General features: G+C 43.8%; 4 protein-coding genes across 18 annotated transcripts in view; 3 read left to right on the top strand and 1 right to left on the bottom strand.

The window, feature by feature from the left end:
• tmem201 (transmembrane protein 201) overlaps positions 1-28,090 on the top strand; it is a 41,975-nt gene extending 13,885 nt beyond the window's left edge. The window contains exons 7-11 of one of the 2 annotated variants that reach the window (XM_088617388.1): positions 6,153-6,379; positions 14,697-14,759; positions 15,503-15,733; positions 19,861-19,998; positions 22,669-28,090. In XM_088617388.1, the coding sequence (XP_088473514.1) occupies positions 6,153-6,379; positions 14,697-14,759; positions 15,503-15,733; positions 19,861-19,998; positions 22,669-22,766 (757 nt within the window). In that variant the 3' untranslated portion in view covers positions 22,767-28,090. The remainder of the gene's footprint in view (positions 1-6,152; positions 6,380-14,696; positions 14,760-15,502; positions 15,734-19,860; positions 19,999-22,668) is intronic. The other variant, XM_088617389.1, reaches the window with a different exon arrangement.
• Positions 28,091-37,553: 9,463 nt separating this feature from the next.
• foxl2l (forkhead box L2-like) lies at positions 37,554-42,225 on the top strand. Its single transcript, XM_088617392.1, has one exon. The coding sequence runs from the start codon at positions 39,461-39,463 to the stop codon at positions 40,301-40,303; it is 843 nt and encodes a 280-aa protein (XP_088473518.1). The 5' UTR covers positions 37,554-39,460; the 3' UTR covers positions 40,304-42,225.
• A 2,721-nt stretch (positions 42,226-44,946) lies between these two features.
• On the top strand, positions 44,947-98,587 carry pik3cd (phosphatidylinositol-4,5-bisphosphate 3-kinase, catalytic subunit delta). Of its 10 annotated transcripts, none has more exons than XM_088617376.1 (23): positions 44,947-45,363; positions 67,345-67,533; positions 69,261-69,489; positions 70,237-70,469; positions 70,923-71,102; positions 72,416-72,571; positions 74,003-74,092; positions 77,248-77,469; positions 80,892-80,988; positions 81,857-81,987; positions 82,706-82,756; positions 83,511-83,678; positions 85,295-85,416; positions 86,319-86,462; positions 86,953-87,052; positions 87,719-87,897; positions 89,790-89,899; positions 90,529-90,607; positions 91,183-91,350; positions 93,196-93,319; positions 94,288-94,433; positions 95,127-95,259; positions 95,346-98,587. In XM_088617376.1, the coding sequence occupies exons 2-23, from the start codon at positions 67,393-67,395 to the stop codon at positions 95,478-95,480; spliced, it is 3,138 nt and encodes a 1,045-aa protein (XP_088473502.1). In that variant the 5' UTR covers positions 44,947-45,363; positions 67,345-67,392; the 3' UTR covers positions 95,481-98,587. The 10 variants fall into 10 exon arrangements, with proteins under 10 accessions (XP_088473502.1, XP_088473507.1, XP_088473506.1 ...); XM_088617381.1 differs by lacking the exon at positions 44,947-45,363 and adding an exon at positions 45,628-46,109 and having other exon boundaries at positions 67,365-67,533; XM_088617380.1 differs by lacking the exon at positions 44,947-45,363 and adding an exon at positions 45,628-46,109 and having other exon boundaries at positions 67,362-67,533.
• Positions 98,588-99,783: 1,196 nt separating this feature from the next.
• clstn1 (calsyntenin 1) lies at positions 99,784-140,394 on the bottom strand. Of its 5 annotated transcripts, none has more exons than XM_088617383.1 (19): positions 140,029-140,394; positions 124,161-124,283; positions 120,087-120,116; positions 118,548-118,743; positions 116,507-116,715; positions 115,066-115,215; positions 114,663-114,848; positions 114,294-114,542; positions 113,668-113,792; positions 112,316-112,472; positions 111,579-111,629; positions 109,906-110,063; positions 109,077-109,225; positions 107,920-108,146; positions 107,337-107,507; positions 106,022-106,167; positions 105,312-105,447; positions 103,977-104,161; positions 99,784-103,871 (listed from the first exon to the last, which is right to left on the bottom strand). In XM_088617383.1, exons 1-19 carry the CDS (start codon positions 140,108-140,110, stop codon positions 103,677-103,679), a joined length of 2,925 nt encoding a protein of 974 aa, XP_088473509.1. In that variant the 5' UTR covers positions 140,111-140,394; the 3' UTR covers positions 99,784-103,676. The 5 variants fall into 5 exon arrangements, with proteins under 5 accessions (XP_088473509.1, XP_088473510.1, XP_088473512.1 ...); XM_088617384.1 differs by having other exon boundaries at positions 113,668-113,789; positions 140,029-140,392; XM_088617386.1 differs by lacking the exon at positions 111,579-111,629 and having other exon boundaries at positions 140,029-140,393.
• Positions 140,395-143,803: the final 3,409 nt, after the last annotated feature.

Genomic DNA, 143,803 nt, shown 5'->3' with positions numbered 1-143,803 from the left:
GTGTGTGTTGAGGGAGTCCTGTGTTCTCTCTAGCCTCACTCAGAAGCGTGTTTTTCTGCGTTGCATGGTCAGGAGTGTGATTTTTAGAGGACTTTCACTCTTCTCGACAAAGGGCTACACATGCTGTAGCTCTGATTATTTCAAGCGTTCTGCTTAGCACTGCATGGGCCCGATATTCACAGAAATGTTCTCAGGACCTTTTCTCTTCAGAGTAAATCAGACAAAGTGAAGTATAGTAAACATTGCTAAACCTAGTGTGTATCAGTATTTTACAATCTATTCTTTCTCTTTTGTTTGAGATTGCCAGTGAATTTCAATTATGTGTAACTGAAAGGTTGCATCAGGTATTTTAACGAAATCCTGTTGCAACAGTTAGTTGAAGAGTTTTTTGAGTTATATGTACACAAATAAGCATGTCGCTGAACACTGTCAGAATTTGCATAAACAAAACTCAAAGCTCCAAAATCTGCACTATTTTAGCCAGTCATTCCAGCTCCTTGTTCTTCCGCGTGACGCTCAGTACTGGTCTGTTGTTCACTGCTCAAGAACGTTCAAGCGAAGATGGGTCAATGCAGTGCTGCCAACCTCATGGTAGCTGAGTCTAGAGAGAACACTAGAGAGGCTTTTCTTCACTTCACTGAATTGTCTTTGAATTTATAATAGAATAGCTCACATAAGGAGATGCTGAGCTTTTTTTAATCCAAAACGGAAATGTAGCCAAAAGATTTTGTACAATAACATACAATAACACTATGGGCATAGTTTATGTAGGGTGGAGGACTACCTCTGATGTGGTGCTAGGGGGCGATGTTCATTAGGTAACTACATGCTTTAACAGGACAAAAAGAGCCACCAGTCTTGAAGGTGCCGTGACCCTTACTAATAAACAGTGCCACCTAGTGGCAGTCCAGAGTTAGTCCTCCACCCTGCCTGTACTGGAGGACTGGATTCCTGCTGGTTGTCGAGAGAAACAAAGGGGGAGATCTGACTACGTTTACAAGTAATTATCCCAGTTAAGGAATTAACATCAGGGTTGGAATAAAAGCCAGAAAACCTCCAGAGAATATAGGAGCGGAATCAGTCTTCCCCAATTTAAACATTTTTTTTGTATCCGTTATTAGGTTTGTGTAATCATTTTTTGTTAACATTATCATAACTGTACTATTTATTATGTATAATTGTTCAATTTTAACTACAAATATAGTGTTCTGGGTTTTTGGTGTTTATTTCAGAGCGACATATCTCCCTCTGAAAGACACTTGGCAGCTATTGCATCTTCACTACGTTGTAAAACGTACTCATTGCCCTCTATCGTGTTTAGCATCATTAAGCAGATTGGTCAAATATTCTGATTTTGGTCGTGGTACAGCACATCCCCATCGTTCCTAAAACACGGGAGGCATGTCTTTTTCAGCAGCCGATATAGACTGCGTCCGTTCCAGGGTGCCAGAGAGGCCCTGGGGTTAGTAAGCAGCTCCTGCCCGAGGCTCTGCTGGAGGGATTGATGAGGCCGAGCACTCAGCACCTCAGGACTTCTAACGTTATTAGCACGTTTTTTGTTTTTTACCTGGAAAATCACGTCTTCCAATAGTAAATTTAAACAGATGCTGCACAACAATGAGCACCTATTACTTGGAACACTATCAGAACAGTCCAGTATTCACTGATGAGGAATATTCACTGTATTATGAATACAGTACAATAAGACTGTACTGTGCTGAGGTCTGCCTGTATTTTACACCACTTCTCTGTACAGTGAACACTTTTTATGGGCACAGATTACATCACAAAACACTGCTAATTAACCATAGTTTAATCTGTACTATTCAGTGAAACCTTGGAATGAACTTATTAGAAAATATATGGTGTTCAGATAGAATTAGTTTTTGTTACATTGTGTCATGGGGATCCAGTCGTGTTGCGACTCATTGTTTGAACGTGAGATGGATGGTGTTGACTTCAGAATACAGTAGTGTTATAGGTGTTAACATCTCGCTAAGAAGAACAAAACAAAAATGAGAACATACAGTGTCTTAGAACTGAAGTAGATTAAAATAAATATTAATATAACTTAAATATAAATTTGTCGTGCCTATACTTGCAGAATTACTGGGAGAACATTTCAGGTCCCTAGTGATGCACTGTTCATAACTATGTGTATTTTGAAAGGATCCATCTCTTACCCCAGAATCAAAAAAGCTAATAAATGTTCTTTCTTAAAGTTGATTTACCTCGGAATGTGGGAGAAATTGAATGAATGGCACTTAGCTACAGGCTACTCAACATTTAATCGTGACAATAGTTAATGATAATTGGAATCATTGGAATAAAAAATGTACCAATTAAATTGCATTTAATAGATGGAAAAATAACTTTATATTGAAATGTAGAGTTAAGTGAATATAACATACCTACAAACACAATGAAATATTTTCATTGTAAAGCTCCATTGCATTAAATTTACCTGAGCTTGTCTGTATTTTTTAAAATTTGATATTCTACAGAAAGTGCACACATGTTTTTAAGTACTGCATCTTAAGATTGGTGTTTATTTTCTGATTTATTTTCTGAATAAATGCTCTGTATTTTGACATCTGCTATCTGGATCCCTTAAATAAACTACTGTGGAAAAGTGTATCTGTTTTGTGTTTTAATAATTGTGCCTTGTAGGCTTGTTAGCCATGAAATCAGCCAATGGCATGCCCGGTTTTCTCCTTAAAGAAACTCTGGTTGGAACAGTTTTAGTTCCCAAGGTAAAAACAGTTGGTCAGAAACTCTTTATCTGCCCCCACGAGCCATGATGAAATGAAGTCCAGGGACTCCCAGTTTTATATCGAGGACTGAACTTTCCTTATTGTCGCATAGTGCCCTAGAGTGACACAGGCGTCATTTTGAAAAACAATTGGATGTCGCTTGTATTGAAAAGGACTGGGGAAAGAAAGCGTTGTCATTAAACTTAGCTCCTGATTTTAACCACTCAGTTCAATTCATTGTATTCATCGATTCCCAACATTTTGCTTTAATTCAACTAAATAATCGCCAACATCTTTTTAAACGTTATTGTGCGTGCTAATACAGTAAGTAATGCTTCCAGAGCCAATAGCCAAGTTCATCTGTGGCCTGCCAGTCCTTGTGTCTAATCCTAAGGCAAACTGCCTTGATGGCAAATGACAGTCTTTTTAAACCTTTCCTAAACTCATTTTGTAATGGGTTTTTTGGTGTTTTTGTCTTCAGAGTTAAGGTGCTTATTTTCTCAAGCACAAGTACGAAAGCTCAGTTTGTGCCATTTGCTTGCATGTGGTGGATCTTCCACTCATGCACCTTGTGCACTTGGGTCCCACGAGTGGTGAACGTGTGCGCAGTCCCACTGCGGATTTGCTCAGCCCATGTGAAGACGTGTGTGTGTGAGGGGTGGAGGCGCTGCAGAAGCGAGGTTTTCATTGTGAGTTAAAGGATTCATTTAAACTTGCAAACAGGAAATGGCAGCTGGCATGGCTGTGCTTGGGAGTTCTGGAAGGGAGCTCCAAAGGGCTCGCCTCAGCGAAAGATGCCAATCAGCCGTTACATTGAGATCACCGTAACGCTGCATTGTGGCTCCCTGAGTTCACTCCCAGTGCACTGCCAGTCTACTGTGTGCTAACTGACAGCTGCATATATTCACCCAGTATTCCCTGTGATTTCAGAGCTTCTACAAAAAAGGCTGTTGCCTTAAGCCTGGTACGCGATTCATAGTGTTTTTGCCGAAACGCAGGGTTCACTTAGGCTAGAATAGCCTGTGAGAAAAGGCGTTTTAATGTAGTATTGACGTTCATACAAGCGTGTCTGCTTATTTAAAGGTAACAGCGTTCATCAAAGCCACCCGCGTAGCCTGGGTTCCTCTCTTTTTTGTGGGAGTGCTTTATAACAAGGCAGTGCCGTTTTGTGACCGTATCTAGCGTTGGTCCAGGAGGGATGCCGTTTCCTCGCATCGCCAGGCTGCGCCCAGTAGTGCATTAGCCCAGATCCGTTTGCAATGCCACACGCTGGGACTGGCCTCCCGCCCAGGGCGTAGCCTGCCTTGTGCCCGTTGCTTGCTGGTATAGGCTGCGGCTCCCCTGCAGCCCTGAAGTGGAAGAAACCATGAGAAACCGGGTGGGTAAATGGAAGAACTGCCGTACCTTTCAGAAATAACTGCATTGCGTCAGGCATTGCCTTTTGGTTTTAAATGTGCTTGCTAACTTCTCCCTGAAGGGGGTGGAGGTGCTGGATTGATTTGAAGTAGTCCTCATGCCTGCACAGTTTCGGTGCTGCTCAAATGTGTTTTTGTATTCTGCCAGCAGAGGGCAAGCTGGAGTTTTCTTCAGTTCCTCCTGTTTGCTTCCTCGAGCCATTTTCTCCCTTTTAAATCCTTAAACTGAAATCTCATTGCATGTTGGCCAAAAGCTAGGTTATAACTGCACACGCAGCAGATTGCACACAACAGATAATTACCAAATTCTTTTTTTTACTTTTATGCAGATGTTGAAATTAATTTATAAAAAATCATTTATCAATATTTCTTTAAAAACTTCATTTCAAATTCCTAAGAAAGATTAAGTGAATAATGGAAAGATTTTATCTGGTAGTAGGTTTCAAGTGTATGTGCAGTCTCATTTCTAAGATTATTTTCGTGCATGCAGTACAGCCTTGAATACTGAACTTCCTGCTTTATAGAAAAAGAAACTTGGAGTTTCGTGTTATTCCAAACCCCAGTCCCCAGTTAATCTCCAGTTGTTAGTCAGCTTTGCCCACTGAGGCACTGATTCCACTGAGGTGCAGCCCCACTGCACCGCAGCTCAGGAGGAGTAAGAAACTGCTTCTCCAGTGGCCTTAACGAGACAGTGGGTCAATACCCCTGCTCTGTTGAAAAGGGCTGTGGCATGTTTGTGGTTTCATTTATCAGAAGGATGGCGCCTCGTACATCTCATTGTCCCCAGTCACTATCCTGCGGTATTGGATTGGAGGTTCTGATTGAGAGCGAAGAGCGCCTCCTTCTGGTCCACCGACACCCCGGTGGTAACGTCTCTGCCATGCATGCAGCAGTCCCCCAGCCTCCCCGCTTTGCGCCCGTGGGCAACGCGAGGGGCCGTTGCACCCTTCACTGGTTGAACACGGAGCTGCCGGGACCCCAGGGCGATATACACCAGCGCTTGTGGAGCCCCAGCCCGCCGCTGTGCTGTGGGCACGGGGATGTGCAAGAGGAGACTGCTGTGCAGCTGGACCTGCGCGCTGAGCAAACCTCCCCAGAGCCCCTGCGAGTTCTGCTGGTCAGCAGGTTCACTGATGCTTGAGAACAGCCCTGCGGAAAATTCACACGACTAAGAGGAGACGGCCCGCATGTTTATAAGGACTTCGTTTTCTCAGTGTGTACGAGTGTAATTTGCGCACACTTAGTGTACACTTGAAGTGTCACTGCATTGCCACAAGTAACACTTGACTAGTTTAAGATCTGTTTTATTGATGATGTAACACTGGCAATGAGCCTATAAATGTGAAACGTCTCGTTCCTGACTGTAAGCACTAACCCGTTTGTGGATACATTTCTTGGAAGTGTCAGTGCTGTTGTTCTTAGTTTCACTTTAACGCTGAGGCAAGCTCCAGCTGCATGCTTGCTGCTCTCCTGAGAAATGAAAGGGAATGCTCTTTAAAGTTGCCTTTGTTCAGGTTGTTTTTGTTTTTGAGGAGGGCTGTTGGTGCCATAAGTGAGTTGGGGGGGGAGAAAGCAGTTCAAAACAAGATAAATAATGGTGAAGTAGGTCTTTCCGTTGTGGTTTTTCCCTGGGGTGGGATGGCGTGGTACAACGTTCAAGGTTTTGTAGGAGGAGTCTGCAGCTGGATGATGGTTGTCCTGCTGCTGATAGCTGTCAAAGACAGAGGCATCCAACGCCAGGACAGGAGGGCCGCTGTCCAGCATGTTTTAGTAGGTCTCGCGTCACCCAGAGGGCCAAGAAAAGCTGTTAAACTGCTGCACTTCAGCTAGTTGGTAATTCATTTGGCTCGGGAAGCGCAGAGCTCAAATGTAAACCTGCGGACACAGCAGCCCCCCCAGTCCAGCACTGCAGTGGGGCTCCCCTGTTCTCACGTGTGCCACACCTTTAAAGACACAGCAGGCTCCAATCTGCTCTCCCCCACAGGTACCTGTCTGGTGGATCAGTTCACCCCCTCTACGGCGGTGATGACAGCCTGCTTTCTCCAGCGCTCTCGGGCTCCTCGGCGTTCGTCCCCACACCCCCCCCAAACCTGTCCCGGCTCATCAGCCACCAGCTCGCCCACCGAGCCCGCAGGCCGTCCCCTTCCTCTCTGCCAGGCCGCCTGAATCGAGCCCTGTCCCTGGGCACCATCCCCTCCCTCACTAGGACAGGTGAGTACACTGCTCTTGCGCCCATCTCCTTTCCCTGTTCTTAACCACGCTGCTGAGTTGACACTCAATGGTGTACGAGGTTTGCTCGCAGCCGGCTGGTGTCCTTTTGCTTAACCGGGTCGCTCGCTGCGCGGTGCACAAGCCCAGCCTGCCAGGCGCGGCAGATCCTTCGTTCTTTTTCTCGGATGTTTTATCAAAGTTTGCGGGACTCGGGATGTGTGGCTATGCCACTAGCATGTCTTCGGCGTACCCCCAATTGTTAGGAAGCAGAAAGGCTTCCTGAGAAATACACAGCTCTTCCGGTTCAGTGCAGCTGTTTCGGTTTGTGTAGTGGTTTCATTGCTTGTTACACAAGCACAGTTCTTTTAAAAGCTGGTTGCTTAGTTGGGCGTTATCGTGGTTGCTTGGATGATGATGTAAGGTTAGTTTGTTAGTATGTCTAGTGTTCTTGTCCACAGTCTTGCCACATTTAGATGCATGTAGGTTCTTCACCTTTTTGGGAGTATCCAGCAGTATCACAAAATGAAAAACATGATCCTTCTTAGAATTTCTTATTTGTTTATTGAGACTTTGTACCAGTGTGGGCTCTAGGAGGTGGGTGAGGCCATTTGATTGACACCTGCTGAACAGCTGTATTGTGAAAAGTGGCTTTCGAAGTCTGAAAATTATAGATTGCACTGACAGTGCGTTAAGTTAACGTGACGGAGAAAAATTGCTGGAAATTTTGCAGTTCTGTAGAAGACGGCGATTGATTGTTGTTAAGTGTTTGGAAAGGTTGTGCGGTGTGATTCCAGTTCAAGCACGTCAAGACCAACAGAAATACTGTATTGGCTTCTTGTTTTAGTGATTGCAGGGTTTATGAAACTGATTATAGGTTAATATGTATACTACATGATATTAGGTGCAGTTGCAAAACAAAGGTTTTACTGTGCAATGGAAAATTAATCAGTGTTAAAACTTGTAAATACTACAGTAAATAGAGATGTAATGCTGGGCATAGTGCTATTAGTTTCTCCTTTTTGTATTATTTAACTCATAAACTGGTTTTTGCAATTTTTGCATACAACCTACTGTTTTTTTCCAATTTGTGTTCTGGATTTTTTTCTGCTGTGAACTCCATGAAGAAAATGAGATGGGATGAGGGTCTCTCTGGCTTACGTGCTCAAATTCAGTAGCTTTGTTTGGAAGAACGCTTGCATTTTCATCTAAGCATTTTGTCTTTGAAGCCCTGAATATAAATTGTCAAAGTGCGGCAAAGTGCAGGCTGCTTTCGTTTAGAAACTTTAAGACAATCTACATTTGTGTGTGACCAAGAGCAAAAGCAAAGGCGTTTCTGGTTCAACTTCTCGAACTGCAATGAGTTTCATCGTGTTTTTTTATCAGCCTTTTGGGCACTTGGCCAAAATCGTTTTAAAATGGAGATGGAAAGGTCCGTGTGCTGTCATGTGGAACCTGCAAAGTGGTGCATTCTGGGAAGAAGCTCTGCCTGCACGGGTCAGGAGTTTTGTGTGCTGAACTGGGAACTGATTGCACATGTCATTCTCGGCAGGAAAGCAAGGAGAAGCCTGGCAGAAGCCTGAATTTCAAGAATAGTTTGGCATTGAGGCAAAGTTAGATAGTGAAGGTGGGTAAGTGGTTCTGTGGAAGCCAACGAAAGCAGGACTCGGAAAAAACTATTCTTGTAGGTGACAAGACTTTCAATAACCTGTTTGTACTGAAATATCAACTTTTTCACTGCTACAGAGGGACTGGCAGGAAAATTAGAAATGACAATAAAATATTAATACAGCTCCAAGCATGAAGACTGTCTACAGTTTCTACATCTCAGAGTTGGGAATTCCCAGGGAAACTGAAACCAGTCCCTTTGCCCAGTCCTGTCCTCTTTTGTGTTTGCTGGAAGGGGAGGAAAAATCTGCAGATTCAGTATGGGGCCAATATGGGTGATAAAAACAATCTTGTGGAGAATCGACTGGAGCTGTTAGTTCATGAGTGCCTTCTTATTGGTGCGGTTTTCGGGAAAGTTGTGCAAGTAAGCAATAAACTGAAACTTCAGTGACCCCGCAGATCATGCAAAACATTAAACATCGCCTTCCCAGCAGATGCTTTTGAAGAACCTTGCTTTAGTCAGCCCTGTGAATGCAGGAGTAGAGCTGGAACCATGGTTCTGGGTTCGAGGTGTCGAGGAAAGTCCGCCGAGCCTGAACGGTCATCCCAGTTGTCCAGAAAGAGAAGCTTTTGTGTGTCTACAAAGCAGAATTAGAAGACCTAGATAAGGGCTTCTTATCAGTTCGATCTAATACTTGAACTGTGTAGCATCTGCCTGCCAGTTCTCGCTCTTTTTGCAGCTTGACGATGAACCACGTCTTCTGGTCAGAGGTGACAAATTCCAGCTTGATCATCATGCATGAGAAAGTAGACGGGGTTTCAGCCACCTAATAAAAATGTAATTTCTCCTCTGGTTTATGACTGATTGCAGAAGGACCTTGTTTTGTTGGTCTGTTTTAAAACTGTGTGCTTAAACTACAGTGCTTCTTGGTTTTTGAATTTTTAAGTATGGCTGTGTATTGCTAAATACTGGTTTAATTATTTTTCTTGTCGTGTGGGATTTCTGTGCATCTCAACTTAAGAAACATACTTAATTAACATAATGTTCCTTGTGACAGCGGCTTTGCGGTATATTTGAAGGACTGCACAAGAATCCTGTTTTAGACTGAAGATGCGCTGACTGTAGCTTTTCAGCTTGTCGAAAAATTCACCTGCATTTAAACGAAATAAAATACCGAAAGTCGAATGCCACCCTCCATGTTTGAAGCAGGGCTGACCAAATCGATTTCGTGAGCGCCAGCATATCATCTTGTCCCAGCTTGGTCAATGACTCAGTTATTTACGTAATTGGATAAAATATTCAAACCCTTTTTGTCCCACTCTGGTGTCATTCTGTGACAAGTCAGCCAAGGGGGCATGTTCTACTTATAAACTGCACTATAGGTCACTGTCAATTCTGAAGCACAAGTACAATGCAGTACATTATAGCCTAGTGCCAGTACTGAATGACTGCTTTACAGTACATTTTACACATTATATAATGGATACAGATGCTGTTCAGGGTATTTTATTGTTTGGATAGAAAAAGTTTTTTTTTTGCATTTGTTTTCACATCTATTCTTTTTTTTGTGACTGAGTCCTTCACTAACTTTATATCCTGACTGCAGTATTTTGGCTGTTAAGTATCAGTTTAGATCTCCAGATGAAAAGTATCTGGGGGTTGGGGTGTCATTGTGAAAATCACTACTGTGTACCCATGGGTGGAGCACAGTCAATTCTGAGCACGTTGTTTGAGACAAGACAACAAAATGCTACCTTTTATTTAATATGTATTTCCAGCTTCTTACGAATGGTTTTTTGTTAAGGATTATTGTAGATTTTTTCATTCGCGTGCACTCGCTCAGTTTTGCACGCAGATTTGGAATGAATCCATTTTTTAACGCTTGTGGAGATGTACAGAAACAGACACAGAAAACATATTCCAGAGGTCGAAAAGAGGTCAACACCTTGGAAAACAAGAGAGAAAACTCGAGAGGTTTTTTTTTTGTTCAATTGTTTGAAATTGTGATGGCCGATTGAGAAAGACACTAAAATTTGTATTTTTTGTGTGTTGCAAGACGTGCAGAAGTTGATGGGGGAGGCAGCCGAAAGGAAGAGAAACTTTATGTTGTGCGTCCGCACAAAAAATCATTTCCGCGTTATTTTTCCAGGAGCTGGGATTCTGTGTCATAAACCGAGTCATAAGGAAGATCCGTGTCTTCTGCTAGAATAGAAAAGCAACTGTTTGAGATGGGGTTTCCTTCATGAAGGCAGAACTGCTTTTAAAAATGGTTTAGAAAAAGGATTAAAGAGAGTGATAAATATATGGTCTGTGCAATAAAGAATATTTGTCTTGCCTGCCATTTAATTAAAGGTTATGTTACATGATAAAAACTAAAGCTTGTGTACTGTCTAGAATAAAGTAGTGCCAATGATAATTATTAAACCATTGCACATGCAATAAAACACCATTGTAATTGCACAGTATTGCCAACATAATTACCCATTTTACCCCCATGCCCCTTATTACTGGTGCTGCTGTTTACATACTTGACTTTTTCACTAATTTTTACATAAAAGTGAACCAGCGAGAGTATTTTTTGCATATGACAACATCAACACATGAAGCTGAGGAGAGAGATAAACGCCCTGCTGGGGCCACAGTCAGCTGTTTCTGTAATAAATACTGAGAAAACCTAAATGCAGCAATGGTCTTCATTCTGCGAACTTGCTCTTTGTTTTTGACAATACTTTCTGTCTTTTCTTCCACGATTCAAACCTGTGTCTTGCACTAGCTTGAAATTTCTAGGATTTCGTAGATGGACTTTAATTCTGTTGTAGTACTAATATGCCGTTTTAAATTCCCATGCATTTTCTGGGTGTTCTTTTTTTATACCAAGATCACGTACTTTAAAATTCAGTCCGAGCAGCTTTCTGAACACTTCCTGCAGTGATTAGCAGTAGTAGAAGGGATTTTTAGGAGGATAAAATGAGCAAATGCTCGCTCACTGAGCAAGTTGTCACTCAGCAGATGTGGCAGTGGGAGTCTGGCTGTATTAGCTGAGTGCAGTTGAAAGAATATGTCACTGGGTCTTCACTGGTTTAGTGTTAAAGGCCTTTCAGAGAATAAAGACTAGTTTGTTGAAGGGCTCCTGAGCAGTGTATGAAAGCAATTGAATTGAAACACTAATCACTCTATTCCTTTCTAGTATAGGATGCTATTTTTTTTAACAGTTTTTCAGTTCTGGTGATCTTTTTAAATTTGAAACATATCCTAAGCAGCTGTCTCTTCGAAGGTGCTAATTGCCATACAGTCGCATACAGTTTTCCTTAAAGAGTTTGTGTTCCACTTTAGAAGTTTTAAATTATAGTTATCCTTATTTCTTAGTAATTTTTACAAGTGGTTTTCAGACCTGTCTTTAGAGCATAGACCTGTACAAAAACTTTCTTCTTTTTTTCTTAAATCGCATTCCACCATGTTTTTTTTTAACTTTTAAGAGACATTGTCTCGTTTTAATGAAAAGCACAGAGGAGTATGTCTGTAATTGCAGCCTAAACCCAAACAGTAGTTAAAGCCATTGTCAGAGTGATGTAAAGCCAGCATGCTGCACATTGTCCACTGTTTGCTGTGTTATCCTTTTCGATGGATTTTATCACGATCCTGGTTCTATCAGCTTTTTTTCAGCCCTGTGCCCTTCCTGCACATGCAAAAGTGAAAGCACCCCTTTCGTGTCCCACATCTTTCCTGATCAGTTTCCGTGAAGTTTTTTTAATGGGCCAAAATTGTCCTTACTTTTCTGTATTTTAGACTTTGCTTTCAGCTCAGACCTTTGGAGATTTTGAGCTGTCTGAAAAAACAAAATTTTGGAAATTTCTGATGAGTCAGTTAACATTTCATTTAAGGGCTGCTGAAAAGTAATCGCGAGCTCAGCTTTTACAAGAAGACAAGACGATGCAGGAGTCCTGAGCTTAGTTTTGGCTTAACTCTTGATTCTGAAGCCGGCTCTTTATCAGAAGGAACCATTCAACCCAAATTTCTTTCTCAATTGTGTTTCTGTTTAGTTACTTACACTCGATAACACACCGAAGGAAAGTGCTTTTAAGAAATATCAAGAAAATACCAGGTACTGTGTATTCCTCACTCCTGGAGAATCACCCCTGTGAGTCCAGCTTGAGTTTACTTATTTGTCGTAATCATCTTTAGTTGCTACTGTTTTAAAGCCTTTTAGTTCCCGATAAAACCCCGCGGGCTTGTGTCTCTGCAGGACGGGGAGTGGGGAGCCCTGAAGATGTTTGACATCACTGACGAGGGCTAGTGCTCCGTATAGCAGCCGATTCACCCCTCCGGTTTGTTCAGCTTGTGCTCTCGGGGAAAACACAGCTGGTTCCCCCCCGTCCTTGAGAAGCTGCTGAGCAAGCCAAGCCACGCGGCTGGGAGCCCTCAGCGAAAGACCGAGGAGGAGAGCCCCCTTCTGAGCCCGGTTTCCGGCTTGGAGAGACCCCGGCTTGTCCGCCGCTCCCAGGCCTTTCTCCGCTCGCGTGCGGGAGCGAAGGAGGCAGCTGTGGGGCGCGGAAGCTGTAGACGTAACAGGAGGCGCCGCGTCTGCCGAGAGGCCAGATGTGCCTCACAATGGGCAGAAAGGCAGTTATTGTTTCCCCTCTAAATACTTCGTGATGTCTACCAGCACCCTGCAAGAAAGGGGTGTTAAAAGATAGCGAGGATGTTTCCTTCTTCTAATATCCCAGTCGACATGCATCAGCCCATGCGTTGCCATCACCTCCAGGGGCAGTGCGTCTGCACTTCTGACCCGGTGCACGTTCTCCGTCGGGAAAACAAGGGGGCTCTTTTTTTTTGGTTGTTCGGAATAGAGGAGGAGCTGACAGGCTGGAGGCTGGAGGCTGAGCCCGCGACGTGCGGAGCGGCAGGTGGAGGCCCGTGCGGGCCCTGGGCCGCCCCGCTGTGCGAACGAGGGGCCCGCATGGCGGAGACAGCCGGTGATAAATGAAGGCCGAGTCAAAGGACAGGAAGCGCTGCACTGTGGCAGGGAGGAGGCCGGACAATAGCTGCTCCTGGCCTCGAGCCCCAGCGCGCGGGATCATGTTGCCAGACGTGAGGGAGCGATCTTCCTTTCACTCTTGTGTTCTCCCCCGAGGGCTTGAAAGAGAGGAAGACTGCAGCCCCCGGGCGGCAGAGGCGCAGGGCTGACGTTGCAGCTGTGTGTGTGTTACGGTGAGGTATTCCCGGAATGACACTTCAGGAAGCCTGAGCTGCGTTCTTCTTCATCCTTGTCACCCAGGAGCCCTGTTTTTTTTTTCCCTCTTTTTTGAGTGTGTTGGGGGGGCGCTGGTTGGAGCCATGATGGGCTTTGATGACAGCCTGGTTTTGTTACGCATCCCGCTCAGTAAAGCATGGCTTTCTGTACATTTCACCTGCACACAGGTCTACAGTGACACTGTAAAGAAATATACCTAATAGGGTTGATTCTTTTCTTCATGGAGAACTACCAAATATTCACTTAGTTTGTAGAATCATCAGTGTTGCCGAAATGCTTTTTATCGCTTTTATTGTCACTTGTTCTTTCGATTCAAATACGTCTGAAGCGTTCGAGCTGTTGAAAACTGGCGGTTTGTTAGCCGGCACCAGTTGTGCTGAGGCATGTGTGCGCTGTTGCCTTTTAATTGAGATAATTTGTGCCTGAGAGGCAGTGTTCTGCAAGACTAGGGTTGAGCCATGTGCTTGCGGTTCAACACGGTGACATCCTGTGTGTGAAACGAGGTTGTTGGCCGGTTTATGAAGTGTATGAATCATGCATGCTACTGACAACCTGACAAATCCCGTTTCAACCTTGATACCTCTCCTGATCACTCTTGTACCCCGTCAAGTCGTAGCTCAGATGTCCAGTAATTCTGATTTGAGCTGTAGAGTGCCAATACCTGTGTGCGCAGCTTTGTTTCCCCTCCCTTTTTAAGCTTGCAAAAGCAGCTATTCAAGTGCAAGACCCGGGCTTATAAGTCCGCAACCGAACACTTAGAACTAAAACCACAAGCATGGCAGCTCTGAGCTGAAGACTGGCAGGTGGTCCAGCGCCCCGCGGACGCCCGCTCGCTCCTGCTGACCCAAGACAGCCGGTTCCTTCTCGGTCACGGCTGAGGGCTCCCCCTGCCTGTCTTCCTCCTTCCAGCTCCGCTTCCCGTGACTCGGGAATGCGAGACACTCGCTCGGCCTGTTTGAGTTGTGTTCAGAGTCGCGCCTCGGGAGCATGGCGGCGTGTTTCTGTTCGAGGCAGAGCTTTCTCGCCCCCCGGGTGCAGGGTTCGGATGCTGTCGTAGGCGGGTTGGGTTTTGCGGCTGGCACCTTTGGCGAGTTATCTTGCTCAGAGGGGACACTGGAGTCTTGACCCTGCAGCCTGCCATTTTTTTTCCTTCTGCTTTCAATACTTGGTTTCAATGCAAGAGAAACCAAAAATAAAAAATGTACAGGGGGCTTTGTGTGTCACGAGCATGAGCATCTGGATGTCTGCAGCTGCAAGGATTTTAGCAGATAGTGTTGCCTTGTAGACAGGCACATCTCTGCCCAGGGGTACAGACTAAGACAGCACGCTCTGGGGCTCCAGGACATGCTGGTGGGCCGGATGTCTGACAGTCAGGAGGGATGCGGGTCCAGTCCCTTCGCTATCAGTCCGGTGCGTTACTCCTCCATCGTTCTGATCTCTTGCTCCGCTTGCTGTTGCAGACTCCGGCTACTTGTTCAGCGGGAGTCGGCCCTCTTCCCAGTGTAAAGATTCTTCGCCATCAGGTGAGTCTCCTCCGTTACAGACTGCAGGGCATCGTCCTGTAAAAGTCCCTTTGCGGTTGATGTCATTGGGTCAGGTGACTCGGGTTGTCTCAAATAAACACGTTGAATTCACCGTACATGTGTGTATGTGAGTGTGTGTGGCGGGTGTTGTTTGTGCAAGGAAAAGAATGATACAAATTTAATACGACAAGTGTTTAAAGTACGTGTTCCTCAACCAAGAGTTATCTTGGTCCCCAGGAGTCAAACTGGGTAGAAAAAGAGAATCCAAAAAAGAGCACAAGTTGAGAACGCTGGCCTTTGCGTGACCTTTAACCTTGCGCTGTGCGCACAACCCCAGTCTTGAGCCGGGATGCGCTGGGTTTTCTAGGTTTCTCCACTTCGCCAACAGCTGAAGGCTTCCCAAGTGTGGTCGATCGGTCCTTTTGAGCTCATGATTTCCAGGTGGTTAAGAGCAGGGGAGGAAGGGAAAGCTGCAGATATTGGACTGGCGCTGCAGATATTGGACTGGCCCTGCAGGACCGGAGTGGTCCCTCACCGGTCTGGAATATGCACCGTTCATGACGTGCACGTGCGGGCTGCCTGCGCCTCTTTTTAGAGTTATCCCGCGAGGCGCCGCTCGTTAAAGAAGGTTTTCTAGCTTGGGGACTGGCCTGCCCGGCAGGAGCACTTCCCAGATCTCTGGCTGTTGCCGTTTGCTGCTGCAGCTGCTGTCTGACTCACTGGGCGTCTGTCTCCCGGCGCAGATTACTACTCCCTGAAGCCGGGGAGCCGGCCCGCGTCCCCCGGCCCCTCTCCCACGCCCTCGGTGGCCGGCTCGGTGACGTCCAGCTCCGGCTCCGCGCGCCAGCGACGCCCGCTCATCAGCCCCGCGCGGCTGCAGCTGGCCGGCCGCCGCCTGCAGCTCTTCTCCTCTCCAGCCGCCCCCTGCGCCGCCTTCGCCCCCGAGGTGCCCGCCTTTCCGCCGCACCAGCAGGGTACGTACCCTCGTCGGCCGCCTTGACCCGACCCCCTCCGCTGCACGGCTCCTGGGGGGCCCGGGGGTTCTGGCTTCCCTAATTAGCGCACCTCAGTAATTGCTTGATTGGACAAGGCGGAGCCTCTCCTTGTTCTTGAGGCGGAGGAGCTTGAGAGAGACCTGTAGACCCTGGCTCTAGAGGAAACTGCTGGAGGGGAGAGGAGACGAGTTGCAATAGAAAAACATTCAGATTTGCAGGTTTTCTAATGTTCTAGTAATCATTTTTACAACATGGTAGAAAAATGGTAGTATGTATTTTGGGAGGGGTGATCATGATTTACATTAAGTGCTACTTAAAATGAATAAGAGTCACACCTGTACTAATCACCTTAGGCGTGCAGACTGACGATGCTCTCTGTCTCTGCTGTGCAGCACGTGCTTGATTGATCTGATCAGAACCGATCAAGCCAGCTGTGGATCAGGGCCGGGGGCAGTCTGTACACAGCTGTCCGAGATCGCTGTTCTTTATCTGCCGTGAGCTTAAGTAAGAAGAGGGGTCAGGTAGTGGCTGTTGTGATGAGGTGCCAGTGAGACCAGACAAAACAGCCACTGCACACATCAGATACCATTCGACTACTGAAATATACAGTTTTTAGATTGTTCAGACTGCAAGCTGAATCTTCCTTTCATCATTATGTGAGCATCTGTCAATGTCCTAGGCACCTAGTCTGTCATAGGGGATTATTTCTCTTGAATGTTTTATATCACCAGTTTTTTTACATAAAGCAAACCACCTGATAAGGATGTTGAAAAAAGTGTCAGAGCTGATACAGCAGTTTGTTACAGTTACCTGAACCATGGAGTAGTAGGATGGTTAAAACTCAAAGCCTGTAGCTTAACTAATAAATTATACCCTATCCGCAGCGTGTAATTATAACAGTGTGATTAAACACCACTCTCCAGCTTTGATGTGAAGAGAATGATTCAAAGCCAAGCATTCAAAGTACCAGCTTTTCAGTAATAAAAATTGAATTAAAACTACTTAATCTTTTTCATATTTTCATCCATCAGTCACTGTTGAATTGCAATGCTTTTTCAATGCAGATAAATGTGTTTTGTAGACAAGTTCTTAGATTCAGCTCGTCATAATTGCCATTTGGGATTTTGGTCCCCACATAGTAAGACCTGAACCGATGTGTTTTGTCATCTTTCCAAGGCTGCATTAAAATAATATCTGTTGTCTTTATTATTCAGTGAAGCTAATTATTTCTTCTTCAAGGAGGAAGTTTGCTGGCCTAAAATTCTTGCCGTTTTTTTAAATCTTTGAGATGCGTTTTTCCCTTTCTGAAAGGGAATAGCAGGTTAAGGATGCTTGGCTAGGGGATGCTAGTTTAGCTGATTGTCCTGGTTCCTGCTTTCCTGTAGGGCCCTGTGTGTGTGTTTGGCCTGCAGCTCTTCTGCACTGGTTACACGAGAGTGCTGTAGAGCAGAGAGCGATGTGCCTCTGTTTCCAGACTCCTGGAGGACATGTGTACCAGCATGAGGGGGAAACCACTTGACCTGTCATAGCTGAGGACCTGACCTCTCTACATATGAGCGCTGGCCCAGTTGTGCATCATCGCGCGGTAACTTGGTGGCAACTGTTGTTGTTTGTTGGAGCAGACCTTGATCTTCCTCTTCGTGGAAAAACCTCTGCCGAGAATGGGGTGGCGTTTTTCTGATTTGGAGTTGACAGGTGGTTCGAAGCTTCGAATTCCTCGTCTTTAACCACCCAGGTGCGTTTCACAATCCGGGGGAGAAACGCCAGGAGGTTCGGGGATAAATTAGCAGTCAGCGCTGATATAGGTACGTCAGCAGTTCATGTCAGCTGTAATGATGAGTTGTAATTCATCCAGCTTGCTGGTCACCAGCTTGAACGGAAATGAAAATTGACTAGATTAACCGTAATCTTTGAGGCCTTTAAACATCAGTCACTATGTACAGCTGCATGTCAGAAATACTACTCCAAACAGAAAGCTAATGAACAGCAAGACATCTTTGTGAAGTCTTCTGATCCTCCTCCTTCCTCTGCTCTTCATATCCAGTAGCTCTATATCCTATATCCTGGTCTGATGTTTGTGAGATGGGCCAGGGTTTGCATCAGCTCAGGGGTTGATATTGCACCCTCTCTTGTTTGCCTTCTCTCTGTTGTCCTTCGATATCCAGTGATATCCAACGCCATGTTTCTCTCTTCTTTTCAGACGGTGCTCAGTACTCTAATTGTAACTCGGACTGTCAGAGTTGTTTCCTGTATTACGCTAGCAGGATGTACTGTAAAAACATGAAAATACTGAGGAAGCAGGGAAACGTTTAATTGGTTGCAGTCCTCTCTGCAGTCAAGGCAAGTAATACTTGCTTTTTAAATTGAGTTTGACATGAAAGCAGCACCTGGAGTAGTAGTTGGGGGCTCTGATCCAGAGGGTTGAGGGTTCGAATCCAAAATGGTTGGTGCTGTTGAACCTAGCGTTTGCTCCAGGAAATTGTCATTCTGTATGTTGTTCCCTGCTTGTCATTGTAAATTACTTCTAAATTGATCTACCTGGCAAAATACAGGGGGAAAAAAAGGTATATACTGTATGTGTATATTCGATATTCACATATTTTATGTGTGTGATCCGCTTTTCTAAAAATAGGTTCAGATTTTTTATTCTGGCAAAATCCTTCTTTGCAAGCATTTTCTCTTCATAACTTGAATATGAAAATATAACTTTTGAGCTACTGTTAGAGATGGCTAGTAAGAGTTGAAACTACTTGGAATGTGAGCCTGGTTTTAGAAGAGAAAGTAGCACACAAGTATCTTAGTTGCTGCATTCCTAGAAAATGCAATGAGGTGTCATGTCTGTGGTATATGAGCAGTGGGTTATACACCTACGGGGTTAAACGTGGTCTCTAATTAAAGCGCAGCAGCGTTTAAGAAGATTAAGGAGGAAAGAGTCCTTTTAATTGCACAGTGTTGGCTTTCATGCTGGTATGACTCATTGCGCTGTGAGCTGTGAGGGGGGTCCTGGGAGAGGAGCCCTAAACCCCCCCCTCACAGAGGAAGTGTCCGGGACAGGAAGTGACTTCAGGATTCGCGGCTGTCTTTAAGGATTAGGGCAAGAAAGCCCTTCGCAAACAGCGTTCGAAAAGGCTAATTTCTTTTGAACAGGTTGCCCACAGAGTGCTTTGTGTGGCAAGACGTGCTCTGTCAGCAGATTTGTAAATGAAATTGTCTGCTGTTAATCCTGTGAAGTGCCTGTTACGTTGAAGAGTCATTGCTCATTTTTACATGCCTGATGATAACATACTACTAGACAGAATTCTCACTTTTTTGTTTATAATTGTTTTTTTAATATGTGTCCTGGACAATTGCAAATGTAAATGACTACTGACAAAGTTTTGATAAGACATTCCTTCGACAGCACAAGGGGCATTTAGGAAATTATCCCATAACTGTTTTTTTTCTTCCAGTGAGGAAAAGAGAAACCTCATCTAAAATCTTGATATTGCAGAAGGATTTTCCACCATATAACTACTTCACACACTCAAACATGCAATTTCACATTCTGGCTTTATTTCTCATTTTGCAACATATCTTTAAATCCTTCAGTTTTGTTTTTCATTGCATTTTAATTGCACAGCACATTGAAATTGTCTAATTGTGCCTGAAAGCACACATTGCACGCTAACGTTCTTTCTCAGCTTCCATACACATTTAATTACTGAATTACTGTGCTTGAACACTGCTTAATGGTTTTGTCTGTATTGTATAATAGAATTCATTATGACTAAGACCAGAAAAAACTCCAAGCTGTCTGAATTCCTTCACTATTACTGTTTCGTAAGGTGGGGTTTCAAAGAGATGTCAAGTAGTCTTATTTGGCATTATGAAAAGATTTCCTAAATGTGTTTTTAAATACAGTAGACATTTTTTTTTTCATCAGGAACCAGCTGATAGTATTAACTGTGCCAAAAATGTCTTACGTTGTAAAAGGGATTATGCAATGTCTAAAATGAAAAGGGATTCCAGCATACAGACTGTTCGCCATGGCAGCTGGGAAGAAGCAGAAAGCTTGAACTGCTCGGTCCGCCCTGATTGGCAGCGATGCCCTTTCACTGTGCTTGCAGACGCCAGGTCCGTCCTGGAGGGCGGCAGCGTGTTTGGCGACGCGGAGCAGGGGAAGAGGGACAGCTCGTCGGGGTCCTCCACCTGCCTGGTGGACACCACCACTGGAGGGGGCGCGGACAGCGGCGCGGGCTGGAAGGGTAGGCGTTTTTCATTTCCCCCAGAAGGCCTGAGAGCGGCGTCCTCGCTCACGTCGCACGGCTGCCGAGAACAAAGGGGAGCAGCGTTCCCCGACTGCGGGGCGTGGGTCGGTCCTTTCTCACGTCACGCGCCGCTGCTCTGGACAGGCTGGCTCGGGACAGAGGACCTGAGTGAGAGCCGCAGGGGGGGCTGGTGAGATACTCCAGTAACACAGAGAGGCCTGGCGGTAAGGGCAGCCGCGGACCAGCACCGATCTGCCCTTCGGGTCTTCTGTTTCGGGTCGACCTCTAAGTTTATTGCTCAGAGGGACAGGTCAAGCGTAGCGCACGGCCGCTGGCACCTGGCTCTTATCACAGGGTGGGTGACACCACACACCTGCTTAAAAGAAGTTTCCGGGCTTGTTTTGTTAACGCCATCAAAGGTGAGCTTTGAGCGTGGTGGAGGAATTATTGAATATTGGTTACTTGGTTGGTTGAATGTGTTCCTACGCCTAGGAAAGTATTCCAAATAGTTTATTAGAATTTACATTTATATATGTAGATTTAATTGCTGTACAGCTGTGCCGTGCAACTTCCTGTATCATACCCTATCTTAAAGAACATTTGCATGGACTCCAGTAATACATATCTTTTCAAAAAGGACAGCTCCTGTCCAATGGGAAACTCCTGTAAGCATACACAGGTGATGAAGATGTTATCTTGCATAAGGAAACTTAAAACAGGATACTTCATTTCAGTGTCCTGCTGATCATTGTCACAGTATTGTCATTTGAATTAAGCCAGTTTCCACCCTGTTACACTCAGGTCCAATAGCAATGAGATATGAGTACCGAAGCAATGTTGTTTTGTTTGAATTGATTGGAATTTGAGGAATACCACCATAAAGAATATTTAACTTTGTGCAGGACTGCCTTGATGACTAAGAGAACTGTTTTTACTTATATTAAAATGTATTAAAATGTAGTTTTTAATGCACTGTTTGTCTTGTTGAGTAATATAAAAAACTTTGTTTTTTCAGTAGGGCTTTAGGGAATTGGAAAGCAGTTTGTTAGCAGTGAGGGCTTGGTATTCCAGTCAGGAAAAAAGATGGGTCACGTGTAATAAAAGTGGCATCAGGAATAAAGCACTTTGTTGATCCATCCATGAAACTGCACCTCATCAGCAAACACAGAACTCTCTCGTAAATAAATGCAAAGCAAATAGACATGACTGTAATTCCCAGCAGGAATACAGACTTGAATGTTTTTTCTTCTAGTCTTGACTATCTGGTCTGTGTCTGTAATGCTCTGTTTACAAAACACTCAAACAAACCTCAGCATCCTCTGAGATTAGCAAGCTGCTGTCCATTGTTAAAGTTCAGAAAAGGTGTTCATGCATTCACAGTGTGCTGCCTGAACTATCCTAGGTCAGCAGTTCTTACAGCAGAGTGATTAAGATCTAACCTTAGATGAATCCGTTTTTCTTGTTGATGCCCACTGGACACACTGTAGCAGTAATGAACGGTGTAATGTCTTTGCACTTTGTCCTCACTGCTTCTCCTCCCTGGATACAGATCAGCTCTAATCTGAAATAGAGAGGTGACAAGAATTTTCGTCTCCTGCAGCAGCCTCAAGTATTTTGTTTCACTTTAAGAAAACGTGTGTAAACACAAACACACTTAGGGGAAGGATCTGGTGTCAGGCCAGCTTGGGTAAAGATGTTTCTTTCCCCATCTGCAGCGGGACAGTTTGAGCCACTGTTTTGGTGGTGGTTGCAGTTTTAATTCATCCCTTTTTTTGTTAACCCAAACAAATCTAACCTGGATTTAAACTGTTCCATGACATCAGCCACAACAAAAGGCCGGGCTTGGATTATTTTAGTGCCAGATGATAGCTCTAGAACAGCTCTAGTCCTTCAGTGCATGGGTTGGGCTTTCAGACTCACTTGAGTCTTAATTGGAGGATTGATCTGTAAATGGTTGCAGCTTTATCTTATGGAGTGCACTGCACCATTAACCATTTTTCCTAAGAGTCTTTGCAGCCTCTTGTGAGACTTTGTTTACCCCTGTAAAGAAGCACACAGTTAATTTTATTTCGTTTTTAAGGTACCCATGTCAACTGCTAAAATTACTCTGATTTTGTTATTTCAATCAGTCTGTTGTTTGACCAAAAGCAGCACAAGCTATAAATTGTGTTTTTTACCAATCAACTTGTCAACTGAAGTCACATTGCAGTAAGTAGAGTTAGACTCTTGCAGCCTGTTGGAATAAGAATTTTACTACAGGGCTAATGACTTATCAAGTGGGGAGCTGCGTAGGCTGCAAAGGAAAAAGTAAAGGTTTATTCCTGCTGAAAAGAGAAGACATGAAACACAACGTTTTGGCTGAGGAGCCGTCGTCAGGCGTGTGGAGGTGTGTGACACACCTGAAGAAGGCACAGAGGCCAAAACCTTTATCTGTTCCTAATCATTTAGCAGATGCACTGCAAGGTGTAATAATTGCACAGAAAGAAATCCAGTAGTCCTCATCACCTCTGAAACATTTGCAGTAAAAAGATGAAGGTGCGCAGTGCTCCCAAGAGTCACATAGAGGTGTTTGTATATATGGTGTGTATTCTGTGCAGTCTAACGTTTCTTGGCGTCCTGTTTTCTCTTCCTGTTTTCTTTAATTGCACCCCTTTGCCTCTGTCACAGGACTCCTGGGCCGCTCGCTGTGGCAAGGCATGCTGGGTGTCAGCCTGACCCTGAATATCGTCCTGACGGGTGCGTATGTGTACCACAGCTGGAGATGAAGGAGGCAGAGGGGCGTGGCGCCTCTCGCAGCGTGGGCGTGCCCCCGGTGCCCCTGCCAGTGTGCTCCCCGCACACTCTGCCCAAGCCACCACCCTGCAACACTCATCTCGCGGCGCTGCAAGGACGCTGCAAGGGTACTTCAGTCACCGCTGTTGTCAATGTTCCCCGAGGGGTTCTGGGATTGCCACTACAGGGCCAGAGCCTTCAATATTCCTCCGTCTTGCTGCATAAAGAGCTAGTCTGAAACTAACTGTAGGTACAAACGCCAATCTGGTGCTGCTGGGGCCCTTGTGTCTTAATTCCAGTGAACATCTCTGATGCTGCTGTTACAGTCTCTGCCTTTTTTGTGGGGTCTCTTAAGTTTGATTGTACACAGAAAGAGGCAACCATGCAAAGGCATTTAAAAAGAAATCCAACACAGAGTCTTTCCTTGTATTTTGTACAATACTTTAAATTATAAAGAGTGTCTTTTTTTATAAGCAGTTTGGAGTAGGTGAATATTTTTTTATAAGCGTTCTAGTAAATTGGCAGAGAGTGTTAACATATGAGGTGATTTTCCCTGACAGGATCTCAATAACCGTTTTTAATGCAAAAGACCGTAAGAAAACTGCAACACAGAACACAACACAACGCCTGAGTTAACTCTAGTTGTTAGAAGTCGGGTTTTAGGTGCTAATTTGGTGCTCTGTCTTATGTATACTGTATACACTGTGTAAAAGAACAGATTCAGCCAAAAGAAGTACATAACAGCCTTTGGATTCATCATTTGAAGATGCTTTATTTTCTTTTTAAGATTGCTCAGATTTGGCTGCGGGAGAGTTTTATTGTTGATCTCAAAGCCAGTAGTCAGAGCTGAAAAGAAAACATTTTCAAGCATCACTGCCAGGTGTGCAGATAAGAGCTGCAGTGAAACTGAATCGTTGGAATCTCAGCCTCCTTCATTTCAGCGAAGAATTCCACCGTGCTCCATTCTGCTTTCAATGGCATTAATTTATGACCAGGTGAAAGGGGAGGAACTAATGCATTTTGAAATGAAATGGAGAGCAGTTCTTTCTGATGACTGAAACAAAGGCTTTTGGGGGCAGGAGAAAAATCTCTCTCTCAAGCTGTTCATCAATTACCTGTATCCTTCAGAAATGTTCTAATATTGCACAAAGTCCTTTTGTATGGGGGGTGAACGGATATTTTTTTCTTGCAGCTTAAACTGCTGTTGGAGAATACGCTATTAATCTTAAGTGTAAATTGCATAATTTGCTTAATGCAAATTAAAGAATAGTATACTTACATACTACCCCCATATTCCAGTTTTTAGTGGGAAATCAACTATTTAATTAATTGAACTGAGGATCAATGGGTTAAAAAAAGCTTTCAATGATGTGAGGTAGACTGGATTGATACAAGAGAAACATTGAATTTGTAAGAATTAAGGTATGCTTTGGTGCTTTAAATAGGCTGAGAAAGGAAATCCCAGATGCATGTATTTATTTATTTTGTATCTTAGATCAAGTGCACAACAAAAACAAAGTTTGAAAACACTACTGTAATTATAAAATGAGTAATTATTTCTGAACAAGACAGTCCTGGCATCCAGAACAGAATGGAGGTTCCTTTGTTGTCTGCTGTAGGTACAGAGCTGTCTGGAGATGGTGTATTTTGATGTTGACTTGGATTTATATATGTGTATGTTTTTCAATCAGGAGTCGTTGCCACTTTAACTGAAGATATGTGTATTACTGTAATGCATAATATTTTTTGAAAAACCGCATAAGCTGTAATGCACATCATTGCTTTAAAAATACCTTGTAAAAACACTTGTAGGATTTTTTTGGTTTAAGATGTGTGTGTGCAGTGTGTTTAAACTTCTTAGCAATTGTTGTATTCTATTTCAAAAAAATTTGCTACACTTAACTGCAATATATATTTTTAATGCACATACAGTACACCTACCTTACAAAATGTAAGTCACTGTAACAATGGAGTCCCCATTTGTCATTATGCTGTTTTCATGTTATCACAAGGTATTGCATAATCAAGTAGTCTTAATTGTTCACTTTGTATTGCCACAGCTGCACGTCATCCTAATGGCTGTTTAGTAGTTCTTATTTTAATCCTAAACCTTCAAATGAAGTCCTTATTTCAGAAACATTTATTCGCTAATGTCTAAAGTGGTGGATAATGTCATTTATATATTAAAACAAGTTTAATACATTTAAATTATTCCAGTTCACTGCAGGTTGAGTTTAACTGTGGGGGAAAAAAACAAATGATTTCCAGTTTGATTGAAGTACTTTTAAATGTATTGAAAATATGTATTGCTGCTAAAAGTTAAGAAATGTTAACTACTGAAGTCGGTCAAATTGATTGTGTGAAAGAAAGTATATATGCAACTTGCACATGAAAAGGAAGTGGGTTAACTGAAAAAGTTCAAGTTCGGTGTCATTACTAAAAAGTAAATTGCATCTAAATGTTTCTTAAATTGTATTTATTCTGATGGATTCTATTCATCTGGTGTGACCGACCCTTATTCATATAAACCTCCGACTTCTGTTTCTGTATTTGGTCTTCTAAGATGCAGTGAACACATTAAAGTTGAAAAGCAGAGTGATTTTTTTTCCCGAATGCTCCTTTAAAAGACCCTCAAGCAGGTTCACACAGCAGTCTCAGGAGTCCGTTTGTCCTGTTTGTGACAGGAGAGTTAAAGTACTGTAACATGCAGCACTGTGGGGCAAAGTGGACCCCTGTCAGAATGTCCAGCAGGAGTCAGCTCCAGTGCTCTTCTCGGAATATAGTGAATTTTGGGATCTGCCTGATTCTTGTCTTTTTGTCATGTCGGATCTATCTGGACTACCTGGAATTCTGCTAGCATTCAGATCTGCCATGTGTTTTTAATTCAGTCATAACAGTTTCACAGCAGTGATAACTACAGGGATATTAATATATTGTAAGGTACTTATTTAGTGTCTAGTGAGGCCAGTTGTAATTTGCAGAGAGGCTGCCCTTTGTCTTATTTTATGCTTTTGTTAGTGTGAGGATTAAAGCTCCTTAAATGTGTGGGTCTGCCCTTTTCCACTGCGACAACACTACCCCGAGCTGTAAATATTTTGAATAACCTCTTGCTGAGGTAGAAGCAGTTAGTGTTAAGTGATTTTAGCTGGTTACGTTTGGCAACATCAAAATCTGTATTCGCAAGTTTATCTGCACAGTAGCTGCAAACTTCACTGCGGCCGGGAAGATTTTACAGGAAAACGGACAACAGACGTCCAGTCCCATGTTAGCAATGCTGCCTTTGCTGTGGAGTGGCAGTATTTACAGTTTGGGCTTGTGCACTGTTTGCTGGACACAGTGTGAATGACAGTCCTGTCATGGCAATATCTGGTGCTACAGTATACAGGTGCCAGAACTATAGGGGGATAATAATCTAGACAGAAGCACTTCTGAGTGCTCCTCCTAAATCAGCTGTCCTGTGTCATCTTCCCAGAGCTTTCCTGTTTGCTCTGGTCTAGAAGCCACTCACCACACAGAATAAAGGGGAATGTTATCCTGTACCGGTTCACTGCAACTATCCAGTCAAGATATCAGCCTCACAGAATCGCTTGTGACTGCACTGACTTTTTTATTGATTTACAAAATGTGAAATTGGCGATTTTGTTTTGCACCACGCATGCACTCCGTTTTCAGATCACCAGTTGTTTTTTTAAAAAGGGCCCCGGTCTGGGCCTTAATCTCCTGACACTTTTGTAGCCTGACAGGGCAGTTTGCACCTGTTGGGGAGCCGACACGTCTCTCTCAAAACGTCGCTGGACGCCTGCCGGGGCTTGGCAAGTGGGAGAAGCTGTCCCTTCCCAGGATGCCCAGCTTCTCCCAACTGCTTCCTCACAGGCGCTCGTTTGCAAACCCAGCATGAATGTTGCGTTGTCGCTCAGAGATTCCCAGCCCCATCGGTTAGTTCCATGACTCGGTCTCGAACCTGTGACATCTGAGTCATGAGGCTCAGCCTATGAGCCTGTGCTCCCAGTGTCTGTGCATATTTACTGCAGAATCACTCAGGAGCTGAGCTGCACTGATTTCCTGTTTCTTGAATCTCAACACTTTCCTCTACTGTGATGCTAATTACTGAGCTTGGCTTGTGTCGGCAAGGGGGCCCTGAATTGACTTTATTGAAACAATGTCAGAAGACTTGCATTTTGTTGGTGGTGACTGTACTGTTTTAAAAAAGCAGGCGATGAAAATTGTGTGCAGCGCTAGTTCGCCTTTTGTAACATGGTAACATTTTTACAAAATCACGTTTTTTTCCCTTAAACATGTTGTATGTTTATGCAGAAGATAAATTGAGCAGTGTCACCCTCACTGCAAAATTGAATTCGAGTCAATGATTTTTAAACTAGGCTAGATAGGCTAGAGAAAAAAAACTGGCAGAGCTGATCAAATGAGCAGGTCAGTGCCACAAGCTCAACTCAACTGAGAAAATGGGACACAACTGTGCTGCAGAAATTTCAAGAGGCGAATCCGTGTGCCATCTTGTTCAGTCCCTTCTTGAACGCTGTGCAGCTCTCATTCCCATTTTTCTGTTTATAACTGCCTACTTGCTTTCGCGATTTGAAATCTGACTTGGGACAATAAGACTGCCAGAAGGCCTGACTGACAAAATATTTCACATGTAACAGGTGCGGATGAAATGCTGTTTTGACTTTCAAAAAAAAAATGTGAAAAAAGATAATTTGAGTAAAACATTTATCATCTGCCTTCTGAAAATACTTTTTTTCTTTTCTTGAAACTTTGTATTTGGATTGCTGTGTGGAATCACAGCTGCTGAACTCCAAAAACAAATTCCAGTAGTTTGAGGTAATGCAAGTTTATGTAACGTACTGCATTGTTTACAGACATGTTGCTGCATCATATTTTGTATCAATAAATGTGTGCATAGCAAACTGGGTTGAGTGTGAACAAAATATACTTGCAAAGCCCAAATATAGAGATCTGTGAAAGCAATCATAACGGAACTGCTGCTGCATGCTTTAATTGAAAAATGAAATGGTTTTTTTTTCTGTACTATTGCTAAACGGAGAATATGTTTGTAATGTTCATCATAGCTGCATATTTTTATGTTTGTCTTTGTAAGTTTTTTTCTCCAAGTCCAAGAATGCCACATGCTATTGAAATTGTTTTGTGGAGTTCATTTTACAGAAGAGATGTGATTCTTGCAATCGGCCAGTTGTGCTGAGCCCTTAGCTTGACGATTGTTTTCGGCATGTTCTTGTTATTCGTTACTTTGTTTGACCCGAGATAAAGAAAAACAAGAATAAACGCTATTAAACCTCTTTTACATATGTGCACTTTGTTGTTGGGGTTTCTTTCTGCAGAGGTCTAGAACAAGGGGGTGCCAGCCTGCTCTGAGACAGATCAGGATGGGTTAAGATAAAAAGTACAGTTGAAAGCTTTTGTGCAGAGGGTGGAATGCATTAACATTTCGTGTATAGACATCACCTTTCATCATTACCCTGCAAGATAAAAGAAAAGTGTTAATCTCTGCCAGACCCAGGCTCCCCAAGGTTAATTTCCAATTTCACGTGTTTGATTCAAGCACAACTTGCCCTCTCTGACTATATGTGCAAAATTAATGAAGATGGAAAAACTTGATAGTGATTCCTTGACAAATTCCCTTTTTCAAGGGTATATAAAAATGGGGAAAAATACCAGCTCTTAAAGTGACTTGGAAAGAGCAGGATGCATATGTAAAATTCAATTTAAAAGCTATGTGGCATCCAGCATATTGCTTTTAGTTGTAAGACTATTAAATGCACTTTTGAATGGCAGCTTCAGTATTCTGTAGTACAGTGTTCAGTGCAGAGTTAAGCTTACAGGGTTTTGTTTCCACTTTTGATTCTAGGACAGAACATCATGCACACCTAAATTAGAATTACTGTTGCACAAATAGTTTAATGACGTCTGATACCAGTGCCTCTTTCTTGAAAACATTGCATTGCAGAGAAGGCTGACATTGTCTATTAGTTCAACAAAGAAAATGCTTCCCTTTCTGATGCTATATTGCCCAGTCAACGAATTTGTGTTGTAGCAGCGATGAGCCTTTGAATCAGAATCATTCTGAAACCTTCCACGTTATGATCAGTGTTTGTAATGCAATCAAGGAGTAGGTGAATGTGGATGTACCCTTCGCAAGCGTAGGGTTCGTTTACCAGCTTGTGGTGACCATCTGTGTGGAGTCTGCATGTACTCCATGGTCATGTGAGTTTGTTTTTTTTTAGATGCTCCTGTTCTGCTCCCACCTGGCAAAAACTTTCATGCTCGGTATGAAAAGCCCCTCAACGTTGTGCTTTTCTGGGAGAAGTTGTTCTGGTACAATCGTACTGATTGGGTGACTAAAATGGAACCAAAGGACCGTGATGGGCCTGATGTCCTTCTCTCGGCTGAATCAGTTCTGCTGGTGTGAAAGGAGGAGGAGTCGGATAGAGGATGGTGTGGGTAATGCCTTTTGGTTTCCATCCATCCATTTTCTAACAGCTTCATCCAATACAGGGTCACAGGGGAGCTGGAGCCTATCCCAGCAATACACCCTGGACGGGACGCCAGTCCAGCGCGCGGCACACACACGTCATCTTCTAGCTTCTCCAGGTTGTGCGTACAAATACCGGACAAGGAAAACCAGCTTCGGCCCCGATAGAAGAACAGGCGGGGAGTCCACATCAGAAGACCTCCGCAGGCAGGAGGGCCGGAACGGGTCCGCATGTACACACCCGTCACCGTGACCGCCTTCGACGAGATCCACACCAACCTAGTCGGCAGCGTTTTCAAGAAGACACTTGGCAAGTTAAGAGCACAGACAGGACTGTGTGGTGGCGTTGTGAGAGCAAAAGGTAGAATACTGATCGGCTGGACACAGCAAGCCGAATGATTTTTCTTATTCTTATTATTGTCCTTTCTTTCACAGTTGCTTATGGGCAGCAGCATGAAGCAGTGATCATGGTTCAAGACGTACAACTGGACGGTTGTGGGTCCAGATTTCAGCTGAGGTGCTGCTGTTGTACCCTGAGCAGTTCGACCAAATCGTTGAACTAAAACACCCAGATGTATGACTGGGTACAGATGGAAGTTGCTATAGAAAAAGTGTGACTTAGTAATAATATTATTCATATTAAGTAGTAACAATGCTAGTTCTATAATCGGCATGTTTTTGGTTGACACATTTTTTTGGAGATTGCACAGGTAGCTTATGCCTATCACCTTGCGGGTGTGTATTTGTGTATTAGTACACATGTATAACATGAAACTTCCTTTTCTACAGATTCCAACACCTCAGCGTGCTGGAGTTCCATCTGTTCTGCTCCATTGTGCATTCTTGGATTTTTGTAACCTGGAAGTTACATCAGGGTTAATCGGGACCAACTCTTGTTTTTCAGGCTTAAGAGAGGTTTTAATTCTTTTTAATCAGACGTGTTAATGATACAGTGCAGGTCTTCTGTAATTTTTTTTACTGCATCGCGGTGGTCCAATTATCTTTGTAGCCTTGTAATTTGTGTACTCATTTGGCAGTAATGCCCTGTTTTGTTAAATGAGGTGTGGTTTGTGCTATCTTTGCCAAGATCTTGCTCCTTCTTGTCAGGTATTCCCTTTTATTGTTTTTCAATATTCATAATTCTTATTTTCGCTAAGCAGTGTAAATACTCCAGAGCTTCAGTAACGATTAATACTGAGCGCCTTGTAAGCTTATAGCTTCAGAGCACTCTCTAGACACAGGGTGTATACCACAGTTTAATTCCTTATCGCATTGTTTTAGTTTTCTTAAATGCCTATAATTTGTACTTGAACTAACAATATCCCCTTGTATTTTTTTTAGAAGGAGTTGATTATTATTCAATGCGGGGTAGCGGGGAATATAAACATTATTGTGAAAATATTCTGAATCTGATATTGAAGTCATCTGGTCAGATCGCTTTTATAATATTCTTGAGGAACATTCAGAGGAGTCACACTGATTCATTTCTTTTAATTGAAAAAAAAATTGCTAGAGTTAAATTTGTCAGAGGTCATTTAAATTCAGTTTTTGCACTATTTATGTTACTAATACTGTTTACACCACAAGCCAGTGTTGCTGTGAACAGCAGGTTGGAATTCGCTAGTATAATATGTGACGTCCTACTCGCACAAAGAAGCAGGATCTTACAGGCTGTCAGGAAGTTACTGATACTGCTGTCAGGTGTTAAAGGAGGGGATCTCTGCACACGGCAGTCAGACCGAGTGCTGGTTCGGGGTGTGGGACTGGTCAGGGACTCCTGCGCAGTGTGCCGAGAGTCACTGAGGGATGGGGTTCCCAATTAGGTGTGTATATAATCCAAAATAGATTCAGTGATTCCCAATGTACATACATGAACAGAAAGTTCCATAAGAGAGGTATGGGTTGAGTATGCTGACTTCCTAATATTGCTTTTATTATTAATCAGAGCTGAAGTCAGGAAGAAATCCAAAAAATTGACAAACTATTCTGAAACTATTCTATCTCTTTCATCTTGGTACAAAGACTACAAGTAGAGACCTTGAGTCAAGTAGAAAGTAGGAAACCATCAAAAGCATTGACAAAGATCAACTGTTCAGCTTTGTTAGGATGAATAGTGCAAAACTGGGCAAGAGGACACAATTGGAAATTAAGCAGAAATTCATTCAAGGGAGAACAGGACAGGAACAAAGGGTCTTTACACAAAGGCAGCTGGGGGTTGTGCTAATTGTGTAGCCATATTATTGTTACAGATTTCTTGGGACCTGATCACAAACAGGGATCTGGTTCTTGGGATCCGATTGAAATTCTCGGATCAAATACACACGAGCAACCACAAGTGCTGGATAAATGAAAGGGCCTTGTCCTGTTTGTATCCTTTCTTAAGTCAAAGATTTAATCCAAGGCTCCTGTTGAAATTGGACATGACTTGAAGTGCGACCTTCAGAAGCACACATGCTCAGACCAAGCTGACCAGCCCCTTATTTCTGCAGGTATGTATACAGGTGTGCTGGCATGAGAGAGACAAGTGGAGTAGGCATTCAGCCTGTGCGCAGTTCAGTTACTGCTTGGCCCAGACAGTGCACTGTGAAACCTGGGCTGTTGCTATTAATATAACCTTATTCTGCTGAGACTACCTGTAGCTGACCACACCCACTCAACCACCATGTCTTCTTTCTGCTGCTTTAGGGAAAACAAACTAAACGTTTTCAGGTTTCAAATGCCTTTTGGTTCATTCTTTTGATTATGCTAAACCTCATTGTGCACAAACCCCTCCGAAGGGCCATCTGGAGCTGTCAGTGCTGGAGCTAGCGAAGAGAGAGACTGATCTGAGAGCTGTGCTGGCCAATGAGCACAGAGGCTAATTCATTTTACACTTTGTGAAGCACAGTCTGGATTTAATACATTCTGTCTATTTCTGGCTCCAAGGCCAACACAAGATATAAATTAATTAGCAGTACCTGTGTTTCATGTGTGGGCGGCGCGGTGGTGCCTTGGGTTCAGTTCCTGGAGTACTGTCTGTATGGAGCTTGCACGTTCTTCCCGTGTTTGTGTTTCCTCTGGGTGCTCCTGTTTCCTCCCACAGCTCAAAGACATACTGGTAGGTTAACTGGCTTCTGGGGAAATTATCCCTGTGTTGGACTAGTGTCCTGTCCAAGGTGTATCCTGACTAAAAGCCTACAGCTTCCCAAGACACTGTACAGGATAAAGTGGTTAGAAAATGGATGGACATGTTTCCTGTAAATTAAGGCGGAACGTTTTTTAATTTTAATAATATGCTTTTTTTACTGTTGTTATCACCTTACTTTGTGATGACTGAGAAGTTCTGCTCGACTTCAGCTTGTCATGAATGTTTTCGGGGGGATTTCAGAGCAGGATTTAACAATTTTCCAGGTTTCCCAGTTATTAGAGTCTTATTCAGAGTTCACAGGAAACCTGCAATTACAGTTGGAGCTGTGTCGCTGCAGGATGCCAAAAACAACACGTTCTGCTTAACCAACGACACGACTGGCAACGCGGGTAAATATAGGACAGTCAACAGCACGATCTCTGATGTCTGCAGACAACCGCTCGCTCGGATCTTGCAGGGCCTCTTCCAGGCTAGTCAGAGCCGCGCAGACAGATCATGCCTGGGTAATCAGAAATTCATCCCTGGAAACAACACACGCAAGTTTTGCCCACCCGTAGCACAGGAACAATTCTTCTCTCTTGATCCCGTTTTAGAAATGAATAAGAAGGTGGGGGGTGGAAGTAGAATTGATTTCAAAGGCGATTCCCTTTCACATCTTTGTTTTCTCAGGTGCCTGTGGAAAACCACGCAATGGCATTTTAAATATTAATCGAGAAAAATAGAAGTGTCTCCCTTAATTGGTGCCCACACAGTCTTGGGCTGGTACTGTGCCGGTGCAATGAACCAGTTGTTTGTAAGCTCCTGTTCATTTCCCTATCGCTCCTTCTGGGGAGACAGTCTGTCTCCGAAAACCAGGTGATGATTATCGCTCGTCTCCTAGAGCCAAGGTTTTCATGCCTGACTGTATGTGGGTGGCGATCCCAAGCCTGTGAGTGCCGTGCGATTGGTTTAGCTTTTATCCTCTCAATCTCTCTTCATATTCAGCTCCCTTGGGGACAGGAAGTAAGTAGTATGCTGCCGTTGAAAAAAAATCGGGGAATATCTCATCTAATATTCCAAAGTAGTGCATCCCTGTGTTGTAAAATAGCAATTACTAGCAGTGTTATTGTGCAAGTTTGTCGTCTTACATTAACACACAGTTAAAGCTTTCTCCTATTTTTTTACTCGGCTAAGTGTTCTGCGCTCAGCTTCTCAAAACCGCTGGCTGACAGGACTTCACTGCAGCCAGCTCTTTCACTGTTAAATTGACTGTTCAATCTATTAATTAAAAAAAGTATGAAATCTTCACCAAGGACGAGGTTTTGAAGGAACACTCTAGGAGAGCAAATAAGACTTCTCAGGTGTTACATGCTTCAGGCTCTCCTGTACAAACCAGCACGGACGGAGGTTGGGGCAGATTCCCATGGTGATGAAACAAGGGACACTTGGGCTTTATCTTGCCTGGCTGAGGACCAGCGCTGCCACAACCGCCCTCTCCCACGAAAAATGAGCCAGGGAGGCTGCTGCAACAGTGACTCTGGGTGGAAGGAGAGGCGGGAGAAAAAGAGCTGTGTGCCGCCAGGGAGTATTTATACATAGAGCAGCTACACTGCGAGGATCTGACCTCCTCCTGACGAACACCATGTACTTCAGACCTTCTTGTGAGTAAACGTTCTGTACACAGGCAGGCCTGTACGATTCAAGTAATATAATGCCTCTCGTGTCTTTCATTGTTATCGATAGTGTCCCGTCCAGGGTGTATCCTGCCTTGCTCCAGTCAGGTGGTCAGGAAAAGCTCCGGCTCCACCGCAGATTGAAAGGAACAGGATATCTGTTTAAATATCCGGTTATCTTTGGGATGGAAGACCGAGGCAGCGGCGTGCCCCTAACGATGGCAAGAGCCGGGGGGATGCCGTGGAGCTGCTGGGGAGCGAGGGGACGCAGCAGAGCCGGAGGAGCCAGGAGTGCAGGGAGCCTCAGACGCTGTTCATTCTCCTGATGCTGCGTGCTGGTAAGAGCCCAAACGCGCCTTTGCCTGCGAAATCACTTCATTACAGCAGCGCCTTTGGGCCTTCTGGGCCCTGATGACAGGATGATCGCTAATTGGCAGTAATTACCACTGGGGTGATTTGGCTGCCGGGGAGCAGTGATGTTTCGCTTCTACAATGTGGGGTAGGAGAAGCTGTTGTTACAGAGAAAGCAAGAGTTTCAAAAGGTGGTTTGGGTTTTTTTTTTTAAACATGAAAATGATAACACCTTCTTAAAAGCAGCACACTCAATGGAAAAAGGTATGTATGAATGTTGAATGGGAAGATCTATTTTTAGACTGAGTCCCCCATGGAGTACACTGCGTTCTGAGTGTGTTGACTCCCTGGAAGGCAACTTACCATGTCGGAAGAAAGGGACTTTCCTGATTGCACAATCAGCAGGTCATTACTTGCAAAAAAAGAAACCCACAAAATGCAGGTAGACCTGAAACTCCTGAACGTCAGATTTCACGCCTGAGCATTTCAAGTGTCTTCTCAAGTGCTCCACATTTCTTTACTGTCTTTGTTTTGCAACAAACATTCACTTTAAAACAGTAATCTAACCATTTGGATTTGGTTCTAATTATATTATGCAAATACATAGAGTAAATACAGTATCTAAATTGAAGAGCTGCATAATTCAGTTGTTCCAAACATTATATGAAGTACAGTACCATTGTGTACTTAGGAAATATGATGAATCTTTTAGGATTTATACAGTTTTCTTTTTAATTTTATGTAATAACTGAAAAATGGCCCAAAGCCAATTAATGCAGAAACAAAGACTGTAATTGACTACCCAAGTGGAGTCAAACACAGGGTGCTAGGGTCTCCGTGGATTTAGAATAAGGAGGAGAATTGTAGTTTATTTCTGTTCAGCGGACAACACAGTGAGCTATTATTTTAGGTTTTCATGGATAAGGGAACAAGTTAAAGATCCCATGCTGTACAGTACTTGCCTCTTGAAGATTCAACTGTGATCAACACTGTGCCCACAAACTAAATGTTTAGCGTGGAAATTAAAACAAATGATTTAATTTTACACCTGCTTGAAGTGGAATTGCGGTCGCCTGACAATGGTTAGAGCGTGGATTTGTCTTAGACACTGGTGTTAAATTATATGTATTGATAACCGTATTTGACACGATAATGACACGTGGTATTTACAAAGAACTGCCTTCTTGCTTTCTGGAGAGTAGCAACAAGAAAAAAGCTGAATATCATTTTAATGTCGTGATCTAAGAAACGATTCAACTAAATTGTACGTTTTTTTTTTTCATCCTTACTGTGTGATGACTGTAGACCCCTGTTTCTTTATTCAATACCGTTTAGATTCATGAGAAATCCGGGTGTTTGGATAACTTTGCCGAGGAATTCAGCATCATCTTCAATAAAATATCCTATTAATACAATACTTTGCACGTTATCTAAAATATTCGATATTATAGGGATACATGGACATGCAAACTCGGGCATCTAAGACACTCGTGCATCTTGGCTGGCTGGCGAGTTTTACAGATTATTTTAAATTCTTATTCCTTTCACTTCAGACAAATCCCTCCCCAACGCCACCAAAGAAACTGGTTAACAAGTATTACGGTATGCTTTGAAACCCTTTGAAAGCGGAGGTATTAACGCATCGATTAATTTCAAGATCTGTCGAATCCGAGCGACAGGCGCTCCCCTTTCAGAAAAATAGAAACCCGGGTCTGGCGGTGTAACAGACCGAGATCTTTCCGCAGTCCTTGCAGTCCCAGGATCGCTGCACATGTGCAATGTAATTACGCAGAATTAAGGCACATAAAGACTCGGAACGCCTTAATCTTCAAAACAAACAGCAGGTGATTAACTTAAGTGCCGGGCTGAAATCTTCCAGTTCTCAAGCATTCTGCCTAGCTGCGGGACGGTCTTTCAAAAACCGCTTTTTGTGTTGTCGGCTGTTATCTTTGTTGATGCTAAACGCGCTCTTCTTAACGGCGGGGTGTCAGGTCAGCCCTGTATCCTTTCTGCGTTATCTGGCCATCTCCCGGGTGGTTTGGTAGCTCCTTCTCAACCCAAAAAGGCGAGACTTCAGACATAAGTGACGGGTTGGCGGACTTATTGCGAATTAATTGCCATATGGCCATCTGGAGTAATACAGCGAGCAGTAATTTATATTTCAGGGTTTGGAAGGTTCAAACTTGTGCAATGGCATTGAATGGTATTACCAGCTATTTAACATGAACTACCGGGCGCACAGACAGGGTGCACGACCCTAGACGGACAGAGGAATAAGTCTACAGCTGCAGACTGTACTGTATATCAGCGGTGCTCATACCCCGTCCTCAGGGGCCGCTGCTCCGCCTTGCGGATCTCTTTAAACCTCCAGCTTCTCGGGAACAACTGGAGCCTTCGGATTATCCAATTAAACAATTAGTGAGATCAATTAGGTCATTAAAGGCTCCGGTGGGAGGATAGCGCTCGTATCCCTCCTGGACTGGAGTGTGACGTGTGTGCAGACAGCGCCTATCGGCCAACTTTTATTTCTGTGGCAATTCGCTGCCAGACTGTCGGTGCTCTTTTCCCTTGACGTTCGTCCATACTTTTCACCTGAAGGCTCTTATCTGTTATCTGCGATTCCTTATCTGTCTGTAGGTCATTAACATAAATTGTTCAGAAACAATCTGATATGGATAGGTCTATAGGTGTGAGACTGCTGCTGAGCAATGAGTCGGCACGATAAAATTCCACAACCATAAACATTTCCATTTTGTTTTATTCTCCTCGAGAAAATTGTGATATCAGTGACCTCTGCAATTATGTTAATACTTTAGCGATTCATATTTTTTAAATTACAGTAAAAAAAAGTCTAAAATAAAAAAAAACGGTTACTTCACCGTCCAACAGTGAACATATTTCCCCGATTCAGTCGTAAATATTTTACTGTAATTGACTTTGGTTCTAGGCAGCTACACATCTATCATAACTGACGGGCTGTTTTGAAGTGTTTACATTATTCTCTAAAATAAAAATAATTATCTCTAAGACAAGCAAATCCACTCTCTCGCGTCTTCACTAGTTTGAGCTTTACGTGGTTAACCGACGCTTTCTCGCTACATCTGCTGAAGAATGTTGGTATGACCTTGGCATTTATTTATAAATGACAGACGCTTGGTTTTACAGACACGTCTCCTACTGGATGGGACCCGCTTTTCTTACGCTTCTTAAACCAGGCTCATCGGGGCTAATGCCCCACTAGGTCAGTGTCGAGGAGTATTGAACCGGGTTAGAAATGAGACACGAGGCGCACAGGAGAGCCGCCTGTCCCACCGCAGATAATTTCCGACACTACGGGTGGTAAAATATTCCTTCGACCTGTGCTATGTGCTTTGTTTTTCTATCTCAATACAGACAATAGAAAACGAACAATTAAATATATGAATGTCCAGACAGTGATGCACATCAAGGCAAGTTGGCCTTATTTCTTTTTTTTTACTACCATCTTTGTAAAAGTTCGTTCAGGTCACGCAGCGGTGAAAAATAAAACGCGTTTTTTAAATTCACCCCCACGCGTTCAATTGAAGTGAAATAATCATCGATGAGGAAGGGCTTCTTCTGTCCGTTGGCAACTCGCGTTTTGGGGTGCAAAAGGCCTGTTGAAAGACTGGAAAATGAAGTTTGACGAAGTCACCACGTACGGTGTGTTTTATTTTTTCGTTTTAAAAGATCAGGATAAAACATCAACCCTCGTTACCCATACAGTTGCCTGTTTCGCGAACGCTTTTATGCGGCGCATTTGGTCTTTGTGGGAATATACCTGTATTTACACATAAAGTTTGGAAGGTGAGAAAATGAAAAGTTCTAATTACGGCGAGCGGGAGCTGCAATTACAGAGCAGGTGCTGTCGCGTCTTCTGTCCACCCGAGAAACGCGCTGGGTGGGGGTGCGCTTCTGGAAAAGGGCTGCAGAACTGTTCCTTTAATGCAGCCTCCCTCACGCATGAGGGGGTTGAGGTTTTTATCATCCGGCTCATTTTGGTAGAAAAAGAATGTTCCTTAAGTTTTCTTAACGTTCTCGGCTCGGCTCACCCCTGGGTGCATCTCCTATCCTGGTCCCGTCTAAATGAAGTTTTAAATACCGCCGTTTGCGATGTAACTAATTCGCCGAGATGCATGACAACACAAAGGAAAGTCTGTTATTTAGTATTTCAGCTGAGAAACCAATTTCGCGGTTTAACAGCACCAGAGAGCCGGCGGGAAGAGCTCGGGATGGTTCCCCAAATCCTGCCGCCGCACGCGTGCGAGCTGGAATCACGGCGCGCACTTACCTGCCCCGCGTGCCCGTGGTGCCCACTCGCGCCGGGGCGTGAGAACAGGTGTGCTTCACTGTCGGAGCTCCCGGGGCTTCGCCGCACCTGTAACCGCGTCTGACCTCTACTGCGGCCCCCCACCCCCGTCCCGCGTTTCTGTCCCTGTCACGGGTGGGTCTCCACTCCCTCCTCCTGCAGACCGCTTAGGCACGTTTCGTGCACGTTTCGTGCGCCTTGTGCATTGCTTCGAGAGAGAGCGAACGAGTCCGGTGCAGCTGACCGAGAGGCCGGCTCTGCACGGCTGCGCTGCACCGACGGGACGCTGGTCTTTTCCAGATGGCTCGGAAAGCAAATTCTAAGACACGTCGGCCTCCTTTGCAAAGCGTCTTGAGAAGAAGTCGTGTTTTGCCTTCGCTTCTCTTTGCTTCTCGGATCAAAGCTCTGAAAGTTCAAAACTGTCTGTGCCCCCTGCTTGAACCTAAACAATGTTTCAATGATCCGAAAACAAGAAAGGATCAAGTCTAAGGGGGAAAAAAAGGGGGAACGCGGGCGAGAAAGGGGGAAAATTTCGCGTGCAGCCTATAAGGATTTGCTGTGGGAGGGGTTTTACCTGCGTCGATTTAAGTTCCTGAACAAAATTACAGAGGGAAGTCGGCAGGTAGAGCGCTTGCAGGGCTGGCGGGTTAAGCTGGTTCGGGGCGTGTTGCTTTCAGTTTGTTCGCGACAAAATAAAAACAGCCTAACTGGGAGCTCGGGGAGCCATGGACACGTTTCAGGACGGCGACGAGCTCGGCGTCCGCGCGGGGGGACGGCCGGCGTGCAGCCCGGCGCGCGAGGCGGAGCGGGAGGAGGGCGAGGAGCCCGAGGCGTCGGACCCGTCCCAGAAGCCCCCCTACTCCTACGTGGCCCTCATCGCCATGGCCATCCGGGAGAGCCCGGAGAAGAAGCTGACGCTCAGCGGGATCTACCAGTTCATCATCACCAGGTTCCCCTACTACGAGAAAAACAAGAAGGGCTGGCAGAACAGCATCCGCCACAACCTCAGCCTGAACGAGTGCTTCGTCAAGGTGCCCAGGGAGGGCGGCGGGGAGAGGAAGGGCAACTTCTGGACCCTGGACCCGGCTTTCGAAGACATGTTCGATAAAGGGAACTACAGGCGCCGCAGACGGGTCAAGCGGCCGTACCGGCCTCCCTCGGTCCCTTACTTGCCGGCGAAGCCGTGTCTGAACTACCCTGACGCGTACTACCTGCACCAGAGCCCCAAGTACCTGCAGAACTCTTTCGTCAGTAGCCCCTGGCCCCTGGGGCAGCCGGGAGCGCCCGTGAACTACCAGCAGTCGCAGCCCAGCAGCGGCGGCTGCAGCCCCGTGTCCGTGAACGGGTATACCAGCCCACCCGTGACCGGCTTCCCCAGCCATCACCTCCATCAGCCCTACGGCGCTTACCACCGACACCAGAGCCTCTTGGTGTCCCACGCAGGTAGCCCGTACACGGGGATCGCCCAGCCGGTGAGCCCCGGGGGAGCTCCCGCGGGCGGCAGCGGTTATCACACGCTGTCCTGTGCCCGGCAGCCGGACGTGTCCCTCGTGCATTACTACGATTAACAAGAAAGCCCGGACGTTCTGGACGAGTGAGAGTTAATTGCGCGGTTTCTATTTTGTTTCTTCTTCAGGATGTGTTCAAATCTATTTTTGTAAATTACTTTTTTTTTTCTTCGTCCATGAAATCACCCGCGAGCGACTGAACGAGAGGGGGATAAATGCGGACAGAGCTGGGGAGTCTCCGTTGTTACAAGCTCACTTGCAGAAGTATGGATCTGACTTCACATTTCGCGTTCAGCTGGCTTGGCCAGGACAGTGCCAAGCACAGCCCGAGGACTGTGCTGGATTTTGGTTCAACGGGGGTCGCGGCTGTTCTCTGAACTCCATGCTTTAGGCCTATTGGTACATGCCCACTGAAAAAAAAACTGAAAGAATTAAAAATATAAGTGGACTAAAACCAGACTGACAGTTTTCCAAAGGAAAACGAACGGGTCGGGTATAAAAATATTAATTTGATGCGGTAATCGCATTAAAAAGTTTCGAAGACGCCCATGGGCTATTGAGAAACATAGAGATGATCTAAAGCTTAGAGCGTTTTGCATTTTAGTTTCTTAGAACATTTCTAATATGAATCTTTAAAGTTGGTACATCCGTGTTTATTTGTTATAGACTTAAAGTGCCCTTGACGTTTGAAAACGGTTTTTGTAATTTAATGTTTACATTTTTCTGTAATTCACAGTTTAATTGTTCTGCTTGGTGTCTGTTCTTTCTGCTTTTGTTTTACTTGGAGTTGCTGTTAAGTTACATTTATTATTTCCAGTAGTTTACAAATTGAAATCCAGCACCAAGATTTAAGCAGTTTTGTGTAGGATGACTATTCAAAATGACTCCAAGACCAAGGACACAATAATAAAATTTATTTCTTATTGTACCTTTCATGCTAATTCACCTCAAGGCGCTGCGGGTGTTGTGTTGGAATAGATGAATGATCTAAAAACAGGTCTTCCCACTGTGAGGTTGAAAATAAAAGTACAGAAATAAAAATACAGAGTATTGTTTAAAAGTACCGTTTAAAATCGCACAAATGAACACCTTATTGTCGTGTGTTTTTGTTTGATTGTATATTTGCAGGAATCATAATTAAATGATTGCTTTCAACTTGGGGGAATCGTAATTAAAGAAATGATTGCTTTCAGCGCGAGGAGTAAACATTCTGTTGAGAGGTTTTGTAACCTTCGTCTTCAAAAAGCTCAGTCCGACCAACTCCGGACACCCCTCTGTAAAATAGAGATTTCAGTTAATCGAATTCTCTTTATTTTGTTTGGAACATCAATAGTAACCAGTCTACCAAACAGTTTCGTGTTTAGTTTGTGACATACATGCACGACATGACAAGCAACATTTTAAAACTTCTGAATGTTTCAGACGGGTAACCCAGCGTCACTGTATAATAAACAGGTCGTGAAGGCTTCACCTGCCTGGATTCGAAGGTGTCTTGTAGTAATTGTACTTTGCAGTACAAATGTAACAGATGTAGCTACAAATACAAGCAAAAACAATAAAATATCTGTGGCCTATTCTCACCAAATGCCCCATCATAAGTTTTACCACTATGTTATTTTTAGCTACTTTGATGTAATACAGTACAGATGTTCAATCAGTTTGGTTATAACCATTTTTTTAATTGCTTCAAGACCAAGGAAATCAAAACTATCTAAACCTCTATAAATACCCCATTGGTGAGGGTTCAATAAAATGAAAGCCAACAGTTTAAACGTTAAATCTTTCTGTGACACGCTCCTTGCCTGACGGTGGAAAGGTTCACACGCAGGTTAGCCTCTTTCTCGTCTCCGATTCCTTAGTTTAAAGTCGTTTTCTTCAATGTTGCCAAGTTTTTCATTTTTTTAAAAAAAATGTTGAACATGAAGGCCAGTATTTCTGTTTTCTACTGATATTTCTTTTTTAAATAAAAGTTTGTTAAAGCATTTTCTTTGGCTTGTGTAATTCGTAAAACATTCAAACGCGTTTACTTCAATTTATTATAACACCTATTATATACACAATTGTTGTGTATCATGGTTATTGCTGTAAATATCGACAGACTAATTGTATATGTAAAACTTTGTGAAATAATATGTAAGCAGTAACAGTTTTCCACACTTTGGTCCAGTGCTGTGCTAAATTAAAAACGTTTATTATTTAACACGTAAAATAACTTCCCAGATCTGATGTTATCTCAAAACGTTTTAACTGGAAAAATTCGCAGAAATTAGCTGCTTTCTGTTACTGATGCAGAAACCATCGTTGCTAATGTACATTTTGAATACAAATTCAATGTCCTTTTTCGATGGCAAACATTTTTCAGTGTAGTCTTTATTAGTATGAGTCTTTTAATTGTTAAAAAGTGAGTCACAGGAAGAGCGGGAATTTAAGTTTTAACTAGAAATATGGTTTAACAGGAGCTCTGAAAGTCTAAAATGGTGTAAAAACGGGTTTTCAGAGGTAATTTTTTTAAAAATCAACACAATACGCAGCTCAAACGATGTAATAGAATTCAGACGTTTTATTAAGGTTATATACAATATATCCATAAATCTTAAAATTTTCCCGAGTTTGGAAAATACAGTCATCTTCGATAAAACAAAAACATAAAATTGCTAACTATAACGTATTTTTTAAAGGCGTTCTGTGTTAATTGTATTAACTAATGTATTTTTATTGTACCTAGAAATCCTTTATTATTATTATCTTAACGATTTATTACGATAACGACAGGAGAATAGGTAATATGTAGAATTACTGTACCTGACGTGACTTTTAGCTCCTAGTTTTCTTTAAGAATTCATTCTACAACTTTCTTAAAATATATCATATGCATGCTAGCTAAAAAGTACATTATAATATTTACATAAAACACGTGGAACTGACTGACACCAAAGTTCTCATTTTCCCAGTATCTTAATTTCTTAAATTAATATCTTAAAACACTGTGCGACTTCCATTTATACTGTTACCTTAATCAAATCGGCAAGCTTGAGAAACGAATCTAATTAATGCTTTCAGGATATTTCGTTCTTCTGCATGAAAGAAAGTGAGGGTATTTTTTTCGGAACTATATTCCTATGATTGTGTTACTTAAGTGTCAATTTGTACAATTAATTTAGTTTCCGACCACGATTTTTATATTAACAAAGCTTTTTTTTTTCAAACAGAACATTGAATATTTCGCACATCTTATTTTAGGGGAAATAAATGGAAAAAGTCGCGTAACGATCAAGGTCAACAAACATTGAACAATACGTTTTTTTAATGGAAATCAGAGAGCGAGTAGTTGCCGTGACATTGATGCACTGCTGAAAATTGCCCAAACTGGATGGATCTTTCTAAATGTATGCTACTTGCTGTCTGCTTTAGATTTCTAGCGATTGAAACATGAACATATTATTGCAGCCGTTACAGGTTACGACGCAATTTCGAAGTCCCTATTTATCCTCTATCGACAGTTCTCCAGTCCGGTGCTGTGTAGAAGTTTACCAATATGCTACAAGTCGTCTGCAGCATTTGAACTTTACTTAACCACAGAAAACATCGACCTCCAGTGGAGAAATTCTCAACTGAAGGCAGTGACTCGGGTCAGACGCACTCTGTCGAGTATAAGGGGAGGACAGCCTCTGCTTTTATGGTCTATTTTCAACGACCGTATGATGTATACGACGGCATACGTGTTTATTTTCTATTAAAAAAAAACTGAAGTTTCAACAATGGAAAACACTTAATGCAAGAAGACCCTCAGCAACAGATTTTCTGTTATCCTAAAATAAACGACTTTAATCACTGAAGACAGATTCCTAGCATGTGGTCTGCTATATCGTGGGTATACTGTACACCGACGCACAGAAGTCTTACATGCAACCAGTAGCTAGAATGTGTCATTTAGCAATCTTAACTTAAAAAACCCGAGCACAAATCAAGACGATGTATTGAAGCAGCTCATCCATCGGATTTTCTCTCTTCCGTCTGTTTCTTGAAAGAAGCCAGGGCGGGGTAGCTTGTTGCAGACTCCCACAACCCTTTGTGTAAAGGGGCGCCTTTAAAAAATGAGCCGTGAAATGGGTTGACTTTGTTAAGGACATTGGGGATTTGGAATTCTTGTATGGGATCCCCCTCGTTGTTTTCTCTGTTCAAGAATAAATAGATTTACGTTCTTTTAACCTACCAGCATCAAGCATTCCTTTAAGACTCAAAATATATCTGGTCTGGAGTGATTCCAGAGCAGCAGGGTGGGTGACCATAATAGTGCACACTTTTCCTAAACGTGGTCTTATTGTTATATTACATAATTTTCACATCTCGCAGTTCACACTTTTGCATTTGAACTATATAGCCTGACGTTTTTTTGTTTGTTTGTTTGTTTTTGCTTCACCACAGTGTCTAGAAGATACTTTCTTTTTACCGTTTGTATGCATTGTATTTTATACAGGTCGTTAATAATGCACGAAAGAACCTGAATACACACAGTTTATTTGTTGATAAAGTACAAAAACAAACGACTTTGTTTTTCTCGGGCTCCTGTTTCGCCACGGCGAAAGTTATCCGTACAACAGCGCCACCCAGTGAGCGTTCCCCGGCACGACAAGAAACCTGAGACTACAGCATCTCAGGACATTGTGAGCTGTTACAGCAGAGAGAACTTAAAAAACGCGAGTATCGGGTGCATACTTTATATTCCAGATAGGTTATTTTCCACAGTTTGTAAGCTATTTAAGTATATTTTTTGTAAAAAATATTGCTTTGCACTGATCTTGTAGGACCCAGGAAAAAAAGGCACAGTCGTCTCAGGCTGTTGCGGTGCTTTTGATAAAACGTCAGTCGTTTAGATTTCAGACGGACTTAACTGCACTTGAACACACACATTACACTAGTCCTGTCTGGACTGGCTCTTTTTAGCCTTCCGCACGCAGCGCTGCCGATAGCCCGGAGCTCGCCGGTGTGAAGGACAGTGCCCGTTTGGACAAAGCGCCGGACCGCTCTGGAGATCTGATTCTCCTTGAAGTTCAATCGACTCGGGACCCGCAATGCGCAGCATCCTCGCTGTTCTCGAGCAGCCAGATTTCCCAGAGAAGGTATTTAAGAAATATTTTGTGCCTGGTTTCAGAAGCACAGTCCAGGCAGATGTTTTCCTTCGGATGACGGTGTCGATGGATTCCACTGGATTCTGGATCAGCTCCCTCGGCTTTTAAACCGGGAATCTACACTGAGCGACGCGTCTGTGTTTTGTATTGTTAAGATCTCGCTAGCACTCATTTATAAAGCTTGCGTAGCGCATAGCCCGGGCGGGACAGGTTGTGGATAAAAGCAGTCGGTAGTGTAATAGAAATAGAATAGTAAATATTGAACTTTTGTGCGAGAGTTTGCGGTTCTTGTCGCGGACTGCGCGCTCTTGGTTACGTCGTTCACTACAGGGCAATTAAATGAAGGGCGTTTGTTCTGAACCAGATCATCTCACTGGAGACCTGTCTTCCTTTGGACAACCGGTTGCATGCTGACACGGTGTGCTCGGTCGTGTTAGCGGAGTTGGTCGCACGCGTTCTGCGCCTCACCGGCGCCCGGCACTTCCGCCTCTACCGGCGCCGAGTCTTTCCACCAAACTCCTTAGTTTTTGCATTTGCGACAGCACCCCGGGGGGTGGGGAAGGGGGAGACACGATTTGGGCGTTAAACCCCTCCACCTCAGCATCCGCACCGCCCAGGACGCAATCCGCGGCAATTCTGTGTAAACAAGAGGAGTTTTGAAACTGGATCTTGGTGTCGGTCCCCTGCAGCTCCGAGCTGGACAGTAACTGGAATGCGAGCAGAAGCAAATCGCCAAGGTAGGATGGACGCTTCTGACAGCTCATTAATGGCCATCATCAGGTGACTGCTAGCAATTTCCCGTGCATGGGTTTAGTTGCGCAGGCATTTTAAAAACGGTCATTATCGAGCAAATACGGTTTAAGAATCCCATTGTAAAGCACTTTGACGCATTTCAGATTTTAGGAGCTACAAGCTCTGTACTGGTGACACAGGACAGAAGGTACCTGTATATGTGACATTGGTGTAATTAATCGATTGCCTTTGACACGTTACCCAAGATGAAAAAAGCGATATCTTGCACCAGGGGGGCTTGCTTTCAGATCTTGACTGTCTGTTAGACTTTTTACGTAACGGTTTGCAATTGTGTTGCTTTCCTCATTTTATCTGGCTTCACCGTGCTAACGTGTATTTGTTTTATTGTCCTGTGGCAAACTCTTCCCTTTGTAACGAAATCTCTTAGTCCTCTGGACGGAGCTGTTGGTTTACTTGTTTCAAAGATAACTGTGCTTCAGGTGTTCCGTGCGGTCAGGCAGAAGTATGAGCATAGTTCTGGAGTGGTCTTCTTCCCCATAGCAATAAGATGTCTTAAATGCAAAAATACTGCATGCTTTTAGTCTGCATAGTTTTGGAGAAGAGTGAACTCCCGCGTACAATGTAGAAACCTAAAAAGAAAGGAATACAAAAGGTTTATAGTGATGGGGACACTAAACTGTAAACAGGCGCCGTCCTTCGGATGAGACGTAAAACCGAGGTCCTGACTCTCTGTGGTCATTAAAAATCCCAGGGCGTTTCTCGAAAAGAGTAGGGGTGTAACCCCGGTGTCCTGGCCAAATTTCCCATTGGCCCTTACCAATCATGGCCTCCTAATAATCCCCCTCTGTGAATTGGCTACATTACTCTGCTCTCCTCCCCACTGATAGCTGGTGTGTGGTGAGCGTTCTGGCGCAATATGGCTGCCGTCGCATCATCCAGGTGGGGGCTACATATTGGTGGTGGTGGAGGGGAGTCCCCATTACCTGTAAAGCGCTTTGAGTGGAGTGTCCAGAAAAGCGCTATATAAGTATAAGCAATTATTATTATAATTATTATTATATGATAAAAGTCCTTCTTTAGTGGTGTAGAAAGAAACCCCAATACAATGTAGAGAACATCTCATTTATTGTGCAACACAAAACGTGTGTGTGTTTGTACCTCTTCTCTCGGGGTTCTGGGCCACGCTCACTGGTGTATCCTTGCAGTTATTTTTGTAGTGACCCGCCTGGCGGTACCTGTCCGGCCGATAAGTGGTGAAGCACGTCTCCGCCGAGCACTTTGGTCATGAACCAACACAGGAAGCTTTCTTTAAAACGGAAAAAATAGTGTTTGAGGTGTAAACAAACTGTGTTAAGACCGCAAAAAGCTTGGGACTGCACGAGCCTAGGGCTGTAAATAATGGATGAGATAACAGGGACTCTGGGCCTCAGAGAGAAAGGAAATGCATTTGTATGGTGCAGCAGGACAGTGTAAAACTAAATGCACCCTCAAACTTTGCAGCTATGAAAGTTTCAGCTTTTCATTCTGCAGTGAGGTTTGAACATTCACTTACAAGGCGGCATTCATTGGTGCTGCTGTGCTGCTACTCCCCAAAACTACCTAATTTCCCATAGAAGGCGTTGATGAACAAGGAACGCAACAAAATCTGACCTCTTCCTTCTTTTTCTTTCATGTTCGAGAAAGAGGTTCTGCGCCGTCTGCACGGCCCAGCTCAACCGTTCATTCCAACGACGAGCATTTCAAAAGCTGCTGATGGAAAAGCCACCGTTTTATAAATATATTTTAAAAAAATGACCAGTGCAGTTTCATAAAACCGAACGTGTAATTTCTGACAGGATTGGTCAGATGTTTAAATGTAAAATAGGGTGAAGCCGGTTTGTGTTTTACAATTTAAAACTTTATCCACACGTGGGCGTATTTAATCCACGGGCACACCAGAGCCCCGGGCTGTTCACTACTACGGCTGTAATCATGGCAATGCGTTTCAGTTATGATCTGCTGCAAGTGGAAAGAAAAATGCTAATAGCTCATTCTATTTATGATAGCAATGACAAAACAACAACAACAACAACAACAACAACTTTGGAGTTTCTGATGAACCCAACTGGCCTTGAAACACTGGAACCGGTACTGTTTGGTAAATGCCCTTTTCTTGTTTTCTTGTAAAAAAACAAAAACAAAGTGGTCGCCAGTTCTTTTTCTCTCGATTTCCGCCAACCCCTGAAACAGACCACCCTCCCAGCATGGCTGTTCCTGTGCAGGAACCTCTTTCACGGTCGGTGGGTTAGTGGGGAGAACCCCCAATTTGTCTGCCATGTAGATTTTACTGAGAGGAGGGGGTTTCACACAGCGAACACCTTCACAGGAAACGGAATGATCTGGGCTCTGGGAGTGTCGCAGTGCCTTTGTGTTGCTGGGGAAGTCGGCCACCTTGTGTTTTCACCCCACCGTCCCCCCCGCCTCTGCTTCCTCTTACTGACCACTTACTTCTCAGGAAAACAGAAACTCCGCTTTCACTCCTCGTACCGTGAAAAGCGACTCAAGTCCGACGTCATCTTTGTTTCTTCATGGTCGAGAGACGCACGCACGGAAGAGTCGAGCACTCCCACATTTTAAATCATTCTAAATGTGAAATGGTTTGTTTTTTAACAGGTGGTGGGATCTGGTTTCACACCTGCATTAAAAAGCATGCGAGATCTTATTGTGAAAAACAGGACACAATGGCAATCACGACAAAATTATTTGGGTTTCTAGAATAAGTGACATTATTTTTATTATTAGTGTCTTGATATAACATTACCCGAAGCTTTTTAAAAGTGCATAATTTGCAATAGTTTTATATTTTAAAAATCGTACAGATGGTTACAGATTTCATATAAAATGTGAACGATTTTTCGACTTTCGCTTATACTAATTTTAAACGTTGATTAGTTTTCTCCTTACAGGGAGCAGTTGTTAAGCTCATACAATAATTGCTCTTGATTCCAGTTGTGTCCTTAATGAAACTCAAAGAGAAAGAGTGTGGGATGACTTCTGTCTGAAATTTGGAGAAAAAAAACTTAACTCACAAAAACAAATTCTGAAAATATATTTTTAAATATATTCCTAGGTTGGGAATGTAATACAAAAGGAAATATTTTGAAATCAACATATAAATATGCTGGACAAACGCTTCATACAGTAGGTGTGTGTTTATGAAAAATGTTTCAAAGCTCAGTATGGATTAAGTAATTATTGAATAAGGTTGACAAGCAGGAAATTCAGAAAGACAGCCTTGATATAGCTTGAACTTCATTTAAAATAGTCTGTACTGCTTAGAGCAGTGATTCCAACATATATTGCAAAGTAACATTAAAAAACATTTTTTCATGTGAGAATGTGCATTAAAACTTTCCAACCATGATTGAAAAAAACTGGAGAAACACAGTGGCAGCTTACGGGTCTTGACAGTCCAAGGATAGGATATTACTTTGATGTGAAAAGGCAGAATTGTTTCCTGTCTGAAGGACAGATAAACCTAGCCTCTGTTTCTATTGAAAAATGTTACCATGGCAATAAGAGATTGGACTTGGATCATGCAAGTGATAGCAACAGGAGCAGTCCATGCATTACAAATGAAAAGCTTGTGTGATTTAATTGAAAGTTTTCAGTTCATCAGTACATAATAACAGCTGAGAAGTCTTTAAAGAAGTAGCACGCTATATTTTATCAAGAACTGAAGAAATCCCTTCATAACAAGTATGGCTAAAGTGCTCTGGTAAAGTAACAATTAAATAAGGTTATTTCTGAAAAGTTAGTTTTGTTGACACATTTTGAGTTTCTCCATGCAAATACACAGAATTTATTTTTAACTGAACAAAAAAGCTAAGGGGAAGATCTGTTCAGATTTCCGTTTAGCTAATATCATTTTTAGTAACTTTGTATTTTTTTATCGTCAGGTTCCTTTTTTTGTGGGGATGTTTACTGTACTTCACATTAAGTAATTGTGCTCACCAAATCTTTAACTCTTTGTTGGGAAATGTATATTTATCTGTGTGTTTTGTGTATATAAATATCAAAGCATTTGTATAAAAACATTTTATAGTTTGAATATCCCTTTTTATTTAATTTAAAAACAATATAGTACACTAATTGTTACAAAAATCAAAAAGCTCAGAGAAAACTGATTTTCTATATGAAATTGTGGATACATTTTGTATAATATTCATTATCATGTAATTTTTAATAACAGCTTACTTGGTGCTTTAACCGTTTATGTTGTGCTACGAGTGGTGTTGGTTTGTAAAGACCCCAGCAGTGGTTGTGTTCTCTCTGAGCAAGAACATCATTTTTGTTGTTCTTTCCTTAAGACTGTAGCTCTGCCCAGAGTCTTGTCTTCTGTTTCTGCCATGTCTAGACTGAGGGGACGTGATTTTCTGTACCTCGTAAGGTTCAGCAAAACTTTGCTTGCTTTGAAATCTGCATAGATCTAGATCTACACTGATATATCATTCTGTATCAGCCTTTATTTCAACTTCTGACACTCTGCAATATTTTGTCTTCCTGTATTTGTTTTGTTTGTATATATAAATATCCGGTGGTGACGTTGTGATAAATTCCAAATTGCCTGTTTAAGAAATGATACCAAAATGCCTGAGAATTTAGATAATGTATGCAGCAATGAAGAATCTACTACAGTTGTGGAAAATGTTTACAGTCCCATTTTAGGGAGGTCGGTCTATTTATTTTAAGGTCTGAGGATGAGTACATTTTTGTTGCTTTTTAGTGTGATGCTGCTATAGGAAAAATATTTTAAAATAACTATCACACATTACACAGTGCTGAGCCTATTTGTAAAATTGCTGTAGTATTAGTGAGAGTAATAAAATGTCAAATAACTGCACACACAGAAGAGAGACTGTTTTTTTTAGGAACCACGTGTCAGTGAAAGTAAAATCAGGCAAACAATTCACTTCTGCATTTATTTTTTCCTTGCTTCCTAAAATTACCTGTCTTTTAAGTTGTGCCCTGCTCTGAAAAAGTGACAGTGTTATGACTGTGTATCCTGCAGATTTTCCAGGGGCAGTGTTTTGTGCCAAAAGCTTGTACAGTATGTCATCTGTCTTCATGTATATAAATTATTTTCTTCTCTTTCTGGATTTGAACTTTGCAATGCCATGAACTTACAGTACTCTTAAGTAAGGGGTGGGTGGAATAGCAGTACGGAGGTGAGGTCTATTTCCCAGCACAGTTCCCTTGATTTCCCCTAGAGCTCCTTGTTAGTTTTGAAACTTTTTTTTTGACAGATTTGTTTTTTACGGTAACAGAATTGTAGGTCTGTCCCTCTGCTGCGCTGAGCGCTGTGGTATAAGGTGGGAGGGGGGCTGCCTGCAGCTTTATTTGGCCCGTAGATTGAAGTTTCTGTTCTGCAAAGACTTCCTGTTTTCTTTTTCACTGACATCGCACTGTTGCTCTTTCAGAACACTCAAAGCAAATACGCACCTGACCGCAAGCACGGTGAACAAGGCTTTGGGGATGTTTGTGCCTTTGGTACCTGATTTGGGTAGGCTGCTGCTGTTGTTCACCATTTACTGTTACAAAAAAAGTTAACTCTTTGTTTACCCCCTTCTGCTAAGTTTACCTTTATGCTAATTGAAGCACAAAAAAACTAAACAAAAGAAGCGAAATTTCTGACCACTTGTCGTCCCTGAATTTGCTTTGCAAGAGACACGTGTTCCTCCTTGTCAACCACTTTGCTTCCACCTGAGTTTTCACCAGCAAGGGCCAAGAATTATTTGCATTACTGGCCAGCGTGAGCCAGGGGTTTGGGGAGATTTCAAGGAACAGAGGACGGTATCTCTCTCTTTTTTTGCTCCATGCTCCTCTGGCATCTTAGAAAATTACAAAGAACAAGCATGTGTATTTTCAGAGCTCTTAAAAAGGCAATGTAAAGCCAGGAATTCTCCTTGACCTTAGTGCTGAGAGCACAGAAAAAATAATAGCAGGGATGTTTCTGTATTATGTCCTGTGTAAGGCAGAAATGACGTATAGATTCATTCTCCTTTTTCTAAAGACTCGGGACATTTCAAGAAAGAAGTAAGAGGCAGTTAGCGCCTACTTCACAGCCGTTGGATCCTTAATACTTTAGTGACTAACTTATAGGTATAGGTATATCTAGATAAATGCTCAGCCTTATTCAATTCTACGAGAGAATGAAGGTCTCTTGAATCGAGGGACTGACCATGACTCATTACACTAGCCAGGCAGGCTGGGATGAGCTACAGATACAGTTGATTACCTTGGTGCTACTAGGGCTGTGCTCTGCTAAGTGTATTCAAGTTACTGACTGATCATATAAGAGGATAAAGGTCTGTAACTGTAAGGTCTATAGCTGCATGTACATACTGTACACACACATCCATATGTAGGCTTCTGTATATGAAATATAGATCCTTAAAGAGATTTAGAGAGGCAAAAGAAACAGCTTTCCAAATACAATGTAATTTTAACTATTGAAGGAGATTGTTTTAAAAAATTAAATAATTTCTTACTGGAAGCAATGGGCTTTAACTGCCTAAGTGAAGCTACTGTATTGATCGTGGTCAGCGTGTGGCAGAGCCTCAGTTCCTCAGCTGGACAGTGAAAGCAGGTCAGTGCCGTCATCAGCAAATGCTGGGGTGAGTCATGAATCTCCTAGAATTTGTTTAATTCAGTGAGCTTCATTAAACTCTTTCAGCCCTGTTTAGGTAATATTGCGAGGAGAAGGGGGGTTTACAAATGCAAACATTTCAGTATCTCCTGGACAAATAACTTCAATAAGCAAGCAGACAGTTAAACCACATGTGCCTGAAGATGAAAGGAAGATGCCCTATCAGTAGAGTAGCAGAGCACAGCTGGTGTTGGTTTTACCCCCTTTATGAAGTCATTGTGCGGTATCTAATCCATCAGCCAAGATGCAGAAAAGACATTCTAACCATCCCTAAACATGAAATGTGCAATTTGTTTTGTTAAAATAGTGTTCTTTCTTTTGTAGAAATGTTTGGTTACTTGATTAATTGGCCTAAAAAAAAAAGGTCCCCAGCACGTTTATCTGAAAGGAATGGGGAAAGAGCCTAAAGTAGCCTCTGATTTGGAAGTACCATGGCCTTGATATTCACATTATCATGTTTACCTTTTTTAACCTCAGATTGCTGCGGTCTTGTGTAGGAGGGGAACTGGGTATGCAGGCTTGTGTGTGGGTGCTGAGAGGCGTGCGTGTGTGTATTCTGTAAACTCCCTATCTGACAAGCAGCAGTAAAAATTATTTATAGAAATTTCATATACAGTCACATTTTTGCCCTAAAGTGCTAATTTCGCCTACTCTTTGTATCTTACTACTCTGTTAATAATTTCCTGTATATATCCCAGGTGCTTGAATACATACATTATAGGGCTATGTGAAGGCTTTTAAAACGTGTACATGTGCTTTGTCCTGCTGTCAAAGCTTGTTAGGAGAATATTTTCTGTTTTTTTCCAGTTTGTAGTGTTTTTAATTGTTACCGTAAGCCTTCTGCAGTCAAGCATTTGTGTTCCTCTCCTAGCAAGCTTTGAAGAATTAAAAAAAGAGAAAAGCATATGAATGAAAGCATAAAGAAACTTCTCTTCAATGTAAATGTACGTATACACAATCAGTATGGCCTTAAATTACTTGACTATTAAAATGCATTATTTACCTTCTGCACAGATTGTCCTGTTTTTAACAGCTGTAGAGCCCTCATCAAATTACTGTTTCATTACAAAGTGCTGAAACTGCACTCTGAAGACTGGACAGGAGGTGCAGCTTAGATCTCACAGAATCACGCAGACATACTGTACTGTATGTGAGCTGCATTCCTAAAACAAAGCTCTTTGTGGTCAGTTTCCAGGCTCTTGTTTTTGATTTTAGCAAATTACTGTTTCTCACAAATACTCTGACATCTTTAGGGAACATCATCAGAGTCAAGAAAGAGGAAAATTTCACCCTGTTTTAGAGCTGGACATTTTATATACAGTAAACTTAAAAAGCCATATCAGCACTTTAAAACTGACCACAAACTGATTTGTCTGGGAGAGAACAAGTCACAGAAGTTAAACAATTACCACAATTGTTACAACTGTGACCAGCTCATAAATTTCTCTTTCATGTTCCTGTCTTGGTTCCGCTTTCTTTAAAAACGGACTTAGAATGTAATTCTGAAAGTAATACTTGTTTCCTGCTGCCCTGCAAAATGTGGCTGCTAAGACTTTAAATCATTATGGATGAACAAAATTAATAAAAGATATTCAAATCAGAATGGTTTTCATGCACTATATTTTGTTGCTCAAGTAAATTCTACTGTTAACAGCAGCTGTCTGAAAGTCAGAGCTGTAATGTGTGCTATCATGAATATATCCCAGAATGCTGTGGGAAGTGATGGTGCAGTACTACACTCTTGAGCGATGTGGATTTTCTTCCCCCAGCCACTTCCTGTCCTTCAGACTTCCAGATCGTTCCTGCTCCAGTCAATGGGCTGACAACTATTAGTCCAAAGTGAAACAGTGCAATGTAACTTAGCAAAACATGTTAAATTTGACCTCTTCCATTTTAAAAAGAAGTAAGGAGCCAGAAAAAGCAAACAGTATGAATTAATATGCCAAAATCTTAATATAAAAAAGGCTTCACATTTGCACAATATATTATAGACTGTATATGGGATACAACACCAATTTCAAAATGGCGTAGACATAAGCACCATAGATTCTGCAAGGCTCATATTGGTTTATATATTTATTCAGGGGTGCTGAAATCCACCCTGCTTGTTGTTTTTTCTGCTGCAGCTCTCTCCATTCGTTTAGCTTCTGAAGGCACTGAGCTTCTGAGTCCTTTTTCATTCAGTACTAAGCTCTGTTTTGGAGCACGGAGGCCAAAAAACTTATTTCAGTCTCTGGTGCTTAACTACCCATTTTCATTGCTGTTGATCAATGTAATATCTTTGAAGTGGAACGTCTTGTTTTGATATTAGTCACAGGCCTGCCCACGTTGTAGAAGGACTGTTCTTTAAAGTACTGAACTGCTCCCTCTTTCTGGTTTGACAAATTATTTAATGCTTACAAATGGCATTCGGATGTCTGATTTTCTAAATCCCCTTGTGGAATAAGAGAGATGCGACTGACCCATTAGTGTGTTTGATGGCCAATGCACGGGGTTATTTGAAGTGCGTGATTAATCAATTGAGGCTGACACACAGAAGGGGAGGTATCTGATTAATGCAGCCTTTTTCCAGAGGAAGATCCTCCTCTATATCTTTGCGGATAGTGTGTTAGAGGCATGTAGGAGTATAAGCCATGGAGCCCTTAACACTGGTCAAAGGAATGGCATGCATTCAGAATCTAATTCTGATTAGAGGATACAGTATGAGCTTATTAGTCCAAAACACTTAAATCAGATACAATTCTTTAGCATATACTCTGCCATATGCTCTTTAAACTATATACTATATAGAGTACTCTTATATACTCTATACTATTAAAAGCAGATCAAGTTCACCGGACTCCCGTGTGGCAGTGTGCAATAGATATCCTGTAGCCTGCAGAAGATCTTCGGGTGAAACATCGGCTCCAGTCACTTCTGCTTGAAGAAATTTAGACCTTCAAGGTCTTCCGAAAAAGGACGAACTTCATTTTCTCCTCGAGTATTTTAATTGCATTGATTTATTGGAAAGCACAGGGAGAACGACCTTAAAGGCACTGAGGCCTGAGTTGGGCCTTAGGAAATCACTTTGGAAAAGTCTTTTTCTTCCATCTAGTAGTACAAAATTATTGTATTTCACTAACTGCTGTGGTGATTTTGGACAGTTTCTATTTCTTCATACTGTGAACCAAGTAGAACAAAGTTCAGCAGATCTCTGTATATCCCTCCCCCTCCCAATAAAACATCCCATAATGAAATAATGTTAGAAAAATGGGAGACTTCTTACCTTAAATGTAATTTTGGCTATTTTTTAAGTTGTTTCTGGATCATGAAACTAATGGTGTACTGTAAACGATTTGCTCCATTTCTTCTAAAAATATAATGAGAACATAAAAGTATGCATCTTGAATTTAACTATATAATGTATACATTTGTAAAGGTCTCATTTTTTATTTTTTAATATTTAGGTATTTGGTTATTTTAGTTTTAGTTTTGGAATATTTTACATTTAATCACTAAAAAAATACTAATAAAATTAGAAATAATGAATTGGCTAGATTTCAGTAATCTGACTTCAGTATGCCATAATAAATGTTTTTTTTTTTCAGATTGATCGATCAATCTTAAAGAAATTAACATTACTGGTATGGTAATGCATTTTCGTTTTATTAAATTGTGTATTACATTTACCAATTTCTGAATCTGATGATAATTCCATGCAAATTTGTTTTATGAAGAGGGGTGTTCCTACCAGCTGGTAAAATTAAACCATTATTTCAAAGATTTTTATAAAAATTATTTACATATTGTTTACCCCTATCGAAATAAACTTTAATTACAAAAAAGCAATATTGAAAAATTGAGTTAAATAACATGAATCAGCTATATTACTGTCTACTTAAGTATCTGATTATATTGATCGTGGATTTAATTTAAACAAATCAGCTTTTATGATGAATAAACATGTGTATCTGTCTGACCTGTAGCGGAACTGAAGGTGATTAAACTATATTTCTCATTAGTCGAAATGGAAAGTGTTAGGAAAATCTAATTTGCGTGTGTCTGGTTCTGAGATTGTCCTCAGTGTCTGTCGGATAGTCAAACAGAATCCTAATTCCTCATTCCTGTGATTCATCCTTGTGGTTCTGGTTTTGTTCATCTGCATCCAAAAACCCTTTAAGCAGTTTCCTTTTCTTGGGAATTGACAGAAGAGAGCCTTGAGTCTTACGAAAGACTGGTCTAATGGATTCCTTCACAGACAATTTCTGCCTATAAGGCTGTCTGACGTTGTGCATCCTTAAATCAGAGTTAAGCAGGTTTCTCTTTACTTGATTGGCAATGACTTACTGTGTAGATGCCAGGGAGGTGCAGGGTTAATTGGTAATGACGTCCAGAGTAGCACTATAGCTATATACAGTATAGTAATCTCTCTAGCTATGAATTATTCTCCCAGAGATTCTGACCAGTGCATTTTTTGCACAAACTGTCGGAAACTGTGCAGGCCGTCATCATCAAATGTAATTAAATCACTTGATTGATTGGTCTTCTGTTAGAAAACAGGACTGACATTTGTTTGCAGACTGCTGTATCCAGTAAAGAAAGAGTCTGACAGGGAAGGTGATTCACTGGGATTTGATTCCTGAAGCCAGTGTAACACAGAAAAAAAAACTTGCTCCTTTGAAAACATGACATGTAAGGTATGGGATGACATGTCTGGGACACGCCTGGCCAGGCAAGATAAAGTAATTTCTCAGTTTAAACCATAGAGTATGTCAAATAGAAGACCACTAATTCACCAGCTGACCGTTTCTGTGTTTCTCTGGCTTCTGATGTGTATTTATGACTCCTGTCCATCCTTTCAAAGAAAAAAAAAATCTTTCATTTTAAAATCTTTACGTTTTCAAAATGTGAAAACACCTTACAAAAATCTTTGCGACAGCGAAGCGACGCAAGTAAGAGACGTGACCCTTGTTGCATTGTGAGAAACCGGAGGGTTAATTTTGAAAAGAGAAGTTAGGACAATGTTGGTTTTAAATTGTGTAGGTTAGAGAACATCGGATGTAGGCGGATGAAGGAACAAAGGGTTGCGGTTGACCGTTCTAGGGTTCTTCAGAGATTAAGAGGATAGCTTCAACACAAGACAGGAGAAAGTTAGAGGAAATTGGAAAATTTGAGCCCTTCATCATCCAGGCTGCCGTTGAAGCGGTGACGTAGGCTGTGAGCTCACCCGCCTTATCTGCATTTTGGAGTGCGGTACTATAAGTAAGGGATCGTCGCTAATGCAAACTGCGCTTAAAATGCCATCCTTCCTGTGCTCCCCTGTATTAGAAATTATTTAAAAAATGTATGTCATTATGTCTGACGGTTTGTTTATACGCAAAGGGACAACATTCACCGTTAAGACGTCTTTCGGGTGCTGTTGTTTGTATCATTTTGTTGTGATGGTGAAGGACACATTCTAAAGAGTTTCATGTGTCACAGTTCGGTGAGGCTGAATTTCCAATCCCGGTCATGCAGGGTTTTGTAACTCACAACTATTAAATCATAAAGATATGTAGCAGTTCTAGTATGATGGAATGAAATGGGTGATTTGTTACATGAAGTGATTTAGGGATCATTTAGGATTAAGATCTAAGTATATACTTAAATCTAAATCACTTCAGTCCTGAATGACTGGAGCTTTTTAAATTGAACAGATGACTTGATGGATTCACCAGTAGCTGACAGCTGTGACCAGTCTTTAGAAACAGGGGACTTATAAAACTAACTGTGTTGTGACTCTCCAGGACCAGGACTGGTGACCCACAGTATCAGACCAACTGACCTGGCTCTCCAGGACACCCAAGTCCTCATTCTAAGCTCCTAAAAAACTGAGAACAAGTCATGCAACGTGAGAACATTATTTAGAACATTTCTGTTCTGGGTTTTTTTTTTAGAAAGATCAACATTTCAGTCGACAAAAAAAGCACATTGTGCTTCTATCCTGTATTCAGACTCAAAGTGGCACACGCGGCTCGTGAGCCGTTAATTTCACGGGAGAATTTAGCTCTGCGTCCTTACTCCGATTTGTGCTCATTAAGGCCTTCATCTCTGACATCGAATTGCGCATTCGAACCCGAGACATCTGTGCAGGGAACATCACAGGGGATGGGAAGGCAAACAGGTCCGGTGTGAGTGAAGCAGGGTGATGGGTGTAAATCCGATGACATTTGTGCATCTGATGCAAACGTAACGAGACATTAGACTTCCTGCATAAGCCCTGGCAGTGTCTCAGCAGAAAGCTATAACTGAGGCTGTTGCTTTCATGGGAAAGATTGCCTGTTGTTAGAAATGCCGGTAATGTCAGGAGGGATCCACTGAAACAAAAATAAAGCATATTGCCACCTTTTTTTGAGAAATTTGATTTCCTGTTCTTCTCTTCCTTCATTTTTGGCTAATAGTTCTGTATTTTGGGAACAGTTCTGTATTTCTGCATTCAGAATCGTTTGTTTATTTAGGTTGTGTTTTTCCACATGAGTGTATAACTTAAATGTCCTGCCCCAAGGGAATATTCTGTTAGTTTTCACTTTCTTGGCAAGAGAAGTCTGGGAACCTTTGGAGCGAATTTAACCTGCAAAAGTTAACATAATTTAAAGTGAATTGTACTAATGTGTGCCTAGCACCAGCTCTGTGTTTTACAGGAGAGCTGAAAAATACATATATTTTCAAATATATATATATAATCAAATATGTGCAGTCTATATATGAGCAATTTGGAAAAAAAAGTGGATTTTTCTTGGAGTCAGAAAGGGGGAATATTCAGGGAAAATCCTAGTATTAGTTATTCAGGTTTAACTTGCCGAATAATTTCCCTCACTGAAAAAAGAGCACTGTATTGGAAGACTTCACTGATGAATGATTAAAGGAACTTCTGTAGCAGTCAGTTCAATCTTATTGGGTGTTAAGATCTTATTTTACCTGCATGGTGACTGGTTCTCTCCCAGTCTCTGTAAACGGGTCTGGTTATATATTTGTTTGACTTTCCCACCCCCCCCACACGCTGCATCTCTGCCGTCCATCGAACGAGACGGTAAATAAATTGCAGTTTTATTTCCGTTTGACAGTCTTCCCCCGCGCCGCGTGGTTTCCACATTTTAACACCGTTAAAACGGGACAGGCGGGCAGAGAGGAGGAGGCCAACCCCACCGCCCCCACCTCCTGCTTTCACCCCGTGGCTGGGTGTGAACTTTTGAGACGGTCCCCAGGCGTAGTTCCTGCTTTGCCCGCAGTTGAGAGAGTTCTGCTGCAGCCCAGGCGAGGAGCCGACTGGAGCGCAATTGCCCTGCGTGTCGCGGAGCCGGGTTTACACCTCCCTGGCAGCTTCCCGGGAACTGCAGCGAGAGTGGGGTTTACAAAAAGCGAGCGGTCCCCCGGGTCGGGCAGAGGAGAGCATCTCCGTTAACGTCTGCGTGCTGTATACGGGGACAGGATATCCATCAGCGATGGATAAATGGGTCTGCCAGTGAGGCTCGGATCACCGGAGCACGGGCAAGTAACCCAGTCTGTCATTGCATTAGCTTCCAGTTATTAATTGTTTTGTTTTTAAATATATATGTATGTACTTGGACGTTTTATGTACTGTACTTCGTGCATGTTGACTGCTGGGTTATCTTTAAATGGTGTAACGATGCGATGATACAATGTATGGAGGAGTATCGGGAGAAAATGAGATGAACACCTAACATTTCTATAGTCCGAGAAGATGTACTCCTCACAGGCGGGGTGGTGCTGTATCTTGACTTTAAGGGTCTGGCTATCGGAAAGGTGTTGCTGAAGCGACAGCGGTGTACATGCTGAAAGTACTGTATCTGCTGAAGTTCAGGGTCTTCAATGGCCGTTCGGGGCTAGATTACCCCGGCTGCGGTCTTGGATTGATAAGACGAAACGATGCCCTGTTGCCCACCTGTTCCAGTCTGTGTCATCACTCGAATACGAGAGAGTGGTCGGCCGTGACTGGTACAATCCTGGGGGAAAACCGATGGCTAAAATACTTGTAAATGTCAGTGCCACGCACAGTTTAGAGGCTGCGAAAATGTATTACTCGGCTCATCCCCAACCCTTCGCTTTGAATAATTTATGTAACCTGTAAGGTTCAGCTTTTTGTGATTGACAGTCTCGAAGGTGAAGAACGCTATTTTACTGGCGCCTTGTGACTGGTGAAGAAAATATTATCCGGCTTCTCTTGAAACTCTTACGTTTCCTGCTGCTGTTGAAGTTGTGTAACTGATTATCTTAGGGGAGCTTCCAGTAAGCGCTTGATAATTTTTTTTTTTTGCATTTTCCTAATAACTGTAGCCCATGTTTTGCCAAGATTTAGCAGCTGTGTGTTAAAAAAAATTTTCGCAATTGCATTAGGAGTTTCCAGACGAACTTTTAAAAAACTTTTTTTTAAGTCGTTATGTTCGATTCTGACGCACAACAGCACTCAGTCGCTCAGTTATTTTGAACCCTATCATGACTTTCATGATATGTGGCCACTTTGCAGCTAGCCTTTTCTCGGCCTGACCTGCATGGAGTAAATCCAGTTTGCATGTGGGTGTCAAGCTGATGTGGACTGTAGAGAAAACAAAATTTTGTTTTCTTTACATTCAATCTACTCTTATTTGCGGGCGGCTTTCCCAGTATCGGGAGAAAGTCGTTTCCTTTCTTCAGCATTCCTGTTTCCTGCAGGGAGGCTCTGTGTGCGTGGGACTCCAGATCAGCAGGGATCCAGGCAGTTGTTGGGAATTCTGAATGAAACAGTCGCAGCCCTGTTTATGAAGGGCGTGGGGTTACGTGACGTTTCCACGCTGGAAGAGATTACTGGAGCTGAAGATTTGTGTGCGGTGCCTTAATGTTTGTCTGGTATTTCTGAGCTTCTGTTTTCAATATTTACTGCGCGGGGGAAAATGCATACAGTAGGTCGACTCATTTCACAGCATGTAAAAAGCATGCTTTTATTTTATTTTCCGCACACAAAATCAACAGCGTCGCGTCTTGAAGCACTGGAAATTATTATGATATGCAATGGAGGAAAATGCCTTATTTCTATAGGTTTACCATAGGGAAACATGTAGTGCCACACTGCATAGGGAGATCACCTTGTGTTTGTTACACGATACTCCGCTGGGCAGTGGATTGAAGAAAGAGTGTTTACAACCCGCCGTCATTCCTGCCCACCGTGACAAGCAGTTTGACTGCATTCCTTTTGCAGGCTATCCTGGGACATTTCTCTGTTGACAGGCTGTTTTTATTCCGCGTTTCTTAACTTCCAAGACAAAGCTGACTCAGATTCCTACCCGAGGGGCAACACGTTGTGTAACGCTCCTGTGCGATAAACAGCCCTCTTGTTATTTCGCACCTCTTTGTTTTTATCACATTTTGGAGGAGCTGACCTCTCCTGTACAGTTTGAAATTGGGAAAAATCCGTTACTGGCACAGAAGTCAGAGCAAAGCGGACATATCCATTTCATGTTTTTATGAGTTAGTGCTCCCGTGCGTGTCTTGAGTCCTGGGTTCGATTCGTGACTGGAGCACTGTTTGTGTGTGGAGTTTGCATGCTCCCCAGTATTCACGTAGGTTTTCTATGAGTACGCTGTCCAGATGAACAATTCTCTGAATTGTGTTTGCCGGGCCTGGTGCCCCCAAAAAGGTGTATCCTGCCCTGTGATTCTGGGGTGGGCTTCTGTTTTGCGATAAGCCTTACCCAAAATAAGCAGCTTTGCGATAATGCATGAATGGATGATCAGTTTTATTGTCTCTTCTTAGTTCGTTTGTATGAAGAGTTCCAGATGAGGAAATAAAAGTTTTAATTGAACAAATAAATCCTGAAATTACTGCTCCACGCAGCCATGAAGGCAGTGTTTTTCCTTCATGTAATCCCCCTTTTTACTTTCCCTCTCTTCCAGTACAGAAGTAGGTGCTCATATCTAACCCTCCCCCAGGATGCATCAGTGAATGTCCAGATTTCTCAGATGGACATACTTTTGCCTGTGCTTACATTTGCCTTTCCTTTGTGTCAGAAGAACAAAACTGCTTAGGACCCGTTAGGCTGAGCCGCAGAGCTGCAAGTTCTGGAGGGTTTCACTTTCACCAGTTCCACTGAGCTGCTTTTTGACCATTGAGTTAACTGATTAACGAGAACATTTTCAACTGGCTAACTGGAACATTGCACATTTTTTCCATGGCTGTGGCCCTGGCTGACACCTTAAATCCTCCGTCGCTGGAACTCCAGCTCCTCTGCTGCACTGCTTTGACAGAGCAGTTTGGATGTCTTCTGTCTTTTGCTCTCTGCTCGATCAGAAAACACATCAGCGTTCGTGAACCAGCCCAAGAATGGGTCACGCCAGGCCTGCCTCGATAGTTATTCCTTTTTGAAAAACAACTTTTTAACAGACTGCCGTACAGTCCAGATCCTGTTGCGAGAGTTTCAGCAGTTGTTTACTGTTTTGGCTGAATAATACCATTGTTGGGAAGGGCTCACTGGCGTTCAGCGTTTTGAGCAATCAAAGCTAACCTTTAAAAGCTATGCGATCTTGTGCTTGGATGCCCCTGGCAGCCTCAAAATATGGAATGAGATGCAGACCCCCTGTGCCAAAGAAAAGGCCACTTAGCGCCTTGTCAGGATGCAGCAAGGTCAGCCCAGGCCTAACCCAAAGCACAGATCTGCCTCTGAGTGTGAACACTGACTCTGTACTGGCTAGTGCCTTCACTCTGGACTCTCAGGTCCCACTGCACCTGCAGTTCAGTTTTTACAAGCCCTGGGTGTGATATTGGCTGCCTAGCTCGCTGGTTATCGGTAACTGACAGGTGTCTAGCAGTTGTGATGGACCCTTACTTGGCTCATATCATGGCTTATGATGGAACATCTTCTTGATCCTTGACATGTGTTTTTGGGTAACCCTGGAAAGGTTTGTACTGAAAATGTGTTGTTTGGGATGATCTGATGAGGTTCCATATTGCTTTGTTAATTGTAAGAAAAAACTCTCATCTAGCAATATTGTCTGTGTTTGTTGTTAAGTTTAAATAATTCAATTTGTGGATGTGAGTCGTGATTGCCAAGAACCTCTTTGGTTTTTTAGATTTGTTATCTCTTGGGTCCACGGACAATCCTGACCTTTCAAAGTCTCAGACTCCTATAGTTCTGCTACAGCAGTCTGCTGCCTTTCTTCCTGCAGAGCCGCTCGATTGGTTTGGACTGGGACTGTTTGAGCTGTCAGAATGGGCCCGTTCCCATGTGTGTGGAACTTCACTTTTTTTTTAAAGGGCTGAATAATCGCGGAGGAGTGCGGCGTACTCTGCTGTGCCTTTTCCCAGCTTGCTGGTTTGTGAGCGTCTATGCTCCTCACCAGCATGTGTCGCCCCCCTTTATAGTTGATACAGTCAGCTGTAGCATTTACAGGAATCAGCTTTCACCGTGGAGAAGCCCACCTAGGAGTGCAATCTCTCGAATGCTCATTGGCGATAATGATTCATCTTGACAGTCAATAAGTAAAAAGATGAGTAACTTTAGCAGTGGAGGGTATAATGAGAAGGTTTTCATGTAGTGCAGTTGCAGCATGATCTAGAAAACCTGCAGATATGTACAGTACATATACGGTAAATAATTATATAACTGCTGTTTAAGGGTTGATCTCCACCTGTGGTATTGTTTGCACTAAACTGGAAATATTCTCAAACTTGGAATTTTCTTTTTTTCTCAGAAAGGGTATCCTGGTAATTGAGATGTGCTGCAGTTAGTGTTTCTACTAACTGACCGCTAATTTCAGTTTATATTTAATTGGTTGGTTTTATTTGTAATCTTGATTAGACAAAGGTCAGTTGGCAGCTTGTCTCTTCCTGTGGTGCTGCAGTGAAACACTGCGGTGACTCATTTTCGTCAGGGCACGGCTAGCGATCAGCCGTCAGGCAGGGGAGATCGGATTCAGTGGCGCTCCGGGGCTGTTCAGCGCCTGCCTGCTGGTTCTGTCACTGCGTGGCTGGAGCGGTCTGCCAGTGTTCGATTTCCAGGACCAACGCAGGCCAGGATAATGCCGGAGAGAAAGGACTGCTGAGACTGTGGGTGAGCTTTCCAAGTTTGACGTCAGTCAGTATTTTGACTAAGCCATTGCATTAGCAAGAGAAGTCAAGTTTGTGACAACCTTCACTGTCTCAAGTGAAGAGAATCTGGATGGAGAAAAGAGGGCTTTAGTTACTGGAGCCCTGGCCTGAAAATTTGCATTTTAAATCAGTGGAGACTAAGCATTTCCTGAAATGGAAAAATATTGATTTTTTTTTTTACTCAACTCGGGTGTTAAGGTTTTGTGCAAGTGTGTGAAACCCACTTTTGAAAGAACAAAGCTTGAGCTGTTTCAGTGGGGTGAAGGCTGTGACAGGAGTAGTAGTGATGAACGCAGTGTGGTGGAGGGCTGAGGAACAGGTGACACAGTTCCTCTAACAGCACGAATTTCCCAGCACGTAAAGCAGTCCCCAAGTTTCTGTGCTCCTCTAAACCTCCAAAGATAAATAAAGATGAGCAATCATATTCTATACAATCTCGTGATATTTATTCTAAAATGAAGATGAAGTAAAAGTGCTTGAATATAAGCGTTTTGAAGTCTGCTCTTTGCCATTTTCCTGCACTGTGACCCTGCTGTGATGTTATAAGAACAGAAGAAAAGTTTACAAACGAGAGGAGGCTATTTACCCACCTAGCCCATTAGGTAGTTAGTAGTTAATTGATCAAAGGTCTCAGCCAGGGTATCAGCTACAGCGTGGCTGGGTAGCCTGTTCCAGACTCCCACAACCCTTTGGGTAAAGAAGTGGCTCCTGTTCTGGGTTTTAAATGTAAAGATGTAAAAGCTTGATAATAGAAAATAAAACACATTATTGTTAATTTATGCACAAATGAGTGTGCAAGTTGAATTGTGTAGCTAACGAAATGCCTAAAAATTAATGTAGTGTCATTATATAGATGTATTAAATTGGCTTCAGACTGCTGTGGAATAGGTAGGTGTATTAATGTTATTTATTTCACCGGGTTAATTATAAACTATAGAGTGACAACCTGGAGACATTTTACTTTGCAACAGAGCAATTTGAATGACGGACCTGGGTCAAGAGAATGACAGCTATGAACAGGATATGAACTGGCAACCTTTAGCCCTCAGTCCCAATCGCTGTAGCGCACTGCTGCCTACCTGCTTGTTTTACTGGCAGAGAATTTCGAGGCATAAAAAATAACATACCATAATTAGAAATGTACATGCAAAGAGAATTAAAAAGCACTGTACTATAATATACTATACTATTATTTTTGTTCACGGAAATGTTTTATTTCATGTTTTATATGAGCCTGACCCATTCAGAGAAGAGGGAGCAGATTCTGTCCCAGCTGCTGGTGTTGGCTGGGTTGTTGCGGACATGTGCATTCATTCATTAAACCACAGTTCACTTACAAGAGCAACAACTGTCCCAGCTCAGAGAGAGGTGTTTTTTTTTTGGTCAAACACTAAGTGGTACAGTTACCCATTAGTAAGCAAACTCTCAATGAAGACATTTGAGAAAGTGGAGGAGTGGCCTAACTTCAAAAGCTGTCCTTTAAAAAAATCTTTTCCTAAATTTTCTAACCCTGAATTCAGTCACACACACGCATTACCTGCACACCTTTGTGATCCCTTTTGACAGTTTACCATAGTAAATCTGCACATGAGTACATCGTGTTTGCACTGTGCGTATTCCTTGCTTTGCTTCAACCCGGCTTTAACATACTTCATTTTGATTGTACCATGATAGACCACATTCAACTTTTAGAAAGCTATGAACAAACCTTAGCAATCAGTTACAAAATTTTGTTCCAACCATATCATGTACGTAGGGAATCCCCTTTTTTCAACTAGTGGCGATAAGTTGTGCCACCAGTCCCTCAAAGTACAGGCAGGCCCTGCTTTGTAAGCGATGTACTGAGCAACGTGTGGTTATGTGCGAATAGCAGGGCCGCATTTGCATTCTCTGATTGGGTGTTATAACGATACTGCACCCTCTAAGATGGAAGTAGAATATTTGAAGTGCTGAGTGTAAAAAAGGCAAAAACATTAGAATGTCTGTTGGCTGCACTTCCTGATTGCTTAGGTGTGGTTGCACCTCCAAGAAAAGATTCAGAGGTAATGCGCTGGGGTTTAGTCAGAGCACTGCGCTTGTGCCAGTCTCAGACTGGTGGGGGAAGGGGTGATGCCAGCCTGCAGGGCGTGTCTTGGTTTCTCTGGAAACGGCCAGAGCCCAAGCTCCTGCCCCTGCACCTGCCCCCTGCCTCATGTGTCTGCCCCTGTCTATGCCCATTCCCTATGCCACATGCCACCTGCCCCAAGCAGCGTGCCCATTCCCCCTGCCCTTGCCTCTGCCCCCTGCCCCTGCCCCTGACCATGTCTATGCCCATTCCTCATGATCTCATTTCCCCTGCATCAAGCCCATGTCCATTCCCCTGGCCCCTGGCCCCTGGCCCCTGGCCCCTGGCCCTGATGTCTTGTAGCTGATGGTCAGCTGGATTGTGATTGCAGGTGTTCCTCCCCTGCAGCAGGGCTGGCAGCAGCTGAGCAGTGTCCACGATGCCCCCGGGTGTGTCCTGCATGCAGGATTTCTGGGAAGAGGCGGAGAGCCCCGAGATTCGAGTCGACTTCCTTCTGCCGACAGGGGTATACCTGAACTTCTCCGTGCCGCGCAGCGCCACGATCGCCAACATCAAGAAGGTATAGAACTGTGTTCCAGTGACGTGCGGGCGATATGATCTGGGCCTTCACCTGGAAGTGTGTGGTGTGTCCAGAGGCAGTTGGGGTGGGCATGCTGACCCTTCAGCCTTGTTTGTTGTGCACTGTTGTGGTCATAAGAGCTGGACAGCTGGACAGGGGAGGGGACAGTTGTGTCTGTGAGCCTCTGGACAGGAGCTCTGCTGGTGTTTCAAGGTTTGATAATTGAGATTTTGTCGATGTCGGATAGAACAGTTTTGCTGTATGTCAAAACTGTTGCCCCACTACTGTCACATGGGGATATTTCTCAAGAAAACCACAATGTCAAAAGGTTTATAACTCTTTTTTTGTAAAAATTGTTTTGGGAAACAAATTAGAGTCCCAGTTAGGGGAATTACACTTAGAATGTTCTTTATAACATGTCAAAATTTAACACAATTTTTCCTTTTAAATCCCAATGAAACACTCAAAGCAATAGTTTCTTGGCATTACTGTGCAATGTTTTTTTTTACTGTTTAGCCACTATTGAATACTGACTTTCTGTAATTGAGAACTTCAATTAAGAAACTTGTACAGCTATATTTCATAGCTTTCTTTGCAAAGCATGTCTCTCGCTGTCTCCATGGTCTTTTCATGTTTTCTTGCCTTGTGCAATACCTACTCACACTCCGGCTGTCTGGACTGACAAAGCAATTTCACTCCTCAAATGAGAAGCAGCTTTGAATCCTGGTCTTGCTGCAGGCCAGATTCTTTTCTTGATAACCACTTCTCTGCTCTTGCCATTCATCCAGTTATCCTGAAATCAGGCAGGAGTTACAGTCATGCGCTTCTTTTCCCAATAAGATAAATTAGGCAGGCAGCACACGTGTGTCGGTGTGTTAGATGGCAGACCCCAGTTTCATAGTTTGACAAAGTTCACCATTTAAACAGTGGAGTGACACTATTGGCCACCAGGTCACTAGCTATTTTTATGCACCACAGAGGTTTGTTAGCACAGGATGGAGCTGGGTGAATGTCCATGAAGGAGTGTTCTGGCATTGCCCTCTTTATTTGAGCCAAGACGCTGTAACTGTACTCTACTTAATCTGTGACGGATGAGGGAACAGGGAATACTTGGAGCCTTAAGAACAGAACACTAAAGCACAAAGCTAACCTGCATAGGAGCCCAAATCTTGTCTGAATGTTGATGTGCAGGACCCAGTAAAAAATATTTTCCCTGATGTGTATTTCTCTCTGTCTCTCTCAATCCTCCTCTGCCTCACCCCCTCACTCTCCATCCTCCTCCGCCTCACCCCCTCACTCTCCATCCTCCTCCTCCTCACCCCCTCACTCTCCATCCTCCTCTCCCTCCCCCCCTTGCTCTTCCTTGTTCTCCATCCTCCTCTGCCTCACTCTCTCGCTCCATCCTCCTCGGCCTCCACCTTTGCTCTTCCTCTTTCTCCATCCTCCTCCGCCTCATTCCCTCACTCTCCATCCTCCTCCTCACTCCCTCACTCTCCATCCTCCTCCGCCTCACTCCCTCACTCTCCATCCTCCTCCTCCTCACTCCCTCGTTCTCCATCCTCCTCTGCCTCACCCCCTCACTCTCCATCCTCCTCCTCCTCACTCACTTGTTCTCCATCCTCCTCCTCACTCCCTCGTTCTCCATCCTCCTCTGCCTCACCCCCTCACTCTCCATCCTCCTCCTCCTCCCCCCCCTCGCTCTCCCCTGCTCCTCCTGTGCGGTGCAGAGTGTCTGGAAGAGAGCCAGGACCGAGCCCCTTTTCACCACGCTCAACGACCCTGACGCCTATGTCTTCACCTGCATCAACCACACAGCCGAGAGGGAGGACCTGGAGGACGAGCAGCGGCGGCTGTGCGACGTGCGGCCCTTCCTGCCCGTCCTGCGGCTGGTGGCCCGCGAGGGCGACCGCGTGGAGAAGCTGGTCAACACGCAGATCAGCCTCCTGATCGGCAAAGGTCTGTGGCCACCTGGGAGCCCGCCGCAGCCTGTCTCAGCCTGCTGTGACACCAGGTCCTTCTGTTTCCCTCGGAGTGACGTCTTCATCTTGACACCTCTCCTGTTGTCATGTTGCTCACAGGGTTTAGCAGACAAATCGTTGTGCTTTTGTTTTTCTATTCCAGTTCCTGAATTGACATAATTATTTGCTCAGTTGGATATGTTTTCCATTTTGGTCTTCTGCAATCCATCCATTCATCCATATACCTACAGCTGAGGACACGAGCTTTGGCACTTTTGACCCATATTGGTCAATGCCAGTGGCCAGTTAATCTGATGATATTGTGCAGCTGTTTCTTGAAAGAAGCCAGTTGATTTTTGGCTGGGTGGGTGGTTTGTTCCAGACACCCACAACTCTATCTCTTCTAGAGAAGTTCTACTTCTTCGAAGGCCTGAAGTACTTCCCGTTAATTGCACTCTGCCCACATTCCTGAAGCAAGGTTCTCAACTGAATTAATAAGGCTGATTAATGTTGCTTGTTACGTGGCTAAATGGCCAAAGAGTTATTCACCCCAGCATGACCTGGAGAGAAGAGTGAAATCTTTCCAGTTACCCCGGACTAGCCAGGTCAACGGGGTGATGAGAGCTCAGGGCCAGTGAGGGCCGAAGAGCTGGGTAAATGTGTCTGTCGAATTTTTTCCGGTGTTCGGACAGGATCTGAGGGGACCCCCCCCCCCTCCCAAGATAACGCTCGTCCCCCTCCGCAGGTCTCCACGAGTTCGACTCCCTGAAGAACCACGAAGTCAACGAGTTCCGCTCCAAGATGCGGCCGTTCTGCGAGGAGAGGGCCATGGATCGGCAGCAGCTGCCCTGGGAGAAGTGGATGGAGTACAACTTCCCCTGCGAGCTGGAGCCCTGCCCCAAGGTGCTGGAGACGGGGCTGCTGATGTCTCGCATCAGCCGCAAGTTCATCGTCAGCGTCAAGTTCGAGTCCAGCGAGGTGAGCTCGGCAGGGCCTTCCGGAGCCCCTCGTGTCACCCATAAATGGGTTTATGGGTGTTCGTCCCTGTGAACGCACCTTCAGCTGCCAGGAAGTGTTCATAGCAAGAGACCGTCAAAAAGCCAGTAGATCCCAATAAGCAGTAGATCCCGTGATCTTGCAGGTGCAGAGTTTGAGACCCCCGAGGCCTAACCCCTCACACAGCCTGTCCTTGTTCTAATGAAGCAGCCAGTGATGAAGCATGCCGAGTAACTCTGTAAAAGATATGACTATCGCAATGTTTGCGCAGCAACAAGATGCAAATATTTAACTTGCCCTCCTTCACCTCACTGTACTGGTTAATCAGGATAAAAATGGGCCGACTCATTATTCATTGAAAACTGGCTTTTCCTCAGCTTGGATATTGTAGCATCTGTCCCTCCCGCTCCTCCCTATCTCGATTCCCTTCTGCAGGAGAGCTTCGCTTTCCAGGTCCAGCCCCAGGACGTCCCGTTGACCCTAATGCAATGCGTCCTGAAAAAGAAAGCGACTGTCTTCCGGCAGCCCAAGCAGGAGAAGCCGGAGGATTACACCCTGCAGGTGAAGGGCAGGTGTGAATACATCTACGGACTTTACCCCCTGAGCCAGTTCAAAGTGAGTCCCCCGGCGCTCCAGAATTGCCTTGTCCTAGCAGCTTTGTCCTGAAACAAAACGAGAGTATCTTCCGCCAGCCCTGAGCTGTTCGAGAGCTGGTTGTGTTGCGCCTTGCCGTCATGATGGTCTGAATGTGCTCAGTTGCGTTTCGAGCTGTGAGCGAATGTGAAAGAAGGAGGAGCTGTGCGTGTTTAATGTTTAATCCTTTGAGACACCCGGGATTTTTTTTTCCACTCGGTGTCAGCAGTTATTTTTTTCTTTTTGAACCCTCTCTGTCTGGAGCCCGGGGCGGGTCTGGGCAGAGCGTGGCTTCCTCTGTGTCTGTGTGCCGGACGTTCCCTGTGTCGCGCGTTCCAGGTGACCGGAGGAGAGACGGGGCTCCTCCTGCCAAGGGGCTGGTTGCGCAGCAGGGAGAGGACAGCCTGGCTCGAACCTGCGATGTTCGGACAGCAGGGCCCACTGGTGTTCGGAATGAACAGATTCACTGGCTGAGCAGACACCAGCCCAAGTGTCAGACCCTTACCTGCTGTGTGCTGTTTACATAGCTCTTCTCCCTTGATTCATCCTGCAGGGCCGATATGAAACTGCTACTTAACCCTTAACACTGAGTGCTGTTTTTTATACTTGCGTTATTACCAGATTCTTTTTTCAGATTATTCTGTATATTATTGAAGTGCCCGGTGATGGTGTTGACACACTGATTTCTCAGAGTTTGCACCTCAGCAGTTGAGCTGAGGCCCGGCTGTTGTTCTTTTTTTTTTTTCACACACCAGCTCGGGCTGCTCTGCGAGATGTGTGGCTTGGAAAGTTCAAGATGATACTGAAACTAAGCACCTCTCACTACCGTGATTCATGTGTTTTTCGTTTTCAGCAGCAACAGCGATCGTAAGCGCCGGTTGTTTTTCAGGAACTCTTAAGGATGGCGTCCTGTTTTTCTCTGCAGGTTAACGTACCAGTGCACCTGTGCTTTATAATTAAAAAAATAAGGCCCTTGGCACACACAAAGATGAGGCATTATTCCCTGTTTCACGTCAGGCTTTAAATGTTAGTTTGCATCACAGGGATTCCTTCGATCAAAACAGGTACTCTTATGTAATAGCAGCTCCTGTAAGCTTTCATGGAGTCTCATGCTCCTCTCAGCCTTTTCTTTTGGAGAGCCTCTACGTCGATATCCGCGCCAGAGATAGCAGGACACCGCACAGTCTTAACCTTCACAGCCCACGTAATGTTTGTCAGTGCAGCTTTTGAGTATGTTTTGCAAAGTTAACACTGATGAGCTTGAATTTTCCCTTTTTCTCCTCTCCTTCCTCCAGTACATCTGTTCCTGTCTGCACGGCGGGCTGACACCCCAGCTGACCATGGTGCATCACTCCACGATCAGCAAGCTGCAGGACGAGCAGGGCGGCTTCATCAAGCACCTGTCCAAGGGTCGCTCCTCTTCCAAGCCTCCCCCGCTGCCTCTGAAGAAGGTGAGACGCGACCGGCCGCCCGGCATCGTTCGCGCAGCCCACCGCTCCTCGTCCTTCGACTGGACAGGACACATGCCGGGCCCGGTTTCTCGTCACTCCGCAAACACTTTTACCCAAAGACGAGGGGGTGGGACCCATAGCTCACGCGCCCGAATTTCTGAAGCGCCAAGTCAGTGTGGGTGTGTTGGCAGAGGGGTTGAGGTTCACCTGAGTACGGTAATTATCTCCGCATCTCTTCGTCTGCGACCCGGGCGTTTTTCATTCTATTTGTCTCGCTCCGCTGCGGTATCTCTGGGTTTTCTGCCCGATGCCGGACGGGGTTTTGACACGCGGTGCCCGATTTGTCGCCCTGTCGAGAGCACGGCGTTTGGCCGGGTGGTGCAGCGCCTGTCCACTGTCAGAGGACGGGATAAAACCGCCATAGCGATTCAAAAGCAAGACGTTTGTAACTTTTGAAACCTGGGATTGTCCCAGAGCGATGTCTAATGATGTCAGCCTTAATTACAGTAAGAAATTAACTAGGCAAACAACCAGAGGAACCAAAGGAGATGCAGTGGATTTTAAAAATATTCCAAACTTGCTTTTTAGCACTTTTTAAACAGCCTTTTTAACACTTAAATTTACACATTTCTGAAGCGTTCAGTGGCTGTACTTCTGTGGGTTGCGGTTTAACAGATCTGAGGCGGACAGCTAGCTCTTTTCTTGTCCTGGGTACTAGAAGAAGGGAGGCTTAACTTTTGGTTTTTATTTTGAGCATGAACAGTGCCAGCTATCTCTCCACAATGGGTTTCACACTCTGCCCGTTGCAGAATACCAGATCGCATCAGATGCTGCCCAGTTTCTCAACAGCTCTGCTCGGAGCTTGCAGCATGCTGGAGTTAAAAAAGGAAGGCTTGAGTCACAGTTCTATCATTACATTTTATGAGCAGCATTTTATGCAAGGACGGTTTCGCGTAATGTTAATAACAATTCAATCTCAAATTTGAAAAAAAAAATGCTAAACCGCTGTTGGAGTGCTGCCCTGTCTAAATGAAACCGGTGTGCCTGAATGCAAGTAATTTGTTTTCCTAAATGGACTTATGAATTTTGTGTTTTATTAGCGTGTTTTTTAATGACTTTTTCAAACCTGCTTGTTATCTTGTTCAGGCCTGAAGTGGCCTTTGTATTTTTCTCCGTACCTCTGAGAACAGAGTTAGAATCCAGTGTAATCTGGAGATCAGTACCGTTTAAATTTCCTTCAGTGCAGACATACAGATACACGTCCATCAAACTGGAGGCTCAGGTTTGTCTCATTGAAATAAGGACATGAGAAAGGTTACAAACGAAGGAGACCCCCCGGCTCCTCCAGGCCGTCACAATCCTACTTATGTCAAATTAGTAACATCATTTGCAGAAAACTCATATTTCTGTGTATTTTTCTCCTCCTCTCAGCAGACCATTTGCAGCCTGTGGTCAATAGAAGAGCCGTTCTACATTCACCTCGTGCAGGGCAGCAGAGTAAATGCCGACGAGGGGATGAAGGTGGGTGCTGCTGTTGCTGCTCTTGCTCTGCGATGAAGTGCTGCATCAGGTTGTTTACCGATGTTTCTAGAGAGGAAGACCCATAAAAAAGCCGATTTGCAAGTCATGTGGTCATGTGACCTAACCGCATATTTCCCATAATTCATCAGAAGCAGTTTTCGTGACACTTTTAAAAACAGGAAGTGGGGAGGAACTATCTGGCCCGTACTCCTTGCGCTTAGCCCTAATTCTTAGAAAAAAAAAGAGCTGATTTTTTTTGTCACTCATTCTTAGTATCACCCTAACCCCTCTCTGTGGCTGGAGAGAGAGAGAGAGCGAGTTGAAGTGAACGGAGGGGGAGGAGGAGGGGGAGTCTTGAAACGTCTTTCAAAGATGAATGACAAGAGGATGCAAGGCCAGGCCGAGGAGAAGTGAGAGTGGGCCTGCCTGGAAACGGCGCGAGGCCCTCCCTTTTTTACAGCTCATCGACCTACCAAAAAACCTGCGAAAACCCTTTCTTCAGTTCAGGCCAACACTGTCTTCGTTTTTTTTTTTTGCAATAAAAAGGAATGGTTTCGGGGGCAGAGGAATGAAATGCTTTACTAAACACCTCAACGTTGCATAAATTCCTGCCAGCTCATTTTTTTTATCTCTGTCCATAGATTAGCACCTTTCCCATTAGAAATTCCAAAGCTGGTGTATCCTTGCAGGGTGACACTGAGCTCTAGATCTTCATTAGCGGTGCTGTGACCTGGTTTCAGAACTGTACGGCTACTGTTAGTCATCAGATCTCGCCAGACCTCTACCGCCATTCCTCTGCGTGTTCACGACAGTCATTTCTGTAGTTTAGAGTTGTTTACTTCTTACCTCTTTTGAGCATAGCTTCTTGCGAGATGTTTTTCATGCTGATCAAAACGCTTCAGGCACTTTTAGATACGAGACGCATCTGGATTTTTTTTAAGCGTGTTTTATAAGTTTCGACCGCCAAGTTCATGCGTCTGTATAAATGTTAGCTCCGTGCACAAAAATGCTTTTGTTTTACTGGGAGGAAGACGAGAAAGATGAATGATACCAATGGATGTTGGATACGGTTGGTTTTGAGCTGTTTTTTTTAAAGCATGCCTTAGTATCTTATGAAGTTAGGAGGTTTATATGCTTAAAAATTAAAGTGTTCCTGATGCAGAATCTATAACGCGTTAGGATTTATACTGGGTATTTTTGGGGGGGTTTAAATCTATTTCTGTTAAGCTAGAAAAAATATTCTTGTGTTTTCAAGTTGTGAGAAGTTGGTAATACAGGTGATCTCTAACATTTTATAACCATTAGCATGTTTTAAGCTAAGATAGGGACAGTTTCATAATCACAGCAAAGAACATACATACACAAATATTTGCTTGTTTAAGGTGTCGAGACTGTGCGAGACAGATGTATCTGCTCAATGGGAAGTTTTATTTTTAAGTGTGGGAACATGGTGTGTGACCTTTCTCAGAACCTGATGAGCAGCTTTTTAAAGTCGTTCTGTGTGTGTGTTTTAGAAGTGCTCCCAGGAATTGTGTGTGTGTGTGTGTGGGGGTTGAGGTGCAGAATGGACTTATTTTATCCGCGGCCAGAAGATCTGACCATCTCAGGAATCGTCCGAGACACCTTGGAGATTCTTGAAGGAAAGTCCCTCATCACTGGACATTCTTACTGCAGGAACAGGGAATAGGGAACAAGAACTGGAGACAAAATATACTTCTAGAGCTTTTGGCTGCAGTGTTGCCCTAGGTCCCTAGGTAAGCACTAGGTCCTTACCATGAGGCTGCCAGGCAAGCTACTCCAAATATACTCTATATATCTGGTCGCTCTTGCATTTCTGAGGATCTGATGGCACTGCTGAATTTGGTTTCAGAGTGTTAGGTGTCATTTACGACTTCAGAGTGCTTGTTTGTCAACCATCACTTAAAGGGTAATATTAATTGACACAATGCTACCCGCAACCACTGGGTGTGGGAACTTTAAAATGTGCTCTTTATTCCTACAGCAAGTGAGGATGTGTTCTGCAGACAACATGATACAGGTCATGTAATACATCATGGCTATCAGACATTTGTGCGAAGCAGCCAATGGATTCGGTTCTGTGGTGCAAAATTTGTTTGCATGAACGGTAAAAAAAGCCTCAAATGAAAACACATAACCAACATCTGGGTATTTCTTTGCAGTTGCAGATAGTTGTAGTGGAAGACGCCTTGGGTCAGGTTCTCCAACAATAAGCCTGATTCAGCGGCTCGGAGATGTTGTAAATAGATTATAGATTCATATGACTGCGGCTGGAGCAGATTGTGATGCGCCCGTCTGGTGTGAATAAGATGTACATTGTACCACAGTGCCGAATTCCTTAAAGTCCGCCATGGGATCTCGACGTGCAGATTGAGCAGCGCTGCCTGGTTTTGTGGGGGAGGGGTGGTGGGAGAAAGCTAGCAGACAGAGCGCTAACCTGGAGCAGCAGAGGCAGATCAGCCTTCTGCTCCCCAGCCTGGCAGGTGTGATCCCGGAGTTTATGTCTCGTCCTGCCTACTTGCATGTGTGCTGTAATGTAAAACAGCAGTCATAGGTATGGCCGTGTGTCAGAACTGTGGCAGCCTCCTTTGTTGTCTGGGAGACTACAGTGAGCTCTGGCGATCGTATTTGTGTTGTGGTTGATCAACTTATTCTGTTGGTGGTCTTGCAAAAGATCTCTATCACGGCCACCATCTGGGTCACATCCCATGTGCATATTTCATTAACTGTTAACAGTGGCGTGCTGTGTCATGTCCTTTGGGCCATTAGCCCCTAAAAGTGCATTTCTGTATCAGGGTCCACACTCGTGCGTCGGTGCGCTCGGTTTTGCAGGTTATCAACAGCAGATGCCTTTAACAACATAAGAATACGGTTACAAACCTGAGGCCATATGACCTGTCTTGCCCCAATGACAATTGGTATCCAGTTGATCTGTGGATCCCATTGAGCCTTTTCTTGGCTTAAAACTGGGCATCAGCTTCAAAAGCCTGGCTTGGGAGCTCGTTCTGTGATCCCTCAACCTTTTACGCATAGGAATAATTTTTTAGCGCTTCCCATGCTTTTCCGATTGCTGGCTTTCAGCAGTGCGAGCGCTGCGGGCACAAGAGCCCAGGTTTCACGCCTCCTCTGTCCTGCAGCTCGTGGTCCAGGCTGGCCTCTTCCACGGCAGCGAGATGCTGTGCAAGACGGTGACCAGCAACGAGGTGAACGTCTGCTCCGAGCCCTTCTGGGACCAGAAGCTGGAGTTCGACATCGGCGTCGGCGACCTGCCGCGGATGACCCGGCTCTGCTTCGCGCTCTACGCCGTGATCGAGAAGACCAAGAAGCCCAGGTCCACCAAGAAGAAGCACAAGAAAGCTGTAAGTTAGGTGACCTGGTGGCATGAAGCGATTGGGGTCACAGCAGAGCTGAAGCGAACCTGCAAAACAGTTTAAGAAATGTGTACGCGAATATATATATATACTCTTAAATATTTTTATTACTCAGAAGAAAACGATTTAAGGCCAATGCAGCAATAATACATGTAAATCCTTGTAACTTAAAACATTTAATAGTTTATATTTCAAAAATGAGAAAAGTTCAGTAGGAGACAACGAAATGTGGCTTTGAAGCATTTCAAGAATCAAGAAAAAATCGTGATTTGTGAATTTTGATTCCTGTTTTGTTTTTCATTTGCAATCGCCAATACTTTTCCCATCTGAAACCCTTCCTATCTGGGTTTCTATTCCATCTTCCTATTCCCCGCGGGCCTTCGAGCGCGATCACATCATCAGGGGCAGGGGGCATGGCTCTCTGAGCCCAGGGCTGCACGACAAGGCGAGGATGAGCAGCTCCCGGCAGCTCCTCATCTCCAGCTCCAGTCAGGTGGGAGCAGAGATCCCAGTGTAGGCCCAGAGTCTGTCTGCTCAAATATCAAGGTACCAGCAAGACTGCAACTCTTCTGCTGGGCACTGTGGGCACCGTGGGGACATGCAGTGTGTCTAAACACAACTGGCTCTGCCACGGCCTCTTAGAGGACTTGTACAGCACAGGTAGTCGCAGCCGCAAACCGAATCTCAATATAAGGGGTATTTCAAAATCCAGTGGGTAAATAATCAAAACTAATTAGTTGTTCTGAATAAAACGTAATGCAGGAATTTCCTCTTTTTTAATCATTGTTGTGAATGCTGCTGTATGGTACAGGCTACCAAACCTGCGAGGTAGGCGTGCAGAAGCACACAGGCACTTTCAATCTCCGGCACTGGTTTCTGAGTGAATGTTTAGGTGAAACTGTGGTTGGGAAGTTTGGTCATGTATAGTAAGAGCATCTGTTTGTCTAACTGACATCCGCACTGCCGTCATTGTCTTTCAACCCCTTTTAATGGAAGTAGTAGTAAAGTACAGACAATTTCCTCTGTGGTCAGAATATCATGTCAAGCAGATTCGGTCTTAAAAAAAAAAGCTGCCAATCACCGCTAATTTTAAGTTCAAGAAGGTTGCAAGATCAGCAACATTGTTTAGAACATGCATTGAGTTACATTGTTTCTCAAAGCACTTTCCAGAAAAAATACACTGAGAGGAGACAGCAGAATTGCAGTTACAATAAGGGTTTGGAATACAGGAGGAACGCCAAGGGGCCGAGGGGAACCAGTTACATACATAAAATCCCTTCTAAAGAAGAACATTTGGAGTCTAGATGTGAAAGAGCTCAGGGAAGGTGACTCTCCTTAGGGATATCCTTAGGGATGGAATTCCAGAGCTCTGGGGCGCAGCAGGAGTATAGATGGGCTTGGGGGACAGACACGTTACCAGATTCAGGTAAACTAAGGTTGCAAGGTGGGGAGCAGGACGACAATGACTCAGACAGGTACTGAGGTGTCAAGCCGTGTAGAGCCTTAAGGGTGAGCAAGAGGATTTTGAAATCGACACAAGACTGGACATGCAGCCAGTGCAGGGACTCCAGGAGCAATGCAATCACTTGTGCTAGACCTGGTCAGTATTCTGGCTGATGAATTTTGAACATACTGTAGTTTGTTCCATTTGGATTTACTGTAAATACCCCAGAGCTTGGGGCGGTACACTAATATTACCCTCTCTTATGTTTCACTTTGAAAATATGACAAATATTATTCAATAATGAAAAAGTTCCCAAGATAGATGGCAAATATTTTGATTTATTGAACTGTTGACACTTATATTGATATTTATTATATGCCAAACACAGCTGATAGTTGCTTTGCATTTAAGATCTTGTGAATTATTCAAGTAGACCAAACTTTAAAGTTAGGGCACCTGCATATTCTCTGTTACAGGTGGAAGTCTTCAAACACAACACTGATCTTGTCTTTTTTTAATTATCAGTACTGTTGAGAGCCTGATACATAACATACATAACTTACACTAGATATAAAAGACAGAAATTGAGCTCAGGTAACTGCTGAGCTACTATGATGCTGTCTGTGGTATACTCACCTCTCCTGAGTATGGAGAGGAAAGCAGTCAGATGTAGTTTGTGTCTGATCGCAACCGAGGAGGAAGATGGTGCATGTGTTCGGCAAGCAGAACATGCTGTTATAGTGCTGCTTCTCCTTTCCATTCTGCTGTACTTCTCGAATTCTGAGCTGGAGGAGAAGTCCAGGGGAGACAGACCTGAAAATTGAGAAGTTCACTGCAGGATGTGAAGGTTGTTTTTTCAGAGGAGTTTTGTTTTTTCAGCATCATTTGAGTCCTGGTTAGAGCACAGCTGGGGAAGGTTCATGACTTCGGCTTGACGGACATCTATAAATATAATATCTTACCCATAGCACGCTTATTTAAGGGGGTTTATTCTTTGTTATTTCATCTTTCTTGTTTAATTTGTTTAAGAAAGTTTTATCAAGTATAGAGTTGTAAGAACATAAGAACAGTTATTAAGACATTTGTTAAAAGAAACTAGAGTATTGGCTTTAACATCATGTCTGGGTAGCTTGCTTCACACTTCCACAACTCTTCGGGTAGAGAAGTGACACCTGTTTTAAATGCATTTCCACATAGTTTACACTCATGCCTTCTGATTCTTAAGGAGTTTGCTGGTGAAGAAGTCCTGTTTGTAATGGGACACGAGCTAAATTAAAATCCAAACCTGTCATATTGTGATTTTTGCCCAAAAAACTGTCCCCTGGTGCTATGATTTGTCTTTAAATTCCTCTTCAGGGCTGGTGGGGAGAGAATGTTTTTGCAAGAGGTTTTGAGGGGTAGTCCCAGCCCCTCTCTGGCTGGACAGCTTGTGCCTCGTTGTGTTCTGGGAACATTTGTATTTTTATCCAAGGCTGAGGAAACATGTTGCTCTGGCTAGGGAGCAGAACACAAAGGAGAGTTGAGAGGTTGAGGAGTAATAAAGAAACTCATTCAAGCAGTAGTGATATTACGCAGAACTGCTTCTTACTTGTTGGCAAAGGGTTTTGTTCTGTTCTGATTCAGATACTTTACAGGAAGCATGCTTTCATCCTTTTAAGAGTTCAAACATTGTAGGAAACATGCTGTAAGGTGTCTGTGTATCAGGAGCCCCTTGTTTCTGACAGTGGAAACTTCTGCAGTGGGGTGTACAGTAGTAGTAGCAGTATGAGTCTTACTCAATGATGTTGTCGTGCTGTTAGACTAATGTGGTGAATTCTTATTATTCAGTTCTGGCGAGGATTGTGCTGGAGATAGCTGAACCATAGAGAAAATAATCTAAAAGGTTTGTGCTGATGGTGAAGACAAACCTTCTGTGTTTCTGATCTCAGGGAAGTGAGCTGATGTTAAATTCTGTTTCCCACTGCAGGACTGTCCTCTTGCCTGGGTGAACACCATGGTGTTCGACTACAAGGACCAGCTGAAGACTGGCAATGTCTCCCTGTACACCTGGCCTTCTGTTCCAGGTACTGGCTAAGGGCACTGAGTTCACTGGCCAGTTACTCATCCCCAGTGGCATTTTAGAATGGAGTTTTAAGACTCGCTACTCATTTTTGATAGCTTCCCTTTCTTATGCTTCATTACAGTCAGGTCCTACTCAGGTTGCACCAGTAGGAGAAATTTGGGCCTGCACTTCCCTGTTGGAGGCGTTTGCCTCTCTGATTTGTTTTAAGTTTGCTTTGGGCAGTTTGTGTCAAAGGAGATAAAGAGTCTGTTATTCCTATTATAAGCAATCAACCAAAGTCCTTTCTTAGATTTATCATGCCTTTAAGACACCTTATATGCTTTTATTGTGTTAAAAAATCTCAGATGCATAGGAATCTTTGCTCTGAACTGAGAAACATATTCCAGAGAGCAGCCACTTGTCAGAAATGCAAGTCCTGACGACTCCAGAGTGGTGGCTGAATTTTCAGATTGGCTGTAGCACTTGAATTTGAGTTGTGCCCTGCTAATATGGAGAGAAGTCAACTGTAAACACTAAACCAAAACAGGCGATAACAAGTTAATTAACTCCAATGTATCAGTTTTTCAGGATATATATTTTTTTACTTTCCATTGATTAATTGGACAGTTGGACTTCTTCTCTAGAGAGAAGACGCTCTCATACAGAGGCACAGATTACAGTCTTGAAACAGTGCAGCAATCTTATTCTAGTTAAGTGATAGGCGAATGTAAATTGAAAATTGCTAACAAGGCTCTAACTGCCTAACATACCAAGTGCATTGCCAGTGAAAACAGTTCACTCACTTAACAGCGCACTTTGGTGTAAACAGAGGTGTTGTGCGTGCTTCAGTGTGAGGAGAGTGTTGCTGAGATCTGGCCATGTGCTTGCAGATGACAAAGGCGACCTCCTGAACCCCATGGGTACGGTGGAGAGCAACCCCAACACTGACAGCACTGCTGCCCTCATCATCCGCTTCCCCAGTGTCAGACCACACCCCATTTACTACCCCTCATTTGAGAAGGTAGGTGAAGCCCAGGAAGACATTTATCAAACCGCGGCATCACACTTTCGCCTTGCCATAAGAAAATGAGCACTCCGCCACACATAGAAAATGCAGTTGTGACTTTTCTCAGAGTATCTCTAAGCACACATGCGAGTAACTCTTAGTGCACTTCTCACTGACTGCACTGATTGTATTGTATGTACTGTACTATATTGTTGTCTTATTGTATCATTTTGTTACACTGTGCTGTGTTGACTGGGTTAAGCTGCTGTTGCACTGCAATTTCCCTCACGGGATCAATAAAGTATCTATCTATCTACAGGATGACCAACTGCATTAGGCCCTGTATGCCAAATTCTCAGGTGCTTGTGCCTCATCCCTTTTGTGCTTTTTTGTTTTTTCATCTTTTCTCAAGTCCGCTCTGTTCAGGTTAAAAGAGTGGGGCTGTTTACGTGCATGGTTTGAAGTGCCATTATTACTAGATTCATTGTTCTTTATAGCACCAGCCTCTCTCGCAGCTGCTTGCAGTCTGTGCTCTCTCAGCGGCATGCAGCTGTGCCTCTGTCGCTCTCTGGTGCAGAAGGACACCTCTGTGTGCAGCCCGTCTCAGTGCCTGAGCAAGTCGGAGTGCTGTTTGGAGGGGAACACTGCCTTGCTGTGGTTGTGGTGATGATGATTTTCCATTCTCATGCTAAGGGTTCAGTTCTGTAGTTAATAATCTTCCCTTCCCCTGCAGATCAGCGAACTCGGAAGAAATGGGAAAAAGACTGTGGCGTCCAAGGAGGAGGTAGGTGGCCTGGCTGCTGGAGAGCAGTCACACGTGTCTTTCACTAGCACCTGTTTAGCTTGTCCAGCACTATGTACAAGAGTCAAAAATCTCTAGATTGGCTAGTTATTATAAGGGTTGGCATTGCGGCACAGTGGTGAGCATTGCAGCCTCGCAGAGCTGGAGCCCTGGGTGCTGTCTGCGTGGAGTTTGCATGTTCTCCCCGTGTTCGCGTGGGTTTCCTCCAGATGCCCCAGTTTCCTCCCACAGTCCAAAGACGTGCTGGTAGGTTAATTGGCAATCCTGGTGTAAGCGAGAGTATCTGTGCCTCTGTCTGCCCTGCGATGGACTGGCGTCCTGCCCAGAGTGTACCCTGCCTTGTGCCTGTTGCTTGCTGGGATGGGCTCTGGCTTCCCTGCGATGCTGTTCTGGATCAGAAGATGAGAAGATGGATGGATGGATAGTTATACATTTCCATTCTCTATCATCTTTGACAACTGCTCTAGGAAGAACGTTTTCTTATTCACACGAACATGATAATTTAAAATATACTGATTATTTTCCTCTATACGATTACAATTCTCCTGCACATGTCTGTGGTTGATAGGTATCTAGTACGCTCCAGAAAAGCGGGTAAAATAATGTGATTTGTGGATATTCAGGTTAAAAACAAAAGTGTGAAATACAGTAACTAGCACTGTCCATATGATTACACACAAAGAATAATTTCTTAAAAACATTTCAAACGCTCAGCTTCCTTTGCTTTCAATGACAGCTCCTGAAGCTGAGTGAAATAGTGGAGAACAAGAACTACACAGAGTTCTTCGAGGACGACAAGGACATTCTTTGGAAGCTCCGCTACGAGGTGCGAGAAAAGTACCCCGAGAGTCTGGCCAAGCTCCTGCTCATCACCAAGTGGAACAAGCATGAAGACGTGGCGCAGGTGTGTGGGGCTGCGCGGGAGGTTCTGTTGTCTCTTGGACAGACAGAGCGGCACTCGGTAATGCAGGAAGAGGTGCATAGAAAAACACTCTGCACTGAACATGTGCCACACGGACAGGTAGTTGACATTCAGACACGTAACAAGAACAGGGTTATTCCCTGCTGAAAAGAGAAGAAAAGAAACACAGCGTTTCGGCTTCTTCTACTTGAACTAATTCAGGCAGGCAGTTGACATTGAGACAGGCAGTTGACACTTGGGTAGTTGGCGGTAAGAGAGGTAGTTAACTCTCAGGTAGTTGACACTCAGACAGGTGGTTGACAGGTGGGTGCTGCTGTTTGAGGTCACATTCCAGTTGTTTCATTTGCATGTGGGTGCTGTCCACAGCTTCCTATGCTGACTCTGGACTGCAAGCTCTGTGCATGAATGCAGGACTGACTGCAGCATTTTCATTTTTGGGATAGTCATGAACCAAAACAGGGCAGTCAGCCATCAAGCAAGAAAAGAAAATCAGTCTTCTCTAAGACACCCTTTCTTTTTTAGCAAATCACATTTCAAAATTCTTGTTCTTTATTTTATTTCCTTTCTTGTTCTTTATCTGTTTCTAGCAGTTGAGAAAACTTCACAGGTTTCAGCCAAGCTGTCGTTGTATGTTTTGTTTTGTTTACTGGAACTGACCGCAGTGTGCAGATTCAGAGGTTAAAATTATCAGGGGTCGCTGTACAGATTGTGTCATCACTTGTTAAATCCGTAGATTCTTAGAAAAGACAGCATTCATTTCCTTTTAAAAGAAGGTGTCGTTCTTCCAAAACTGGACTATGTCCTCTTTTTTTGCCTTCACACAGTTGTTTATCAGGAAGCAAAGTAGGGTAATGTTGTTGCTCTTGTGAAAAACAGCATCAGAAATTGTTGCCTAGAGATTTACGTTATTGGCCTCTGAAAGATACCAGATAGACATTCTTGCAGTAGGTGAATGAGTCACAAAAAAGATATAACATTATTTGTCCCATTGCTTTAAAATGCCTAGACCTTTAAGAGCCACATATCCATGAAATAGCCATATAGCAAGGGGCTGGAATAGCAGTTTTGATACAGTTGGTTACAGTACAGAATTTTGAAGTGTTACTGTTTTTTTCAAACCAGTTAGTCTGACCTGATTTTGTGGTGAATGTAATTTCATTAGCTCGCAGGGTTCATAGTTCTGAGGCTTGGATGTGAAAAACACACAACAGTTGATTCTAGATCTCGTGGATATGACAAAATATTGTCCATTTGATTAAAAAAATATAGTGGGAGCTGCAGTCAATCTTGATTAATGGGAACAGTCAGGTATTTGAATAAGACTTTTCTAGTGAAAGATGCGTACAATTTCTTCTATATAGGGTGCAAAACTAGTCCCAAAGCAGGTCTTATAGATTGTTTTGTTTCTCCAGCACCTAAAAAACAGCTTAAAGGTGTTAAATTCCTCCAGTTAAGACACTGATTAGATCAACAAAGTTTTCAAGAGCTGAACTGTAATGGAGACTGGAAAGGGACCAGAGCTGTTCACCAGTGGATTATATATGACCACTTGTTTACTTTGCATATCTATCTTCCTGTTAATCTCTGTGTCTTGACAGATGTTATGCCTCCTGCAAACATGGCCAGACCTCCCTGCAATCCACGCTCTGGAGTTGCTGGATTATAGCTTTCCTGATCGCAATGTGAGGTCATTCACTGTCAGGTGTCTGAGGAAGCTCAGGTGAGTGTGTGCTTTATGCTCATAAGCCTTTCATGGTGCAGTCAGTGTGCTGCATGCTGTAGCTCAAGAAGGTTGGCTAATACAATGTTCTTTCTCCAGGTTTTATTCAGGGCATGTAAGATTATTTGATTTTCCACTTCAGTGCGAGGTTCTTTATTTACTTGAACATTGTTCTAGATTCGGAATTGCCTGGGGTTAAGAACTGAATTCGCTCTCATTGTTTTTCCTCGAATTAGGAACTTCCGTCTTGTGGAGCCCTGAAATGCACTTTTTTCATGTGAAGCAGAAGGCTTCTGCAGGAGCACCTCATCTAGATAACAGTTCGATACCAGCTCTGTCACTTACCTAGGACTGTCTGGAGAATCCCTGGAATGTACTGTTCACGCTGTTCCCGGGAGATGCTTTAAGCAAGCGGGTCTTTGCCAGTGCCACACGTGCAGGGACAGCACAAAGGGAAGACTTGCAGTGATGCATCTAAGGCAGCATTTATCAACCATTCACACTCACAGAAAAGTACAGAAATTTGCAGCCACCCCTCAACCCCTCCCCATACCCCCCCAACACACACATCATTATCAGACTTGGCATTTCATTATTAACTTTAGAATGCTCATTTATTTTACTTCTTAATCTGAGTTTGCCTCAGACTGCATAGCCCCCTCATCCTGGAAGCCCTGAAGGAATTTCACGACACTGAAACGTGGCGCTTGTGCTTATATAGAAAAAAACCATATTTAATTCATTCCTTTTTTTCTTCATCTGTGATGTTTTCCTCAAATTCCCAGGCATACCCATTTCCGTCTGAAAGACAGCTCTGCGGTGCGACACACTGTTTGAGAAGCACTGTTCTAAGGGGTTTTCTTATCTGGCTGTTGTTTTTTGTCGTCTTATCTGTTCCGCAGTGACAAGGAACTGTTCCAGTACCTGCTGCAGCTGGTGCAGGTGCTGAAGTATGAGTCTTACCTGGACTGTGATTTGACAAGATTTCTGCTGGAAAGAGCGCTTGCCAACAAAAAAATTGGGCATTTCTTGTTTTGGCATCTCAGGTAATAAAGACTTAAATGTCCCGTTGTTCCCTTTTTCATTTAAAATTTGTCTATGGAGTGTGAAAATGAAGTTTCAAACTGGTTCCGTGACTCTCCATACTTGTTCCAGGGAAAACAACTTCATTAGATGAACGTACGTTAGAATCAATCAAACAGGCTTCTGAAATGATAATCGCTTCAGTATTTTCAGTTGTTGCATACGAAAATAGCATTGTTTGTTAGTTTTATAGTCAATTGCATATCGTTTATTTTTGAACTTCACAAATTGTATCATATCTAGTTCAATTTGAAATAAAAGGTATTGTGAAAAGCTCTTATAATAAGGAGTGAATATCACAATGGCTGGTGTACTTTTCAGTCACCAGGGACTAGGAAGTAGTAAAACACAGAAGTGTGACATAGAAGACTCAACTCTTCCCTTGTTACATTAGAAATAATAAGTGTGTTGTATGTGTCAGCTTGTTTTAATTACACTTTATGACTTTTCCAGGTCAGAAATGCACGTTCCTTCAGTGTCGTTGCGTTTTGGTCTGATTTTGGAATCCTACTGTAGGGGAAGTTTTTCTCACATGAAAAGTCTGATGAAGCAGGTGAGAAAAATTTGGAAATGAGGACTCGTGCTTCCTGTTGCTGTAGGAGTTTGTTCTGCCACTCCAAGCCTTTCTTTATTTGTTAAACAATTTGGATTCGCCAAATCAGCTGATGTGGAATCACCATTTATGCATCCCACACCTCTCGGCTCGTGGCCACAAGGCCTGTGACCACACACAGGGGGGAATGAGCAGGCGAGGGTGAGGTAGAGGCACCGCAGCCCCCGACTGGAGGAGATGCATGTCCCTCCCCAACAGGCAGGGGTCGCTGTGTTACTGAGAGCCAAGGAAACTCTTGTGACTCATCCCACTGGAACCTTGCTGGCTCGAACCCGGGATCATATAGGTCAGCCTGCACTCAGGTCACTACCTTTACTGTTTGGGCCACCCAGGAGGCCCCCCCAAGTCACTTTTAACTGTTTACAAGAACAGCATCCTTTCACTATGAGTGACCTGCCTGCTTATTGCATTGTACCGTTTCCTTTTCAGTACTGAAAGTTGCATCTATTGTCATTACATAAGATAAAGATGTGGGACAAAGGCTGATACAGCTACAGTACCGTATGAGACCGCGTGGGTCAGGCAGCAAACAGACTGCCCGCGAATGTGAGTTCTGTCCTGGGGGTCTGATCTCGCGGTGATCCTTTCTTCCTGTCCCTTTCCCAGAACGAAGCTCTCAACAAAATGAAGTCCCTGAACGACTTTGTGAAGTCCAGCTCTCAGAAGACCACGAAACCGCAGACAAGGGAAGTCATGAAGTTTTACATGACACAGGACACCTACATGGAGGCCATGTCTGAACTCCTGTCCCCCCTCAACCCCAACATCATCCTCAGTAACCTCTGGTATGTGCCAAGTGCAACAGTCTCTCCTGCAGTCAGGCTTCGCTTTTGCTCTTCCCAAAGCTGAATCCTTTCTCCTCTGTCTGTTAGGCATGTTTGTGCACAGCTCGTCTGCTGGCAGGGCTCTCAAACTTTATTTTACCAGTAGGAAATCAGATATTTTCACATTATGCATCTAATGTATTTTGCAAGCCTGGTAAATGGTACTGAGTGCATGAGTCTGAATAAATACATTGAGTAAATAGGTCAGTTTTAGTTTTCACTTGGAAAGTCAAGGAGGTTGAACGGGAGATTGCAAAAGCTATATTTCAAATGCGCAAGATCATGGCAGTTTCTTTCTGGTGTTAAAACAGATCTGTAGTTTGCGTATTTCCCAAACTCATACCCATGGTTTGCTTGTCAGTCATTTTCAGGGACAGTGTCTGTGCTTTGGTAAAAGAAAAAGTTTTTTTGTGTGTGCTAGAGTGTGCTCTTTATATAATGAGGAAAGAGCTGTGTGTTTTCTGAGATCAGGAAGGTTGATTGCCTTCTGTTTGGGAATGTAAATGTGCACAGTCATGCCAGAAGCAGATACACCATGCAAAGTAATGTCAGCTGGCCAACAGCTTTTACGGTCATTCTTCGCCTGATACCTAAAATAATTGTCCATGTCCTCTGCGTCTCGGAATTGAATAAGCCCTTAGTGCCCTATTGGGAAACTTCTGATATTGCTAGTGTCATGCTGTCCTTTCTGAATGCTTTTTAATATATGCAGTTCGCTTGGAGGTGTTCTTTGAGCACATTTGAGATTGTGTCTGCAGTGAGTTGGGTGAGAATATGCACTGTCCTGGAAGACATATCTGTCCAAGCAAGCTTTTAAAAAGGGAGTAAAAAAACAAAAAGCAATACGAATTTGACAGACAAAACTATAACTATATAGATATGTAAAATTACAAAAAGGTGAGTGTGTTTATAATTGGCTTTAGTTACTCGGGTTCATAAACGTTTGCCAAGAAAGAAAATAATGTGCAGACTAATTTAAATGTATATTTATGCACATAAGAAACACAGCTCTCATGTATAAAAGATTTCTGTAAATATTTTAAACTAAATGAGCTATTAATGTAAAACCTAATATACTGTCTTCCCTTTAGCGTGATAGGTAAAGTAGCTTAGCATGTGTGCTGGTTTTCTTCTCACAATTACCGGAACATTCTGTGTAAGTTGCATTAGAGACCTTCGTATCAGTGGCAGAGGCCTGCTTTGCGACAGGGGTTGGGTTCCTGATTACAAACACTTTACTGTCCTTATCTTGAGAAAACGTGCAGGGCGATTCTGAACTCCCGGACTGAAAACAGGTTAAATCATGTTTGTTTTAATGATAAAAAAAACAAAGGTTTATACGTTCCCCTTCTGGCACTTACAGACATAATGTGCCAAGCAGAGCACCACCAAAGTTAGAGAAAAAAAGGCATTGTGGTACAGCCTCACCCTTTCCCAGGTTCCTGTCTGCCTGGAGAGAGGCAACCGATCACCTTGGCCATCCCAGTGCAGGATGGATTTGAACACACAGCTAGATAAACTATTAGAGCTGACAGAGATGATAATCTCCCAGTCGACTAGACCTGTTCGGTTTTCACTGGGAATCACCATTTGTTTGGCAGATACAGGGCCGGCGCTCAGCTCTCACTGCCTGACAGCAATACGGGCTGTTTAAATGTGCAGAAACACACGTGTGAACATGAGCTCGGTTACATTATTTTAAAATGGAAATGGTACAGCTGCCAGGGTAGTGAGCGCAGCTTTTACAAATGAGTGACTAAAGCACTGCTTGACATGCAAAACTTGAAATTAGACCTGTGTTCCTCCGTTTGTAAAATGTTTGTTTGTTTGTTTGTTTGTTTGTTTTTGGACAGTCCCGAAAAGTGCAAGTACATGGACTCCAAGATGAAACCCCTGTGGCTCGTTTACATTAACGAGAAGGTGCAGGGAGATCCCATGGGCATCATCTTCAAGAACGGAGATGGTAAGAGCCACAGGCATCGCCACATGGCAGAAGATCGTTCTGCTCTACGTAAACCGATGTGATTGGTCCTGTGAGGCCACAGCCTGACAGACGGTCCTTGTATCTGACACCCCCAGCACTTACACCCCTTCTGCTGTGGTGCAGGATTGTGGAAGCTTTGCTCCCTGCACTTGGATCATACACTGGCTCTGTCCAGGACGGCTCTCTCATCGCTGACGTTTCTTTATCTCCCCCCAATATTAGTAGCTCTCTCTGTCCCCTTTGGCTGCTGTTTGACTGGTTCTGGAATGAGTCTGAATGCAGGGGAATGGGTGACTGGCTTTTCAACTGGACATCTGTATTATATGATTCACCGCTAATGAAGGTTTCGTTGTTTCTCAAAAGAGACCAGTGAAATGACTAACCCTCTCTACAGATCGCTTTATAATTGCCTTGATTCTTCTGCGGTTTTTTGTGAATTCTGTACGTACTGTATTCCTTCCATATCAGAACTATCGGGCTAAGGAAAATGTGCAATGCAAAACAGTTGTCCTCAGTTGTTGCGGTGAACATGCTTTCATAGGTCTCTTTAAATAGCATGCACATTTTGACACTTTAGAAATTAATGGTCACGTGTTATTTTTTCTAAGATCTCCGACAAGATATGTTGACTCTACAGATGATACAGCTAATGGATGTTCTTTGGAAAGAAGAGGGACTCGATTTAAGGTCTGTATTGATTTAAGTATCAATATTGAAGACAAAATGGTTGTTGTCATTATCATAATAAAAAATAAAACTATTATAACAAGAGAGACAAGACTTCTGGTCCGCAAGTCCTTGATTAAAGACTATGAACGAGGAAACTGGAAAATATTTATATATTTGTTCACCTTTGAAGCTCATTAAACCCTGACATTTTTAAAGAATAAAGTAGTATTCATTTCAATGTTAGTGTAAGTCCATAAATTACATTTATATTAATATCTGAATGCTGTAAACAGAAAGTACTATACAAACGTACACAATGCTTGAAACGAAGTGTTAAAATTACAAGAATGTGCGATCATGTTGCTCATGGATTTGAACACATTATAATAAACAAGTACAGAGCAGTGGAAATAAAGCATAATGAGAGCTGCTCTGTGTCTTTAAAATCTGGTCTTGTAATTAAAGAATTAATGGCTTCTGCTTTATGTAAATGACATGGAGATAGGGTGATTGAAACCAGTCAGTCGAAACCCGGTGGGACATAAACGTTTGCCTGTTTCCATTGTTTCCATTGCCCTCTGCCTGCGTTTCAGGATGATTCCTTATGGGTGCCTTTCCACGGGTGACAAGACGGGTCTGATCGAGGTGGTGAGGAACTCGGACACCATCGCCAACATCCAGCTCAACAAGAGCAACATGGCGGCCACGGCGGCCTTCAACAAGGACGCCCTGCTCAACTGGCTGAAGTCCAAGAACCCGGGGTGAGTCCAGAGCAGAGCAGAGCTATAGGGTCCGTCCCGGGACTTATGTGGAACCTGGTGCAAGCATTTCGAAATCCTCAAGGTCGTGGACAAACCTCGAATCACCAAATCCACATCAACGCTGAAGCGCTGATCTGGAGGTACAAGTGGAACCTCGGTGGAAGTGCATTATATACTGAGAACAGGAGGCACTGCGTTGCACAAAGGGTTGTGGGGGTGTGGAGCAACCTACCAGCCCTGCTGTTGAAGGTGATGCCCTGGTTTCCTTTAAGAAGAGAATGAGAGCCTGGGATCAATTCATTACTAACTACCCAACAGACTGAAAGCGCCTCCTCTTGTTTCTAAACCGGTCTTGTGTTCCCGTGAGCTGAGCCCCAGCCCTGCGATTCTGTCACTGAAACAGGATGCAGTGGTGTCTAGTGAGTTGGGTCCAGTTGTGCTCATTTGATTATGTTTGAATGACAAGCCAAACACAAACCCTTGCTGCTTCTACAGGGGATGTACGTGTCGAGCCTGCATACCTTTGGGCGGTGGAAAGAAACCAGGGCTCTGACCAAACCTGGGGACAACATGCAAACTCCACAAAGACAGATGCCCCAAGTTGAAATCAAACCCAGGATTGTGCAGAGGTCTTTACTGTGGGATAGGACAAATAGATTTATTGGCATTTAACTGAGCTTGGATAAGCACCAACCAACTGGTCCTTCAACGTGACAGAGATATGATGCCCTGCAGTTTGAAAATATAGTACTGCTTGTCCGTTGACCAAAAACCTTCACAATGTTTTTCTGTATGTTTATGTTGGAGTCAGAAGACACAATAATGGGTTGAAAGGATGTATATACACTCATTCATTTACATCAATTTTATTGTGCTCATGTTCATTCTGAGGAGCCTCCTGCACAGGCAAGCTTATCTAGTGCAGTCCTGCTTGTGTGTGTAATGTGAGAGCAGAATGCCATGTGCTTAGCAAACACGTGAGAAGTGGTTCTCATGCATTTTGTGGTCTGCATAAGACTGTTCTGATATATTTGGAACTGTAATTACTGGAAGAGCAGACAAGCTGAAATTAAAACCTAAATGTTCTTGAAGATGCCTGTCATGTCTTGGAATGATTCAGACAGTAGGATCTTAAATTGAATGTTGCAAATTTACTGGCACAGCCTAATATAAAGACCAACCAGGCTTTAGTCCCTGGGGCAAAAGGAAGAACAGAATGCCCTGTTTTATTACAATTAAAAGCTAATAATAGACCTCAGATAAAACCCTGTCTGAAGCACGCACATAGGTTCTATTCAGAATGGACTATGGGCATTTGATATTTACAGAGTGTTTTATTCTTAAAAACAGAACAAATGTATACAACCCATTTAATTGCCTATGAAATAAATAATACAAATCAGTAAACTTCTCTTCCATGTTTGTGAGGGAGGAAATGAACAGAGAGGGTGCCTGTTTGCCTCAATTCCATAATCAGCCCTCTGTCGAATGTGCGGAAGCAGTCTTGAGGATCAGGCAGCCGAGATAGAAGACGATCTTCAAAGCTTCAGCTGCAGAAGTGTGCTTGGAGCAAACAAGGATGTGTGGAATTATTAACTCGAACGTCTCTACCAGCTGTGAAACGAGACCATAAACGTCCAGAATTTTGTCTACTGTCTCCCTCAACACAGTTCCTAAAAGTGTACCTTGTAACTGACCAACACTTCCTCTTTCTCAAGAACACGGGCAGGAGATAGAAAGCACTGGCTCATACTAGCAGTGGGTGAGGAGTCAACGAGCAGATACGAACAGCACTGAATGCATGCCTGGTTTAATGGCTCTCTCTTCTCTGATGTTGTTGTACAGAGAGAAACTGGAACAGGCCATAGAGGAATTCACCCTCTCCTGTGCTGGCTACTGTGTAGCTACTTACGTCCTGGGAATAGGCGACCGCCACAGTGACAACATCATGATCAGAGAAAATGGACAGGTACTGTTTGAGTACTGTTTAAAATCATTCCAACACTCTGTAACTCTACTCACTCTGTAAGATCCAACCTTTCCTTCAGTAAAGTCTTCCTTAGTTTGTCTAGTCATATACACCTAAATGTAACTGTAATATACTGCGATATTCTAAATGCCCTGAAATTGAATCACTGCTGTCCACCAAACAAGGATTACCAGCATTACTGAGAAATAGCATACACGGGTATACATAATTAGCTTTTAGTTCAGGTGGGGAGCTGCGTCAGCATGCGTAGGCTGCAAAGGAACAAGTAATAGGTTTATTCCATGCTGAAAAAAAGAAAAAAGAGAACACAACGTTTCGGCCGTGGAGCCTTCTTCAGGTGTGACACCTGAATTGACACCTTTCTTCTTTTTTTCAGCATGGAATAAACCTATTACTTGTTCCATAATTAGCTTTTTACTCTTTGTAGGTTTCTCCACCTAAAAGTAAAGACTAAAAAAGGGCGTTTAATTTTTAAGGACTTTTCAGTTAGAGGACAGTACTAGTTCAGTACCCAGAATTAAACATGAATATCAGCAGCAGTACCAATGTTCCTCCACCAGAGGGAGCTGTGGCTCTTCACCTGTTTACCAGTTCCTTTTTTAACTCCCCTTTTCTTTAACAGAATTAAACTGCAGAGATTTTCTTTCTCCAACAAACGCTTTAATTAACTTACCTTTCTTCTGTGAACATACCCTTTGAAACTCTTTTTCTAGGATAGGAGTATTTCTTTCCTTAAGTATTGCAGGGTACAAAATAATGATTCTGAAGTGTTATATATTTCTGAATTTGGATCATTTGAATCAGATTAAGGTAGAAATACGTACTGCTAAAGATCACAGGAGGTCCTTAAAAATTGTGAATCCTAAAAAGCTTAAAAGGAAGGCATATTCCATTGATGACCCGTGTGTGAACCAGACGTTTAGTTTTGAATATTTTTTTCGGATCAGCTCTTCCACATCGACTTCGGACACTTCCTCGGTAACTTCAAAAGCAAGTTTGGTATCAACCGGGAGCGCGTGCCGTTCATTCTGACCTACGACTTCGTCCACGTCATTCAGCAAGGCCGAACCAACAACAGCGAGAAATTCGAGAGGTGAGACCGCTGACAGTGTTATATTCACACGCTTGCTAGTTGACAATTTTTGTTTCTCGTACCAAAGTAGGCGATGCATGCTCTTTTAATCCTTGCATAATTATCTGAATCAATAACGATGCACTGCGTTTAGGTAAACCCTCAGGGTTCAGTCAACGTATTGAAGATAACATTTCTGGATTTTGGCACTTTTTTGTTATTGGCTTAAGTACCAAACCAGTATTTTGAACTACCAATGAGTGGCAGAGAGAGAAGGAGAGGGCGTGGGACAAGCCGATAGCAGCATGCTTGTTTCTGACAGACCACGGGCTGGGCCTTGGGGTGGCGTGAAGGTCAGGGACAGAGGTGTGCTAGCTAGCTCTGGATGGACCGGGGAGGCACAGCGGGCTGGACTCTCCGTTGGCTATTTTAACACACGCTGGCTGACCTGTACACGACATCCCCGCGCTGAAGGAAGGGAGCAGCGCTCGTGCAGCTGCAGTCTGGCGCCCTGCCCGCAGTCCCGGGACGAAGTGCGCGGTGCCCCTCCGTCAGGGGCCGCTCGTTGGAAACCCACGGCGCTCAGCGCTGAGCGGGCCTGGATATGTTTCTGTTGACTCCCGACCGGGATTGGTGGGATGCTAAGCCTGCGCACACCCCCTTCGAGGCAGCGCAGGGAGAATGACCGGCAGGTTTCTTGTCTGTGCCCCTCAGGTTTCGGGACTACTGCGAACAGGCCTATAAGATCCTGTGCAGGAACGGGACGCTGTTCGTGAACCTCTTTGCCTTGATGCGGGCAGCAGGACTTCCTGAGCTCAGCTCCTCCAAGGACATCCAGTATCTGAAGGTAAGACGCGGTCCAGCGGGCTGAAGCCTGCCCACCTCGCCCCTTGCCGGCCGCGCTGCGTGCTGACCTGTGCGCCTGTTTTGCAGGAGTCTCTAGCCCTGGGGAAGACCGAAGATGAAGCCCTAAAGCATTTCAAAGTGAAGTTTAATGAAGCTCTGCGGGAGAGCTGGAAGACCAAAGTGAACTGGATGGCTCATAATGTAGCTAAAGATAACAGGTAGAGGAGGTGGGGTGTGAAGCAGAAGGAAACACCAGAGCTCTTTCTCCGAGAGATTTAACTTGTGCAGCTAGTGTTGTTGGAAAAAAAGTATAATACAGCATTTTTTTATTTTTTTCATTTTGTGTTCGAGTCAACCACTTTTTTTAACTGTACAGATGTTTACAGATGAGGTATAGCTAAGCAGGATGAGTAGGATTGCTCTGTTATTTACCAGTCCACAGGACAGCGTACATTTACCATGACCAAAGTGAGGTATTGTTTCAATACTTTGAAATCGGAGTGGGATATTGCAACATGTTGTGTGACTTGAAACATCTGGAAAAAAATCAAACACTTGTAGTGTTTAAAATTGTTTACATCCTTAATGGATGTCATTTTAAGTTCTATTTATTTGTAATCTTATTGTGTTTTGTTCTGTTTTACATCGTGTACATTGTCATTGTTGGCACTTAAAGTGAAACTTCTGAAGTGGTTCTGTAGTGGTGCACTTTGAGTTATAGCCAGTGAAGTTTAATCTTTACGAGTTATGGAAAAACAAAAGAAAATCATGGTTTAAAATCATATGTAGAATGAAGCCTTGCAGTATATGAAGTTAATCTGATTTTAGTCAACGCTCAAAACTGAGGGCCTGAGAAGTTGGCCATTAATTTAGAACAACCTGAGTACCATTGCAATCTGGGACCTCACATTATCAAATCAAAGTCTATAATACCATATTGAGCGTAACTTGCGTAAGACTCCCGTGTCCAAGATGGCTGAATAACAAATCCCAAAGTGTTTCACATACAGGAGAGGACCCACTTCACACAAGGTTGAAGTGCTACTCTGCCTGGATGACACACAGCAGCCATTCTGCCCCAGCAGCTCCACTGCACAGCAAGTCAGGGGTAGAAGGGAGAAATTGTGTTGCCAATTTAACTAAGGGTGAACTTTACGGAGGCCCGTTTGTGGAAGTCCAATGATGAGAGCCTGAAAACTGGGCTTCACACCCATGTTCTTACATTGTCATGGGATCTGTAAATACCTCAGGTTACTGTCTCATCAGAAATAGGGCACCTGCTTCTGGACAGTGTTCCCGGTCGCCACACTAGGGCATTGATTTGGAAATTCGGATCCAGAGGCAGCCAGCCACTGTCCCATGAAAATCACAGCGGAGATCTGTTTTTTTTTTTCCCTTAGAGGTCTCTCCTCCCAGCAGTGACCATGCACAGCCTTGCTGAGCTTCTGAGATTTCAAGAGATTTCAGGCTAAAAGGTGGAAAACTGCTATGAATTACATGAAAGAATCATAGCATGTGCAATAAAGTGTCAATTCCACAATATCTAGGATAAGCCATGCAGGAAATACAGTGATCTAATGAGGGAAACTTTGGGACCTTTTGAAATGTTAACTATTGCAGGGAACACAGAATGAATAATAGCAGCAGATACCATAAATATCATTAGAATCATGACTTAGGTTCCATGCAAAATTATGAAATTGTAGAAAGATCCTGCTTAGATCAAACTGCATTATGATGATTAACTTATGCATTTAAAGGTGGAATTGCTATTCTATTGGGGCACTACTGGGGAATTTGAATACTTGTTGTTGAAATGGTTTAGTAGCTTGATGGGAAAATGAGAGGACTGAAATACAGATAAGTCGTTTTCATTCACCTGTGACTTTCACCATAGTTGAAAGTTCGCAGTATACAGTAATATTCCAGATGTGCTTTGTTATTCCTCAATATGGTTTTTAAATAAAAATATATCTAGATCTACTAGATGGTTCAGAAATGATGCCTGGCTACATGTGTTTAGGAATGTTACATATACATGTAAATTTAGCAGTATTTCCATTGTCCACTTGGGCAAAGGGTCCTGTGTGCCACATTTCTGTGCAGTTTCGAACTCATAGCTACTAGTCTGCACTCATCGGCATTACAGTGGGCAGCGCAAGAAAACCCCTTTCTGCAGCACATCCCTGGGCACGTATAATTGGAGATCCCTTCTGGTCTTGAAATGGGACTTTTAGAACAGGAGTGATTTGGTCTAAGCCAGAGTGGTGCAACAGTCCTGGAGGGCTGGTGTATATACAGGTCTCGGTGATGAATGCTGCCCAACCCTTTTAAGTTTTGAACAGAGAAGCCTCTGTGGGGACCCGATCCAAAAATTCAAAATACCCCCAGCAGCCATCTCCAAAATAAAACATGAAACACAAAACCAGAAGACATGTGGAAACTACATGGAAGTGATGTTGAAAATTGAGACTATGCCTTTATACAGAGGGTGGTGGGAGTGTGGAACAAGCTACCCAGCCATGGTGTCAAAGCCTTGGATCAGTTTGCTTTAAAATTCAAGCACCTGCCTGGATGGACTCAATAGCTTCCCCTTGTTTGTTTCTTCATTGAGTTACAGTGGCTCCCAGGTGTCACACCTTTAAGGAGACTTGGAAAACCTACAGGTACATCTGGATTATAATAGACCCATAAAGGTCTTACACAATTACTGTACTTGAAAGTTCATGCTCTGCTGTTCTCATCACCTGTAGTGCGGTAAAACAGTACCATATGGGTGTAGGAGCTGCCAGGCCGTGGCCCGAGATCTGAACCAGCAGCGGTTCGGTGTTGAAATACGTGCTTGAGCCTTGCTGTCACTGCACCCTTTCGAGGCGCAATAACTACTTTCAGATAGTTTTCATTTTAACAAGAACAAAGCAGCAGGTACCACCATATTATTGTTTTGTTTAATAACTTTGGTCTGGTTAGCCCTGTAAAAAATGCACTTGAGCATAAAGCTTCAATATTTGCATTCTTGCAAATTTATGTGTGCCTTTGCCATACCTTTGGAAATGTAAAGGTATTTTATCTAATATATATATATACACACATGTATATACTCAATGGTTATAATGAGCAAATTCCCAGGTCCACCTACAAATACAAATGTTTACAAAGCATGTACTGTAATAAAATATTCAAATGCTTGATGTGAATTGTGACTGATGATGCTGTTTTTTTCTACAAGTAAAAGTGGTTTTAATGGAAGCCAAACTTATGAAGTTGATGCTGTCAAAGTATAAAATTATGTCTAAACTTTAAATAAAGAGCCACTTTTTCAAAAAAAATCTTGCCCGTTTCTCCTGTAGAGGAACATGGGAGGTACGTAGAAAAGGGTGTTTGCCTTTAAAACAAAACTGTGTCTTGTTTTGTTGATTTGAATTTATGTAGACCATAAGAACTTTATGCCAACACTGGTAAGGTTTTTTCTAAACATGGACTAGTGCAGGTGTGTCAGTATTAAACAATGAGGCAGCCTAGCCTCAATATAGTTAAAAGAAATAAGCGGCCATTGCCTATTTCAGAGAGCTGTACACTGCAATACATTATTAAACCTGATAATTGGCACACTCCCTGCACCAGTGTTATAGACTGAAACCCCTTTTGGAAAAAGAGACCATACCACGCCCAGCTAGAACGCTCATACAGTTCAGCAGGCACCGCATGACATATTTTAACACGAGTAACAAAAAGAAATGAGCTGCATCTTCATGAATCCTGTACTGCCGCTGAGCTCTTTGCTTAATTGCATCTTGATTAGATTCTTTGTAGCATTTTTTTCTCAGCTCACAACACGCAGGAGACCTGAAGAACCCCAAGTTAAAAAGCTGCCTCCAAACAGCTTTAGGAATAATAAAAAAAAAAATCAGGTCAGGTCAATGAAAAGCTCAGTGACGTACTGGAACTAAAACCAGCAGGAGTGTGTGTGAGGTCTCAGGACAACTACCGGGGTGCCCCTGCCCAGTGTAGCTGTCAGCTGTTTAAAGCTGAAGAACAAGGAGTGGGAACACACCTGCACTGAAGCACTTCTTGGGTCATACAAACGTTTCCCAGCTCAGATCTTCGTTTCCACCCTTGCACAGCCCTGTCATTAACAGGATTCATGCAGAATCTTCTTCAAAAAATCTGCAATGCAAAATGCCAGTTGAGTCATTTTTTTTCTCATCTGTTTCCCTTGAGGCAGTTGGAGAGAACATGATGCTTTTCGCTCTGCCTGTCCCTCAAATTCTGAAGACGACTTCAGTGAGAAGAAAATAATTAATGGAAGACAGCCATGTAAATAAAATTATTTCCATCAAACTGCAAACCAAAGGAGGGAAGTAAAATTCATGTAATTTGACTCTTAAAATATCGGGCAAAAACATCTTATTTAAATAGCTGTTATCAAAGGTAGGTAAACTGTCTTACTGTACCTTAAAAATGTGAGTCTTAAAATCTTCTTGTTCTGCTCCAGAAAAAAACAGATAAAATAAAGACATGCTACTTTTTTCCATCTCTTTATCCTTTATTTTTTTTAAGAGCAAGCATGTTTTGCCACAGTACAACCCTGGTAGGTCACGAAGTGAATGCTGCCCCACCAAATACATAGTTCCCAACAGTCGTTAAGACATTCGGTCCTTTTCCTTTTTACGGCAAAAAAAACAAACAAAATAAAACAGATGGAAGGCAATCACACCACAGGAAACGTGTAACTGCAGCTTGTAAAGATCTGGATCATTTAGACCTACTTGAAAATCAGTAGTATATTTGCAATGAACTGTTTCACAATATTTAAACTGCTATAACCCCCTAACCCAACCCTTTAATTCTATATGGTACTTAACACAAAAATAGGCTTGAATAAACTGTATGCAAAGACTGTGTCTTAGTGTCCATACACACATATTTCAGGGGTTCAAAGAAAAACCTGGTCATGTCGGGAATATTAATCCCACAGAGCACAGCAGAGATGAGCATACCTGACATCAGAGAAGACGGAACTCTGACACAATTTGTTTGTTCTCCTTCAACGCGAATTAAGTTGCACCTCAGACTGAGAAGCATTTGGGGGAGGGTACCCTTCTGATGCAGTATTCCCAACGCAAAGGACTTGGCTATGCCCAACGCAGAAGATAGCTACCTAACGAATGAGCTTCAGCCGCTTCCCAAGGGCCTTCAGCTTCAGTCCTGAGGGCCGGGGACAATTTCACCGTGAAACATTAAAACATCACGAAATCCTGAGATTTGGACAAATCTCAATACCCGTCGGTCCTCAAGGAACTTAAGTTTCTCTAACTGAACAGATTACCTTCTTAGCAGATCAATAACTTGCTCAAGCGTTCTCAAATCTTTAGAAATGTGTAAATAGGAGATGAGATTAATGTGGATTATTGGACCCTGCAGGAACAGGATACATGACCCTAAAAGTAACTATGATATTTGTTAACGTATCGACACGAGCATCATTTTTATATTGTCAGAGTGCAAAAAACAAAAATTTGGTTATCACAAATCCCCATACTGAATGTTGAGCAATTATTATTTCTTGGTCGTAGAGGGAGGAGCTAATAAAAATAGCTGGCTCTTTCATTTTAAGCACTATTATTGATATGAATTTCACACAGCCTTGCTCACCCATGGCCTCTGCAGTAGGTAAGACGCCTATACAGTATTTAGTACTGGAAATGCATTGCAGCTTAAGAACTGTTGAAACACCTATTACCATATACAGATTTGGAAAATGTATACCCACGTTTGCTACATATAGCATAATGTACAACGTCTTCAGAAAGTTTTAAAGTACAATATCTAAAGATGACAGCATATGGAAAGACCTAATTTTTGTACACTCCAACAAGAACACAAGACACCTATTTGAGACGATTAAAAACTTTCACTTTTGATAAAACTAGGATTTTTCATCATTATGAGTAACGTAAAAAATAATTAAATAAAACCAATTCCCCGGATTTGTTAAGAAGCCTAGCATTTAATAATTTAAAAAACTATAAATCCGCCACAACTAAAACCATTTGGACAACTTGTTTTGTCTAGAGCTAAATTAGTGTTGTGAAAGGGCAAAAGGCACACCCCATACCAGTGAAAGAAGCAGAAGTCTGTGATCGAGTTTGCCTTCTCTCTCCAGGCTCCGTTAGAAAACAGGGAGAGCCCTCCAGAAACTAATTGTGTGTGTGTAAACTTCATTTTCCCCAAACAACAATTCTACAACACAAGCTGCATCCTATTTCCAAAAAGCCATTTTGCAACTCGCAACTGTGTAATCTGAAACAGTCAAAAACAAAATCTTCCCAAACGTACTTCTGAAATCTGCTCGACAGATCTACTCGCCATCCAGGGCTCGTTACATAGACAAGCTTGAGAAATTAAAAACCCACCATACCCGTCGCCCACTTTCGATCCTGCTACAACACCGACCCTGGTCTTGAGGAGCCCCAGTCCAGCAGGTAGTACAAATCAACACTAGATCCCATTTCTAAAAACTTGGACCTATGGCATTGTGATCAATAAAGCAGGAGATTTAACTGTACAATTTGGAGATTAGAGTTTAGGTCTCTAAAACCCCTTCAGGCCTTAAAGTTCTCTCATTTGAACAGACCACTTGCTCAATTAATCAGAAAATTACAGTTGTTTACAATTTTTAGAAACAGGGGACATACAGCATACAACTGTACTGGGGCTCTCCAGAAACACAAAGGGAGACCTCTAACTTCACCACTATTTATTTCCCTTGTAGTTTCTAATTCATCCTAACCCCAACCTCTCCCACTGCAGCTAAACATGCTTTCACAAACCTGCATGCAGACAGCAGATCATTTCAACATTAAAGATGCCCATACCGCTAACAAACAAGGCCTTCCAGAAACCCGTTCCAGGTTCTGAGAACAATAAGGAGTAAAACAGGTAGCATTTTGAGAAGAAAAAAAATATATATCTTAAAAAAATCATATTCAACAAATCTTCCAAATTCATTGTATAATTTTTATACTATTACCAGAAGGAGCACAAGTTTACCAAATGTAAACATATAGTTTAAAACAACTACAGTACAGTTTCATGTACAAGGAATATATATTTGTAGTCACTGGAAATGTAGAATGACCCAAGATTCATATTTAAAATCTCTCGCTAGAAGAGCGTCTGGCTGCAAGCGCACCTGCTGAACGAGTCCTTCCAAACCAGGAATCGCCCGGAAGTTCCCACTCCAGTTTTCCCACAGTGAACCTGTGAGCCGAGACGGAACCATCAAGGTTTTCCGATGGGGAAGAGAAAGGCGACGTCGCCCACTTCCAGTCCATCGCCTCCTTGCTCCCGTACAATTGCACAAAACGAAAATAAAGGATGCAAAACCGTACAGCGCTGTCTTCACGATCTGACAAATGCCAACAATATGCCACTGTTATTTTTTCTTTTTAAAAAGCAGATACAGTTAAGCCATCACGTGTTTCGTCGTCGTTTTTTAATTTGCACAAGCCTGGTGAATTCTGATTAAGTGTAGCATCTTAACTTTCCCACCCCACCCCCAACAATAAAAATAAACTACACTCCAGTCGGAGAAACCTCTTGTCATGGGTTTCTTTCTCAAAAGCACATTTTATACAAGCATGACGAAAATTCTTAGCCAATTTGTTCTGAAACATGCTATAGTTGTAGTGACAAGTATACTACAGAATATAGCGCACCACTTTGTATATTGGACCCAGTCTTCTAATCCCAGTCTTCACTACCACATTGACTACTTACATGTTCTTGCTGTATTTACAAAATATTAAAAAGTAATTTATTCCTCTACATTACTGACCTCATTGACACATTTCCCATGCACTAGAAAGAGAAACAAAAAGCCCAGTATGAGCAGTCGGTACTGCCTCACCATTTTCGTCTAACGGCAGAGAGGAAATGCTTCTTTATGCTGTCGTACACAAAAAAGACAAAGAAACACATGTGCAGTATATACCCATTTTTTCTCTTTTGTTTTGCAGAGATGGCAGCGAAGAAAAGTGCAAGGTGGTTTCTTATGTGGAGTCAACCAAATGAAAAACCTAGAGGCCAGGGCAAAAGTCTGTAGAGAAAAGAAAAAAATCGGTGATTGCCCGATTATTGGGATGCCGAGTGTGGCACCTTCTACTTTTATTAAATACGACTGTACTAGAATAAGCATGTGCCATGACTAAGCAAACCTTGGCCACTAGATATTAAAAACTTAAGCAGCAACACCAGTCACCACAACACCAGATTTTAAATTATTTTGTCTTGAGTGGAATTTTCTGTACACCATGGGTCCTTGCAGCTGTGTGGAATCCTGGCTGGTGGGCCAGGTGTTGTGTGTGTGTGTGCGCATGCGTGTGTGTGTGTAGGTGTGTGTGTGTGTGTGTGGGGTCAGTAGGTGAGTGTGGAGTCATCCCACTCCAGCTGCTGTTGTCTGCTGCCACTCTGCTGGCCCTCCACCCCTCCCTCCTCCTCCTCGCTGCTCTCCGACTCGGCGCTGGTGATGTCGTCCTCCTCGCCATCCTCGCTGTCCTCCTCTTCCTCCTCCTCCTCCTCCTCCTCGCTGCTGTGCTGGTCCTCGTAGGTCTGGGCGGGAGAGACGACGGCGATGCGGTTAACGAGCTGGCCTCACCCCACTCTCTGACACGCGCTGGCCGTGGAGAGGCGCCCACGGTCAGGCCGAGCCCTCACCTCCATGGGGTTGACGGTGATGGTGAGGGCGGAGTCGTCCCAGTCCATCTCGTTCTCCTTCCCGCTCTCCTGGTCCCTCACGGAGCGCTGGTGGGCCGCCCGGATCCGGAACACGCCCAGGATGATCATGAACACCAGGAAGCTCACGCACACCACGATCACGATGGTGGCGGCGCTGGGCACCACTGCACAAGAGCGGGGCGAGAACAGAGGGCACCGTGAGGCGCTCAAATCACACCGAAGCTACGAGCACGTGTGCTGCTGAGCCCCGATTCGGAACAGCTCCTAGCTTCTGGTCTTATTTCTGTAGCATTTTAAGAGCTGTTGAGACTTCCAAGTATTACACTCGCATGTTCCTCCGTAGCGTGGTGCGTTTCAGTCTACACACTTCTTTTTTCTTATTGAGGTCTTTGATAGGTGTGCCTACGACAAAAACTCTCGATTTTTACGGGACATTACAAATTTAAATATCAGTTTAGTAACTGGAACGAGGTTAGTCACTAAGAATGAAATAAAAACACCTCAAGTCAAATTGTCTCCCTTCCTTTGTCCTGTTCTTGTTTTACAGGGGTTTTACAGGAAACAGATACCCACACATAGCAAAAGGGGAAAGAAATTGGTATTTTACAGAACGTAATTAATACTTGAGGGCAGCAGGGGTAATTCTGGTAAAAAGGATGTCCTGTGTGCAGCTCAGCTGTGTACTGGGCATGGACAGCAACTCTTCGCGCTGCTGTCGATTTAGATGCACCAACACACCGGGACACACTTCAAGAAAGTGGTTCTACTTATTTTACATCAATGCAACTTCGTCTTTCCCAAATGTTTTGTCAGCCTTGGTCAGTCACCTACTTTAAGTTTCTACACCGTAAATAACACAGAGGTGTGTGCAAGCTGAGCTTTATTTCGAAAAATAGAATGGGTCTGTATGTATTAGACTGATGGCATGAAAAATTGCATTTAAAGTAGAATGTTAGAGGGGGCTTCTAGTCATTTTCCCAGCTCATATTTCTTACTACTGATCAACCGCCTACAGGCCTGAAGAACTTCTGCAGTATGTTCTGTTAAAACTTCATCTTTGAAGCCCACTTTTTAATTGACTTTAATCCTCATACAATTCCGTCAAATCACTTTCAGAACCGACAGCCTGCCGAAGAGCTTTCCTTTGGGCCACGGGGTGAGGGCTCATTTCACGCAGTTCAGCAATCTGCCGCCGACAGATAGTCGGCCTCAGCCTTCCGATTGCCTGGAAGCAGTGACCTCAGAGCACGCCGGGCTGTGGGTTCTCATCCACCTGCTGCAATCTGAACGACTGCAATCTGCTGCAGGCCGTACCTGAGGACTGAGGGGCTGTGACCAGGTTGTGCCCCGACAGGTCCACAGAGGCATGGTAGACGGGGTTGATGAACTGAGGCTGGGCCATGGCGTTGTTCGGGTGGTCAACAGGGTTGGCTGTGTGGATCACATTGACCTGCAGCAACAGCCGGGAGTAAGAGCAGGAACTCCCCATGGAAGCAGCACAACGTGATCTTATCATGGGATACACACTCTACATACACACTTCTTCGTTTTTATACTGTACTGTAATCATGTGGAGACATAATATATTACCAATACCCCCTTCTCCACATGCATTAAAAAAAGAAAAATAGTAAAAGAAGGGGGCATGCACAGAAAATCAAAATAACAGATTAATTTCTTTCTACTGCTGCACCTTTGTTACTTTTCCATCACCTAGAGAAAGACTCAGCACATCTCTGTCATTTTGGCCATCTTTCTGCAAATATATGCTGGCGATTTCTAATGCTGTAATTAATTGTTGCCCAGGGGATACACTTCACTCACAGTGACCTTCCACATTTGAGCACGTGACCTGTCCGGCTTCAAACCGTTTCCAGGGATTTGTTCCGTCAAATGCAATTCCGACAGCTACCTCTGTATTGGTTAGCCTGAGGGTTTCCATTTTCCGACCTACAGCACCATTCTGAAACCCTGCACGGGCCCCACACTTCCTCCTCCTGTGACGGACAGGAGCCGACTCCTACCTCAACCTTGAACTCGTTGCTGATGTAGCGGCCGTTCAGCTCGGAGCAGACCAGCTTGAACTTGCGGTCGAAGAGGGACTCAGTGCGCCAGTTCCTGTAGCGGATCTGCTGCAGGACTTGCTCGTAGTTTGCCATGGTGTCCACTCCTATGAAACAGAGGTCAATTTTAATTTCAAACCGAAAAATACTTTCCAACAAACAGAATCGTTCCAGACACGAAATGTGCTTTTTATTTTATTCCCCCCCTTTAACGCGTTACAGAAAAGAGACTTCTGCTCTGGAATGAGCCCAGAAAACCCCAACCAGATACATTTCAGGGCTACTTTACGGACAGGCTGAAGAAACTGAACTTTCTCAGTCCTGAAAAGAGAAGACTATGAGGGGACCTGATACAAGCATTCGACATCCTCAAAGATGCTGACAAAGCCGACTCTCCGGATTTCTTTCGGACAGTGAAACACCAAGCACAGGTGGAGAATACACGGAAGTACATTTAAAACTGAGAACAGGAGGCACTTCTTTACACCAAGGGTTGTGGGAGTAGAGAACAAGCTGCCCAGCCATGTTGTTGAAGTCGTTACCCTGATGTCTTTCAACGAACAGCTGGCCAAGATCCCCAGATCAATAAACTACTACCAAATGGGCTCTTTGTGCCCAAGGGCCTGCTCTTGTTTGGAACCAATATATTTACCCTCACCTGCTTTCTTCTCTTGCCCTCTTTCTGTTGCTCCTTGACAGCATCATGTGCAGTCCATTTAGGACAGCACACACACCCATCTCAAACTGCAGTTCTATCCTATGCAGTCCTATGGGGCGGAGCGGTGGCTCTGTGGCTAAGGATCTGCGCCTGTGGCTGGAAGGTTGCCGGTTCAAATTACGCGGCCAACAGTGGAATCCTACTCTGTTGGGCCCCTGAGCAAGGCCCTTAACCCTAACTGCTCCAGGGACGCTGTACAATGGCTGACCCTGCCATCTGACCCCAAGCTTCTCTCTCCCTGTCTGCATGTCTGTGTGACTCATGGAGAGCAAGCTGGGGTCTGTGAAAAGATGAATTCTTAATGCAAGAACTTGTACGTGGCCAAAAAAGTGATCTTATCTTATCCTCTTTCACCAGGGTGATGGTGTTAATGTGTAATAGAACACTGTGACCAAGTCTTGTTCATCAATCTGCCACTGCAGATTGCTAATTTCTTGGCTGCAGCTCCATAGATAGCCAACACCACTATACAAATCAACACTTAAGAGGGGTCAAGAGGAAAGGGTTGATAATACACAGATGTCCATGATGAAGTGTCGGTAGTGAAGCAGCATTGACCTGTGATAATCATGCCCAGATTGGAGCTGCTCATCTCCAGCCCCCTCTGCTGGATCAGGGCCAGATCCACCTCCAGAGACTCCTGCTCGGCATTCAGCTCGTCCCCGATCACGGTCACCTCGCATGTGTCCAGGTTATGCATGATCTCTTCCGAAACCACAGACTCTTGGACTGAAAAGCAGCAGCAAACAAAAGAGAACCGGGATTTCCATCATAGGTCACATACTCAAAGGTGCCGAGCCATCTCAGAATCAACGGTTTCTTGAAACTTTCAGGAAAATGTTTGAGGACCGTTGCAACCTCCAATAATTAATTTGGGCCTGGCATACCTTCTAATTTTGTAGGCTCAGAAGGGAGCTATGACAAACCTCATTTGAATTTAGAACTAATTCAACCCGTGCGAACCACCCATGGTATTTATTTTTAAAAAGAAACAAGTCTTTTTTGCTAATCACTCCAGGAAGCGTGTTCACTACAAAAGGCTTTTTTTTATTCAGGGCTGGGAAAGGATCTCCACCCTGCTGGGTCACACGGCTGCCCGCCTGTCCGGGCCAGATGGTGCGGCCTAGCCCCACGGGGTTACCTGTGGGGTCCTCCTCGCCCTCGCCCTCCAGCTCCACCTCGCGGGTGATGGTGCTGACGATGCGCAGCTCGGGGAAGAGGGCGACCCCCTCGCCGCTCTCGAACTCGGAGGAGGAGCGGGCGAAGTGGTCGATGCCGCTCAGGCTGATCTTGGGCTCCTCGGGCTGCAGGACCATGACGTAGCCTTCGGCGTCCGGGACGGAGATGCAGGTCTCCTCGTTGAAGCACCTGGCTCGCGGGGGGGGGACACGGAAAAGCTCAGAGTCCCACATGGGAGCAGATGGAGATTCACCTTTCAGACACCCCTTGCTTTCGACAAGCTGGAACGTCACTGTCCCTGGCTAATGAGCGCTCACGTACATATTCCTGAAGGGGTGGGATTTAAAGGGAAGCCGCAGTTCCAACTTCTCAGACCGGTAATTAAATCTCAGTAACAAAATCAATTCATTGGCAAACAATTTACAAATTTCAAATTAAGCACAGAAACGGGAACTTTGTGATAGTACTATAAGGCACCATGCTGTCCCAAACCCCAGGTCTTCCCACAGGCGAAAGCAAGAGTTTCCTCAAATTGTGACAAACTGTCCCTTCCTGCTCACTAGTCACTGTCAGGACTAATGTAATACCACGCACGAACACAATAAATTACAGGTTGTGCAGCAGACGTTTCACAACAGAAATGTTCCAACAGGATCTCCATGCAGATTTGACAAATAAGTAGTATTTGACAGCAATACCACCTTGAAATCAAGAGCAATAGTTCTTTTGGATTGAAAGAGATGCATTCACAAGCCCGCTTGTTTACAATGCAATAGGGCCGCAACACGGCACCGGCCGTTTTGTTGTCTCGTTCTGAACCGCAGCACATGGTGCTGAGCACACCTGGAACTTATGCAAACTGGAGGTTTTACAAGTTACTGTAGTACATTTTACTTTTATTGTGGTTTGAAATGCACTCCTCAAATAATATAAAAATAGCGTTGCAGTTCCTCTTTAAACAAGAATGGAGGCACGCCCGATATTTATAACACATATTTCGGGTTCTCTAGTTTGACAAATATTGCCCTGCACGCCTACGTATCCAGACGCGTGTGTATACACTTGCCCACAGCGCCACCATGTGGCCGCCAAAGTGAGGCCGACGGCAGGGGGACGTACTTGACTGTGGTGGTGACGCGCAGCCGGCGGATCCCCGGCGTGGGGAACTGGCGCGAGTTGAGGTAGGAGACGTGCTGCATGGCCCGGTCGAAGCTCTCGATGTCGTCTCCCTCCATCACCAGGGAGGACTGGCTGGGGCTGAACTGCACCTGAGCCAAGGACACGACATCAATGCCCAGCCATCAGCCCCCTGCACAACCCGATCTGCCGAAAGGCTTCACCCTGAATCTGCTCTTTGCAGGGTGACAGACCTCTGTCGTACGTGACAGTTTGGGGTAACGGTTTATTATCTCTGTAAGGCTTCCAACGCATGTGCGGTGATCGATCCTGAACACCCACTCAGGGTCATCAGAGCTTGACTGGGGCTGTACTCAGATTACAAGAACCCTCTGAGAATGGTTCAATGCCAAGAATTACAGGAAGATGGCCTCAGAAAATTGCCACGGTCTTAAAATTAAAGATTCATTTCACACCTTTTCTGAACTGCATTTCATGCATCTGACTTCATGCATCTCCCGACACATTCATTAAAGCTCTTTTAGTGGGAATGGGAAAAAAACATATATCAGGCTATGGAATGGGTGTACCAGAGGCTGCTGAAACTGCTCTGTTTTTTACACAAGTGTAGCTCATCCAATGAAAGGACCACTTGTGTGAGGAAAAAAACCAAACCCTTGCAGCAGATGACAGCGAAGCACTTTGGTTTTCAGAAGAGAGAGTGGACAGATTCCAGCTGCTCCGAGACCAGCACACCCTGGGAGCTCTGCACATGCTATGGACATGCAGTTATCTGAATGGGACATCTCCGACCCCTGCAGTCACCACTCACCTTCACACTGCTACCCACTTCGTCAGGGACCTGGATGTCCAGGCCTTCTTTGCAGGTGTACAGACAGTCAATGACTTTCTTGTTGTCCAGCTTCCCAGACCGGATCATTAAACCGGCGAGGTTCCCACGGAAGAACTGGGTCATGCGCACACTGCCACCTAGTGGCCAACAGAGGAAAACGATATCAGTTAAAACCAGCAGGAGGCGCATTTCTGCTCGGTGACAACAGGCATGCATGTCTCCACATGTGGCAGATGACGAAGGGTCATGCAAAGTTAGTGCTTCGGCTCTCGGGGGCAGGCTGCCAGGACGATGGATGAACTGAAAAACAGACCTTCCTTCATGCAACGTTTTGTTTCCAATTCGCAAAACAAGCTTAAAAAAGAAAATTAAATTAAAAAAATCCAAATAGTGTGGCAGCTGATGTCACAGTGTGATGGTGAACAGGGACAGGATTTTAGAATGACAAGCAAAATTAAGACCCATTGAAAAAACAAATATAGGTGATAAAAGGCACATAAAAAGATATATTAAGAATGAACTTGATTTCTACACTATAAAACCTTCTGAAGATAAAACTGAAAACGACACAGTTCTTCTTTCATAAGACAGAAGAAAGTTACTAAAACACCTCAGACTAATATACAGACATTCCTGCAGTGATCAGGATCTGCATAAGCATGCGCATGTTTTGCAAGCTCTCAAACTGTACCGCACACTCGCAACCAGACTTCTCTTTAAATGCACTTTAACAGAGAAACGTCTAAATGAACTATGAAACAATCCAATGCATTTCCAAATCTAACAGATCCTCTTCATTTCCAGGGGCTCATCATTTATGACACACTCTCTATGGGAGATATGGGATATAACATTTGCAAAACCTCACAAGTAAACATCTTTAAGGTCGAAGTCTTTGCATATCTTGGGCTACAGTGACTTGTGGAAAGATGAGCCTGGCGTCTAGAGTCACCATCTGGCCCTACATCAACCAGACACTTTCAGACAGGACTGTATTTTTACCTTATTCTGGATTAAAGCACAAATGCTGAACATTGCTAACTGGAAGACCCTGCAAGCATTACAATAAGTCTACAGCATTGCTCACAAAATCCCATTTTGTATTTGCATTATTTCTTTCATGAGACCTTTTTGTTGTTACTCCCCTCAGGCATGAATTAACAGAGGACAAACTGGAATTCCGCTGCCTGAGTCACACAGACTCTTTGCAGGACATCAGTACTGTCGATAAGCCCTTCAAGATGGTCAAAGGGAGTTTAAGCCCCCGACGCACCTCTGCTCCATTTACAAGTCCATCGGTGAGAACTTGGAGGCAACATGCAAGGTGGAAATCCCACCTGCATCATTCCAGAGCTGCACAGTACCACACAGGCCACATTAAATCAGGAGTTCTCCCTAAACGGTAACAATCTACACACCCCAGTTAGATTACTAATCTTACTGTGTTTTGGCAGTGAACGCACAGAATATTCTCACTTAAGAATAAAGACATTCTTAAACACGAAAAAGGATGGGGAACACAACACATCAGCACACGATCAGCAGGCAGACAGGCAGGGCTGAGTAACAGTGATGGCAGTCACGCAGTGACGGCGTCATGCTGCGCTCGAGCGCGTCAGTAAGCACAAACACACAGGAAACACTCCAGCAACCTGACACAGCCTCAGAGACAGTCTCAGTGTCATTCTCATGTCCTGTCAACTCTGCAGAGAGGCAAGACAAAACAGGGACAAAGGAAGGTTGGTCAAAGTTGAGGACACGCCCGTCTTCACTTGACGTTAGAGCGAAGGCCAGACGTGTCAAGATCTTGACGTTTGGTCTCAGTGCAAGACCTACCAGGTATACAATAAAAAACGGGCCTTTCTCACACAGTAGGAAAACTCAGCACCAGATGCAGCACTGCAACCCCAGTGGAGAAAGAACTAACTGCAAATACGTTTATACGTTGAAGAGTCCACCACACACTGAGAAACCCGCATCCTGAAACAGCATTAGGACATGTTGCTAGTATTTGATACTTAAAGCAGTATTTTCCTGGTTAATCATATTCCTCCATCCCAGTCTATACACAAAGCAGAAATGGGATTAAATTCTGTCAATCAATTGCAATGACAAAAAAGTAATGCAAAGTTAAAAAATGTAAAAAAACACATCTTGATCAGTGACATTTCCACCAGTTTTACTGTAATTGACCAAAGCAGCAACACTGAAAATCTATCTGGCAGATTCACAGGTATTCACATGATCACACTGAAAGGTCAGTGTCAGGCACGGCCTCCTCATTTTGTTTCTGCTGTTTGCAGAACAGCATTTCCTATTTTTCCATACAGTAAAAAAGCCCTTTCCTGTCCGCCCAGTCTGCCAGGTGAACTCCGGCACCGAGGCGTACCTTGCCAGCAGGCGCCCACGGTCAGCTGCGTCTCGATCTTGGATGCGTGCAGGGGGTAGTCCTCAGTGACCAGGAAGGGCTCGTACGAGACGCCATCCACGTACAGGGACACGCCGGGGACATTCAGGACGTAGTGATGCCACTCTTTATCGCACACCTGGGGGAAACAGAGAAGTCAGCCCTATCGTCACCCAAGAAGGCGGTCCTCCTTTCTACCCACAATCCTTTGCAAGAGTCAGAAGAAATGTATAAGCTTCGCAGCACAAACGTCTCACTGCTTTAAAAGCACACCTGATCTTTTAAGGCGGTTTAGTTACTCTTGGCTTCTGTGTTATATGTATTTTTGTATATTTTAAACATGGCATCTTAAATACTTGACATCATGCTTTCACTAAGTTTTAAACAGGAAAGGAATTCTGACAGGTAAGAGTTGTCTAGCTGGTACATTCCTGTCAGTGGAACAACTGCACAGTATATCTTACATTGAAGCTCTGGCCAGTGCTAGGAGTCTGTTCTTGCTTTGTTGCGGCTGTCAGGTTAATATTTTGAGCCCCATCTTCCCAATAAGAATGAAACGGCCAAGTGACCCCAGACTACTGCAATCAATGCACCTCAGCCAACTCGAGAGCCCTGGTGCATTATTAAAAAGGTCACTTTAGCTTTCCTTCCCCTCCAGCTCAGTGTAATCAATCGAAGAAGCTCAGGGAAAAAGATCAATTTTTAAGATTCCAGCCACAATGTTGGCTCAATTTTTTGTGTGCAATTTGAACAAATCCGTTTGTCCCGAGAAAGAACTATGGGATAATTATGTCATTTTTCAAGTACGAAACTAAAATATAATCTACAGTATTTCAATATTTAATATCCAACCTTTAAACAAGCTTTAATGCAGCTTGTAAGCTAACTTGTGTATAAACTACAGAACATGTGCACAATAAGCATTTAATAAGAGTAAACTGGCATAAATGCTGTTTCACCTTGCTGCCGTATGCAGCAATTTAAAACATTTCCCCCCCTTTATACAAAAAATATGAATGTGCCACTCAATTTAGAATGGAGGACCCATTACCTATTTAATTGTTTTAATTTTGCAGAAACATAAATACACATGAGGGTGCTGCAGTATCTTCAGCGAACAACCCAGTGACTCAGAATTCTGCTCTAATCACTGGAGGTGCCAGACGCAGAGGAAACAGCCTACAGTTCCTGGCAGTGTGACTGTCCAGAGACTCCAGGATGGCATCATGGTTGTCAGTATGCCTGCGAGGAGGGTGCACACCCAGGAGGAGGCCTGGACACGGGGCTGTTAAAAACTACACCAGGGCCTGGGCCGACTCCTCTCTCTCCCTCACCTGGTCCAACTTCCAGTGGAACTCGGCAGGCTTGTAGTTCTCCGTCTCCGCGGGCTCCTGGCGGAACAGGAAGACGAGGCGGCAGTTGTGCACGTAGAGAGAATAGTGATGCCGGTTCATCTCTGCTGGGGGGAGAGACAGCACAGTTCAGAGCAGCGTTTCCCATGCAGGGGGCTGTGAGGTGCCCCCTGTTGGCGGGCCGAGGGATTGATCAATAATGAGCGGAAGTACTTAAAAATAACATCCTCGCACTTGTGTGGGACTTATGCACTTTTCTGGACACTCCACTCAAAGTGCTTTTCAGGTAATGGGGACCCCCCTCCACCACCACCACCACCAGTGTGCAGCCCCATCTGGGTGATGGGGCAGCAGCCAGAGTGCGCCAGTATGCTCGCCAAGCACCAGCAATCAGTGGGGAGGAGAACAAGCAATGAAGCCAGCTGATAAATAGGGGTTAGACTGTTAGGAGGCCATAACTGGTAAAGGCCAAGGGCACACTTTTATTAGAGCAATATGAAATGAAGGATAAAATGACTGGGCCTTTCTGACTTGTACATGATATAACGCTGTAATAAACGGATAAGAGGTGACTACACTTAAAGGGCACAGACACACTGTGCACGCACCTGTCTTGTCGGAGTTGCAGAGCACAGTCTCCCTCTCCTTGGCTCCGGGGCCGTGTCTCATCCACACAGAGATAGTGAAGGGCTCCTTGAAGCTGGTGGTCACCACACCCTCGGGGATCTTAATGGACTGGGTGCCATTGAACTCGAAGACCTGGTCACTGTCATGCCCGTTGTCAGTGGGCAGCCCTACCGTCCAGTTTGCTGTGCTGCTGGGGGCTGGGAGGAGCTCCACTGTGCCAGAGCTGGCCCCTGAAATTACAGCAGTGAAGTAATTAAGAAGGGAACAAGCAATCAGTCTGCGGACAGAGACAGACATGGATTTGAACCGGCCATTGATAACGCGACCACAGAGAACAGCAGAGCTCTTACCGCACAGCCTGTGAAGGGACTTCTCTGAGTAGGTGTCTCGGTCACAGCCTTTGCCGATATGGTTGGTCTCCAGTTCAATATGAGCCTGGATGGACGTGATGGGCTCCTCGCAGGTCTCCAAGTGCATGCTGGGAAACAGGGCTAGGCTTCCTGTGCCTGGCTCGTACTCGATCCTCTTACTCCAGCCTGTGCAAAATGACCAGGGTGACGTCAAATAACCCCAAAGCCAATCATTCAAAGTGATACACGCTTTACAGAATGGACACTTCAGCCAAGCCTCAACTTAATGCAACTTAACGACTCGGCACCATGTGCAAAATTTCATCCAAAATGTTCTGGCAACAAAACTGGAGTCTAGCATGGCGACAAAATGGCTCAGCAATTGGCGAGAGCTGTGCAGTACCTTGCCACCCAGGTTTGCAGGTGGGTTTGATGTTTATTTTGACGAGGACGTCCTCGGATGCTCGGTTTTTGCCACAGTCGTAGGCGGTCACAGTCAGTTTGTACAGACGCTCTTTGCTGTAGTTCAGTTTCTCCGTGTTCTTTATGTAGCCTTATAAAGCAGACAGAAAAGGACAGAAAGTAGCTCACCATTAATCGCACTCACCCCTTTGCAACTTCCTGTTAGCTAAAGAACAAAGCCTACCTGCAGCTGAGCAAGCTCACCTTGAAAAGACAAAAGGATACACAGCAGGCAGGTAACATAAGAAATGATAAAGAATGCATCTGATAAATGCAAATCGCATGTCAAAGTAACAACACTGCAGGTGGTGTCTTTTGGGTTAACAAAACGGAACTCCCTTCTATAACACAACCAATTGGCTTATCGCCCAACAGGTGTTACAAACCCATTTAACTCTTAAAAATGAAGCCAGCACTCCACTCCGTCACCTATTCCTGAAATGTAGGCACTACTTTAGACAAAGAGTGGTGGGAGTGTGGAATAAGCTATCCAGTCATGTTGTTGAAGCTAATACCTACTCTCCTTTCAAGAAACTTAGCTCATTTAAAAATTAAATAGCAAAAGTGTTCGATAGACCAATGGCCTCATCTCAGTTTAAACTCTCTTCAGATCAAATCAATGTTTAAAATCTATCTCAAATTTACCACTTCCAGGTCACTACAGATGACACTGAAACAAAGGGGTTTTCCAAATATCAGAAGGGTATACTGGAAGAAGTAATATGTGAGAAATATCTAGGAGATTCTGCAACCAGACTGTGGATAAATCAATTTAAATCAAAGAGACACTTACACATTGCCGTTATCATTACATCATGACAATTGTAATAATGAAAATATTACTAGTGACTGGAGTATAACACTTATTGTTTTCAGTGTTGCTCACCGCTCTACAAGAAAGACTGCTGTTTATAGAGGCAGTAAAACAATAATAACCAAATGTATTCCTGGCCTGGGGGGAATGTGACAGGCAGACAGACTAAGACAGCTGAATCATTTAAGACAGGAACAGAAAATATGGTGTAGGGACTTCATTCAGACATTCACATTCCTCAGAGGTAAACTCAGCAATCCAGGACATCAGTGACATTAAGCTTAGGCCCACTCAAGATGACGAACAAGAGGACTGTTCTCCTCATTAATGTCACTGAATCTGACTCTGTAAGTTGCCTTCATAAAGGAATGGATGATTCTTAGTTCACTACATATCAAACTACTGTAAAACACCAGGCACAAAATGGAGCACACACCGACACTTCAGTATGCAATAGCCCAGCTGTGCTCAATGTGTATTTGTTTACGGCCTGATGCAGAGGAGTGGGGGGTGTTGTAGTACCACAAGGCACCAGCGGAGGAGGTAGTGAGCTGGGGGGGAGACTTACCATCTTTATCAATGGTGAAGGGCACATCAGGGGTCACGATCTCGTAGCTGCAGATCTGGCTGAACTGGAAGGAGCAGTCGGCGTCCACTGCCTCCACTTTCAGGATGTTGTCATACTTCTTGCCCTCAATGACGGTGGCCTTGTAGGACTTCTCCTTGAACACTGGCGAGTACTCGTTAACATCGTTCACCTGAATGTGCACTGTAGCCCTGCCACGGTGAAAATCAAAATGAAACAGAAATGAGCTCTCGGCAGATAAGACCAAAATGAAAAACCTGTAAAACACCCTTGACATGAACTTCACATTTTAAAGCCCTCAGATAACCTGCAAAGAAGAGAGTGTGTATATGTCCTGGAAGGATTATGGAGTGTTTAATCAACATTTGGCTTCACCGGCTTGGCTGAGGGCTGACCTCCTGGCCAGAGGACGAGGAGGCTGGGACCCCCCTGCAGAGTGAGGGGTGACCCAGAGGCAGCTGCAGAGTGAGGAGAGTGGGGTGGAGGTGGGATGCCAAAAATCTATTGTGATTTTTGAGCGATTGCTAATTACCGACAGCCGAGTCGGACTGAACTTGGTTGTTGTCGTCCCTCCTGAACTTTAGTTACAAACTCCATATGTGTTGCACGGAGACAATGGATGGATCATGGCTGTAGCACGAGCTAGGCAACACAGCGAGCTCTGCTTTATAGCAAAATGAAGATGAATTATACTAAACAGAAACACACAAAATGTCAGGCAATTATCTGTACTTCTTCCACTGGTTGGAAAGTCACTGTGAATTCTACTGTATTTGAGCACTGTCAGGCTAGGGAGACATAATAATAGTATCATAATAAGTGGAGATCTATGCTGTACAACATGGGCACACAATTCTTGTGAATGACACCTGTCATTATCGTTGCGACCTTTTTCAGTCGCCCGATCTGACAGGCAGGTACAGCACGATTCCATGCAAGTTTTTTTAATTCAAAATGGAAATCCACTACGATTATCTATCGTGCATTATAATTCTATTACACAAAGCACGAGGACATGGTCTGTTGTGTCAAGATTTGTCTTCTGACATGACTGTTAAACTGCCATTTGTCTCCCTTCCCTAACAACCCATTTTGAAATGAAGACATCCTTTGCCAGTAACTAAAAGGCACATCACTTGCACGGATACTTGCAGTCTGTGAAATAGTTTTCACAAAAGCATTTCTCTCTTAAATCAACCTTCACTTGGAGCCCCCGAGAATAGGGCGGAGCAGTGGCTCTGTGGCTAAGGATCTGCGCCTGGGACTGGAAGGTTGCCGGTTCAAATCCCGCGGCCGGCAGAGGAATCCTACTCCGTTGGGCCCCTGAGCAAGGCCCTTAACCCCAACTGCTCCAGGGGCGCCGTACAATGGCAGATCCTGCGCTCTGACCCCCAGCTTCTCTGTCTGTGTGTCTGTGTCTCCTTGGAGAAAAAGCTGGGGTATGCGAAAAGACGAATTCCTAATGCAAGAAATTGTATAGGGCTAATAAAGAAACATTATTACATTATTATTATTATTATTAAACAGCTAAGTACACATACTAGAAGAGCTTAATGGCTTGAAAATCATTCCTGCTGCCTGGATAAAAGTGCAAAGCTTGAAGCGCCACTCCACACCGAGCTCAGATCTAATCTGCAGGCTGGGAACTCTAGTGCCCTTGCCTTCTTGCCTTCCACGGTAATGAGCTGAAAGAGGACCTTCTGCATAATTGGAGGGGAAACATGGTCGATAATGATACTGCTGCATTTGCACACAGGCAGCAAGAAAACTGGCAAAAAAACAAACAAATTCAACCAATAATCAAAATCGGTTTATCTTGTGTCTTGCAAAATGTCACTAGGCATCCTCAAGCGTAAAAGAACGCACATCTACCTTATCACACAGCACACATGCACAGCCAACAGCAAAGGGCGGATTATAACAATGTTATTCTGTGAGTGAAAAGCACAGCAGAGTCTGGTCTGATTGAAAATCTTCCCTTTCCTTTCAATGGCGTTTCTCAGGCCCCATGCGCGGCTCTTACTTGTGGGACTTCTTCATGCTGGCCCCGTCAGGCCCCTCCCCGCAGTCGAAGGCCTGGATGGTGAAGGTGTGCTCCTTCTGCAGCTCGCAGTCCAGCTTGTCTTTGGCCCGAATGACCCCCTCGCCGGTGGACCTGTCCAGGACCACCGCTTCGAAGGGCACGTTCTGCCCATGGATCCTAAACCCACAAATCTCACCTACACATGGCGACAACCAGGGAGGGGGGAGGCGTAACACACAACGTGAGAACACCAACTGGAGCCTGTACCGCACATCGTCAGCACAGTTAGAACACACAAACAAAACAAAAAAAAAGGCCCAAACGTTTTGGCAGCCAAGGGTGTACATTGTGAGGGTCTGTGGAGAAAGCAAAAAAAAAAGCACTGTGCTTAAACAGGGGTGAGTGCTGAAAGGGGGGGAGGGCAGAGGGGGAGGGGGGGTAAACTTTTTGTTACAAAAGGAGCAGTCTGATGCCCAAGCCACTGGGTTCACATCGCATTCATTCATTCATGCTGGAAAGAAAACCGAAAGATGCAGACAGGCATTTCACAGGAGTACTTAAGATACCCCCCCAGCTAAAGAGAAAAATGTAAAACCAAAAGTGCACGGCCAAGATCTCTGCAACGTACAAATCGTATATATTTATATATCTGGATATAAATACCACGCTGCCGCTGCTGGCTCAGGTTTACCAGAGCACATTGAAAAAAAAATAACAGGTTAAAATGCAGTTAAAGAAAACAGATGGCGACCAAAAAAAGCTTTTGAGTTCAGGTCCAGCACCATTTCAGAAATTCTGTCACTGGTTTAAATCCACTGCAGTTTTGTTTGTTTGTTTTTTTTAAAAGCAGACTTCCTGTGCAATGTTGTCTGCCCCTCCGACAGCCCCCCCAAAATAATAAGAAAACTAGGGGATTGAAACAAAAGCACTGGATGAGAGTCGGTGTTAGAAATATCGACTTGCTGGTCATCCACGGATGTCAGCGGCAGACTGAGAGCACATGCTACAGCCGGGACTGAAGGAAGAGGGGAGGGGACATGAGTGTTGGCCTCACAGACACGGGACAAGTCTGTCTTGAGCTGAGTTTTCACTTTTTGAGAAAAAACATTAAGAAAACTCAAAAAGGGCTGAGAGAGCTACTAATCCATAACCATTCAGCCTTCAACAAAAGTGCAGTCCTCACGTGGGCTGTATTAAAAATTATTTACAGTACATACCAAAATAATTTGTGGCGTTTTTGAGTCTATTGTGGTGTGTAGGGATTTGGGCAGTAAAATGGATGACTCATGCATTGATATTTCTAACAATTTCATTCGCAGGTGCTCATCGCTTTTCATCCAGTTTGTTGTTGTTTTTTTTACGCGAATCAGCAATTCTCTTTTCAAAAATAAAAACCCAAACGAAAGAATACGGGGACAACGGATGACAGAACATGACATGAGTTTCTGTGTCAAGTGCTGATTCCCTGTGAGGAGGGGGGCCGGGGTTAGTGGGTTAATAAAACAGTATTAGAAGGGTAGAAAGAGAACCCATTATCACCTTCTTTGGTGACAGTCACCTCAAAATTCTCTACAAAGGGAAAAAAGAAACCCAGGTCAGTTACACAAGAGAGAGACTGAGTATTGAGTACAAACGGCAAATACAGGGGGACAGGGCTCAAGGGGAGATCAATGAAAAGGTATTTGTGAGCATCTGACAAAAGATATACCACAAACAGGCCACCGGAAAGAGCCAGAACTGTATCCTGAAAACCACACAGCAGGACCTCTACCTCTGCCCAGAGCTAAATGTTACACGAGTTCTCGCATTTCATCAAAAACATCTGGTTTGGGCTGTATAAATGCCACGAGGTCTCCCCACCATGCAGAGCACAGAAATGTCAGGCCCGTCCTCGAACGCTGGACCAGAAAGCCAGTGGTTGTACTTTGTCTCCACATTTTTTCAGGCACCTTAATTGTTTTTGTTTTTGGCTAGAGACCTACTGCAGGTCAGGTAATCTCGTACTTAGAAAAACTCCCACGCCACCAGCAATCTGCACGAAACGAATGAAATGGAAACCTGCTTTTTTCATTTTTCAGCCTATGTTGCTCATAGCGGCAAACCTTTCTCCTGCCACAGTTCTTAGGCACGAGTCAGACCTACATGTTTACCTTCAGGGCATAAAGAGAGAAAACCATTGGGATTTTGACACACCCAATGATACAGACCTGAGGGGACAGCACCATTCAGTGCAGGACTGGAAGTTCTTTCCACATTTAAAAAAATCAGGATAAACAATAATTACACAGTAGTTAAGCAATACATCAGCTTCTTGATTTAGGATATAATAATGCTGACATTAGGCATATGAATTTCGAAATATACCAATTAAAACAGATCCCACCTGTACACTTTCCATTACACCAAGCACCAGTCAGACTGAGGTCCAGCATTTCAGTTCTTCTTGAAATTGTTACTTTCCAGAAGGAAAATGTCTTTGAAACTATGGCTCCATCTGTATTTCATATTTCTTTCATTCAAACATGTTGAGTTTCTTTTGAGCACAAGAAGCTATGTTTATTGCTCGGCCATTTACTAATGCTTCAGATGTCAGTTTTTCTTCAGTTTTCAGCCACATCATAACTACCATCAGCTCTGGCTGCCCAAGACTATCCCCACCACCAGACTGGTTGAACCCCAATGCCCTTGCAAACTTCACCAATCTGAAACCACGTATTACATCATCATTGACCAGCTGTCACTTCACTTCACTACGACTGTGGGCAGCAATGGATTTTTCCCCTGGGTGAGGCTGTTCACAGCAAGCAGTACAACAGATAGCCCCTCTGACTGGGAAACCACCCGCCAGGCTTCTGAATCTTCCCAAAAGAACCTGATTTCCATGTCCTTCCTTAACCAAAAACAGCAAAGCTTTACTTCAATGAGACTAAATAATAACTTCATGATTCTCTCCCTGTCTGTGTGTCTCATGGAGAGCAAGTTGGGGTATGCACAAAGACAGATTCCTAATACAATAAATTGTATATGGTCAATAAAGTGATCTGATCTTATGATACAATGAGATATAACCGTGTGCATCATCCTTTCTAACCATTTGTGCAGAAGACTTTTGCCAGCTGTGATTACTCACAACTATTTATAACTTTATATGCAGAACTATGAAACCTTAAACACCCCTATACCTAATCCTTTTTTTTCCCTTAAAAAATTAATTAAAAAATTTCACCCCCAAGTGGCATTTAAAAAAGGGTAGCACACAAAAGAAAATCATACCAACAAATTAAAGAGTGGCATGCAAAAAAAAAATGTAAGCGCAATGAAACTGGGAGAGATCCATCTGTTCTTTTTGGAGAAAAAAAAACTTGCCCCGATATTTTGTCGGGCAGTGTGACAGAACTTCCTGATGGCGCAATACAAATCTGGAGCCCTCAAGCAGCGTCTTCAGGATCTGGGACGCTTGGTGCCTTGAGCTGAAGTGTTTAACGCACAGCTGTGCTTCCCATCTCCATTCTCCCTGCAGCAGCGCGCCGTCACCTGGTTCCCAGCCCCTCAGCCGACCTCATCCTGCCCCCAGCTGGGCTCCCGTCAGACAGCCTCGCCCACCTCGAGATCCAGCTACCGGACCAGAGGTGCTTAACGCCCACAGAAATAAATCAACCAGTCCCATAGACTGTAAGTGTGCATGGGCCGGGGTGGGGCTGGTCAAATCTGGAAAAGAGCGCAGCTTTCTTTAATAGAAAGGGTGAAAAGCATGCACTAAGGCCATTTAAATGACAACCTCTAGAACTGCGGGGGGAGTGAAGTCATGTGTCCAGAGTGTAGAAAGCTTCTTTCTTAGCCACACCGAAGGACCATCTGTCCTGAATTCAGACCGTCGCCGCTCGTCTGCGCCGGGAGTTCCCAGGGTCATGCGACAGTATGAATCACTCCGCTCAGCGAAGGCACTGAAATATCTATGCACGGCTTGACCGCGCTCAGGTCTCCCGACGGGGGGGCAGGCGCCTGGCGAGCTTAAGCACCGGCTGTACCGCTGGCGCTCGCTCTGCGCACGCAGGGGCTGGCAAGGCCCAGGCCAGCACGCCGTCCCCCGACAGCAGAGGGAGACACGGCGGCAGAGCCCTGGAGGCCCCAGCCTCCCCGCGCGAGCGCCGGTAACCAGGCTACCCCTCCGACACCCCTGGGAGGTGGCGGAGCACACACACACACACACCGCAACACCCGCTTGCGTCAACACAAAGTCCAGGGCACGGCCAGCTCCCGTCAGCTGCACAGCTCTGGGAAGAGCCTGGCCGCTGAAAATGAACAACAGCTTGGACTCTAACACGGAGCTGCCGCGCAGCTACCCTAGGAGAACAAGTACGTTTCCATTAAAACCGAGAAAAAAGATCCAAGCGATTTGGAAACCACTGCTTGGAGATAAAGGGGCACGCTGCACATTTAATTGCATGCTGCAGTACGTGGTCATTTATCATAAAAACAAGCCACGTGGTCAACATGCCTGTTCAAAGACAGTCCTGCAAGACCCAAACACACACGGCCTGGTTTAGCGTGTCGTTTTAAGTCCTCCTCATTGAAAAATGAAGATGAAAAGACATACATTTTTGCTGATCTTCAAAGAAAATAAAAAAAGCGAGGAGGCCGCTGCTGCATCCTTAAATGACAAGACAAAAATCAAAAATATCTTACAGATAAACTTGACCAAATCCCGTGTCAAAGTCAGTAGAAATCTAGTACTGTTCCACTGACAGTCAGCTAAAGCTAACTTTTGGGGTTTTAGTTGTTTTATATTGGTACTGGACAAGGCGCCAGATTAAATAACAAGATAAAGTCTACGTTATCAATTGAAATCCTGGAGAATAACCATGGGTTTTATAAAACACATTTATAAAGTATTATAAGTCCTGCTGCAGTATTGGCTTCTGTAACACTAATGCAGTTTTCATCATTGAGATGTTAAAGGCTAGGTGAGCTATGTGAGGTCCCTCACATTATATTGTGTTCAAGTACCAGAAAGCCTTGAGGCATGACAATTCAGTGACCTGTCTCAATGTGGATTTAACCCCCAGACCTTCACGCCTCTCCTCACTATGGCCACAGGCCCGGGATAATGACACAGACTGAAGCACATGATAAGACATCTCCACTGCACAGCAGTCGCAGGTGACGGAACTGATCCCCAGCTTGGACAGCTGCATTTCTACACACTGCTGCCTACAGTTAATGCCACCGGACGGCAGGCTTCACGTCACTGCTGGAGAGCGACGTCCAACACCGCTTCGGTGAGCAGCCCATTAACATCGACCTCAACACTGCTGGTGTTCCCAACGGCTCACTGGCCAGACTTTGTCATGGAAAACTGTCCCGATTCCAAACCTGCGTGGCTGAAATCCCAAGGCTGCTAAAAAGAAGGAGAAAGCAGGATTTGGGCTTCCATTATTTCCCACATCTCCCAGGTATCCGGCTGGGCTGGTTTGCCTGGACTCGCCGCTTAAGGGTCGGAAACGTGGGGACGAAGCGCTGGGAAAGGCTCGTCGGTCGGAGTCGCTCGCGGAGCGGGAGGCGGACCCGGCAGGCGCGCGGGGAAACGGGAAGCACGGCTCGCCTGTGCCTTACCTGCGTAGCGCAGCGGCGCGTCCTTGTCCAGAGCGATCAAGGGCGGGTCCAGAAGCACTTTGTCGTCGTTCTCCGTGACGATGCCATGATACGTCGTTTCAATCCACGGTTTATGCTTATTAACTAGAAAATGAAAAGAATGACAAAACCTTTAAAACCAGCGTCCTAACCAAACAGTTTAAGCACCTCTGAAGCTGTTCAATACTTTTAAACAAAGATCAAATCTTGCAAACAAGCAGCATATAGGACAGAAAACAGCGACTGATGGGTCATTGTGCTTTGTATGACACGTCTCAAACTAAGCACCACCTCAAAGTGCTTCATAAAATCAGATAAGAGCTGGATTATTCCTTAACATTTAATTACAATCCCCCCAAGAAAGCCATCAAGAGAACTACTGTTTCAAGTTCTGCACCAAAAATAAGGAGCAGGAAGGTGATGAGCTAGGATCACCCAATTAAGCTTGTGTCTAGAGAAGAGCTCCTCCTGCTGAAGGCTTCAACCACACTGCCTTGACGGTTACACACGTGCCTGGTAGAGCAAGGTACCAGAAGTAGGACCTACGTCTTTTTTTAAGTTTAGAACCACCTGATTTTTTAAATGATACACCCCCACCCACTTAGGAACCTAACAACTGCATCTGCACATCTCTGGAGGGCAACACCTGTGCCACCCCTGGAGAACGAGGAGGCACAGCAAGGCTCTGACCCCTGTGCTCCTTGTTCTGACACGCTAGAGGTTCTGCACGAACATCACAAGGATGTGCAGCATCGACTGGAGGGGAGGCGTGTTCCTCGCTAGCCCACAGGGGGGCATCGTTTCACTAGGCACCGGGACTGTCCAGGCCGACTAACCCCAACCCTGCCCTTCGCCTCAGGGACCGCGGGAGCATGGCCGCAGTCGGCTGGTGGCCTGCCAGGCGAGGGCGCTGCGGAGCTCTGGGGAGCAGCTTCAGCTGCGCTCACACCCGGAGCCTGGGCCTCGCACCGAGGACAGAGCCCTTGACAAGAAAGGGCGTGCACTGGCAAGGGCCTGCCAGCCAAGACACACTCCAAAGCAGAGGAGCGTGTGGAGTGTCCACCGACAGCGTGAGGTCAGGATCAGTGCCCAGCATCCTCCTCCTCGCTTCATCAAAGACACCCAGCTTCCAGCTGAACACCATCACTGCGGGGCAGAAAACTCCAATGTGTGGCAGTCCCACCTCAAACTGAAATTGAACTGGCAGCTTCATTGTAAAGAGGGGAAACACCTCTCACCACTGCTGGTGAGACCAAAAGATAAGATGAAGAAGATCATGAGACAGCCCTAGACATCGGTCACAGCGTCGTCACCCAAACCACCCACACTGGCCACAGGACAAACCGCATGGGCTTAAACAAACCTGCGCCTGGTCTGGAAGTCTTTTGTGTGAAACTGTCAAATAATTGCAGCAAAACCCACAATATAGATATGTAATGGCCCGCAAACTATAAAAACCTAAACCTAAACTAAAAAATCCCCTAGATATTTGAAATTTTGAACCAAGATAAGAATAGGTCTAGTATTTTTACAATCACTCTGGATAACCAGAAAACGGGGTCACATGAACGTTATTAGCATTATCTAAAGTAAAAACCATGCTATACTTAACTACATACATCAACAGATACAGTATAACATGCTTTCCTTCAGTCTGCTCTTTCATTTGTACAATGGCCATCGGCACTACCGACATAACCTGTCAAATGCACAAGTGCAATGAAATGCTTATGTTCCAATACAAAGACATTAAGGAAACACCAAACTAAAACACAGAACAGCAGCAGCAACAACAACAACAACAAAGTTAAATAACACTCAACTTCAATAAAACTGCACAAGCAGTGTGCAAAAAAAAACATCAGTGTGAATCAGTGGTTGAGGTAGAATTTAAAAACCTGACAGCTTGAAGCCGTCTCTGAATTTGCAGGTGTGTGCCTTTATGCTCCTATAATGCTTACCAGAAGGGGAGAGTATTAAGACATATTGTCTAAATACCAAGTAGGACACCGGCAGTAAATAGAGAAAAAAGCACTGCGACAGAGTGGACTGGAAAGTGATCAGGTGTAGAATAGCCAGGTATTTACTATGAGCCCACATGTCAGTGCTGGGGCTTATTGTGTGTTGACTGTTCCGTGCCCTCAACACTAGTTTGCCTTCTCCAGAGGAATCTCAGAGCTGAGGGGGGTGGGGAGATAATGGGCTTTCAGGCCTCCCTGGATTAATCCATCTCATCCTTCTGGCTTCTGGGAATGTCTCCAGCTACTTCTCCTTGGAGCTGTAACAGTTCGAACCCGGCCTGCTCAAATACTAGCACAGCTGTTCGCCGAAGACCACTATCCGCTCCTGATCAAGTTCAGAGAAGCGTGTTCCCAGATCCAGGCATGAAAGAAGAATTCATTTCTGCCCAGTCGGCAGTTTCATTACAAAATGCCTTGGGGGAGACAGGTCCCCTTTTAAGTACCTGCTTCTTTTCACAAGACTCCTCCTTCACACGTGCGAATGAATCCCTGTCTTTCCAGCACTTCCATTTTACTTTTTTAAAACTCTTTTTAAATCCATTTCTCAGAATTCAGAGGCTTTCAGAGGGGAAGCAACACACAGGTGCCAAAACACGACCATACTCTCACGTGACGGCAGAGCAAAGCACAGAGACCAGCAGAGCTTTTTCCACCTGAACTGGCTGTGTGTGGAAAAAACTGAAATCACTAGGAGCCTCAACTCCACATCTCAGAAACAAGAGCCTCCGGCATAGAGGGTAGAATATGTCCACCCAGACATTTTAACTGCATGGGTATTTAATGAGGAAGAGGATTTCTCAGAAAAATCGTTTATATTTCCTAACACCCCGCAGAGTTCATCTACCGCTTTTATTACTACAATGTAAGAGTGTTTCTCACTCTAAAATGGATTGTTACCATTTAATCAGAAAAGCATATTATACAAATTGTGCTAAACGTCTCTAACTGCAAAAGTAACCAATTTGAACATGCAAAAAAATCTAATTGAATCTATTCAGGCATATTGGTTTATTATGGTGAGTCTTATAAATGGGTCTGGATAAACATTTATACTTCACAAATCATTTGCAAGTTAACTAAGTGCACCAATTCCCCCACAGCTGTGGGTAAGGCAGAGGCAAATAAAGCTGTTTAATCTCCTTAAAGCAGGCCCCGGATGACCTAAGCTACAGTGGAACTCTCTGAATAGGGTTCCAGACCAGACTGGTAAACCACTACTGTAATCTTCTTAATTTCTGCGGTGTGTAAAACCTGCAGAAAAACAGTGCAGTCACATGAATTTTCAAACAACTATTTCAAGACCGCAAAAAATTAGTTTCACTAAGTATTTTTTTTTTTACAGACCATAAAGTAGCTTGAATGTTGATTAAATAAAACCTCACACAGGCTTATAAGAGATCTAGGATTTTTCAATGGATTAACTACACAAGGTCTTGTTCCAACACTAACGAAAAGGCAGAAATGCTTTACTATAAAACGCTACATTTAAGAAGCTAACAAAAATAAAAAGGCTTCACTATTCTGTAGAGTGAGCCCCGGAAATAAAAAGCCCACAATTAAAAACTAATGTGCACTTGACATGCATGATTTTTTTCCCCCAAGTTTACTCAACAATTTGAAACAATTTAGGTTTTGCCACATGTTAATGCTTAGTAAACACACTTAATAAGCCTCCAGTTAAACATCAAAGCAAGTGAAAATGGGGATATGATGACAATGAGATTACCACACTGCCTGTGGTGTGGTTTCTATCATTTTATTTCCTGCAGTTTAAGTGAGCTCTAGAAAGTACTGCTGTTCTGGCAGGGACTCTTTGTTTGCAATGGCCTGGAGCCAGTGTCACTTGCAACTTCAGACAATTTATATAAGAAAAATATCGGCAAAGTTCTGAGCACACTGACAAGACTTTTAAAGCCCAGAGCCCAGATAGAGATGCTCTGAAAGAAAGGCTCAGCAGATTAGTGAACAGACAACAGGCCAGCATTTACCAGGCAAACCCAAGCCAAGGACACACAGGCCCCTTCTGAACTGAAATAAAATCACCTTCCAGCTGTCAGCAACTGAAAACAGCACTTTCAGCAAAGTCGAAATCTAAATGACAAACTGAAATGCAGACAGCTTTGTTGAAAAAGTGGAAAATAAAGGACTCTATTGAAACTCACACCCTCCTACACACACCTTTGCACTGCTGCACTTAGAAGGAGTAAGGGTGGGAAGTGCTCACATTTCTCTGCGCTATTCTCTACTCTGTTGAAATTAAAAGGGACACAGGGTGAAACTTGGTCCAAAACAAACACTTCTGGCACTTTTGGATTCATCTGTTTCTGAAGGAATTATCGGATTTGGTCCCCATACTGATAGCAATACCCGTGCACACAGTGTACAGGGATACCTGTTTCTGCACTTTGTTTCACCTGAGCCCTGAATTAAATCATTGTAATAACACCTTAATAGACCTAAATAATTGGTTTCACCTGAACCATTTTTTTTGGTTTCTTAACATGCAGAAGGCTATAGCGCTTCGTAAGTGACTTAAAATCTCCTGAGAACCACATTCCTATTCCGCCGAGTAGGAAAAAAACTCCAACCAAGAGATCTGTAGTTTCAGCTAAGGATTCATTAAATAAAAGAGCTAACCTGCAAAGTGACCTCCAGGATCTCCTCACCTCCAAAATGTATTTTGGCACATTCAGTAATCATAAATCTAACACACACGTGTGCACATGCTACAGTCATCATGCCCACATGAACATGCCCTCCTGCATGGCAGGGGCTGGCACTGCATCCCAAAAGGAATTTAGTGTGTCCAGACACCCCACGGTTTCCACGGTTACCACAAATGGACTACATCCAGTGCTTCCGTGTTCTTTTCCCAGCATTCCAGGGGGACAAAGGGAACTGGTAGAGAATTAAGGCAGGGATGAGCTGATGATAACAGATTCAGGTTTTTTTTTTTTGTTAGTGAGAAACAAGGACGGAAATAACGGAATGGGCTTTTGGAACATTAGTCATGAAACCAGCACTTGGGAGCTTGTCGACCAAAACTCCCATTTTTTTATTTTATGTTGCGCTGTGGTTATGCAAAGACTCCACGCCAAGTGCTGTAAATATAGTGTGAACGGCTGGCCTTCAGCACCAACCTGACCCTGAAGCAGATCTAGAATGAAAGTAAGCAAATTGTCCGAGATAAAAAACAAAGCGTCTGAAAGCCCTTTTTACCTTCAGCATGCAGGATTGGATCTAAAAAGAAACATAAGGAGACCTCCCAAATCAAGGAAAAAAGCAGGTTAATTTAAAGTTTCTGGAGTCTGTGGCCCTGGTTTGAAGTGCGATCAGGATTTTAACATCAACTGAGCAGCAAATAAACAAACTGGACAAACCTGCCATTTGTGCTGCATTAATAGACTTTTCATGCCCTATCTCATCATCCATTTAAAACTCCCAATAAAACCTTTAGGCTCACTCTAGAACCACAATCTCAAACTCCTTCTGCTCCAGTAAAAATACTCATCTCCCCTCATGCCAGAGCACAGTTCAAGGGTTCACCTGGCTGCTCAAAACTGAATCTGTTTATACTATGATCGGTATGTAAAACTACTATGCATAGCAAAACCTAAGGACATCTAATACTATAATGACATGCCTGCCTTGCATCCACTTACGAGCTCCTGTGGCAGACGAAAACTTTAACAAAACAGATAAGCTATTTAGCATATGTGGCAGTGACAGCACAGGCATACTTACATGAAGAATTTATGACTACATTGTTATGACAGCATTGAACCCTGGAACCAGACGTGCTTCATTCAGGAAAAAATACACCCAGACAGCTGAATACCTCACATAGCAACTCTCATGCATTAGTCACCTAAATAACTGCAGGAGTTTATAGCAGGGACTTAAAAGAAACTGTTGTCATAACCCATGAAATATGGAACGGATCCGTGCAATTCTGTTCGCTGTCCATCAACATGAAGGAGGTTTTAAGAACACCTCCTCAATGTAGAGTTGAACAATTCCAGTGGGAAAAAAACTCAGGCATACCAGGGCCATCGCTGCATATGGCAGCATATCGCTGGGTGGTCGCGGCATATATCTTTATGTCGAGGGAAAGTCGCAGGGCTGTGGTGACCTACCGTGGGGTTGTCATGGCATATCGTGATATATCACGGGCCTGTTGTGATATATCGCGATCTGTCACGGGGCTGTCACGCCATGTTGTGACCCTGCCATGATATACAAGTATCGCAGGCTGCCACGAATATAGCAACAGGTCATGGATTTATCACATACTGCTTGACAAACTGTAGGGTATGTCGCGATATGTCACAACGCGTCACGGGGCTGTCGCGATATATCTCAGTGTGCTGCGGTGTGTCATGACCTGCCACAGCATGTCAGGGTATATCACAGCATGCCACGCTATAGTGCATCGCCACTGCATGTCACGAGATCTCGACACGTCACAGTATGCCACAACATATCACAATATCGCTATGCATCACGACATGTCGCAGTATGTTGCAGCAGTGTCTTCTGTTCACTTACACCAATCTCTCAGATTAGCTCAGTTTCATATAGCATCAGCTGAAGTGTGTCCTTAACATTTAACAAGCCCATGATATTATTGGACACAAATGGCTGTTGTAGTTGTAGTGGATCTAGCACAGAGAAATTAATTGCAACAGTATTAGTATTCCCAGAAGCCCATTAACCTACCAGTGTGTCTTAGGGCTGTGGGAGGAAACCTGAGCACCCTGAGGAAACCCACACAAACATGTGAGCCCATGTGAGGAATAGCATCAAAACAACTAACACTCCAGGAATTGAACCCATTGAGACTGGTGCCTGACAACTCTTAGCTGAAACCTAAAAGGAACCTAAAAAAAGGTGCTAAACGTAGACCACTTAAAAAAAGCTCCCCATTAATTTATTTAAGCTTGCTGTACAAAACAAAATAACCAATGATTATTACCAATTTAGATCATGCTTATATCCAAAGTGACTTATATAGTTGGGTATTCTAATTGAAGAATTCGGGGGGAATACCTTGCTCAGGGGAACAAAAACAGTAGTTTCTTAACTGGGATTTGAACCCACAACCTTCAGATACAGGTCTGGATCCATGACCACTGCTGTCCCAATTACATCCGTCACAAATCTGTTGAATTTATGACGTTTGCCACAAGAAAACACAAAGGAGACAAATGCATCTATAATCACCAAAAGCCTCCAGTAAAGGACCAGAACACATGAGCTGCAAATAAAAAAAGAAAGCACTAACCACAATTCTGGACTCTTTCAGACATAGCTAGATAAGATCTTCAGGTCAATAAGCTGCTAGTTCAGAAGACGGAGATCAGTCAAAAGGTGGCCTTTCTTCGAAAATGTTTAACAAAAAACATTTTTTAAAAACCCGACGTAGATCAAGCTAGGAAACTTTTAATAAAAACTGCTTAAAGGGAGAAATAAAAGGCACAAAAGAGCCAGAAAGCTAACTGAGGACTCAGTCTAAGGGACTCAGCTCTTCTCCGTTGTCCACGACTCTGCAGTCTGGGATTCTGAAGTGGCGTTTCAGAGAGAAACCCCGACTTCCTCCCGCTGTCCTACACCGGGCACAACGCCACCCCTCGCTCAGCTGCTCCCCACAGCCCAGGACCCTGTGAACAAGCCCCAGGCAGGTTGATAGCAGAGGGCCGACATGCTGGCAGGCTGAACTCTCTGGATGTTAAGAGGGTGCTCTGGCAGTGGCCCAGCTGTTTGCTCAAGGAAGCACTTGTTTGTTCACTAAACTATTAAAACCCCAGCCAGCAGGTCAAAGCCAGGGAAAGCCAGAGACCAGACCGCTCAATAACTCAAAGAGTCTCCCCTCTGGCACAGAAAGTTTTTTTTTCCACCTATCCTTTTGTTAAGCATGACATGACCCCATTTTAGATTGGTCAAGCCATACTTTATTAGCCTTTCCCCTCCAAACACCTGCGCAGCTGCGGAGCAAGTGAGGCTCACATGAGCACCTGGAGAGCGACTGGGTGACACCCGATCTTTCAGCCACACCAACAGGCAGCTCGCAAGGTTCGGAGGACTGGAGCTCTGAGCCACAGCACACAGCGGACCCAGCGGACCCAGCAGAAGCAGCTCCAACATACATGCAGCAAGACCACCGAAGCCCACATAAGTGTGATGCTTGAGTAATCTCATGTGTTAACAAGGAATATTTCAGCATCCTTAAAGAAATGTGCAAATCATTTTACAGGAAAATATTAAATGTTGGTATAGGATGTTACATGGCCTCCCCTCTCAGAACCCGGACTTTTGAACCTTCTGAGCTAAAACGTTTAATGCACGCCTTATCTGAATATAACTGTACCTCCCATCTGCAATAGTCCAAAACACATCGAGGTTCAGTCATCTGTTCACTTGCACCTATCTATCAGACCAGCTCAGTTTCATATAGCACAAGCTGAGGTGTGTCCAACACGTAACAAGCCCACAACGTCATTGGACAAACGGCTAAAGCTGTACTGTATCTAACACAGAGAAAGGAAAAATGACAAGAGTATTAGGCCAAAGAACTAGACCGGTCTTAGTAGGCGATCACTTATTCAGGCGAGTTATTACTGTGGAATCAGTGAAATCTAACGGTGTGAGTGATCAATGCTGCGACAGACCAGAGAATGTACACAAACAAAAGAGTGTGGCTTTTTGAGACTTTTCATCCTAGTGAAAGCAAAGGGGTTACAAAAAAACAGCTATAAAAGCCCCTGCTGCTGGTCCTGCCCCTCCACATTCTTCACGTTTCCCAAGTCTCACGCTGCTATCAGGTCTTTTTTTCAGGCGCTTATAGTGGGAGCATTGTGACGCATTTCATTCCAGATCGCAGTCACAAGAGGGAAGGACTGAGGGAAACAGAAGCTCTTTGTCCTCGGTCGAGTTTAGTCTGGGGAGGGGGGTAAACCAGCCAAAGAAACAGGAGTTTATAGTTAAGATGGCCATCTACAAAACAAGGATGAAATTCAATTGAAAAAACTGATAACCCAAAGTAAACCAAAGCAAGCAGAAACAACAGTCTTTCACAGCCCCCACTTCCAAGGGAAGCTTATCTGCTGGAGCTAAGGAACAAGATTAAGGGTTGTTAACTAGACATGAGAGGAAGTCCTTTAGCCTGGAACTGCTCTGCAAAACAAGAGGCATGGCTTTATGCCTAAACTAGCACTGAGGTGCTACTACAATAAGACAATAAACCTTTAAGGGTATCTTATAAAGATCACTGGTCTCACCAGCTCTGCATCCTTTCTGAAAACACCTAGCTGCGGTAAAGACAAAGAGGTTTGAAACAAACAAAATTTCAAAATTGCCTTCTCCCAATTCTTCAAAAACATACACTTCTCTGCATTTTACATGTTTAAAAAATACAAACCTGCTAATGTAACTTCTTGTATTTTCTTTTTCCTCCTATTCTCCACCTCTATTCTAGGTCAAGAAACAGGAATTGTAGGTTTCCAGCTTTTATTATACATGCATCAGGGAACCAGCAAAAATATTCCAGCTGTTTAGAGGAAATGGAATTCTGGCTAGATGCTCAGTCTTACACGAAGCGGGAATTCATCACCGACATTGTCCCAACAAACATGCGTCTCAGGACAGGCTGTCTGCAACAATGACCTCTGCTCTTTCAAACAATTTTATAGGCCTGAATGTCAGGAGAGCTGCCTCAGTGGCGGTAACTACTAAAATGATTACAGCTTTGATATTCTTGCAGTAAAACATGATCCTGACAGACAAGCCGGACTAACTTTGCTTGATAATTAAGACAGCCAAAAGGAGAGCTTAAAAACCAACATGCATGTAAGAACACACCTGGGTTTCTTTTTACGAGCGTCACACTTAACAGAAACAGCGTGCACCAATTACAGCATGACTAATGAGTGCAGCGCGTCTACCCCGAGACACTCCGCGTCTTAACTGAAGCACCCGGTGCAGCAACATGCTGAAAGTTTGACCTGAAGGCACATTTACACACTCAAAAGCAAAGACAGGTTAATTGTCTTTTGACAGTTACATAACCTGCAGCACTTTTCCAGACACAACACAGCAGTCAGGCACATCTTCGAAGAAAAACTGAGGACCCACAAATGACCCTATATTCAGCTCCAGCACTTTCTAATTAAAGCAATCACCGACTCATTACTTGCAGAGTAAATAAGACTACATAATTTATAAGGACACCACAGCCCTCAAAACCAGCGTCTATTGACTGTGTTTGACTGAACAATCTGACACTGGACACCTAATGCATATCATAACAAAGAGCTTTCAACCTCAATTACTCTGAGGCGCACTCTATAAAACATGCCCAGCTATTGATTGAAGCCGACAGCACTGAACAGAGCAGTGCTGAACTCCTAACCGAGGGGTTGCAGGCACAAGTACCCACTGTAGACACAGCTGCCACATCTCTGAACGGGTCATTTACAAGAGTATTTCTTCATATAGCAAACTCACAGGGATTCGATGAATATGGGCAAAGGTAAACGGACTTCCAATCACTCACCTGCCCATTAATAAAGTAGCATCTGAAATATGCAGCTTTGCAACAACAGATGGTCTCAATGACTCGCAATTGCTTCTGACTCAGCTGAGAAGACCCCCAGAATGCCCTGCAATTAGTTATGTACATCCCACCCACTCAACACTGCTGAGAGGAACCAGATCAAGTCATTAAAGCTAAGCACAGCTCAGACACTAATAGCATGCAACAATAATCATGCAAGGATGTTCTGGGCCTGGATTCTTCATTTAAAGCCATTGCGACTATAGCATTCCATCAGATACAGAAATCTTTGCGTTAACACACTTTATAAACAGGCATCAAAACTCAGGACAGACAAAGGTGGCAGTATAAAAAAAGAGGGACAAAACAAATCTAACTAGCAGCATTTACAATACATTTTTTATCACAAAGGATCAGAAATTGCTTTATTTATAGGAGGACACCTACAGCACTTACTCTACTATACCACCCCTGGGTAAGATGTGACAAATAGGTTCACTAGTTGAATTAAAGAGGGAACTGCAGGCAATTTTTAAAACGCTGATACACTGCTGTCTCATAGGTAGGATTAACCGACGCCTTGTTCCATCTATTAAAAAAATCCTATGGACCTGCTTTGATTACAGTAAACACTTAATCTCAACAATTCTCTAAGATGATATTGTTCAAGTATATGTCACTAAACACTAAATAATCATTGCCTTGCTACTGCCCTTACAGCAGAGATTGAAAAACAAATCAAAACATAAAAATGAACAATGACTTCTGAAAATACATAAGTTGTCCATTATCAGAAAGCCTTCTGCTCCTGGCATGGTTTGTGAGAAGCCTGATTCTCTCTCAAAACTCCCATAAGGAGGGACTGCACCCTATATGGGATGTAGGGTGCACAGATACATAGAAGTTAAAGATACCAATTTACCTAGATGGTGAGAGAAGACAGAAGGACCTACTGAGAACCCACAGGAGCACATGGAGAACATGCAAACTCCACAGTAAAGGTGCCGCAGTCTGGAATCAAACCTAGAACTCAGCAACTGAGGTAACAGTATTAAATTCAAATGTTACTGCTGCTCTTAGCTTTTAAAAAAAAATCGTAAGAATTAACTTTTAAAACGACTGAGAAGTACATTGTACATCTACTATCATTCAGCAATTTCACATATCTTTTCTCAAAACATAATATGTACAAATGAAGTGCTTAGTGAAATGAAGTATTATTCTCTGATAATTCTTTGCCCACTGCACAATTAATCATAACCCATTCCAAAACAGCCAATTTACAGGAACAAAAAATCCTGCCACTTGAACAAAACTGCTCAGTCAGCAGCCAGACAGAATTTCGTCAGTGGACTTCTCATAGCTCGAGTTTTCCCCATGATGACACAACATATCTCCAGGCCTTATCTGTGCATCCCTTTTTTCGGGAACAGAGATAGGAGATGAGACAGCACAGAGCACACAATGTGCGCTGGCCCAGTCACATGACCGGGCTTGCGCTCCCATTAACCCAAATAAAACCCACGGCGATAACTGCACGACACCCTGGAGCCTTCTGGGAAATAACGAGAGGAAACAATACCACCACCGTTTTCTAGAAAAGAAACCCAGACCTGGAATCCACCACAATTTTAAGCCAAGATTCTAACCAGCTCGGATTCCTGTCAAATTAAATCACACAGTCCGCTGACTGGACACAGAGGAACATTTTTTCTGGAGAAACAGAAAACTGCGCTAAGAAACTTTTCCTTTCAAAAGCGTTAAGTGTGGCCCTCCACAACTGACGTGGACCTTATTTTTCAAATCACATTTTTGAAATGCAAAACAGAAAGTAGACATTTGTTGACCTATTTCCCCCAGTGGAGCTGATAAACCTGACCTTAACAGTAGTCCTTATTTCATAAAGCACCCTACATTAGGACAACCCGAAGCTCCGCGCACACACCCTGGAAACAAGACACGAAGATGCACACTACAGCAGGGTATGAAGAGTCTCCAAAGACTCAGATCTGGGAAGAGGGTCTGAAGAGGAATGTTAGGCCCTCTGACCAGCAGGGCCGCAGGCTGGTCTCTCCTGGGAGCAGTCAGCACTGCCCTCAGCAGGGAACCAGTGCAGAGGCTGGAGAACAGGGACTCGTGCTCAGATTGCACCGGCTGAAACCATGTTCCCCTGTTGTCCAGCGGGGCACTGCGCTGGCCGATCCGAGAGGAGACGAAGGTATGGCTCGTCTCTCCTCATCCAGCCTTTCAGATGAGCGTTCAGAGGGAAAGTGTTCCTAAGACTAATGACAATCCAAGGACACTGCATTCGGGTTTTCATACAGTTTTCATTGGGGGGGATAAAGGCACCTATCTTTGACAAATATACTTGGTTTATTCTATTTTATTCTTATTTTCTGTCCTTCAACGAGCATTTGAACAATTAAGACCTCCTGTACAACTTGAACTGCGCCACTACCTATGTTTGAAAAGCCCCAGCAATGACATGGCCAACTTAAGACACGTTCAGTTAAAAAGCAAGGTTTTATTTCCTTTTTTTTTTTTAACTGAACTTGTCCTGAGCTCCTGCTGCATTAACAAAACACAGAAACCCATGCAGCCTGTCTCAGACTGAGCTACACCCCTCTCACACGCCTATGTGAGTAATGTTCTGATTATAGAGGGTGGTTTAATTTTACCCATCATCAAAAGAGAAAAGGGCTATTGTTTATTTTTAGTCTGGCTGCTCTTCTTTCAGAACAGACCAATCTTACCACTGTCAAAATAAACACCTATCGCCAGTGAGCGGAGTGATCTCCGCAGGACAGCTTCCACAATGCCGACTTGTACCCCCAGGGTACGACTCTCAGTTTCTTGTGTCCAATGTTAAGTGGATCAGATATTCCGACACGTAGAGATGGAAAATCACCAGATCTTCTGTATCATTATTTTAAAGCTCGTAGCCCATTCAAGTGCACTATAGCCACGCACTTTACAATGTGAAAGAGGGAGATAACTTTGTTAACTGCAGCTGACATGAATATCTATCTATCTAGAACGAGGGAGAGTGGGTGGGGCATTTGCAAACCACGATTAGCACAAATCGTTCCAGCCCTGAGTGACCTATTGAAACCCAGGCACCTCACACCCTCACCTGAGAAGCTAAACAAGTTTTTTTTTTTAAAAAAGGCGATCGGGCAACGAATTAACTAAATCGTTTAACAAAACTCAGAGAGAACACAACTGCTTCTGGAAACCACCAGATCTGCTGTGTCACTGCATTGGAGAACACAGATCTGTAACAGAGTCGGTGCTGCTCGTTGAAGATTTAAGGCTTAGACTTTTTTTTTTAATAAGATGAAACGTCAATGTTCTCGTCGACGAGTACCTTCTGTAAGAGCTTCGCTGATCGATAGATTCATTGCGCCATCACGGCTTCGTGAACAGCTGCGTCGGATCAGAGGAACTATTCGGATATGGTCCGAGGGGAAAATATATATATAATTTCTAAGGACAGCACGCAGACCACCTAAATCACGACCCCCGGTTTCCTAACGCAGCATTCCTAAAGACAACACCGCCGTTTCGAGGGGTGGGGGGAGGGTAGGGAAAGCAAAAGGCGCATTGAAAATATTGTTAATTCACTCCGAACTAAAACCCTACAGTATGTGTCGGTGCCGCTTGGTACAGCGGCTCAAGACGCACGGCTGCCCGGGGTGCACAAGCTGAAGATGCGCCAGACCGCACCGGATCTCAGCGCCGAGCGCGCATCACATGACCCGGCCTGTATCTGGCCTCGCTTTTCAGCACCCGAAGTAGCACAGCGATGCAACATTGCTTTGATCCACAAAGACAACCTGCGTCTACATTGTGTCTCATCACCCCGGCCGCCCAAACACTGTTTCAGTGAACCGCGGTCCCCTCCTTTCTCTCTCTCTTTTGTTTTTTTACCGGGGTGGCTGAAACGTAAGGGAGAAACATAAACCCTGAAGCATAACGCAGAACCAGCTCCAAGCGAGGCAGCTACTTTGACAAAATAGCCCTACATCTATTCCCGTCTTTGAAAACCATGATAAAACTACGCGACGGGAAATCTCGCATACGAGAACTCCAACGTGTGATGAGGCTAATAATATGGAATAGCTGTCCCACATTAACAAACCAGCCACAGAGGACGTGCGGCTAGTTTTCCCAAGATACTGCCTGAAATCACGAATTAAAAGTGCAGACATCGCTGGATAAAAAACCCAGCACTGTCATCTGTCACTAAAAAGCGAATGTTCATGTGTTACGCCCTTTCATCTTTTAAAATAATTAATGAATGGCGGAAGAAAACGGGCCGGTGCATCTAACCCAACCACGCGTCGGTGGTAATTAATGACCTTGAGTGCCCACAATTATGATCTTCTCCGAAGTTTTGTTTTTTTTTTTTCCATGGGAGCGATTGTGGCCCATTAAAATTTTAAATCACTCTCTCAGCGTTTGTCAAAGGATCTGCAATGCGTATGTTCAAAAGGGCTTCATGCTTTCCCAGACAAATCGATACACAAGCATTTGTGTGGATCACAGGGAGAGACTAACTTAGCCCGGCAATAAAAATAAATACACGTAATGTTTAAACGGGACAGGGGTCGAATCTTGCTAGTTTTAATACAGCGTAACATGACGACTCTTGAACCTTGAACCCGATACCCCCTGTATATAACATCGTAAACCAACGTTGTGGAAATAACGGAGCTATGCAGATATTTAGACTGAGACCGATGCTTAAAAAATACATAACACCCGCGAGGAAAAAAAAGACTAGAATTGTAGAAAGGGAGAAAACTGGGAAAAGATTCTATCCCAGAAAAACAGAAAATGTAAAACGGGGAGTATCCCTAACTAGCTTCATCACTGCGATTATCATCAGCCGCTTTAACAAAACCACTAATTCCTGCACCAGAAACGATGTATGAAGCCACTTTTTAAGCGGATTTATTGTTGGGGGAAATATTTAACTCAAGGGGGACATAAACGCGTTCACCGACTCGATGAGGCGTTTTTTTTTAACAGAGTACATAGGAAAAAGGGATAACACTGCATTTGCGACATTACAATAAAATCATGTGAACGCTTTCTCGTTTATGGGAAGGCAAAAGCATCCTTCAGCTCACGAAAGCAACCTTAAATATGGCTGAAACGACGTGCCGATTAAGACCCCAGAATTTAGACATCAAAAACAAGGCAAGCTCTGTCGCGGGTAGTCAGAATCAAGTGGGGGAACAATCTCAGTCGCTTTTTTTTTTTTAAAGCTTACCTTTCGCTGCCTCTACCGCAAAAAATAATCCAAGGACCAGCCAGCCTACAGATGCTGGAGGTTTATGTCTTCGGAAATGCATGTCGTTTTTACACAAAAAATGGAAGCAAAATAAAAAAAAAACAAACGAGTGGCGTCCTTATTTCTGGTAAATCAAAACGTATTTTCTCAAGGAGTGCATGGAAAAAAAAATCCGGGAATGTATTCTCTGTAAACTCGGCAAAAATCTAAGATGGCTGCCTCAGCCACCGCCGCTTAGTCTATCCCCTCCAGTCCTCTCTATCTCTATCCCTCTCTCTCTCTCTCGCAGTTCGCAGCTCAATCTCCAACGGGAGACTGTGGCTCAGTTGACGTCAACACTGTTATTGTGGGAGAGCTGCTGCTGTTGCCTCACGGACACGCTCAGCTCTTCCTCAGCACAGTGGCCAGCAGCAGGGCCAGCCCAGCGCTTGTGAGGGGGCTGGAGTCAGGGCCAGGCCAGTCTGGGAAGGGGTTAGAGATATAATGCTCTCTTTACGACTTTATGCCATTTCAATTCAATTCAAGGTGCCTTATTAGCATGACCGATGGGTGCAATCAGTGTTGCCAAGGCAAATAAAAATAAAATTAACACGAAACAAAACTAAAATAAAATCTACAGACATATTAAAGACATTTACGACAAAAACATATCATAAAATATTTACATATACTGTAAACATTGAGCATTATAGGGAGACAGGCTCACTGTTCCTCAGGCTGGGACAGGAGATCACACACTGGGCTGCCAGTTCGACTGAGTTCCCTACTCCATTTCCCAGTAGGATTGGGACCCGTTGTGATTCTGATTCTGGCGTTGTGAATCTCTACGGCTCCTGCCTGCCCCTCTTTTTTAGGTTCAGCACTAAAAAAACCACCTCTGAAAGCCCCACCCTGCCCTGCACGCTTCAGGGGAATGTTCCAAAAATAGCATAAAACAAAAATATACGTGGATCCCAGCACTACATATTTCTTTCTTTCTTAGGTGTCATTATGTTGCGCTGCATTTTTTTCAATCCTCATAAAAGGATATTTGACTTTCTCTTTGAGAGACTTCCTGTATTAGTGTATAAACCCGGTTCACATCCCCGCAGCCACTAGAATGAACCCAGAGAAAGCCTCTGGGCTCCATCCAACTCACCTGGGCTGTGTTAGTGAAAAGGTCGCTCATGTGCTGCATTCAGGAGAAAAAGGGGGAGGAGCTGAGGGCTGGTTCCATCATGTGTGTTAGTGGTCCTGTAATGAGGGGTGTGCTGGACAGGCAGGCACCAATGAGCAAAGACCCACACTTCACCTCACCAGTCCTGTACTGCACGCAGAAGAGGGTTGAGGCTCCAGAGCCAGAGGGGTCATCTCCAGAAGGAAATCAAGGAGAGCCCACACAGTACACATCTCAAGTGCTTAGCGTACGTGTTCACCCCTTTTCAACCCTGTCCCATTTTGTTGAATTACAGGTGAGGTAGACGCGTCTCTTTAGAGCAAGTATTCTTAGTGACAACTCTGTTGCTCAAGCTGCACAGTTTTAAGGGGAAAATAAGTCGAATTTCAGTAAAAAAACACAAAGGAAAATAAAAAACTGCAGTATGTTCTCCCCCGAGTCAATGTCACAGCAATCGAGCTATGAGCCATTCTGAGTCTTACCAGTGTTTTACTCCTGAGTGGTACCCGTTTCGCTCCTTTTTCTCAAGCTCTGACAGGTCGGTTGGGGATTGATTGCTGATGGGCAACAATGTTCAAGTCTTGCCACAGATTTTCAACATTTGTAATGCTAGAAAATGGGACATAATGTAGACATTATTCCAAGACTGTAATAACCCTCAGATAATTTATGTTTGTAACCCCAGCCCTAAACATACACTAACCTCAACCCCAATCCTTGTTGAAACATTAACTCTTCCTAACTCTCAAACTAAACCATAGACTGGCAGTTATATTAAGCCTAACCCTAACTCGGTCCTCGAGAATGAGGAAATAAAAACTTTGAAAATTTGATTTCTTTCAATTGTCTTACACACCATATGTACACATAAAGGACACTTAGGAAACTATAACAATCAAGAAAGGTTCAGCTGTATTTTGTGCACACTAGAATTGAGCTGAGCTGCAGTAGATTTTCATAGTTATCATAGTTGTTAACATAGCAACACTGACAGCAGCGGTGCACTCGGGTTCCAGGCACTATGCACAAGTCTCTGCTCTGTGAAGAAGACACAAAGTGACTCCCAATGGTCTCGCCAAAGTTCTCAAGGGCACCTTTACTTTTACAGTCCAACTTACCAGTATCAGTGCAAAGAGATGAGCAGCTCGGAAAGATGGCTACTGGCTGATGGTTTGCATTAATCAGTTGACTATTGTGAAAAACTAACATCGCCACATGAAATGAAACAAGATTTCCTTTTTTTTCCCCTGATTTCCAAAGGGTATTCTGGGATCACACACTCTGGGAATAATCTGTTTGCTGAGGAAAACAAAGAGGAAACACAGCATGTACACACAGTATTACAACAGGCTTTCACTATATGATACTAACACTAATACACATATAGAAATAGATCTTTTGCAAAACAAAGCACAAAGCCATTTAAATAAAACAAACATATGAAGAGAAAAACTAATGCTAAAATAATGCATTTTGTGATGTTGCCTTCAAAGCATAGCTCAGTAGATTTGAATTATCTGCCAGTAGAGGTAGTTCAATTGCGAATAGTTTATCATCACCCAGAAAGATGCAGCACAGATCCCTCAAGAAATATGCCTTCCTGTGCCATGTAAAAGTTAATTAAAATGTGCCAAGGAGAAGAAATGGAAAGGTTGAGACTTGTCAGTTGGCAGTTATTTTTACTCACTGTTCATCTTGAACAACACACCCTAATTCTGAACAATAAAAACCTGAAACTATCAAGTACATTTTTAAATTCACATCTCTGGTATTACAAGTTAAAGGCCACTTTGCTACCTGTTCTAACGGTAGTTACTGATTTCCCACATTGGGAAATGTAGCCAGAATCAGATTGCGGCACAAATGTGTTTGAATAATTCATCTAAACCATGAGCTCTAGAAAAGAATTACACGAGCTCGTCTTACCTCTCCTGTACTCAATAACGACTATGCATGCACATTCTTGGCTTCCTGTCCTTCTTATTTTTGCTGATTTGATTAAAAAAAATATCAACAAGCTTGCAAAGCTAGGCAAAAAGGCAGAACTGATCAAATAAAATAGCCTTCAAGAAAACAAAATAGCTGTGACCATGCTGTGCTAGATGCCCAACTTAAATTATGTCAATTGATTTTCTTTGAGTAATGGTTTTGTTTTGAGCAAGGCAGAAAAAGAAACAGAGTGACCTTGATAACCTGTAATTTACAACCCCCTGTAAGAAAGTCACAGCCTTCAGGGGAAAGGGGCAGGAATCACTCCAGACACAGCAATCCACATGTCAAATAATCTGTGATCGATTGCCCTTGTCTTGAAATAGGCAATCCAGTCAAAAGGTACATTTATTCTCACACCCACGATTAATATTTGCATTATTCACGCAGAGCTAGCTCCTGAGCTCTGTCTTTTAAAGACGATGTAGGTTTATTTCTGTCCAGAGGGTCAGTTCCCAACAGACTTGGATTGGGGTTTGCTAAAAGCTTGAATAGGATGAATGCTCCAACACCTTTACAGTCCGTGGAAGAACAATAAGGGTGTCGAGAGAGGAAATGTTTGCTGACTTGGGAGAGTATTCACACATAACTGCACACCACACTATTGTA

Source organism: Lepisosteus platostomus, chromosome 23 (genome assembly GCF_059453375.1).
Source record: "Lepisosteus platostomus isolate fLepPlt1 chromosome 23, fLepPlt1.hap1, whole genome shotgun sequence".
Lineage (NCBI taxonomy): Eukaryota > Metazoa > Chordata > Actinopteri > Semionotiformes > Lepisosteidae > Lepisosteus > Lepisosteus platostomus.
Note: the sequence above shows the minus strand (reverse complement) of the source record. Positions and strands in the feature narration are given on the sequence as shown.

Coding starts and splice junctions, on each gene's coding strand:
- foxl2l (XM_088617392.1), top strand. CDS start 39,461: ATGGACACGTTTCAGGACGGCGACGAGCTCGGCGTCCGCGCGGGGGGA.
- pik3cd (XM_088617376.1), top strand. CDS start 67,393: ATGCCCCCGGGTGTGTCCTGCATGCAGGATTTCTGGGAAGAGGCGGAG. Junction 91,351..93,195: donor CTGAAGTCCAAGAACCCGGG/GTGAGTCCAGAG, acceptor GTTGTTGTACAG/AGAGAAACTGGAACAGGCCA. Junction 94,434..95,126: donor AACAGCGAGAAATTCGAGAG/GTGAGACCGCTG, acceptor TGTGCCCCTCAG/GTTTCGGGACTACTGCGAAC.
- clstn1 (XM_088617383.1), bottom strand. CDS start 140,110: ATGCATTTCCGAAGACATAAACCTCCAGCATCTGTAGGCTGGCTGGTC. Junction 113,793..114,293: donor CTGCAACTCCGACAAGACAG/GTGCGTGCACAG, acceptor CTCTCCCCCCAG/CAGAGATGAACCGGCATCAC. Junction 109,226..109,905: donor AAGTGGGTAGCAGTGTGAAG/GTGAGTGGTGAC, acceptor TCCTTGGCTCAG/GTGCAGTTCAGCCCCAGCCA.